Source organism: Magnolia sinica, chromosome 13, assembly GCF_029962835.1.
Source record: "Magnolia sinica isolate HGM2019 chromosome 13, MsV1, whole genome shotgun sequence".
In the NCBI taxonomy this organism is placed as follows: Eukaryota; Viridiplantae; Streptophyta; class Magnoliopsida; order Magnoliales; family Magnoliaceae; genus Magnolia; species Magnolia sinica.
In genome coordinates, this window is record NC_080585.1 from 79,725,909 (window position 1) to 79,870,087 (window position 144,179).

The following is a 144,179-nucleotide window of genomic DNA, read 5'->3' on the forward strand; positions in this document are numbered from 1 at the left end:
GCCGTCCAGCCATGGCTGCAGGACGGTCAATGGACCCTGCCTTTGATGTATGGGTTCCATCCAAACCATCCATCCTGATGGCGGGCTGCCTTAAGGCTTGAGCCTAATGAGGCATATCTGCTTATCAAGTGGACCACACAGCAAAAGGCAGTGGAGGATTGAACGTTTGCCCTTGGAACCTCCTTGGTTCCACAAGTCTTGATAAATATAATATTTATTATTTATTTTTTGTCTGTGTGACCTTATTAAATAGATTGGATGGTAGATACATGTTATGGTGGGCCCCACATGGGACTACTGATGTATGTATTGTAATCCACACCTTCCAGTAGTGTGGACTCCACCATGAGGTATGTACTTCATCTATGTCGTCCATCCCTATGGGACCCACCGTGATGCATGTGTTGTATCCAAAACTATCCAACCATTTGGCAAGGCCCATTGTGATGTATTAGGGCCCATAGGTTGAGGCCCATTGTGACGTATAAGGGCTCGTGGGTTGAGGCCCACTGTGATGTATTTGGGGCCCATGGGTTAAGGCCCATTGCGATGTATTGAAGGCCCATTATTGAGGCCCACCTTAATATGCATGAGGGCCCGTTATTGAGGCCCACCTTAATGTGTATGAGAGCTCATTATTGAGGCCCACCTTGATGTGTGTGAGGGCCCGTTATTGAGGCTCACCTTGATGTGTATGAGGGCCCATTATTGAGGCCCACCATCATGTGTATAAGGCCCGTTGTTGAGGCCACCTTGACATATATGAGGACCATGTGATTGGGCCCATTTTTGATGTATTTTAGGGCCCATGGGTTGAGGCCTATTATGATGTATTGGGGCCCATGGGTTGAGACCCATTGTGATGTATTAGGGCCTATGGGTTGAGATCCATTGTGATGTATAAAGGCCTGTGGGTTGAGACCCACTGTGATGTGTATAGGGACCATGGGTTGAGGCCCATTGTGATGTATTTAGAGCCCATGGGTTGAGGCCCATTGTAATGTGATTCCACTGTGGTTTATGTGTTGACCTTTATGGCGGGCCATGCCTTGGGAGCAATGTTGGTTTGACGTCCACATTGTAAGGATAATGTTGGTTAAATGTCTACATTGTACTTCTCCCTAGGGCCCATTGATAGGCTCGTACTTGTTGTGCGTAGGCCGTCCAGGCCCATCTTTGTTGTGAAGATAGTTCATAAAATGCTTAGTATAACTCCATGATTCATGCCCATACACATCATATGTATGCCTGATATGAGGAATGTTTGATCATAGCATACGCCATTGGACAGACTATTTACGGGACTCCTTATGAGACGGAGTGCCCACATTATCACGCTGTACGCGCAAGATTGCTGCATGACTGGATAGTGTGACTCACGCATCTCGCATATATGTGACTTGATCATTGTACGCCTTAGCAACATCAGGGCCGTGACCTCCACAGTCACATCGTGGATGACTAGATGGGACACCAAAAATATTTGGTTTTAGCACTATGGGCACTAAGATGTCCTTGGGTGAAAATCCCAGAACCTCCGAGGCCAGGAGAAGCCCCAACGTCTAGACCGAGTGGAACATGAAGCCCCAACAAATACCAGTAGGCTGCGTCTCCCACTGTGTCGTGGTCGGTTGGGAGGGGGTGTGGCCTTATCCGCCCGAGTGAGGGGGCTATAAGCTAGGCTGAGTATGACCAGCTCATAAATGGGTCTGCTATCGACGAGCCGGGTAGGTATTGACAGACTGCTGGCTAGGTGGATAGTGAGGTCTCTTCCACTCACTGGGCTGTGCAGCTAGGGAGGAGGTAGTCGGAGTGGAGTGTAATAGACCCCGGTGATTTCTCCAGAGAGCAACCATACTGATATGTGGACTTATTGAGCAGAAATTGCATATCCATTCATTCATTCATTCACCATCCACTCGGGCTAGTGGTGCGTAACTATTTGTTACGTGTACCTTCGCATGGCCAGGATTTTGATTGGGCGCGCGACTAACCTGAGATCAGGAGTTTACCACATTGAGTCAAACTATCCAAATTTAGGTATGGGACTGGTTTGGATAGAAGTCCCTTGTGGTGAACCCCATAGCCTGCGATACTACATACTACATCCTGACTTCACATTCCATCATGGCCATTTCATTCGCACCGCATATTATATTGTATCCGCAGTACTTAACATTTTGGGTTACTATGTTTTTGCACTTATATGGCTTAAATGAAGTTGATGGTGTTCGTGACTCATCAGGATTTGCATATTGCATTGCATCCTTAGCATCTATTATTGCCTTATTATGTTTTGCATCGCATAGCCTTGGTACGGATGATAGCACTCATGGACTTACCAGTTTATTTTCGCTTACTCTGATATCGTATGATTCATGATCTTATCAATATTTCCGCTTATCCCGATGATGTATGATTTATGCACTTTATGGTATACTTGACACTTATCTTGTGCACACACTTTCACCACCCTCTAAGCTTTTATAAGCTTATGCACGATAGATGCGTGCAGGTGGCGTTAGGTTACAGTAGCGTTGAGCTTGGAGCATGCAGCTGTCCTCTGGAGCTTTGATTTCGATATATGTATTTTCCTTTCAGCATTGTATTCAAATGATTATATTAGTGGATATGTGATGATGATGTTGCCTTTATGATTTGGGTATACGTGTGGTTATGCTTCTTATGAGACAAATGTACGTTGAATAATCCTCCTTGTAGGATCCTAGGATCGGAACCTGGCGTATGTACGCAGGGGGGCCGAGAATGGGGTACTACGGAGGCTGTCGGCACCGGGTTCGACGATTGGGATTCCTATGAATCCGATTTTCAGGTTTGGGGCGTGATAGGGCCGACCCTCATGGGACATGAATTAAATCCACACCATCCATAGCGTCCAAACCCTCTAGATGCTGGACCATTAAAATATATATATATATATATATATATATAAATATATATGGAGGTGGGCACCAAGTGGGACCCACCTGATGAGCGGATTGGATGACGTACATATAGCAGGTGGGCCACGTACGTGGGACCCACCTGATGAACAGATTGGATGACGTACCTCACATAGTTATAGCTGCTGTGAAGTTGATGTCAGCGAGTTCTGGTGGGACCCACCATAGATGTATGTGTTTCATCTACATGTCCATCTAGATGGTGCCATGTATGCCCCACCATGATGCAGTGCTTCATCTGCACCGTCCATCTGGACGGTGCCTTGTTCGGCCCCACCATGATGGATGTTTTCCATCTAAACCGTTCATTCATTTAGTGATCATGTCTTGAGGCTTAAAAAAAAGGGAAGCAGATTCAGTTCTTTGGTGAGCCACGTATGTGGACCCCACCTTGATGTATGTGATTCATCCAAAATGTCCATACATTTGGTGAGCTTGTCCTGGGGCTTGAGAAGAAAAATAAGATTGATCTAGCTATCTAGTGGACCACACTGCCATAACAGTGGGGATTGAACGTCCAGCATTGAAACCCTTTTTGGGGTCACGAAAATTTGGATCAATATGAAATTTGTTTTTCCTCTCAGGTTAGGTTCATGCGACCTTATGAACAGATTGGATGGAAAATAATGTTATGGTGGGCCCTACCTTGATAATGTGTTGATGCGGCCCATTTGATGCATATGAGGCCCATTAGTACGGCCCGTTGATGCAGCCCATTTTATGTATATGAAGCCCATTGGGTACGACCCGTTGATGCAGCCCATTTGATGCATATGAGGCCCATTGGGTACAACCCGTTGATGCAGCCCATTTGATGCATATGAGCCCCATTGGTATGGCCCGTTGATGCGCCCCATTTGATGCATATGAGGCCCATTAGTATGACCCATTGAAGCGACCCATTTGATGTTTATGAGGCCCATTGGTGCGGCCCATGTGATGCGGCCCACTCGATGTATTTAAGGCCCATGAGTTAAGGTCTAATGTAAAGTATATGAGGACCATGACTGAGGCCCAATGAGACCTATGTGAGGCCTTTGTGTGGGCCGAATGTGACGTATATGAGGCTCGTTGTGATGTGAGATTCCACTCTAATGTATGTAATGATGTTTGTGGCAGCTATGCCTTAGGACTAATGATGGTTTGACATCCACATTGTAAGAGCAATGATGGTTAAATGTCCACATTGTAACTCTCCCTAAGGCCCATTGTTAGGCCCGTACTTGTAGTGTGTAGGCCGTCTAAGCCCATCTTCGTTATGAACAGAAACCATCACCATATAACATGTTTAGTATAGTTCCATGATTCAAGCTCATACGCATCATATGTGTACTTGATATGAGAAGTCACTGATCATAGCATATGCCTTCGGCCAGATTGTTTATCGATTCCCTGATAGATGGAGTTGCCTCACATGAGCGCATGGTATGCACAGGATTTTTGTATGACTGATAGTGTAATTCATGCACTTTGCATTTGTATGACATGATTACTGTACGCCTTAGCAACATCAGGGCTGTGGCCTCCACAAGCACATCGTGGATGTCAAGATCGGACATCGAAAATACTATTACTAGCATCGGGGCGTCATAGATGTCCCTAGGTGAAAATCCCTAAACCCAATGGTACCAGAGGATGACTCCAACGTCGAGACCGAGTGGATACATGAGCACATGAGGGTCGAATACCAAGAGGCCATGTCTCCCACTGTGTCGTGGTCAGTTGAAAAGGGGTGTGACCTTACCCGCCCGAGGGTAGGGGGCATTACTAGGCTGAGTATGACCAGCTCGTGAATGGGTCTGCTATCGACCTGCCGGATAGGTATTGGCAGACTATTGGTTAGACGAATAGTGAGGTTTCTTACGCTCACTTGGACTGCGCGCCTGAGAAAGGGGCAGTGTCATTTGGAGTGTACTAAACCCCGGTGATTATCTAGAGTGAGAACTGTACTGATATTTGATGCTCTAGTGATGAGCTGCATTGATATGTGGATGAGGATTAGCATGTTTGAGTTGCATCTCGCATCGCATGGTCTTAATATGACCGATAACATTCATGTCTTCCACCATATAGCCTTGGTACGACTGATTGTATTCATGCACTCATTAGCATGATTTTGCATTACTCCGTTATTGCATTTTAAGTATGTTCATATTACGCACACACTTACACCACCCTCTAAGCTTTCTATAAGCTTATGCACGATTGATGCATGCAGGTGATGCCAGAACGCAACCGTAGCTTCGCTGTAGTAGGAGCGTGCAGTCGAGCTTCAGGAGTTTCCATTATTATTATCATATATTTCCCTTTATATGCATTATATCTTAAAGGTTTTGATCATAACGGATTTTGTGATGGTGTTCTTGTGGTTATTGTTCGTGGGTTATGCTTATGGTTATGCTCATTACAAATCAAAATAATGTTTGAAATCCTCCTTTTAGAATCTCAGGATCGGAACTTGGTGTATGGATGCCGGGAGCCGAGAATGTAGTACTACGGAGGCTGTCAGTGCTGAATTCGGCAATCGGGAATTTTGTGAGCCCGGTTTCCGAGTCTAGGGCGTGACAAAGAAGGTCAAGGTTGTGGCCTATAATTTGAAAGGCGGAGCTTCAGCTTGGCGGGAACAACTGCAACTCGCACGAACCAAGCAAATGAAAGCACTAATCTGTACATGGCAATGGATGAAGCAGCTACTACATGCCCGATTCCTCCTTAGCGATTATGATCAGGTATTATTCTAACAATACCAAAATTGTTGACAGGATAGTCAGTCGGTGAGAGAATACACAGAAGAATTTTACCGCCTGACAGCGCATAATGATTTGGCCGACACTGAATCGCAACAAGTCGCCAGATTCAACAGTGAATTGCATATGGCGATCCATGATCAGGTCTAGATGCAGTCCGTTTAGACGATGATTGATGCGATCAAGTTGGCTACTCGGGTGGAAGCGCAACTTGAACTTCCTAACATGTAGACCTATCCTACCACAAGGATCGCTGTTACAGGTCTGCCCCAGGGAGCTCCACAGCCCAAGGGGAAGGAGCCTGTAGGAGCACGCACTTAACCTCCTACTGATGAGAGCCGAGATTAGGAAAGCGGGCAAGCTAGACCCCAAAGGGGTGTATCGACTGCTGCTGGTTCAAGTAGAATCCCAAACCCTTATGCTCGATCAAGGCCCAACAATTGCTATTGTTGTGGCCAACCGAGCCACCTATCAAATACTTGTCCCTAGCGAAAAGTGGCGAATCTTCCCATCAATGATGGTAGTGCTGATAACGCTTATGAAGATCCAGATGTCGAAGAATAGGAACATATTACTAAAGACGAGGCAGATGATCAAGTTGGGTTCAACAAGATCGCGGCGAGTCACTTGTCGTGAGGTGGCTATTATATGCTCCAGGAAAAGAAGTGCATGCATAGCAGCATAACATCTTTTGCACTAGGTGTACGGTGAATCGAAATGTTTGTGACGTGATCATTGATAGTGGAAGCAGCGAGAACATCGTCTCCAAGGTCATGGTAGAAAAATTATAATTGAAAATGGAGCATCATCCCTCCCTATATACAATCGGTTGGATCAAGAAGGTTAGTGAAACAAAGGTAATTGAACAATTTACCATATCCTTTTCAATTGGCAAATATTATAAGGATGAAGTAGTATGCAATGTGGTTGACATGGAAGCATGTCATAAACTACTTGGTCGACCCTAGCAATTTGACCGTGACGTTATTCATAAAGGGCGAGATAACATATATATCTTCATCAAGAACGGCCGGAAGACCATATTGGCCCCTATGGATCCAGAGGGATCACCTGAAACTTCTAAAGTGGAGGGCCATTTTCTCTTAACCATACGTGATTTTGTGGAAGAATCTAACGAAAAAGGACAAGCTTATGCATTAATTGTAAAAGGGGAAGAACTCGAGCCTACCATCATTCCTGAAAGACTAAGGCCCTTGTTACATGAATTTAAAGAAATCTAGCCTGATGACCTTCCCGATGGGTTACCCCCCATGCGGGATATCCAACACCATATCGACTTTGTCCCCGGGTCTAGTTTACCCAATCGTCCTCATTATCAAATGAGTCTAAATGAGCGCGAGATTCTGCAAGGGCAAGTGGAGGAGCTGATCCGTAAGGGTCTTATTCAAGAAAGCACGAGCCCATGTGCCATACTAGCTCTATTAACTCCAAAGAAAGATGAGAGTTGGTGCATGTGTGTCGACAGCCGGGCCATCAATAAAATCACCATAAAATACAGGTTTCTTATACCATGGTTGGATGATATGCTGGACATGCTAGAGGGTGCAAAAATATTCTCTAAATTGGACCCAAGGAGGGGCTACCATCAGATTCGAAAACGGTTGGGTGATGAGTGGAAAACGGACTTTAAGACCAATGAAGAATTGTACAAATGGATGGTCATGCCCTTTGGTCTTTCGAATGCGCCTAGCACATTTATGAGATTGATGAACCAAGTTCTGAAACCATTCATTGGGCAATTCGTTGTGGTTTATTTCGATGATATTTTGATATACAGTTAAGACGAAACCACCTAAATGGAACATCTCAAGAAGGTTCTTCAAGTGCTCACTGAAAATAAACTGTATCTCAATTTAAAAAAGTGCAGCTTCATGACTGATAGCCTATTGTTTCTGGGTTTTATTATAACATCCACGGGCATTCGAATGGATGAGGAAAAGGTGAAGGCAATCAGAGAATGGCCAGTTCCCATAAATATTCACGAAGTGCGAAGTTTTCATGGACTGACGACATTCTACCATCGGTTCAAGAAAAATTTCAGTACTATTATGTCACTAATCACAGATTGCATGAAAAAAGGACGGTTTCAGTGGACTGACGAAGCTAACAAGAGCTTCGCCGAAATCAAGCGCAAATTATCCATGACCCCGGTTCTTGTACTTTCCAACTTCGACAAATTATTTGAAGTCGAATGTGATGCCTCATATGTCGGGGTTGGGGGTGTTTTGTCTGAAGAAAGTAGGCTGATAGCCTTCTACCGTGAGAAACTTAGCGATGCACGTAAGAAGTGTTTTACATATGAGATCGAGTTGTACGCAATGGTCCAGGCACTGCGACACTGGCGACATTATTTGATTCAAAGGGAATTCATACTTTACACAGACCATCAAGCTCTCAAATACATTAATAGCCAAGCTAACATTAACCGTGTGCATGCTAGATGGATCTCGTTTTTGTAAAAATTCGCGTTCGTTCTAAAACATAAGTCAGGGCAACAGAACAAAGTAGCTGATGCGCTGAGTCGCCATGCAACTTTGTTATTCACTATGAGCAATGAGGTTGTCAGATTTGAGCCTCAAAGACATATATGCCGACTATGACGACTTCAAGGATGCATGAGTTAGATACCAATAAGGTCATCCCGGTGACTTACATATATAAGATGGGTTCCTTTTCAAGGAAAATCGACTATGCATCCCCAACAGTTTGCTAAGTGAACAGATAATCCAAGAGCTACATGGAGGTGACCTTAGTGGACAGCTTAGGCGAGACAAGATGCGAGCTCTTGTGGAAGAATGATATTATTGGTCGCAATTGGTACGTGATGTGGGAAAGGCAGTCTAATGTTGTTATATTTGTCAGACTTCTCAAACCTCTAATGGGCAATCTTATAATACGGGCCTCTATACCCCGTTACCAGTGCCTGACGGCCCTTAGAAGGATTTATCTATGGACTTCGTGCTTGGTCTACCACGAACAGAACGCGACATAGAATCAGTGTTCATAGTAGTAGATCGTTTCTCCAAGATGACGCACTTTATTCCATGCAAGAAGACTCTCGATACAACACACGTGGTGAATCTATTCTTCATAGAAATTATGCGGCTAAAGGGGGTTCCCAAGACTATTACTTCTGACCGTGACACGAAGTTCATAAGCCACTTTTGGTGAACTTTGTGGACTCGATTCGATACACGACTTCAGTTCAACAGCACCTACCACCCACAACTGACGGGCAAAGCGAGGTTGTCAATCACACGTTCGGAAACCTCTTTCGATGTATTTCAGGAGAAAAAGCGAAGCAGTGGGATTTGCCCTTGTTTTAAGCGGAGTTTGCATTCAACAACATGGCGAACCGCTCGACAAGAAAATCCCCGTTCCGGGTTATTTACGGACGAGTACCTCGCCACACACTAGACTTGGTCCCTCTGCCCAAGCTCTCAGGTATGAGCATTGCAGCAGAACATATGTCAGATAGGATCATGGGCATTCATGCAGAGGTACAGACCAAGCTACATACCTTGAATGAAAAGTACAAGGAGTAAGTGGACAAGCATCGACGACAAAAGGTGTTCGAGGTGGGCGACCAAGTAATAGTCTATCTGCGCAAGAAATATTTTCGATCAGAACATACAATAAGTTGAAGAATAAAAAGATTGGACCGATACCAATCATCCAAAAGATCAATGGCAATGCTTATGTCGTTGATCTTCCAGATGACATGGCGATCTCACGGACTTTCACCGTTGCGGACCTAACCGAGTATCATGAACCAGAGCAAGAAGAGAACTCGAGGACGAGTTCTTTTGAGGTAGAGGAGACTAATGTAGAGCGGGTCGTAGACAGTTACATGGCCAAGATGGATCAGAAAAGGCCCGGTCGACGACAGAAGTGATCCAGACCATCGGACCTTAAATCAAGCGTATCTCGCAGTCCGGAATGAGTTATTAACGTAAAATATATGATTTTGGGGTAGAACGAGCTACTTTAGCCAACCAACCCTGCTACGCTAGGTTACCAAGGACAAATTTGCAAAATACCACCAGATTGACGGTCGTTTCCATATTTTAATTTTGCTTTTACTATAAATAGTTAGTTTTAGTTTGATTATAAATTTTCATCCGTTGGGCTTTAGGAGTTGCGTCCAACGTGAATAGAGCTTAGAAAAATTAGGAGAACAGTTTGGTGAAGCCAAATAGGACACTTACTATATTTGGCCGAAAACCTTGCGCACTAGTAGACATCACGGCCATCTATAAATAGTAAGTTTACTATTTATAGTAAGTCGCGAATTCTAGGAGTTTTAGTTGTAGTTTGATTCTGATTTCTTTCTCATTGCTTGGTACCCCTATTTAAAGGGTTGTGAACTCATTTTTATTCATTCATTAATAAATTTCAAATTTATTTTTTATTTTCTGTTTTCTTTCATCGTGGATTTGAGAAGTCTCTGTGAGGAGTCCAGAGAAGTTCCGTGGATTCGGAATAGTTATCCTCTTGAGGAAGATGATGCTCGACCTCACGTCTTTCCCTGCATCAATCATCCATCATACTCTTGAAGAGTTTTTTTTCCCTCTCTCCCTCTCTAACCGTATATTCATCTTTTTTTTTTTGGTTTCTTTAATGCTTTTCCCTCTTGTCCATTTGGTGCAAGCAAAAGGCAGCATCCTCCCATTCTCAACCGTCCACTCCATTCCATTGTTTCTATACGGATTTAGGCGCCATAGGAATCTTCATCCCTGCCCAACTCTCCCTCATGTAGTTTTCAATTTAGCTTATTTCGTGAAGTGTCATGTAATACTGTACCAAGAGGAGCACGGTAGTGTATACACGCGCACGCCACCATGCAGGGATGGGGATTGAGTGGTGCACGCACCACCGAGGTATGTTGACGTGACTGAAGTTCTGTGGGACCTACCATGGTGTATGTGTGGTATTCGTACCGTCTATCCACTTTTAGACATCATTTTCAGTGCATTGAACAAAAAAATGAGGCGGATCTAAACTCTGGGCCACACGACAGAAAGCAAAAAGTAGTGGGGATAATAACGCTCACCGTTGAAACCTTCTCAGGACCCGTGATGATGCTTATTTTTCATCAACCTGTTCATTATATCACAAACACCTGGATGAAGTCACAAATATCAGTTAAAATTTTGATTAGTAGATGTTCAATCCCCACTGTATTCTGTTGTGTGGTCCACTTGAGGTTTGGATCTACCTATTTTTTTGGGTTATGCCCTAAAATGATCTTGCAAAGTGGATGAATGCTTCAGATATAGCACATACATTATGGTGGGGCCATGGAACTTTGCAACGTCAACATGCCACAGCTTGGTGGGAAGCACACCACGCAATCTACTTCCACGTGGCATGATTGGGACCTGCTAGCGGTGTGTCGATATCACGCGTTCGCTAACAATGATGTATGTATTATATCCAGTGTTCAAGTTGTCGGTATCGCTACAAGTTTCGCTGGGCAGAGATAAAGATATAATATCGTTATCGCCGATAATATCGCCGATAACCGGAAATGTAGGGAAAATAGTGGAAACATGGAGAAAATGGTGGAATTTTTCAGTGAAACTTCAGGACATGCCTGAATACACATATTTACATATTGAGTAATAAAAATATTACAAAAAGAATGCATTAAATAATAAATTTCCATTTAATAGGGGCCAAAAGGATGTCTAAAGCTCAAGTGGAACACATGATGGATGGATTGGATCTCATCTTAATTTGCCATGCTGGTACATATAGTGCCATTTGAGCTCCTTAATGTACACAAATTATAGATGGAAGTGCATAGATCCAGTTGATCTTAACTGTTTGATTTTGCCCGTTGAATTTGTACTTTTGACCAATTTTCAGATTTTATTTTATTTTTCTTTCAGTTTGTAATTGTATGGTGTCCCATGATTCGGTGATCCAAACTGTTTATATGATGGGCCTCAGCACCGATGCTTCATGCACCAAAAATCTCCCACATCAAAATTTATGTGAACCCCAAAAAGGTATCAATGGTAAGGCGTTCAATCCTCCACTACTTTTTGCAGTGTGGTCCACTTGATTTTTGGATCTGTCTTATTTTTCAGATCAAGACTTAGGAAGAGCTCACCAAGTGGAAGGACGGTTTGGATATAACTCATACCTCATGATGGGACCATAGAACTTGGTGACGTTAACGCCCTGGTTTGTGTTACACCAGCCAATCCACTTCGGAAGCGGATTACGTACCCAGTAACTTAGTACGTTAGGCATACTGAATAAACTCTGTGGGGCCCACCGTCATTCATGCACGGTATCAACGCCGTCCATCTGTTTTATCATATAAATTTATATCTTTAAAACAAATATTAAGAATATCCAAATCTCAAGTGGAACACACCATTCGAAATAGTGTGAATTGAATTCTATCGTTGAAAAGTTCTTCGTGGCTACATAAGTTTTACATAAAGATGATATTTGTGTTTTCCTTTCATCCATATAATTTTGATGTTATTAACGGTTTGGATGAAAAATAAACATCATTGAGAGCCTCAAAAAGGTTTTAATAGTGGAAATCAATACTTCCACTGTTTCCTGTGGCATGGTCCACTTGAGCTTTTGATATACTTCAATTTTGGCCTCAACCCCTAAAATGATATGTAAAAATGTATGGACGGTGTGGATAAACCACATGAATTCACAGTGGGCCCAATAGAGTTTACTCAGTACCATAAGAGGGTACTGAGTAACTCAATACGCAGTTCGCTTTCATCCGAGTCCGGGATATCACTGTATCCCACGCGCGGAGGATCCGATGGCCACTGAAAGGCCACCGTGATGTATGAAATTTATCCGCACCGTTCATTCATTTCTTCGTATTATTTTAAAACATTATGCAACAAATATATAATATCTAAATCTCAAATGGGCCACACGGTGGTAATTAAATTAATACCGTTGAAAAATTCTTAGGGGCCACAGAAATTTTAGAACAAGATTATATTTGTTTTTTTCTCTCCATCCAGGTGTATATTATCATATCAAAGGGTTATGTAAAAAAAAATACAGTGGGCCCTAGGAAGGTTTCAATGGTGGGCGTCCTTAGTATCATTTCTTCCTATAGTGTGGTCCACTTGAGCCTTTAATATGATTTATTTTTGGTCTAATATTCTAGAATGATATGAAAAGATGGACGGACGGTGTGGATAAGATTCATACATCACGGTGATCCCTCAGTGGCCCTTAGATCTCCCCCCTGCACCCAGCTCCGAACGAACCGGGTGGTACCTGATCCGCGCGCCCATTTGCTAAAACAGATTGGCTACTGCCACTGGCAGATGGCTGGTGGTTGGTGCTCTGTGGGCCCCACCATGATTTATGTGTTTCATCCATACCGTCTATCTATTTTTATAGATCATTTTATGATATGAGAAAAAAAATGAGGTATATACTAATATCAATTGGACCACATTATAGGAAACAATGTTGAATGAACTTAGACCATTAAAAACTTTTTGGGGGCCATAAAAGTTTTGGATCAAGCTGATCTTTGTTTGTTCCCTTCATCTAGGTCTGTATGGCCTAATTAACAGATTGGATGTCAAATAAACAGTACAGTGGGCCTTAGGAGGATTTAAATGGTGGATATCCAATCACTATTATTTTCTTGTGGTGTGGTCCACCTGAGATTCGTATCCCTCTAGATTTTGGGATAAAGCCCTAAAATGATCCATAAAAATGGAAGAACAGAATGGATAAAGTACATACATCATGGTGGGGCTTAGAAAGGTTTCAACGGTTGAAATCATTATACCCACCATTTCGTATGGTATGATCCACTTGATCTTTGGATTTGCTTCAATTTTGGGCTCAACCCCTTAAAGTGGATGGAAAAACAGATGGACGGTGTAGATAGACCACATACATCTAAGGTGGGCCCAACTGAGTTTAGTCGGTATGATAAGAGCGTACTCGGTAACCGATTTCCCACGAAAACCTTAGAAAACGCCGGTGCGACTACGAAAGGGTTTTTCGCTGGAGGGAAAAACCAAAAAAAAAAAAACCCTAAAGAGGGTTTTGCGGGGAGACGATGAGATGTGAAGGGTTTTGCGGGAGATTTCAAATCTCTAAATCTGTACCAACTCTGTCGATCGAGATTCGAGAAGATCCTCCTGTTCCGACTTCCGATTAACCAGGTATGTAAATCACTCTCATTTTTTCCCCAATTTTTACGTATTCACACAATTTCAGCCCCAATATTTTGATTTTTCTTCCGATTTATTCACGCAGCCCCGATAATATCGCCCGTATTTCGATAATATCGCCCATATAAAAAAATCGCCGATATTTCGCCGACAACTAGGAGAGAAAAGAAAAAAGGGGTTTTCGGTGTCGCAGGGCTGGCGACACCGATAATATCGTCGATATTATGGACTTTTTGCTGACAATTTGAACACTGATTATATCTCACCGTCCATTTATTTTGTGATATCATTTTAAGGCATGGGCCAAAAACGAGGCTGATCCAAAACTTAAGTGGATCCTACCACAAAAAACAATGGGACAATGACACTCAACGTTGAAACCTTCCTATGACCCACCCTAATGTTTATTTACCATGTAACTTGTTCATAATGTCACCCGGACTTTGATGAATGGTAAACACAAATACTCAGCTGGGTCCAAAATTTCTGTGGCCCCTAGGGAGTTTTCAGTGATGGAAGTTCAATCCCCACTACTTTTGGGTGGTCTGGTCCCCTGATCTTTGCATCTATCTCATTTTTAGGTTTAGGTCTTAAAATGATCTAGGAAAATGGACGGATAGTGTGGATATAACACATACATTATAACGTCCTAGATTTTCGATATTTTGCATTTCTAAAAGACCCTTGAAAATCTTCAACATAACTAGCCTACGTTGTTGCTTATTGGCCCTTGACATTCGAAGTGAGCCTATATACGAGTAGTACCTGTAAAGGACCGCACAAATCCAATCAATTAACCGTAGGAAGCCAACGAATCCGCCCGATCACTTAAACATCGAGTTTAGCCTCAGATTTGTTCACGTAGGGTCCAAATCTAACCGACCTATCACTGAGTAATCGAGACAGCCGTAACTAAATAAAGATCTACGCAAAGCCAAGACAAGTAGGGATCATATCTTAATTTATAAACCAAATCAATCTAATTACTCATTTAGCCTAAAAACCAACTATTTAGAGTTATTAAGACCGAATTACTGTTTTCGCTAATTATAAATAGGCCACACTAAGAATATAGTTAATCTAAACCCTAATAGTTGCGTATAAGAAATCTTGATACGTAATTCATTCCAAAAATGTCTTGATCTTCCGAACAAGCTTCAGACCTCTCGTTAGTAGGCCACTAGTTCCAAAACTACACAATAATGTCCGTCTCGCTGGGCTTGACGTCCATCGCGGGTATAGAATCAAGATAGTACTCATAATTGTGCAACTTGGGCCAGAGGCCGAGTGCTTGAAATATGCAAATACCCTAGGCTAAAGCCTGAAACTTAAGTGAAATAGACTTTTCATTCTTTCGCGAAGTTGTGGATTTCTAATTGTTAGATCACAATCAAACTCGAGGTATGAGTTAAGGATATTTTGTTTATAACCCCAAGTGTCGGGCTGCGATGTAGTAATAATCTTGGTAAGATAGAGGTCGAATCAATCTGAAAATAATCAGAACTAGAACTAGAAGAAGATGTAATCTAAATTAGGGAGAATTAAGAGAATAATAGTTAACTAATTAACTAAAACTTGTAAAATTCAAAGGTGGAGAATTAAGGTTTCCAAGGATCCACTTGTTGAGATTAGGGAGATCTATGCTTGATCTAAGAACAAAACTAGAATTAGAGTCCTATCTTCATCCAGTTCAAAGATATTACAATAAAATCAACCATGAATTTCCTTTGATCTAGTTTTCAATGGATAAGAGGTATAAGAATTAGAATTGATTCCATCACAAGGCCATGCCCATGAGACATAGCAAACAACAGAATTTAACCAATCCACAACCATTCTCAGAGAGTTGTGAACATTAGGAAGGATTCCATCATCCAACCATGCCCATGAGACGATGGTAAACAACAGGGCTTCCTAACTTCATAATCTCAACAATGTAAAGAACATGCTCAAAGCTATTGTAGATTTATTGTAATTTAAGTCACAATAAACCATTAAAGACTAAAAACATTCCTTATAATCAAACTAAAATCAAAATTAGTTCAACTTAAACATGAATCAAAGGCATAAAGAAAAGTCTCCCATCACACTTCAAGCTTCACCTTTTAGCCCTAGCTAAGAGGTTTAGCCCATCATCAACATGATAAAGCTAAAAATCTCTTTAAAGCATTAAGGAAGAAAAACTAAAAATAAAGAAGAATGAGAAGCAAACTCCTAGCCGGCCGCACGTCAATCTCTCTCTCTCTCTCTCTCTCTCTCTCTCTCTCTCTCTTCTCTTCCACGTCCAAGATGATCCCTCTCTACGTCCTTCCCTCTCCTTTTATAGAGATAACATAGGTCGGTCGACTAGGTTTCACGCATAAGAGGCGATGCGTAGCCTTTACGCAGCAACAAACGCGAGCCGTAAGGAAGTCTTACGTTTGGATTGAGTTTGGGATGGCTGACTGTCTCAAAACTTCATTCTGGCTCCATGGTTGGGGTGATGGCCCTTTCCTGTGATGTTTGGACGGTCTGGATCATGGATTCGACCATGATCTTGGCCATGCAACTCCCCAGAATGTTTAATTTTCTAGACGCACATTTCTTGCGCATAGGCTGCGCTGTGATGCTCAGTGGGCCCCATAGTGATGTTTTCGAGGAAATCCACCCTGTCCATTAGATTCTTAGCGAAAAACCAGTCGGGAATGGGTACTTTTGCTCGAGTTTTGTGTGGCCTAAAGGATCAAATCTTTTCGCCGTTCATCCTGCGTTTGAAGGCAATCTGCGTGTGTACACGTGCATGGGACCAATAGGACTCAATGGCTAAGGTCGTGGCCCCCATTTAGATTGAATGGACGGTCTCGATTGTCAAGATAGATGATGATGGTGGCCCACTACATGTCCTAGCATCCGGACACTGGATGTGAGGTCGGTGGGAGTCGGGTCAGCGCGGTTTGACCGCTCTGACTGATTCGGTGCAGTGGGCGTGCATGTGCACTGTGTGCACGTCCAACCCCATTTGGGGTCCATTGTGATGCTTCTGAGAAATATGCTCCGTCCATCCTCCCTCTCATCCAATTTGAGGGGTTGATACCAAATTTGAAGCATATCCAGAGATTAGGTGGGCCATAGATTAGTGATTTATGGGATGATCTGCCCGTTGGACCACTTCCACAAAGATCCAAGGGCTGAATTTCGACGTGTACGGTTAATTTAGGGTCCTCAGGCCAGATATAAAGTTTCGAGGCAAACGAATGGTGGGACCCTGTGATCTTGCATTCAGGACGATTTTCAGGCCTTTTTATCGTCGATCACTTGATTTTCTCGAATTTTTGGCGTATAAATTCTTCGATCTCGGTCCTCTAAGATCTGTTCCTTACCTTGGTGATTCTTGAGCATCAAATCCATACTTTAAACACCCTTTTTCAGTCTAAGCTCTTAAATTCACCTTGCAACACAAGCACGATTAAAATAGGACGTTAAATAGTATTTTGTTCGTAAAATCAAGTAATAACTGGGGTCTAATATGCAATATTTGAACCTCAACCCAATCCCCAACTAGAATTTTACTAGTCCTGAGCAAAGTATGTGAAAAATATTTTAAGAATTACGGGACAATTTCTATAAACCCAAGTGATTTTTGAAAAAACAATCCAGTCAATAGAATTCTAAGATTCATAAATGTTGGGCATTACTTTCTCTTAGACTCAAGCGCACGATAAACTTCATGGTCACGTTCAAAGTATTAATCCATCGATTAGAACAATTCTAAACATTGAGTTCCATGGGTATATAGTGTAACCTTGACTTATCACAATTAAAGGTCCAATCATCAACTTTCATGATAACAATGATAATCAAACAGAGCATTCCTGGATAACCCATCCTAAACCGAAACTTGCCTTACAGTTCAGTCTTTTACTCTTCTAGTTTTTGATTTTTTTCATTGATGGCTTTCACGCTGTGTCAATCTTCTAAAGATCTTTAACAGGTAACCGTTTTCAAACACAACTGTTTTTTTAGCTGGGTATTCTCTTGTTTTTTTAATGAACATGATAGACAAATTCCCCAGGTTGGTTCTTTCCATGCTTAGTGATTACCAGATTAATAATTCAATATCGAAATAAAGCTTTAATGTGTAAGCTAGGTGTGACATGTGAAATCATGACTCAATCAATGTTTAAAAATTCTAATAATGGATTAATAATTCGAACTTAACTATGAAATCCAACAGGTAATTGAATCCAGGAGTGATAAATAACCAACATTAAGTATCTCATACTTCTTAAATTAAGATGATTTTTCAAAATCACTCGAATTCACAAGAATTTTCAAAAAAAAAATTTTAATTTTTTTTAAAAAAATTTCACAATTTTTGCTCAAGACTAAGAAAATACTGATTAGGTAACCCAATCTTCCATCCCTAACCTAAAATCTACATTATCCTCAATGTAAAATTTATAAGCATGCAATGCACGTGAGACAACGAAATTGAAGGAGAAGTGATGGAAAGATAGTACCTGATGAAGGAGTTGTACAACTTTTTCCCAAAGAGATTTCAGCATGAAGGTGGCTCGGAACAAGAGTTAATCTAACAAAAGTGGAAAACAAACTATCCTCATAGCATCAATCCGACTATCTTAGAACGACAAAAAATAAACTACCCTAGTCCTATGAAAGTAGTAAACCTACTTATACCTCCATCAGACTAGGAGATCAATCCTAATAGACAGGATCCTTTAGAGGCATGGACATGTCCTCTGAATCAAATTTCTCAACAAATGGCTTTAATTGATGTCCATTCACTTTGAATTCATTACCATTGTTCTGGATTCCGAATCTCGACAGTCCCATGAGGATAAACATTGATAACGGTGAAATGGCCGGTCTAACGAGATTGGAGCTTACCCAGAAAGAGTTGTAACCAAGAATTATACAAAAGGACTTTCTGACTTGGTGTGAATGATTTTCGCAGAATATGTTGGTCATGAAACGCTTTCATCCTATCCTTGTAAATTCTCGAGTTTTCGAATGCATCGTTCCGAATTTCTTCAAGTTCATTTAACTGAAGTTTGCGTAGCGAGCCAGCATTGTCCAGATTGAAATTCAGTTTTTTGATCGCCCAGTAGGCTCTATGTTCCAACTCCACAAGCAAGTGGCAAGCCTTCCCACAAACAAGTCTAAAGGGAGACATTTCAATAGGGGTTTTAAATGTAGTATGGTAAGCCTATAAAGCATCGGTCAATCGGATTGACAAATCCTTATGGTCAGGGTTAACCGTCTTTTTCAAGATATGTTTGATTTCCCTATTAAAAATCTCAGCTTTCCCACTTGTTTGTGGGTGGTATGGAGTGCTCACCTTATGAGAGATACCATATTTCTTCATTAAACTATCGAATGATGTATTACAAAAATGTGAGCCCCCATCACTAATGATGGCTTAAGGCGTTCCAAACTGGGAAAGGATGTTCTCTTTTAAGAATTTAATAACCGTTCGATGGTCGTTATTTTGGCACGGAATCGCTTCGACCCACTTAGTGACACAGTCTACAGTGAGCGAAATATATAATTTTCTAAAGGATTGGGGGAATGGTTCCATGAAATCGATGCCCCAGCAATCAAATGCCTCTATGATAAGAATAGAGTTTAAGGGCATCATATTTCAACGGGATAATGCTCCTAACTTCTAACAATGCTCACAAGGCTTGCAAAACTCATGAGTGTCCTTGAGCATAGTGGGCCAGTAAAAGCTACACTGTAGAATCTTGGTCGTAGTTTTTTTGACAGAAAAGTGACCACCACAGGCCTAAGAGTGACAGAAGGAGATGACACTCTGATGCTCATCGTCTGACACACATCTTCTTAAGATTTGGTCTAGGCAATATTTAAACAAATATGGATCATCCTAGAAGAATTTGCTCACCTCAGTGAAAAATTTCTTCTTATCTTGCGCAGTCCAATGTGTCGGTGTGAAACCTGTGGCAAGATAATTAGCAATATCAGCGAACCAAGGTGAATGAGAGACTTTGAACAATTGTTCGTCAGGGAACATGTCATTAATATGTGTCATCTCAAGCGAATCAGAGATATTAAGGCGAGAAAGATGGTCAACCACTACATTTTCTACTTCCTTTTTATCTTTTATTTCTAAATCAAATTCTTGGAGTAGGATGACCTATCTTATTAGGTGGGGCTTAGCATCATTCTTAGAAAAAAGATACTTAAGTGTGTATGATCTGTGTAAATAACGATCTTGGATCCGATCAAGTAAGATCTAAATTTGTCCAAAGCGAACACTACGGCTAAGAGTTCCTTTTCTATAGTCGAGTAGTTCACTTGGGCAGGATTTAGGGTTCTACTTGCGTAATGAATAACGTAGGGCTTCTTTTCTTTTCTCTAGCCTAAAACCGCCCCAAGAGCATAGTCAGACGTGTCACACATATGTTCAAAAGGAATGCTCCAATCAGGTGGCTACGTGATAGGTGAAGTGGTGAACATGCCCTTAAGATTAGTGAAAGCCTCTTAGCATTGCTCAGTCCACTCGTATAGTGTATCCTTTTGAAGTAGATTACATAGAGGATGAGAGAGGAGACTAAAGTCCTTTATGAATCATCTGTAAAACCCGGCATGTCCTAGGAAGCATCGCACATCTCATATGTTCTTGGGTGGAGGTATGTTAGAGATAAGATCAAATTTTGCCTTATCTACCTCGATTCTTTTAGACGAGATGATGTGTTTAAGGACAATTCCCTTACGAACCATGAAATGACACTTGTCCCAATTAAGTATCAAATTCTTTTCTTCACATCTTTTCAGCACAAATTTAAGATTCTTTAAGCAATTGTTAAAAGATGGACTGAAGACAGAGAAGTCATCCATGAAGACCTCTAGATATTGCCTCATCATATCAGAAAAAATACTCATCATGCATTGTTGAAAAGTAGCGGGGGCATTACATAGTATGAATGGTATCCTTCGATAGGCAAAGGTGTTGTAAGGACATGTAAATGTAGTCTTTTCTTGGTCTTCAGGAGCTATTTCTGTTTGGTTGTAGCTCGAATTGTAATGACCCTGGAAATTTTATGCTTATCTTTCCCTAAGTAGTTGTTTTTGGGGTAATTAGCGCTATACTCAATTGCTTGTGAAATCTGCATCAATCACTTTAAATTCGATTTGCATGACTCTAAACTTGTAGATTAATTAGCACTATGTTACTCTGAAATCTGGGATCCATCGCTAAATCCAGTTGTTCTGGGGAATTTTTGAAAGTTCTGGATCGGACCTGGACCGCGCGTCGAAAGTCCGATAGCGATGATCTTAGGCTGTTGCGGTCACTATGTTGGGCTTGACCATCACCTCAAAAATCAAGTCCATGTGATGTTCTGGGTCGATTTGATTGAGTTCGGAGTGAAGAGTGTGAGAACGGTTGGAAATTTATTAAGCTTTTATAAAATCTGAGTCGTGTTGCTTGCGCGACGATTTTAAGCTATCTGACCGTCGGATTCTGACCCAATTTCACCCTCTGATCAGGGAAGGTGGCCCAGGCATATCCTTGTGCTTGTGGACCTGATCGAGATTCCGTGACCGTTGAATTGAGTGTGGTCCGCCACGGCTGATCTGAAGAGCCGGTCGGTACGAAAACTCAGCCTGACCTAGATCCATGGTCAGTGAGCTTAAGTCTGACCTTTCGTAGTATTAGGCCCACCAGAAGTGCTTCGTTGGATCGAGAGAGGCTTGTTTTGGTTATACCCTAAGTATACCTTAGCCCTGAGGTTATTTTCATCAATATGAGGCCTATTTATAGTCCTTAAACCCTAGCTCTCTTTTCCATACGAATTTTCTCTAACCCTAGCTTGGAGAGAGAGTGGAAAAGAGAGAGATAGTGAGAGAGTAGTTGGTGAATCATCTTGGATTCTTTCCTGTTCTTCTTCATCTTTGAACCTTCACTTTGAATCGTTATTCTGACGATTCTGAGTTCATCTTGGGGTAAGTTAACCTAACCCTAACCTGTGTTAGAGCTTAGATTAGTCTTGGTGTTGCTGTATCTCATTTCTATTATTGTCCTAGGTTATTCTATCACCGTTGACGAAGACAACTCGTCTGAAATCAATTCGGTGTTCTTTTCTGGCTTAAGGTGCGGACTTTAAGTGTATAGGTTATGGTTTTCAAGGCTTTCAATACCAGTTAATGATTTATTCTTGTTATGGATGAAATTTCACATGCCAAATGTTGTATTTACTTTGCGTTCCTTATATGCATGTGCTATATTGAGAATTGCATATTCTATGTGTATGTATAAAGTACCGTATACGTATAAAGTATGCACTTGTGTTTGCCATGATTATTTGTCATGTATATATGGTAGATGTATGTGCGATAACTCCTTGGTAAAAAGAATTGTCCAAATGCTTGTATTTCAACATATGTCATATATGTTGTATCATGTATTCTAAGTGTTTATAGAAATGTCTGAATGATCTAAAGTGTAACTTATTACACTAATTGCGGGCGTTGAGAAGTGATTCTCAACACTCTTATTGATGTGTATGATTTCCTTCTTGCACGTTACATTCCTTGTTATTTAATTTCAAGCATTACTTATGCTTTCATTTATGTTAAGTTGATATTCTTCAAATGCTTGAGTACTTCATGATTGAAGTTGTTGTTCCATTACTGTTTTACATTCGATATGAATATCTGTTGTAGTGTAATGTGTGTGGGACTATGCATTAGTCCAGGAAATCGGTAATTGACCTTAAGGTTGTGGCTGAGATCGCTTTCGCCACAAAGGACATGATTAGACGAACCCAAGTCGTATTAGAGTTGTCGGCAGTGGTTTGGTCCACGCGAAGTGTTTGCGCACTCTATGTCGTTCAACCCAACGTGCACTTGTGCTAGTCGAGTTCGTCAAGTAACCCGATTATCCGATGTTTGTTCACCATGTATGGATGCTACTGCTTGAATCTAGGGTACCGAACTTACCAGTGAAATCCTATTAACTATGGTACCTTGATCCGCTAAGACTCATGAGCCAGACATGGTGGTATGGGACACCGTGGTCGAGCTGTCAGCCTACGCTGGGGTGACGAGCCTCCCCGTAGTGACCAGTGAGCAACCAAACTCGTGAGCCGATTATGGTGGTATGGGACACTCTATTCGTGCTGTCGGCCTACACTGATTGGTGACGAGCCCTTTGTAGTGACCTCGAGCATCCCTGGATACCGCATTGAGGTGACGAGCCTTGGTGTAGTAACGAACGTATGAAAGGCGTGCATTGATTGGTGATGAGCCCTTTGCTATGACCTGAAACCATATGATCGTATGAGATGTCTAGGACTGACGACCCTAGAATGGATCACTGTTTGGATGGTGACATGAGGAAGGTATCTTAGCTTCCCAATCCTGCTGTATGAAAAGGACTAATACAACTTGGTAATCATATCCATGCACCGCATTTGCATGTGCTTTGTAGATGTGGCACACTTTGAGGTGGTGTCATACATAACGTAAGATGAAGACATTGAGGGTGTACGCGTGAGGGCACGCATCATTTTGCATACATCCCTGCATTAACAAGAGTACTTAGGACTTATTTAATTGTTCTGCTTTATCATTATTGCTTGATTGAACTGATAACATGTTAACCAGTACCTTATTGTTCCACTGAGTTGATCACTCACTCCCACGTTCTGGGGCGGTGTTAAACACCCACCAGACTCTGTCTTAGGTTCTGATGTTGCAGATGTGGATGCGACTTCTGAGGCAGAGCGGGAGATGGATGATGATGAGGCTGCTTTCTCTTGTATGCAGTTTTCAGACGGGTTCTAGCGAGCCTTGGTCTGATGCGCGGGATGCTGGGATTATTTTTGGGATTTAAATGATGTAACTTGATACTTGTAATTTTGATAAGTAACACTTTCATTACGACCTGGTTTGTGAATGTACTTCAGGGATTTACACTTGTACACATATATTTCTATAAGTCTTCCGCTTGCTTTCTTCACTTATCCCTGAATTATATCTGTGTTTTGGCTTAATCTATTCCATGTTTTATGCACTAATACAGTCAACATACATCCATCATTAAATATGTTGCATAAATGATGTTTTGGAACTCGGGAGCTGAGTTATGCTCGACCCCTGAATTTTAGGGCGTTACACGAATACCCGTCAAGGAAACAATAATATGAATGACTAGCTAAGCTTTCCAAAATTTGATCGATGAAGGGCAAAGGAAAGTGGTCCTTCCTTGTGACGGTATTCAACTTCCTGTAATTAATACACATTCTCCAACCAGAGTAACTCTAATTAGCACGAGTTCATTATCGACATTGGCTACGATAGTGATTCCGGACTTCTTGGGAATCACCTGAGTTGGACTCACCCATTGACTATCGGATATAGGGTATATGATACCCACATCCAATAGTTTGGGAACCTCAGCTATAACCACTTCATTCATGTTCGGATTAGGTTTACATTATGACTGCCGAGAGGTCTTTGTATTATCCTCAAGATAAATGTGGTGAGTAGAAATTGAAGGGTCAATTCCCTTGAGGTCCGCAATCATCCATCTAAGGGCTCCCTTATGCTCAATGAGAGTAGATATGAGCATACTCTCTTGTTCTTGCTCAAGGTGGAAAGAAATCACCATCAAGTTTGTCTCATCTTAACCTAAATAAATATATTTCAAATTAGAGGGCAGAGGTTTTAGGTCAAGCTTTAGTGGCTTGAGGTTAGATGATAGAGGCACTTCATTAGTTTGGGGCAACTCTTCAACTTGTGGCTTTCACCGGTTAACTTTAAGTACCTGCACAGCATCAAGCATGACACATATTTTCCTAATCATGTCATCATCAAAATCATGGGAGTGGGCCAGGCATGTTTCTAGAGAGTCAGAGAATAAAGTTAGAGATGTTCTATCTTCCACGAAAGAATCGATCATGTTAATGTCGTGGAAATCGTTGTCATCCTCTAACCGTCTCCATGTGTTGAAAAAGATGTTTAACTCCAATGTCATATTCTTGAAAGACATGCTCATTACACCATTCTACAATTGATGATTGTGTTTGAAGTGGCAAGGAATAGATGACCAAGAATGACAGGAATTTGAGTTCTCATGTTACTGATGGGTTCAGTATCTAGGACGATAAAATCTACGGGGCAGTAGAATCTATCAATCTGGACCAATACACTTAATTATCCCTCTCGGAATATGAACAGAGTGATTAATGTATGGACGCTACTGTTTGAATCTAGGGTACCGAACTTACCAACGAAATCCTGTTAACCATGGTACCTTGATCCGCTAAGACTCATGAGCCGGAAATGGTGGTATGGGATACCGTGGTCGAGGTGTTGGCATACGCTGGGGTGACGAGCCTCCCCGTAGTGACCAATGAGCAACTAAACTCGTGAACTGATTATGGTGGTATGGGACACTATATTTGTGCTATCGGCCTACATTGATTGGTGACGAGTCCTTTGTAGTGACCTCGAGCATACTTAGATACCGCATCAAGGTGACGGGCCTTAATGTAGTAACGAAGGTATGATAGGCGTGCATTGATTGGTGACGAGCCCTTTGCAACGACCTCAAACCATATGATCGTATGAGATGTCTAGGACTGACGACCCTAGAATGGATCACTGTTTGGATGGTGATATGAGGAAGGTATCTTAGCTTCCCAATTTTGCTGTATGAAAAGGACTAATAACAACTAGGTAATCATGATCATGCACCGCATTTGCATGTGCTTTGTAGACGTGGCGCACTTTGAGGCGATGTCATGCGTAACGTAAGATGAAGACGCTGAGGGTGTACGCGTGAGGGCACGCATCATTCTGCATACATCCTTGCATTAACAAGAGTACTTAGGACATGTTTAATTGTTCTGCTTTATCATTACTGCTTGATTGAACTGATAACATGTTAACATGTGCTTTATTGTTCCACTGAGTTGATCACTCACTCCCACGTTCTGGGGCGGTGTTAAACACCCACCAGACTCTGTCTTAGTTGTTGATGTTGCAGATGTTGAGGCGACCTCTGAGGCAGAGCGGGAGATGGATGATGATGAGGCTGCTTTCTCTTTTATGCAGTTTTCAGATGGGTTCTAGTGAGCCTTGTTCTGATGCGAGGGATGCTGGGATTTCTTTTGGGAAATTAAATGATGTAATCTAATACTTGTAATTTTGATAGTAACACTTACATTACGACCTGGTATGTATATGTACTTCAGGGATTTGCACTTGTACACATATATTTCTATAAGTCTTCCGCTTGCTTTCTTCACTTATCCCTGAATTATATTTGCTATTTGGCTTAATCTATTCCATGTTTTATGCACTAATACAGACAACATACATCCATCATTAAATATGTTGCATAAGTGATGTTTTGGAACTCGGGAGCTGAGTTATGCTCGACCCCCGAATTTCAGGGTGTTACAAGTTGGTATCAGAGCATGATTTGGATTAAACCGAACCTGGGTTATGGTCACACACCGCACGCTATCGCCACTTTAGTGTATTTGGGTGTGAGTTTATTGTAAATTGTGTGTTTGTGTTCCGTAGCTTCTATCGGTGAAAGTTTACTGAAAACGATCGCCAAGATCGAGTCTGTGCTCTCTCCTGATCACACACAGTGACCTGAAACCTTTCCTAGACCATCTATTAATGAGTTTAGATGATTTATCATCCTATTTCAACCCTTAAATCTTTAAGAAATCTCTGTTTGAATCAGATTTCTTCCCGAATGGCCCGATAGGCGTCAAAGTAAGCAAAGGGGCCGATCGGGGCATTTTCAGTGGGGCGTAGGGGGGACCTACATCATTTTGAGCATGGAGGACCAGGAGGACCTCGCCCAAATGGCGAGGCATCACCGGATGGTCCAGAGACCGGTGATGCCATCGCCGGCTTGGCGAGGCCTCGCCGATCAGCGGGCCAGGCCAGGCGGGCCGGCACGGGCCGATGAATATTTGGCCTAGTGTGGCCTACCCCTCCACGGTTTGCTACTTTAAACCCTTTTTACACCCTACTTCCTTCAAAAACCTCCCTCCCAAGCTCTCTTGTCTTTCAAGTTCTTCTCCAAACTCTTTCAAATCCCTTCCAAATCTTCTTCTTCTTCCATTTTTGTGCAAACCCTATCCACCCATCTCAAAACCCTCACCCCCATTGTTGTTTATCCTTCCTTTTCTTCTCATTTGGGCTCTCAAATCCTCTTTTGGGATCTCAAGTGTGTGGAAGCTTCACCATCTTCCTATTTCTCTCTTTCTCTCATTTCTCATGGCCCTCTTTGAGTTTATCATGGCCATCTTTTCCGTTTCTACCCTTCTTTCTTTAATGGGGAAGAAGAGAGCGCCCGTGGATTAAGTCGGGCCTAGCCGTCCAACCCGTGCACGGAGGGTGAGAGGTGCCGCCGCGAGCACGTCCGCCACTCGTGAATTTCAGACCAAGCGGGACCTCGATCCTCGAGCTCCCATTGGTAGAACCTTGCTGGTGGAGTTGTCGCATGGAGTCTATGAAGGCCGTAGAGTTCTTTTTGAGGCTCATGTTGATCCGCGACTGTATGGCGAGTTTCTGTTGTTGGAGCGCCTGGAAGGGACTGGTTGGTGTCCCTTGTTTGAGGACGAGTATCGCGTGAATGCAAGTACTGTTCAAGCTTTTTATGCCAATATTCGTGATCCTTTGCTGGAGCCTCTGCAGTTCAAGATTCCTTGTGGTAGTGGTCGGGAAGCTACGGTCAACGTCGCTTTGATATTCCGACTCCTGAATGTGCCACTTGGTGAGGTGGATGCCTGCGAGAAGAATTTGAGCAGTATGCATGAGAGAGATCGTCGCACCCGATCCTTGTGTGGTCGTCTAGTCGAATGGCAGCCTAATAGGAGTCTTCTGGCTACCAACATAATGGACGACTTCCGTTTGCTTCACCACATGTGTGCGTTCAATGTATACCCAAGGTGGAGCAACAGCAGCGAGTGTACGCGCCTGATGGTAGATTTCCTGTATCAGGTGGGGTAAGAAGCGAAGTTGTGTGTGCCGATGTACATCTTGCGTCAGATTATTCTCATCGCTCGTTCGACTAGGAGGACCGAATCGCTTCCTTTTGGCCACCTCATTTGTAAGCTTGCTCATGAGTTTGGCTATAGGCTTGGAGCGGAGAAGCCGGTTCCTATTCGTCATATTAGCCTGACGACCCTTAAGCAGATGGAGATTGGTTCTGGTCGATAAGCCTCAGAGAGTGAGGATGAGTCAAAGAGCGATGATGAAGAGAGTTATGCTGAAGGTGGTGCTGAGATTGAGGAAGAAACAGAGCAGGACGAGGAAGAGGTCGAGGCACAGGATACGAGTGAGAGATCTCCTCCTATGACACCAGAGCAGAGCACAGATCAGACTGCCAAAGATGCCCGTATTGCTCGGCTTGAAGAAGGGTAGGCTATTCTATGCTAGGATATTATGGGTCTTCGAGGCCTTGTGAAGCATAAGTTTAAGAAGGTGACTCAAACTCTGAAGTCTATCCTGTGTTGCTTGCAGGATAAGGGTGCCCCGCCTCCATCTCCTGATTCCGACGAGTAGCTGTCATTGTAGTCGTCCTTTGCTTTGTTTGTTGTTTCTTTCTGTGTGTAGCCGTTGTTGGCTTTGTAGTTGGAGTTGTTTGTAGTTGTTTGTTGTTGTTTGAAGTGTTAGATGTTATAGTTCACATGCTTTCCTAGTCGTGATTCATGTAATGCTTCACTACTTGTATTGCGATGATTTTATTTAATGGAATGCATGTTGTTTATCTTTGAAGTTGTGTTGTGAATGCTGTGTGGATGGATTATGTGGACGTAGAATCTGACAGGTTACATCCTCTGTTGAATGTAGGGATGCCTCCTATGGGTTCGTAGACTTCGGCCCGTCTCTCCTTAGTTGAGTCGCTTGCTGGGGTTCCTCCCTTGAGCGATAGCCAGACAGATCCACAGGCGGGCCCGTCTCATGCCGGTGTTGGGCCGACACCTATGGCTCCTCCAGTCACGCCCTCGGTTCCTGAGCCGAGCCGTGCACCTTCGTCTGCTCCGCCTACTGATAGGTTTGAGCAGATGTTGCTATTGATGCAGCAGTAGCAGATTCAGTAGCAGCAGTACTAGCAGCAGCAGCAGGAGTTCCTCTCTTCCATGGCTGGCATCTTTGCTCAGTCAGTGGGGGCGACTCCACCTGCTTCACCTATGCCTCTATCTGGAAGCGCTAGTTTGAGCGGCACTTTTGAGCGATTCCAGCGCTTGTGACCTCCTACATTTACGGGTTCTCATAGACCCGCGGAGGCCGAGTATTGGATCGATCGCATCTTTAAGATGCTGAGACCGCTGCATTGTTCAAAGGTTGAGTAGGTTGAGCTTGCCTCCTTCATGTTTGAGAAGGAGGCCAGTCTGTGGTGGGACAGTGTTCTTCGCACTGTTGAGGAAGGTTTTGAGTGGTCGTGGCAGGCGTTTGAGAAACGCTTTCACGAGAAGTATTTTTCGGTTACGTACCGACATGAGAAGGAGAGTGAGTTCCTTCGCCTCTGCCAGGGAGGGTTGTTGGTGACGGAGTATGAGAACCGGTTCGCTGAGCTTGGTCGGTATGTTCCTTTGATTCTGGGCGATCAGCCGATGAGGATGTGGCATTTTTCTGAGGGATTGAGACCTGAGATCCGATCAAAGATTTACTGTGCTAGCATTTCTTCTTATGTGGAGTTGGTGAGCATGTCCTTGCGAGCAGAGCAGGATGGGGACAGGTCGTCCCGCATGCGAGCACCGATGGCTCCTAGGCCGCGACTAGACTTTTAGGGTGCACCTTTTCTCGGCAAGAGGCAGCGACCAGATTCTCCTCCTAGGTGTTCAGCGCCGCCCGCTCAGCAGATGAGAACTGATCTTCACTGTTCGTATTGTGGGAAGATGGGGCATTTGGACCGTTTTTGCTTTTTCCGTATGCGGGCCAGTGGTTTTACTCCATCGCAGAGGATTAGCTGTCCGATGCCTCAGGTTATTTCTCCTCCACCTCTTCGTTCAGCGCCAGCTCATCCATCCTTCAGACCTGCAGTGCCCAGCTTCAGGCCACCTCAGCGGCCCATGGTTCCTCCGCCAAATCGTCAACAGCATGCTCGAGTTCATGCGCTCTCAGCTGAAGTGCCTATGTCTGACTTGGTGCCGAGATCCTTGGAGGTGACAGCGCACATTGAAGGTATTCCTGTTTCTATGTTGGTGGATACAGGGTCCACTACTTCTCTTATATCATATACGGCAGTTAGGCGTTTGGGTTTGAGAACTGTTCCTATGCAAGGAGTGACCTTACTACCGCTATTCCTCTGCTATGAGCAAGCGTTGTATGGATTGTTTGGTCGATCTAAGAATTGGATCGATCCGTGTTGATTTCTTTATCGCACCCCTTTATCTTTACGATGTTATTATGGGTATGGATTGGCCCATGAGGATGCGAGTTGAGATTGATTGTGAAGCAAGGTCGGTGACCATCCATGGACCTGAGGGCGAGACAGTTACTTTCCCAGTTCAGGTCAGTTACCCTTTTCGTATTGATTATTATTCTTCTCTGTTGGAGAGTATGGCTGAATCGGCGTTAGTTAGCACGCCGGTAGTTCGGGAGTTTGAAGATGTGTTTGAGTCGATTCCTGGATTACCTCCTCAGCGTGAGATTGATTTTGCTATCGACCTCATGCCTGGTGCAGCGCCCATTTCATTACCCACTTATCGTATGCCTCCAAGTGAAATGGAGGAGTTGAGGAAGCAGATAGATGATTTGCTGAATTTGGGTTTTATTCGGCCTAGTGTATCTCCTTGGGGAGCACTTGTTTTGTTTGTGAAGAAGAAGGATGGTTCCTTGCGATTGTGTATTGATTATCGCAAGTTGAATTTGGTAACTGTGAAGAATAAGTACCCTTTGCCCAGGATTGATGATCTGTTTGATCAATTGAAGGGGGCACGGTACTTTTCCTGCAGTCTGGGTATCATCAGTTACGCGTCAAGGATGGGGATGTGCAGAAGACCGCTTTCAGGATTAGCTTCGGTCATTATGAGTTCCTTGTGATGTCGTTCGGTCTTAGGAATGCACCGGCCGTGTTCATGGATCTGATGAACAGGGTGTTTCGGCCATTCTTGTTCCGATTCATCATTGTCTTTATCGATGATATCTTGATTTATTCGGCGAGCCGGGAAGAACGAGGAGCACTTAAGAGCAATTTTGGATACTCTCAGGAAGAATCAGCTTTTCGCGTAGTTCAAGAAGTGTGATTTCTGGAAAGAGAAAGTCAAGTTCCTGGGACATGTGGTGTCCAAGGAAGGGATAGCTGTCGATCTTACCAAAGTAGCTGCAGTGTAGGACTGGAAACAGCCTGGTTCAGTTACTGAGGTAAGGAGTTTTCTGGGTCTTGCAGGCTATTATAGACGCTTCATTCAAGACTTCTCGAAGATTGCCAGACCGTTGTCACAGTTGACACGGAAGGATTTGAGGTTTGCTTGGAATGAGCAGGCGGAGTTAGCTTTTCAGGAGCTGAAGGACAAGTTGACGTCCGCCCCTATGCTAGTATTGCTAGAGCAAGGGGTTAAGTATATTATATATACTGACGCCTCTCGCGTTGGTCTGAGTTGTGTCCTTATGCAGAAGGACAGGGTGATTGCTTATGCTTCGCGTCAGTTGAGGAAACACGAAGAGAATTACCCTACACACGACCTGGAGTTAGCAGCTATCATTTTCGCATTGAAGCTGTGGAGACATTACCTCTATGGTGAGGAGTTCGAGCTCTTTTGTGACCACAAGAGCCTTAAGTATATTTTCACGCAGCGTGACTTGAATATGAGGCAGCACCGATGGATGAAAACATTGAAGGACTTTAAGTTCGATGTTTCTTACCATCCGGGCAAGGCGAACCTTGTGACAGATGCGTTGAGTCGCAAGAAGGCTATTGAGTTTGCGGCTCTGCTGATGATAGCAGAGTGGGATATGTTGGAGTTTGTGCGATATTTTGAGCAGAAGCTTACGGTGGTTGAGCCATATGAGGTTATCGCACACATTCGTGTACAGCCCCTTATCGACGAGAAGATCGTTGCAGCTCAAGCAGATGATGAGCTTTTGGTGAAGATGAGGAAATGGGTTGGTACAGATGAGAACTCTGACTGGAGTGTTAGTTCTGATGGGGGCCTACGATTTCGTGGCTGGTTATGTGTTCCTGACATCCCTGACTTGAGACGGGAGGTTCTCGAGTTAGCCCATAGTTTTAAGCTTGCGATGCATCCTGGTAGCACGAAGATGTATCAGGATATGAAGAGATCTTATTGGTGGGACAATATGAAGGTCCAGATTGTTGAGTTTGTTTCTCATTGTCTCACGTGCTAGCAGGTCAAGGCAGAGCATCGCCGACCTCCTGGGTTGCTGCAGTCCATGCCCATAGCAGAATGGAAGTGAGACTTCATCTCTATGGATTTTATTTCTGGGTTGCCAAGAACGAGGAAGGGATATGACTCTATTTGGGTGATAGTCGACCGATTAACGAAGTCGGCGCATTTCTTACCGATCAGAATCACAAACTCTGCAGACGAGTTGGCTAGGCTGTATATCAAGGAGATAGTACGTCTGCATGGAGTTCCCCTGGAGATTGTGTCTGATAGAGACGCGTTTCATATCTATCTTCTGCACTCGTATTCAAGAAGCGATGGGTGTGAAACTGAAGTTCAGCACCGCATTTCATCCGCAAACAGATGGGCAGACGGAACGCGTGAATCAGGTCCTGGAAGACATGTTGCGAGCTTGTGTTTTGGATTTCAAGGACAGTTGGGATGATTGTCTTCAGTATGCAGAGTTCGCGTATAATAACAGTTTTCAGGCGAGTATCGGCATGGCTCCCTATGAGGCATTGTATGGTCGCCCGTGTAGAGCACCGCATTGCTGGGTAGAAGTTGGTGAGCGTAGTTTGCTTGGCCCGGAGTTGGTGCAGGTGACTTCAGAGAAAGTTGACATCATTCGACGTCGACTTCTGACAGCCCAGAGTAGGCAGAAGAGTTATGCTGATACGAGGCGTCGACCGCTTGAGTTTGAGGTTGGAGACCATGTATTTCTGAAGGTCTCTCCTATGAAGGGAGTTCTGCGGTTCGGTAAGAAGGGGAAGCTGACGCCGAGATTTATTGGTCCATTTCAAGTTCTGGATCGAGTGGGAGCGGTAGCATACCGCCTTGCTTTGTCCACACCTCTTGCGGGCGTGCATAACGTATTTCATGTTTCTATGCTGAAGAAGTACGTTCCTGATCCTTCGCATATTATCAGTTGGGAGTAGGTGCAGTTGAGTGAGGATGCCACTTATGTACTGCGACCGACGCGTATTCTCGACAGGAAGGAGCAGGTATTGCGTAGCAAGGTTATCCCTCTTGTGAAGGTGCTATGGACGCATCATAGTAAAGAAGAGGCTACTTGGGAATCTGAAGCTGAGGTCAGGAAGAGCTACCCTCAGATCCTTAAGGAATATGAGAAGGTATGAATTTCAAGGACGAAATTTTCTTTAAGGGGGGTAGATTGTAATGACCCTGAAAATTTTGTGTTATTCTGTCCTTAGTAGCTTTTGGGGTAATTAGTGCTATACTCGATTGCTTGTGAAATTTGCATCAATCACTTTAAATTGTATCTGCATGACTCAAAACCTGTAGATTAGTTAGCGCTATGTTACTCTAAAATCTGGGATTCATCGCTAAATCCAGTTGTTCTTGGGAATTTTTGGAAGTTCTGGATCGGACCTGGACCGCGCGTCGAAAGTTCGATAGCGATAATCTTAGGCTGTTGCGGTCACCATGTTGGGCTTGACCATCACCTCGAAAATCAAGTCCATGTGATGTTCTGGGTCGATTTGATTGAGTTCGGAGTGAAGAGTGTGAGAACGGTTGGAAATTTAATAAGATTTTATGAAATCTAAGTCGTGTCGCTTGCGCGACGATTTTAAGCAATCTGACTGTTGGATTCTAAACCAATTTCACCCTCTGATCAGGAAAGGTGGCCCAGGCATGTCCTTGTGCTTGTGGACCTGATCGAGATTCGGTGACCGTTGAATTGAGTGTGGTCCGCCACGGTTGATCTGAAGATCCAGTCAGTACGAAAACTCAGCTTGACCTAGATCCATGGTCAAAGAGCTTAAGTCTGACCTTTCGTAGTAATAGGCCCACCGGAAATGCTTTGTTGGATTGTGAGAGGCTGGTTTTGGTTATACCCTAAGTATACCTTAGCCCTGGGGTTATTTTCATCAATATTAGGCCTATTTATAGACCTTAAAACCCTAGCTCTCTTTTCCATACGAATTTCCTAACCCTAGCTTAGAAAGAGAAAGGAAAAGAGAGAGAAAGTGAGAGAGAAGTTGGTGAATCATCTTAGATTCTTTCCTGTTCTTCTTCATCCTTTAGCCTTCACTTAGAATCGTTATTCCGGCGATTCTGAGTTCATCTTTGGGTAAGTTAACCTAACCCTAATCTGTGTTAGAGCTTAGAATAGTCTTGGTGTTGTTGTATCTCATTTCTATTCTTGTCTTAGGTTATCTTGTCGCCATTGACGAAGACATATCGTCTGAAATCAGTTCGGTGTTCTTTTTTGGCTTAAGGTGCGGACTTTAAGTGTATAGGTTATGGTTTTCAAGGCTTTCAATGCCAGTGAATGATTTATTCTTGCTATGGATGAGATTTCGCATGCCAAATGTTATGTTTATGTTGCGTTTCTGATATGCATGTGTTATATTGAGATTTGTATATTCTGTGTATGTATAAAGTACCGTATGCGTATAAAATATGAACCTGTGTTTACCATGATTATTTGTCATGTATGTATGCTAATTGTATGTGTGACAACTCCTTGGCAAAAGGAATTGTCTAAATGCTTGTATTTCAACATATGTCATATATGTTGTATTATTTATTCTAAGTGTTTGTAGAAATGTCTGAATGATCTAAAGTGTGATATATCAACCTAGTATGGGCGTTGAGAAGTGATTTTCAACTCTCCCACTAGTGTGTATAATTTCCTTCATGTATGTTACATTCCTTGTTGTTTAAATTCAAGTATTACTTATGCTTACATTCATGTTAAGTTGATATTCTTCAAATGCTTGAGTACCACATGATTTGAGTTGTTGCTCCATTACTGTTCTACATTCAATACGAATCTCTGTTGAAGTGTAATGTGTGTGGGACTATGAATAGTCCAGAAAATCGGTAATCGGCCTTAAGTTCGTGGCTGAGGTTGCTTTCGCCACGTAGGACGTATTAGACGAACCCGAGTCGTATTAGAGTTGTTGGCAGTAGTTTGGCCATGCGGAGTGTTTGCGCACTCTATGTCATTCAACCCAACGTGCACTCGTGCTAGTCGAGTTCATCAAGTAACCCGATTATCCGATGTATGTTCACCATGTATGGACGCTACTGTTTGAATCTAGGGTACCGAACTTACCAACGAAATCCTGTTAACCATGGTACCTTGATCCGCTAAGACTCATAAGCCGGACATGGTGGTATGGGACACCGTGGTCGAGCTGTCGGCCTACGCTGGGGTGACGAGCCTCCCCGTAGTGACCAGTGAGCAACAAAACTCGTGAGTCGATTATGGTGGTATGGGACACTATATTCGTGCTATCGGCCTACATTGATTGGTGACGAGCCCTTTGTAGTGACCTCGAACATACCTGGATACTGCATCGAGGTGATGAGTCTTATGTAGTAACAAAGGTATAATAGGCGTGCATTGATTAGTGACGAGCCCTTTGCAACAACCTCAAACCATATGATCGTATGAGATGTCTAGGACTGACGACCCTAGAATGGATCACTGTTTGGATGGTGATATGAGGAAGGTATCTTAGCTTCCCAATCCTACTGTATGAAAAGGACTAATAACAACTTGGTAATCATGATCATGCACCGCATTTGCATGTGCTTTGTAGACGTGGCACACTTTGAGGCGATGTCATGCGTAACGTAAAATGAAGACGCTGAGGGTGTACGCGTGAGGGCACGCATCATTCTGCATACATCCTTGCATTAACAAGAGTACTTAGGACGTGTTTAATTGTTCTGCTTTATCATTACTGCTTGATTGAACTGATAACATGCTAACCTGTGCTTTATTGTTCCACTGAGTTGATCACTCACTCCCACGTTCTGGGGCGGTGTTAAACACCCACCAGACTCTGTCTTATTTGTTGATGTTGCAGATGTTGAGGCGACCTCTGAGGTAGAGCGGGAGATGGATGATAATGAGGCTGCTTTCTCTTTTATGCAGTTTTCAGACGGGTTCTAGTGAGCCTTGTTCTGTTGCGAGGGTTGCTGGGATTTCTTTTGGGAAATTAAATGATGTAATCTAATACTTGTAATTTTGATAGTAACACTTACATTACAACCTGGTATGTATATATACTTCAGGGATTTGCACTTGTACACATATATTTCTATAAGTCTTCCGCTTGCTTTCTTCACTTATCCCTGAATTATATTTGCTATTTGGCTTAATCTATTCCATGTTTTATGCACTAATATAAACAACATACATCCATCATTAAATATGTTGCATAAGTGATGTTTTGGAACTCGAGAGCTGAGTTATGCTCGACCCGCGAATTTCAGGGCGTTACAGTTTGTAGACCGAGTAAGGAATCAGATTTACGCTCGCTCCTAAATTAAGAAGTGCATGCTCAATGCAGTAATTCCAAATTACACAAACAATGGTTGGGCTACCAGGATCTTTGAATTTTTGTGGCACATTTTACTTTAGGATGGCACTCACTTTCTCAGTTAAGAAGACTTTCTTTTGAATATTTTACCGTCTTTTGGTCGTACACAAGTTTTTAAGAAATTTGGCATATGAGAGTATTTTTTTTGCGGTATCAAGTAGAGGAATATTGACCTTTACTTGTTTCAACACCTTTAGAATGTCCTGAGAGTTAGAGAGAGGTTTTGGTGCAACCAACCGTTGGGGGAAATGGAGCAACCAACTTCCGTTGAGGTTCCGGTTCTAATTCTTGTGGAGCATGGCTAGATCCATCATCTTTGTCCTCTACCAGTTCCTTAGGCTTTTCAGCCCTAACTGGAATGGTTTTGTCAATGGTCTTTCCACTCCTAAGAGTGGTGATAGATTTAGCTTGCTCCATCTGAGTTGAAGAGCTTAGATCACTTATCTCATATTATGTTTTAAGATTAGGGAGAGGTTGAGCAGGAAGCATCCCCTTTTCTATAACTGTCATACATGAATCCATCTTTTGCATAAATTTTGTAAGTTCTCGTATTGCTTGAATAAGCTCTTGTGAGGAATTTTGAACCGGTTCTTCTTGAGGTTTCCCTTAGTTTAAATTTTGATTGAAGAAACCTTGAGGGGTAGCAGTTTGTCCATTCCTCCAACTGAAGTTTGGATGATTTCTCCAACTAGGATTGTATGTATTGAAGGTATGTCCATTGAAAGGTCTTTGATAATTCTTCACAGCATTGAATTGCTCAATCAACACCTCTTGAAAGGCAGGTATTGTTGGACCTTTTTCAGTTACGTGAATGTTGTAAGCACAAATATTGCAAACAATTTCCTTATCCTTATCCTATTTTTATTCCATGGCCTCGAGTTTCTTAGTGAGATAAGCCATTTTAGCATTGACATCATCGTCCTCCTTCAGGAGATACATTCCACCCCTATCCTTAGATTGAGTCGGCTTAGACATGGTGCTTGGTTTTGGGTATGTGTCCCATGATTGTGCGTTTTCAGCAAGTCTATCCAGGTAGTCCTACACATCATCGATATTTTTAATCATGAATTCCCCATTACACATTGTTTAGTCCAATTGCCGCATGGAAGATGTCAAACTATCATAGAAAAAGAGTGTAATGTGCCACGTTTTAAATCCATGTTGTGGGCATGAACTGATAAGATCCTTGAACCACTTCCAACATTTGAAGAATGTTTCATCCTCCTTTTGGGCGAAGTTCATGATTGACTTTCTAAGGGTGTTCATTTTATGATGTGGAAAAAATTTCTTTATGAACTCCCTTATCATGTCATTCCATGTGCCAATAGATCGAGGACGTAGTGAATGCAACTACGTGTTAGCTTTTTCTTTCAAAGAAAAGGGAAAGAGTTTCAGCCTGACCATGTCATCAGACACGTTAGGAAAGTATAAAGTGGCTATGATCTCATCAAACTCTTTCAGATGTAAATATGGATTTTTTGACTCAAGCCTATGAAATTTAGGAAGGAGTTGGATCACCCATGACTTGATATCCATGTGTCCTGCATTCTCTGGAAAAACTATGCATGAGGGTGTGATCACCCCTGCAGGTTGTAAATAATCTCGTAAAGTAAGATGTGTGAGTGCTTGGTGCACATCATTCTCATCCTAGACTTCCCCAACCCTTGGTGGAGTAGTCCTTCTGGTTGATTGGCCAGTTGATTTGCGGCCATAACCTCAATTAACTCTGGGGATCTTAAGCGGTGTCTAGTCCTGCGATGGATAATCAACCCCTCAATCAATTCTCCTTCAGTCAAGAGACGTCGAGTGTTGTCATGGACTCACTTGGGCATGAAACACTCGCAGCCCTCAATTAAGATTCTAAACCTAAACCTAAAAGAAAGAAAGGAAATAGGAATCTAGGAATAAAGAGAAAAGAGTGGGAAATAAGTTACCAAATAAGAAGTACATAAATTAAGATCCTGCAAAACAAAACAAAATAAGTCAGTTCCTAGAAAGTAAACAGTTTTTAAAAAGGGAAAATTCCTAAAAAATGAAAATAGAAAGTTCCTAAAAATAGAAAATAAAACTCTAATAGAAAAATAGAAAAATTAGAAAGAGATTACCAATTTCGAAAGCCTATATTAAGGTCCTACAAAATAGGAAAGTTATGTTAGTTTCTAGAAATCAAATAGAAAAACCTAAACCTAGAATTAAAAACTAGAAAAACGCTAATCTTAACCTAATTCTAAAACTAGTTAATCTTAGATAAACATAACCGTCAATTCCCCGTCAATGGCACCAAAAACTTGTTCACAACCCTAAGTGCAGGGCTATGATGTAGTAATAATCTTGGTAAGACTGAGGTCGAATCCACAGGGACTGAACCTTGTACGTAATCTGACAATAACCAGAACTAAAACTAGAAGAAGATGTAATATAAATCAGGGAGAATTAAGAGAATAATGGTGAACTAATTAACTAAAACTTGTAAAATTCAAAGGTGAAGAACTAGGGTTTCTAAGGATCCACTTGTAGAGATCAAGGAGATCTATGTTTGATTCAAGAGCACAACTAGAATCAAATTCCTATCTTTATCCAGTTGGAAGATATTACATTAAAATCAACTATGAACTTTCTTTGATCTAGTTTTTAATGGATAAGTGGTATGAAAATTAGAATTGATTCCGTCATAAGGTCATGCCTATGAGACACAACAAACAATAGAATTTAATCAATCCACAACCATTCTAAGAGAGTTGTGAACGTCAGGAAGGATTCCGTCATCCAAGCATGCCCATGAGACGATGGTAAACAACAAGGCTTCCTAATTTCATAATCTCAACAATGTAAAGAACATGCTCAAAGCTATCGCAGATCTATTGTAATTTAAGTCACAATAAACCATTAAAGACTAAAAACATTTGTCACGCCCCAGACTCGGTAACCGGAATCATAAGGAACCCGATGGCCGGTTCTGGCTACAACAGCCTCCGTAATACCCCATTCTCGGCTCCTGAGGTAGGTTCCGATCTTGGGATCCTACAAGGAGGATTTCCATAATAGTATAATTATTTCCAATATGAGCATACCCAAGATCACAGTAAGTATATCTGAGAATAACAAAGGCATACATCATAAAGTCCACTAAGAATTTGAACTTTTACAAGCTTTCATAAGGTCCAAAAGAACATACATAAGATAATAGAAGAATAAGAGAAAAGTCTGTAACACTAGGGTCCTCAATCTCAACTCTAATCCAAGCTCTGTCGTTACGATGCCTGACTAGGATCTCCTGCACGCATCAATCGTGCATAAGCTTATAGAAGCTTAGAGGGTGGTGAAAGTGTGTGACAATGGTGCATATAAGAATAGTAGGAGGTACAGGAAGAGAAACATGCTCAATGACAATATCACTAGCCCTCTCAAGGCTTATCATAAATACGATGCAATGAGTACTGGGCACCATATCAAGGTAATACATGAAGGGCTTATGCAACCGGAGTGAATGCGATGGAAAGTAATGCCAGTGCTCATGACCAATCCACATATCAAGTTCATTTCCAATCATAAGGAAATCACCGGAGTCCATTACACTGGTGGATGACTGCCGCTCTATAGACCCCGCACAGTCAAACGATTGTAAGAGACCTCACTACCTGCCTGTAGACAGCCAATCACCAACAAGGCCTGACAGTAGCAGACCCATTTATTAGCTGATTAGTCTTAACCTAGCAAAGCCTCCTTACATCAGGCGAGTAAGGCCACACCCCTACCCAACTGACTACATGATAGTGGGAGTCGCGGCCTAACGGTATAAGGCCCTTATGCACTCATAGTTTCCACTCAGTCATGGCGTTAGGGCAGATCCTTGGTACGATGGAAGTTTTGAGAATTTCACCCATGGACATCCTATACACCCGGTATGCTCAAGTAATATTTTCGGTGTCCACACATACGACCATCTACGAACATCCCTGTGGAGGCACGACCCTGGTGAAGTAAGGGCGGTATCATCATAAAATGTGATGCCAATGCATGATTCACATATACAAATCAGGCACAAGCTTCAAGCACTCAATGTGCATAAGGGGAGAAACTCCATCCTTTTATGACCACCACACAATGCAATCAATTCACACAGATGATGCATATGGGTCACAATGATGTGTGTTACCTGTAAAATATATTCCTCCTTTCCAAGGAGGGATAAGGTCTAGATACATAGATAGGTACTCTAAGGAGAAGTGAAGTCCTCTAGTGGAGGCTCAATACTTTGGGGTGGCGCACAATCTAAGAGAGTCATAAAGTCTCAATGGAGGAAACAATCTTAACAAGGTCCAAGGTGGGCCTTCAACCACCTATAAGGGCCCTATAAGCCTACCTTCGGGCCACCAAGGAGGACATTCAACCTCAACTGGGTCCCAAAAGGTAACCCGCTATGCATATAAAGTAAGGTCCAAGGCCCAAGCAATCCATGGCCTAATGGGCCATACACTAAGCCCAATACCTAAGCAAGATGGTGGGCCCTCAAGTAAGGTTTGGGCCCAACCATAAAGATCATAAGACTACTCATTGTGGTAGGCCTAATGGGTAGCCCATTATTCCAACATATGGATAACCTTTATATTTAAAACAAGTAAGTTGGGCCTCACATCTCGGCCCAAGTATGGATTTATTTTAATGGGCAAGTAAGGGCCCCACTACTTGAATATTAGCCCATAAAACCCATCACAATGACATAAATAAATATAGGCCCAAGGGTCCAATGGGCCTATCAAGAGTTTCAAGATAATGAGCCTAGGAAAACCCAATAAATAACTAAGAAGATTAGTCCAATAAAAACCCAATTGGAATGGGCCTCAAATAAACACTAATTAAGACCAAAAAAATTAACTGAAATGGGGCAAGATATGTGTAATAATGTCCCCAAATTTGGTGGACCATGCTGCCCCAAAAAATTCATTTATGGGTAGCAATCATGGGCGTATTATTGAAATTCCAGCCCACCCATAATCTGAGCTTGCTGGAAATTCCAAAATAATTAATTCATAAATTTATTTTAGTTCCTAGTGAACCATACATAACATAGGGGTTCCACCAGATGAAGGGAGTGGATTTAACACATAAATCAGATGGGCCATGCTACTGGACTGGAAGTCCAGCAGCAGCTCAATGGGCTGGGCGTCCCATGTGTACGCAGCCATATGGGCATGGGTATTTAGCCCAAAAACTCATCCAATCAGCCCAAAAATGGAAAAATAAAGAGGGAGGATGATCACTACCCCTATAGACCCCACATGGATGAATGTTGGAATATAGAATACATTAAGGTGGGCCCACGAAGTGGCCTGGTCGGCCAGCCAAGGTTGGACGCCCGAGCCTGGGCGTCCCAGCCTGGTGCGCCACTCCAGGTTGTACCACAGTCAGTACAGGGTCCTGATGGACCTAAACTTTTTTAAAGAGTTCCTTCCATAGGTGGACCATACCTTCACAAAATTTCATGATTTTTGAATAATTACAAGTATTTTAATTAATTTAAAGAAAATAGTCTGTCTAGAAATTTCTGTCTAATCTGGATGTCCCAACGTGGAGGGCCGGTCTAGCCCTTACCACGGTGCGCACTGAGGTCCATTGGCCCCAATAATTTTTAGGTGGGTCCTACCATGGGTGAGCCACACCTTTTTAATTTTTCATGATTTTTGGATATCCAAAAGTATTTTAATTAAATTCAGAATTACAATCTATCCCGGGTGAAATGTTGCTGGAAATATAACTATCCCTATGTTTGGGACCACATGGAGTGGGCCTGGACCCACCCAAACCCTTGGAAAATTGGGAGAAAAGGTGGTCCTATATCTGGACAACAAGTGGGGTCCACTCGGGTGGCCCACTTCTTCCATAAAGTCAGATGAATATAGTGTTTTCCGCCATACTGTATTGCTGAACTATCTAGAAATTTTTAGACAGTTAGCCATCTTTGGCCCAACCCATGGGCCTCAAACATGAGAGGTAGGGTGTGGGCCCCATACCACATCAAAGTGGGGTCCACACACTACAAAATCCCTAAAGAAATTTTGGATAAAAAGGCCTACAAATAGGTGTAAATAGTAGCTCAAAACACATGCTCCAACTAGGCTTGAAATTTGGACAGCAACATAGGTTGTTCATATTTCAGCCCATGCAAATAAATCAAGGGGTCTATAGCCCTTATTCCTTATGTGGGGTCCACCCTGATAGGTTCACAAAATTCCAGATCCATCAGAGCTCTCAAGCCTCCATGAAAATTCATTTTAGAGGCCATCCAAACCATGTATGCATGATTGGGCCTCGACGTCCAATCAAGGTGGGCTTGGACGTCTCATCTTGCTGGGGGCCTGAGATGTTGCTGACCTACTTTGGTGGGCTACACATCATCAGAAAATGTATAGAAGAAGCTAAGGGAAAGGAGGGAGAGAAGGAGCAAGTTCGGCCATAGGTGGGAGGTCCCTCCACTAATAGACCACCCACACACAAATCCACACCATCACTACATCATACACTTACATGCAAGCCAAGATACATCAAAATAAGTTACTGGATGGAAGGGATTCCTTCCCTAAATGCATGCAAAGGCCTAGGTGGCCCATGAGATGGAGCGGCTGACAGTGCTACTGATGATGATGGAGCAGCTGATTGAGCCGTAGGCTGTCGAAACCCTGATCTGCCCCTTCGTCTCTGCTGACGGTGCTACCTGGAACTGCCGGCTGGTACTCTCCTCTTTCGATCTCCATCAGAACTCTGCTTTCTCGATCTCCAGGTCATAGCCCAGTCCTCTTCATAAACTAGTGCCCGATGAACGACCTGGTTGAACATCTCCAAACAATGCCCTACCACACGGCTACAAAGGGTAGGATGCAAGCAGTCACAAAACGACAAGTCCTCATCTTCTTATCACTGGTGAGATGAGGAGCAAATCGAGGCAAGGCCAAGAAACGGGCCTCATACTGTGACATCGATAAATCACCTTGAACTAGGGTCTCAAACTCAATCGCCCTATGAATCTAAACATGCTTGGGGAAGAATTTCTTGTCGAAATGGACCACAAATTCCTCCCAGGTCCAAACAAACTAAGGCTCGACCATCCTGGATACGGACGACCACCAATGACAGGCCTCGCCCTGAAAAGGATAGGTCGCAAGGGAAACTCTCTGATCCTCAGGACACTGCATAATGTCAAAAATCCTCATGATCTCATTACGCCATGCCTTAGCGGTATAAGGGTCAGGGTCACCACTAAACCTCGGGGGATCATGCTGCTGGAACTCTCAAGATATCATGCTCGCACGCGGTAAGTCAAATTACCCAGGTACCTCGATGGTAGTAGGCTGACGGGTCTGCAATGCGGTAGCGACAAGTTGCATTAGCTGATTAAAATACTCGGCACCTACTGGCACTGTCGAGAAAATAGGAGCGGCACTCGCCTCGGGCGGAGGTATAGGTGCGGCTGGTGGAGCAGGAGCCTCTATAATCGGAACATCAGGCTGAGGAGGAGGAACCGGTGGGGGAATTGGAGCAAATGAAGGAACAGGCGCTACAGGCTCAACCGAAGGAACAGGCTGAATCGGGACCTCAAGAATCAAATTCTTTAAGATGGGAGCGGGATGCGCTCGAGTGGAAAGGGTATCTTGGGTGCCTCGTCCACGGGCACTACAACCATGAGAGCCATGACCATGGGAGCCACACCTAGACGACATCATCTATAAAATAACGATGATGCAAGGAATCGATACAATTACAGGCTCAATATGGAGAGAAAAGAAGGATCTCGGGACACTACTTGTCCTACGCTTTCAGCAGACATGTGATGTTATCCTAAGTTATTGAAAAGGCCTAGCTATATGTCCTAGAGGGGGGGTGAATAGGACAATGCCAAATAAAACTTATAACAATGGAATTAAAAAGAATATGATAGCCAAAATAAATCACAATGCAAGAAAGTAAAATAACCTTAAAATTTAGATCTTGAGAGGTTGATACAAATGTTGTTCTAAGGACAACCTTACACCAAAAACCAGAGTTTATGGTAGGACAACCTTATTTCTAGAAAGATCTTTGTATCAAATCTCAAACCAAAGAGGAATACAGAAATAAATACAATCTGATTTGAAATAAATTGTAATCACAAATGTATTGTTCTAGGGACAGCCATACACCATAAAAATGGCAGGGCAACCTTGCTGGAACAACTTTTAAAGGAAATTAAATATCAAGCTGATAAAGGAATAGCAGAAAATAAATTCTAAACTATTACAAAATTCTCACAATGCTTGAATTAAATGATTACAACATTCACCACCATACATACATCCCACAAAAGAATAATTAAAGATCAGAAGAATAAATCATTCAACCACAACACAGGGGATTATAGTGGTTCGCCTGTGTGTTCACCAACTATTAAACAACAGCCACACAGAATGCTACTCCACTCCTAATATCCTCACACAGGGGATATTAGCGTTCACTAACAAAATAGGTTTTCCCAGGTTCACCCAAAACCTTTACAATTGTGTCTTTGTCTATGGGCTTATACAATTAAAAAAATCTCACTTCTGAGTTTTCCTGGCTCTCCTCAGATAACCAATACAACAAGATTTTTCTGGCAAATCTTGAAAGAAACCAAAACAGAAAGGAATTTACAATTAAATGTAAAATACCTGATTATCTCATTCGTTGTAGCAGCCCGGTAGAACCAAATCAAAGTAGATGATTGAATGTCCAAGTTCAATGTCCAGTACTCAATTACAATGGTTCTAATTCTAATAGATTTTAAATTAAACCAAATAGGGCTTGCCTTAATTGATTTTGATTCCAAAGAAAGGGAATAACAATTCCTCTTATCAAATTAGATTGGAATAGCAGAAACAAAATCAATTAAATAAAGCTAAGGAAAGAGAATATTAAATAAGCACACTTAGCTTAGATGGAGCACAGAATTATCTCTCAGAAGTTCGACGAAGATTGGCTTGAATGGATTAATTAATTCAATGATTTCTCAGAGATTCGTGCACTATTTATAGGTGAGCAGATCGCGTCTTCGACTGGTCTAGGGAGCTCTTCGACTAGTCGAAGCAATAACAGATATTTGAAAAATCAGGCGCGATAAGCTTTGACCGTTCTATGACTGGTCGAAGGTCTCCTTCGACTGGTCGTAGGTCACCTTCGACTGGTCGAAGAACCTGAAAAATATCGCTGGATTTTGAGTCGAAGATTTTCGACTGGTCGAAGATGCAGTCGACACTATTCCTTCGACTGGTTGAACAGATTCCTAGACTAGTCGAAGCCTAATAGAAATTATCCAATTTTTGTAACAAACTCACGACTGATCGAGGAATTTCTTAGACTGGTCGAAGCAACTCTAGGACTAGTCGAAGAAGGCCTAAGACTAGTCGAAGAACAGACCAAACTTATGTAAAATAAACATTCGATTTATGTATCCAAAATGACCTACTTCTAAGGTCAACCTAAGGTCAGTCAAACCTCAACTATGAAGTAAGGACATTGAAACATTAGGAACTAGTGACCTTGAAGTATGAGCCTTGAAGTCTTGATGTAGTTCAATCTTGAAATCTTGATGTAGCTCAATCTTGAAATCTTGATGTAGCTCAATCTTGAAAGTGTCTTGAGTTCTTTACAAACTGCCTTGTACTCTTCTTGAAGTCTTGACTTGTGAGCAGTTCTTGCATTCAAGATTGATCCTTGTACTTGTGAGCTTTGCTTGTTGTGAGCTTAGCTTGTTTATAAATGTTGATCCTTGAGAGAGCTTCACTTATGCAAGTTATATATAACAGTGATTTTGGCACCACAAATTTGACAACAGACAGGGATATAAACTATAGCACTTACAATCTCCCCCTTTGTCAAATTAGTGACAAAACACATAACCAAGATAAACAGAAAGTAAAACAACTGGTTAAAGAGTTATAAACCAGGTCATATCAACTGGCTTACCTGCAAATCAATATTCAATATTCAACATTCAACATTCAACCAGTTTCATTCAACTAGTTCAAACATACTCCCCCTGAGTAACATAACCAATGCTACTCATCTCACAATCACATCGTTAAGAACAAACCATTCTCCCCCTTTTTGTCACAATATGACAAAGGAAACAACAATAAAGGAGAACTAAATAAAGGGATATATGAGAGTAAACATGAGGAGTTATGAGAGTATAACAAAACAGTGATAGAGATACTCAGCATAGCTTCACATAGAATAAATATCCAACATAAAACATAGATAGTATCCAACTCAAAATCAGTCAACCAAGTGCTAAGTTATAAAGTTATTACAGACCAGAAGTCTCACATAAACTAGTCAGAACCAGAACCAGATGACGGAGCAGGAATAGAGGGATCAAGTTGGTGCATGCCTTTGTTCAATCGCTTAAGATATTTGTGCAAGTACTTGAATTGTAAATCATGAGCAACAGACATGTTTTCCATCTTTACATTTATATTCTCAACTTTATCCTCTAAAGCACTCAGACGAGCATCAACATCAGATGGTTCAAAATCTGGATCATTTGTTGAGTCAGAATCCAGTTCCTTAAAAATGTCATCCATATTAATGTCATCACCAGCTTCTTCATGACCACCACCACCACCACCACCTTGTTCAGGAAGTAGATCCAGCTTCATCTTATTGATATTAATATTGTTGAAGATCAGATGATGGATTGGTGCCTCATCAACCGGCATATCGACTAACATATGTGTAGCCAATACCGTCATTAAATAGGTAAAAGGAATGTCACTATGACCAGGATGAAGTCTAAACTGAAGAATGAAATGACAGATTAAGGATGGTAAACAAATCTGAGTACCATTGGAAATAGCATGGATAACACGAACCATAAACGAAGTCAAGTCAGTTTTATTACCCGAACGAGGATACAGATTAGACACAAAGATTTTGTGGAAAATTTTGTATTTGGGTAACAAATATCTTGTGGGAAGTGCATTCCCTTTTTGTGTCCATTGAACATCCATGTTACACAAATCTTTAGTGAGCATGCGTTTTTTAGACATTGAGGGTTTATCAGTTAAGTTATGGATAGGAATACCCTCATCATTCATAGGAATGTCCATAAGGGTTGAAATTAATTGACGATCAATGTCAAAAGGCCCTTCTCTAGTAGATCTTTTAAAAGTTAAATTATCCTGTGAGAAAGCACTAATACATGCAAACGTGGATTGGGCAATGGACCGGTATGCAGGCCCACCCCAATGTAATAAGTTAACCCAACCTACAGCTTCAAGCATAGGAAGGATGTCAAAAGGTGCAATATGATTAACATCAACAGGATGTTCAACAATAACATTACGTAATCTAATGTCCCTAACATATGATGGATCATTATTGGGAACAAGAAGATGACGCTTAGAGATAATGGACGATCTGGAGGAAGAAGAAGGACCACGGGAAGTAGTTTTTCTACCTCTAGAAGCCATTTGCAACAAGGATATCAAGGAATTAAGAAGTTGTAAAGGATTGAGAAGTGGGTTTACTCAAAACAGATTTTTCAAAATCCAAACCCCAAATCTCAATGAAATCCAAAAAAGAAAGCTTCAAGCTAGAAAAGTAAACAATCTAGATATAAATCTGCAAGAAAAACGTAATTGGAACACTAACCATGAAGAACATGAACAGTGGGTTCGACAAGTCGAAGCTCAGCTCCTTAGAGAGAAAAAAACGGAATGAGGAAGAAAGCAAAAATCCCCAAATTTTAAGTGATTCCCGAGTTCTACGACTGGTCGTGGATATCTACGACCGGTCGAAGGTCGACTAGTCGAGTATACTCACGACTGGTCGAAGAATGTCCAAAAATTCATATTTCTTGCAAATTATACAAAAATTAGAATTCAATCTAGCAAATATATACACTATAATACAAGTAGGCATAAATAATCATTTTAAAATGCACATGCCAAGATCAAATTTCATCTTTTTGAACCTGCTTTTATCGAGAGGTTTTGTGAAAATGTCAGCTCGTTGATCTTCGGTAGGAATATATTCTAGAGATATAACTTTTTCTTCTACTAATTCCCTTATATAATGAAATCTAATGTCAATGTGCTTAGTATGAGAATGCTGAATAGGATTTTTTGAAATATTTATCGCACTGGAATTATCACAATGTAATAACATAGAATCCTGTTTAATTCCATAATCACTTAGCATTCGTTGCATCTAAACAATCTGTGTACATGCATTACCAGCTGCGATATACTCAGCTTCAGCTGTTAGAATTTTGTTTCTTACTAAACCAGGAAACTAGACAATTTCCAATGTAAAAACAACCACCACCGGTTGATTTTCTATCATCTAGATTACCGGCCCAGTCTCTGAGTACCCAACTAATTGGACACTAGTCTCATGAGGATACCAGAGACCAAGATTTACAGTACTTGCGACATATCTAATAATTCGCTTGACAACAATCAAGTGAGATTCTTTTGGATCAGATTGATATCTTGTGCAAATACCAACACTTAGAGAAATATCAGGTCTACTAGCAATTAAATATAACAAACTACCAATCATACTCCGATAAAGTTTTGAGTCAACATTTTTACCATTAGAGTCTTTTGAGAGTTTCAGGGTAGTACTCATAGGAGTATCGAAATTCTTGCCATTCTCAAATCCAAATCTCTTGATTAGATTCAAAGCATACTTAGATTGAGAAATGAATATTCCTTCAGGTTGTTGCTTTACTTGCAATCCAAGGAAATAAGTCAATTCCCCAACCATGCTCATTTCGAACTGTGATTTCATCAAATCTGCAAACTCAGTAGTTAAGTCAGTACAAGTTGATCCATAAATGATATCATCAACATAAATCTGCACCATTAAGATATGATCATTATGTTTTTTAACAAAGAGAGTTTTATCAACAGATCCCATTTGAAAATTATGACTTAAAATTTTTTTTGTTAGTTTCTCATACCATGCCCTAGGTGCTTGTTTTAATCCATAAAGTGCCTTTTTAAGCCAATATACATAATCAGTATTTTTGGAATCTTCAAAACCCATTGGCTGTTCAACATAGACTTCTTTATGTAAATCGCCATTTAGAAAAGCACTTTTCACATCCATTTGATAGAAAACATACAATGGATATAAATAGTCTGATAGATTCAAGACGGGTTACTGGTGCAAAAGTTTCATCGAAATCAATCCCTTCAATTTGAGTATAACCTTGTACCACTAGTCTAGCCTTGTTTTTAATTATATTTCCACACTCATCAGACTTATTTTTGAAAATCCATTTTGTTCCAATGATGTGTTTATCTTTAGGTCTTGGTACGAGATACCAAACATCATTTCTTACGAATTGGTTGAGTTCTTCTTGCATCGCAACAATCCAGTTCTCATCAGCAAGAGCTTCTTTTATGTTAGATGGTTCTATTTGGGATGTAAAACATACATAATTACATATATCCTCAAGTTGTCTATGGGTGCGAACACCGGTGAGAGGGTTTCCAAGAATTTGTGTGGTTGGATGATCTTTAACAGTCCTCAACTCAGAATCAGTCTGATTCGATGAAGTATCGGGTTTATCAATGATTAATACTTCATCATTATCTGAATTAGAAATTGGCGTGTTTAAGTGATCATCAATGAAAACATTAATGGATTCTTGAATCACACCAGTCCTTTTGTTCAGAACCCTATAAGCTCGACTGTTTAAGGAATATCCTAGAAAAATACCTTCATCACTCTTCGTATCGAATTTTTCCAAATTTTCATGATCACGTAAAATATAGCACTTATTGCCAAAAACTCGAAAGTATTTAACAGTAGGCTTTTTATTGAACCACAATTCGTAAGCCATTTTATTATTATCTTTGCTAGTGTAGACTCGGTTAATAATATAGCAAGCTGTGTTGACTGCTTCAGCCCAAAGACTTTTAGAGAGCTTCATGCTATTCAACATGACATTAGCCATTTCTTGAAGCACCCTATTCTTTCTTTCTACAATTCCATTTTGTTGTGGAGTTTTGGGAGCAGAGAATTCATGTAATATTCCTTGGTTGGTACAGAACTTCTCAAAATTGCTATTCTCAAATTCAGATCCATGATCATTACGAATTTTACTGATTTGAGAAGATTTTTCAGTTTGAATCCTTTTGAAAACTTTTCTTACTTCTTCAAGGGTTTCAGATTTATCCCTTAAGAAGACTACCCAAGTGAATCTGGTAAAGTCATCAACTATTACCAGGATATACTTTTTCCCACCATGACTTTTTGTTCTGGTAGGTCCTATCAGATGCATGTGGAGAAGTTCGAGTGCTCTTGATGTGGTATTTGAATTCACCTTTTTCTGTGAGTTCTCTGTTTGTTTGCCTATCTGGCACTCACCACATATTTTATCTAATTTCTGAAGTTTGGGTAAACCTCTTATAAGTTCTCGTTTGCTCAATCTATATAAATTTCGATAATGTACATGTCCAAGACGTTTGTGCCATAAATCAGTCTCGTCTGTATGGACCATGTAACATGTTTGATTAGATGAGCTAGATTCACTAATAATATAGCAATTTTCAGATGTTCTACGTCCAGTTAATATTACAGAACCCTTATTGTTTAGTATCTCACAGCTTTGATTAGAAAACCGAACACTATGGTTATTATCACATATTTGAGATATACTAAGCAAGTTATGTTTTAAGCCTTCAACATATAAAACATTTTTAAACATAGGAAGATTAAAAAGTTGAACCGTACCTTGGCCTATAATCTTGCAGTTGCTACCATCACCAAATGTGACTGAACCATCAGTCATATCTTTCAGATCCGTGAATAAAGCTTTGTCACCTGTCATATGCCTGGAGCATCCACTGTCTAGGTACCACTTTGAATGACTTGTTGCTTTGAAAGCAGTGTGAGCAACCAAGCAGGTAACTTTAGGAACCCATTTCATAACTGTTTTGGGTTTACGAACATAGTTGGTCTTCTTTTGTGTATATTTGTAGAAATGACCTATAGAGTTAGATTTTAAGAGCTCCTTGAGTAAATCAACTATCTTTTCAGCTAGTGGATTTTGTTTCTGATTAAAGTTGACATGGCTGCTTCTAGGTTTTTGAAAAGTTTTTGAATTTCTAGAAAAATCTTGATAAGTACTTTTCCCTTTTGAGTTTGAGGACTCTCCTTTAACAAACATAGGAGGAGTATACTTTTGTTTAGGAGGTAGATTTTTATCATAGCCCAACCCGGATCGATCGCCACATTTTCTTGATCCAGATAACAGTTTTTCTAACTTTGGATCACCTTGGGCATATTTCCATGTGTCCTTTAGACTCAGAAGAGAAGATACTTCAGTTTTAAGTTTCTCAATTTCAGATTTTAAATCAATAATTAGGGAGTTTTTGAATTCCAAATCACATTTTGATTTTTCAAAACAATCTGAAATTTGTGATTTTTCTAAGACAAGTGATTCAAAATATTTTTTGAGTTTAGAAAACTTTTCTTTTTGAAGTTTAAGTTTGACAGCAATTTTACAACTTTCCTTATATAGGGCATTGTAAGCGTCTTGAAGATCATCTTCATTTTCACATTCACTACTCAGATTTTCTTCACTTGTTGAGTCATTATCTGAAAATGTGAATTTGGCTAGAGTCATAAGAGCTTTAACCTCATTGCCCGACTCAGTTTCAGAATCTTCTGATTCAGAAGAACCTTCAGAATCAGATGATTCATCCCATGTAGCCAACATACCCTTCTTCTTGGGTTTGTCCCTTTTAGGACATCTATTTGCTAAGTGCCCATATTCTTGACAGTTGTAACATTGACTATCTTTCAAAGATTTTCGAGATTTGGGTCTAAACTTCTTTTTATCATTTGATTTTTAAAAATCAACCCTTTTCTTGCTTTTGAAAATCTTGTAAAATTTCTTAGCTAAAAGAGCCATATCATCTTCTGAATCAGAATTTTCTTCTGAATTATATTTAGAAGATTTTAGTGCAATAGATTTACCTTTAAGAGCTTTAAAGTTTAACTCGTAGGTTTGTAGAGAACCAACTAGTTCTTCTACCCTCATATTATCCGTATCAAGAAGTTCCTGGATCGCGGTTACTTTAGAATTGAACCGTTCAGGAAGTGAGCGTAATATTTTTGCACACACTTTACTTTCTGGATTTTATCGCCAAGACCCCACATTGAGTTTACAATGTCATTCAATCTAGTGTGAAAGTCCATAAACATTTCATTTTCCTCCATATGAATTTCTTCAAATCTGATTGTGAGGAGCTGGACTTTAGATTTTTTGACAATTGTAGTACCCTCGTGTGTCATTTCTAATATATCCCAAGCTTGCTTTGCAGTATCACAGGAAATGATTCTTTTGAACTCATCCGGTGATAGTGGGCAAGTAATTGCATTTAGTGCTTTAGCATTTGCACTACTCTCACTTTTCTGAAGAGTGGTCCATTGGTAATATGGTGTGACTTTCATAGATTTTGAACCATCAACCCCAGTAACTTCCATGATAGGAGGTTTCCATTCAGTTGTTGTGGCTTGCCACACACTCTCATCCATTGATTTGAGGAAGATCCCCATTCTGGCTTTCCAATAGGCATAGTTGGAGCCATCAAAGGGTGGAGGCCTAGTGACTGAAAGGCTATCAAAATTTGACATCTTAAATAGCTTAAATCGTTAGGTCAGGAATTAATTCCAAGAATAAAAAAGAGCTATTAGGCTCTGATACCACTTGAAAAGGCCTAGCTATATTCCTAGAGGGGGGATGAATAGGACAATGCCAAATAAAACTTATAACAGCGGAATTAAAAAGAATATGATAGCTAAAATAAATCACATTGCAAGAAAGTAAAATAACCTCAAAATTTAGATCTTGAGAGGTTGATACAAATGCTGTTCTAAGGACAACCTTACACTAAAAACCAAAGTTTATGGTAGGACAACCTTATTTCTAGAAAGATCTTTGTATCAAATCTCAAACCAAAGAGGAATATAGAAATAAATACAAACTGAATTGAAATAAATTGTAATCATAAATGTATTGTTCTAGGGACAGCCATACACCATAAAAATGGTAGGGCAACTTTGCTGGAACAACTTTTAAAGGAAATTGAATATCAAGCTGATAAAGGAATAGCAGAAAATAAATTCTAAACTATTACAAAATTCTCACAATGCTTGAATTAAATGATTACAACATTCACCACCATACATACATCCCACAAAAGAATAATTAAAGATCAGAAGAATAAATCATTCAACCACAACACAAGGGATTATAGTGGTTCGCCTGTGTGTTCACCAACTGTTAAACAACAGCCACACAGAATGCTACTCCACTCCTAATATCCTCACACAGGGGATATTAGCGTTCACTAACAAAATAGGTTTTCCTAAGTTCACCCAAAACCTTTACAATTGTGTCTTTGTCTGTGGGCTTACACAATTAAAAAAACCCCACTTCTGAGTTTTCCTGGCTCTCCTCAGATAACCAATACAATAAGATTTTTCTGGCAAATCTTGAAAAAAACCAAAACAGAAAGGAATTTATAATTAAATGTAAAATACCTGATTATCTCATTCGTTGTAGCTGCCCGGTAGAACCAAATCAGAGTAGATGATTGAATGTCCAAGTTCAATGTTCACTACTCAATTACAATCTTACTAAATCTAATAGATTTTAAATTAAACCAAATAGGGCTTGCCTTAATTGATTTTGATTCCAAAGAAAGGAAATAACAATTCCTCTTATCAAATTAGATTGGAATAGCAGAAACAAAATCAATTAAATAAAGCTAAGGAAAGAGAATATTAAATAAGCACACTTAGCTTAGATGGAGCACAGAATTATCTCTCAGAAGTTCGATGAAGATTGGCTTGAATGGATTAATTAATTCATTGATTTCTTCTGAGATTCGTGCACTATTTATAGGTGAGCAGATCGCGTCTTCGACTGGTCTAGGGAGCTCTTCGACTAGTCGAAGCAATAATAGATATTTGAAAAATCAGGCGCGATAAGCTTTGACCGTTCTACGACTGGTCGAAGGTCTCCTTCGACTGGTCGTAGGTCACCTTCCACTGGTCGAAGAACCTGAAAAACATCGCTGGATTTTAAGTCGAAGATTTTCGACTGGTCGAAGATGCAGTCGACACTATTCCTTTGACTGGTCGAACAGATTCCTGGACTAGTCGAAGCCTAACAGAAATTATCCGATTTTTGTAACAAACTCACGACTGATCGAGGAATTTCTTAGACTGGTCGAAGCAACTCTAGGACTAGTCGAAGAAGGCCTAGGACTAGTCGAAGAACAGACCAAACTTATGTAAAATAGACATTCGATTTATGTATCCAAAATGACCTACTTCTAAGGTCAACCTAAGGTCGGTCAAACCTCAACCATGAAGTAAGGACATTGAAACATTAGGAACTAGTGACCTTGAAGTATGAGCCTTGAAGTCTTGATGTAGTTCAATCTTGAAATCTTGATGTATCTCAATCTTGAAATCTTGATGTAGCTCAATCTTGAAAGTGTCTTGAGTTCTTTACAAACTGCCTTGTACTCTTCTTGAAGTCTTGACTTGTGAGTAGTTCTTGCATTCAAGATTGATCCTTATACTTGTGAGCTTTGCTTGTTGTGAGCTTAGCTTGTTTATGAATGTTGATCCTTGAGAGAGCTTCACTTATGCATGTTATATATAACAGTGATTTTGGGACCACAAATTTGACAACAGACAGGGATATAAACTATAGCACTTACAGTTATTCCAGAATTAATTGCTATCCTCTGATACCAACTCCAGTCATGCCCCAGACTTGATAACCATACTCACAAGGAACCCGACGGCCGGTTCTGGCCGCAACAGCCTCCGTAGTACCCCATTCTCAGCTCCTGAGGCAGGTTCCGATCTTGGGATCCTACAAGGAGGATTTTCATAACAGTATAATCATTTCCAATATGAGCATACCCAAGATCACAGTAAGTATATCTGAGAATAACAAAGGCATACATCATAAAATCCACTAAGAATTTGAACTTTTACAAGCTTTCATAAGGTCCAAAAGAACATACATAAGATAATAGAAGAATAAGAGAAAAGTCTGCAACACTAGGGTCCTCAAGCTCAACTCTAATCCAAGCTCTGTCGTTACGATGCCTGACTAGGATCTCCTGCACGCATCAATCGTGCATAAGCTTATACAAGCTTAGAGGGTGGTGAAAGTGTGTGGCAATGGTGCATAGAAGAATAGTTGAAGGTACAGGAAGAGAAACATGCTTAATGACAATATCACTAGCCTTACTAAGGCTTATCATGAATACGATGCAATGAGTACTGGGCGTCCTACCAAGGAAATGCATGAAGGGCTTATGCAGCTGATATGAATGCGATGCAAAGTAATGCCAGTGCTCATGACCAATCCACATATCAAGTACATTTCTAATCATAAGAAAATCACCAGGGTCCATTACACTGCTGGATGACTGCTGCTCTAAAGACCCTGCACAGTTAAACGAGCATAAGAGACCTCACTACCCGCCTATGGACAGCCAATCACCAGCAAGGCCTGACATTAGCAGACCCATTTACGAGCTGGTCAGACTCAGCCTAGCAATGCCTTCTTACATTAGGTGAGTAAGGCCACACCTCTACCCAACCGACTACACGACAGTGGGAGTCATGGCCGAACAGTAGAAGGCCCTTATATGCTCATAGTTTTCACTCGGCTGTGACGTTGGGGCAGATTCTTGGTACTATGGAAGTTTTGAGAATTTCACCCATTAGCATCTTATGTACCCGGTATGCTCAAGTAATATTTCCAGTGTCCACACATACGGTCATCCACAAACGTCCCTGTGGAGGCACGACCTTGGTGAAGCAAGGGAGGTATCATCATGAAATGCGATGCCAACGCATGATTCACACATACAAATCATGCATAAGTTTCAGGCACTTAATGTGCACAAGGGTAGAAACTCCATCCCTATATGACCACTACATAATGCAATCAATTCACACAGATGATGCATATAGGTCATAATGATGTAAGTGAGCTACCTGTAGAATATATTCCTCCTTCCCAAGGAGGGACAAGGTCTAGATGCATAGATAGGTACTCTAAAGAGAAGTGAAGTCTTCTAGTGGGGGCTCATTACTTTGGGATGGCCCACAAGCTAAGGGAGTCATAAAGTCTCAATGGAGGAAACGGTCTTGACAAGGTCCAAGGTGGGCCTTCAAACACCTATAAGGGCCCTATAGGTCTACCTTCAGGCCACCAAGGAGGACATTCAACCTCAACTGGGTCCCAAAAGGTAGCCCACTATGCATATAAAGTAAGGTCTAAGGCCCAAGCAATTCATGGCCTAATGGGCCATACACTAAGCCCAATACCTAAGCAAGATGGTGGGCCCTCAAGCAAGGTTTGAGCCCAACCATAAAGATCATAAGACTACTCATTGTGGTGGGCCTAATGCACAGCCCATTATTCCAACATATGGGTAAACCATATATTTGAAACAAGTAAGTTGGGCCTCACATCTCGGCCCAAGTATGGATTTATTTTAATGGGCAAGCAAGGGCCCCACTACTTGAATATTGGCCCATAAAACCAATCGCAATGGCATAAATAAATATAAGCCCCAAGGGTCAAATGGGCCTATCAAGAGTTTCAAGATAATGGGCCTAGGAAAACCCAACAAATAATTAAGAAGACTAGTCCAATAAAAATCTAATTGGAATGTGCCTTAAATATACAATAATTAAGCCAAAAAAAATCTAACTAAAATGAGACAAGATATGTGTAATAATGTCCCCAAATTTGGTGGACCATGTTGCCCCAAAACATTCATTTATGGGTAGCAATCATAGGCCTATTGCTGAAATTTCAGCCCACCCACAATCTGGGCTTGCTGAAAATTTCAAAATATTAATTCATAAATTTATTTTAGTTCCTGGTGGCCTAGGGGGGTCCACTAGATGAAGGAAGTGGATTTAACACATAAATCGGATGGGCCATGCTGCTGGACTAGACGTCCAGCGGCAGCCCAATGCGTTGGGCATCCCATGTGTAGGCAACCATAAGGGCCTAGGTATTTTGCCGAAAAACTCATCCAATGGGTCCCAAAAATGAAAAAATACAGAGGGAGGATGATCATTGCCCCTATGTACCCCACATGGATGAATGGTGAAATATAAAATACATTAATGTGGGCCCACGAAGTGGCATGGTTGGCCAGCCAAGGTTAGACGCCCTAGCTTGGGCTTCCCAACCTAGTGGGCCACTCCAGGACGCACAATGGTCAGTACAGGGGCCCGACGGCCCTAAAATTTTTCAAGATGGTCCTTCCATAGGTGGGTCACTCCCCTCCAAAATTTCATGATTTTTGGATAACTAGAAATATTTTAAGTAATTTAAAGAAAACAGTCTGTATAGAAAATTCTATCTGATCTAGATGTCCCAACATGGTGGGCCGGTCCAGCCCTTTCCATGGTGTGCACAGGGGTCCATTGGCCCCAAAAATTTGTAGGTGGGTCTTAACATGGGTGTTGCACCCCTCTGTAAATTTTTATGATTTTTGGATACCCAAAAATATTTTAATTAAATTAGGAATTACAATCTGTCCCTATGTTTGGGACCACATGGAGTGGGCTTGGACCCACCCAAACCATTAAAAAATTGGGGAAAAAGGTGTCCCTACATCTGGAAAATTAGTGGGGTCCACTAGGGTGGCCCACTTCTTCCAGAAAGTCAGATGAATATAGTGTTTTCTGCCATACTGTATTGCTGAACTGTCCAGAAATTTCTGGACAGTTAGCCATCTTTGGCCCAACCCATGGGCTTCAAACAAGGGAGGTAGGGTGTGGGCCCTATACCACATCAAAGTAGAGTCCACACACTACAAAAACCCTTAAGAAATTTTGGATAAAAGGGCCTGCAAATAGGTCTAAATAGTAGTTCAAAACATATGCTCCAACTGGGCCTGAAATCTGGACAGCAACATAGGCTATCCATATTTCAGCCCATGCAAATAAATTAAGGGGTCCATAGCCCTGATTCCTCATTTGGGGTCCACCCATATAGGTTCATAAAATTTCAGACCCATTAAAGCTCTCAAGCCTCCATGAAAATTCATTTTAGAGGCCATCCAAACCATGCATGCATGATTGGGCCTCGAAGTCCAATCAAGGTGGGCTTGGACGTTCCATCTTGCTGGGGGCCTAGGATGTTGCTGACCTACTTTGGTGGGCCACACATCATCAGAAAATGTATAGAAGAAGATAAGGGAAAGGAGGGAGAGAAGGAGCAAGTTCGGCCATAGGTGGGAGGTCTCGCCGCTAATGGACCACCCATAGACAAATCCACACCATCACTATATCATACATTTACATGCAAGCTAAGATACATCAAAATAAGTTGCTTGATGGTAGGGATTCCTTTCATAAATGCATACAAAGGCCTAGGTAGCCCATGAGATGTAGGAAATAAGAGGAGATCATTATGGTGGGTCCATAGACAATGGCCCTCCATGGAATGGATTGTGAAGGATCTAGGCCTTTGGCCTTCATCCTAGGAACCATATAGGGCCTCCACCATGGATTGGTGGGCCCTACATGCTTCCATGCATGTAGTAAAAAAGAAAGGAAGAAAGGAAAGAAGAAGAAGGAGAGATGAAGCCAAAAAGAGCACTCACCTCAAAGATCTCCACCAAAACTCCAACTCTAGGATTCTAAGGCTCTAAGCAAGCAAGATTGAAGGGGTGAGATATGATTTTGATCGATGGATTGAGGGGAAATGGAGGAGAAGGGGGCTAGAGTGTTGGAAGCTTGTAGGAGGGAGAGGAGAGGGAGAGATAGGGAGAATGAGAAGAAAGAGAGAGGGAGAGAGAGTTGTAGGAGAGTCATCATTGCTCTCACCACCTAGGTTAGAGAAAACCATCATACCCTATGGTGATACAAACAATGTTGCTAGGGTAGGGTAGGTTTGGGTGGTGTGGGTGGTGTTGGTAGTGTGGGTGGTGTAAGAGATGTAGGTTTAGGTGGTGTTGGTTGGAAAATGTGTAGATGGAGTGGGGTACCTTGGGAAATGTGTACACTACTTTAGGTGGGCCACACAATCATGATCAAAGGGCTAAAATGATGAAATGCCTACAACTTATGATCTACACATCGGATGGACGCACGGGATGCGGCATCAGAACCGCGGTGACGATGTGAACAAGATGGCATAGGTCTTGAGTCGAACTAAGTCAGGTCTATGTGACCAGACTCAAGGATGATCACAAACACAATCCGAAGGTCGCAGGTCGCCGAAATTCGACCGATAGGACTGCAGGACCACAAGAAATGAAATGCATACCTACACACACATGCACACAGAAGAAATCTCAGGTCGGGTCTTACAATGTTACTTATAATCAAATTAAAATCAAAATCAGTTCAACTTAAACATGAATCAAAGCCATAAAGAAAAGTCTCCCATCATACTATAAGCTTCACCTCTTAGCCCTAGCTAAGAGGTTTAGCCAATCATTAACATGATTAGGCTAAAAATCTCTCAAAATCATTAAGGAAGAAAAACTAAAAACAAAGAAGAAGTAGAAGCAAACTCCTAGTTGGTTGCACGTCAATCTCTCTCTCTCTCTCTCTCTCTCTCTCTCTCTCTCTCTCTCTCTCTCTTCTCTTCCACGTCGAAGATGATCCCTCTCTATGTCCTTCCCTCTCCTTTTATAGAGATAACATAGGTCAGTTGGCTAGGTTTCACGCATAAGAGGCGGTGTGTAGCCTTTACGCAATAACAAACCTGAGCTGTAAGGAAGTCTTGTGTTTGGATTGAGTTTGGGACAATTGACCATCCCAAAAATTTGTTTTGGCTCCATGGTTAGGGTTGGGGTTGTGGCCCTCTCCTGTGACATTTGGATGGTCTGGATTATCGATCCGACCATGATCTTGGCCACAACTCCCTGGAATATCTGATTTTTTTGGATGCACGTTTCTTGCACACGGGCTGCGCTGTGATGGTCGGTGGGCCCCATAGTGATGTTTATGGAGAAATCCACCCCGTCCATTAGATTCCTGGCAAAAAACTAGCTGGGAATGGGTGCTTTTGCTCGAGTTTAGTGTGGCCCAAAGGATCGAATCTTTTTGCTATTCATTATGCGTTTGATGGTGATTTACGTGTGTATACATGCATGAGACAAAAAGGACTCCATGGCTAGGGTCATGGCTCCCCTCTGGATCGAATGGATGGTCCCCATCGTCAAGATAAATGATGATGGTTGCCCACTACACATCCTAGTGTCTAGACGTGCGGACGTGGACGTGAGGTCGGTCGAAGTCGGGTCAACGCGATTTAACCGCTCTGACAGATTCAGTGCAGCGCACGTGCGCGTGCATTGTGTGCTCGCCTAACCCCATGTGGGGTTCATCGTGATGTTTCTGAGAAATCTGCTCCATCCATCCTCCCTCTCATCCAATTTAAGAGGTTGATACCAAATTTGAAGCATATGCAGAGATCAGGTGGGCCCCATATCAGTGATTTATGGGTTGATATGCCCATTGGACCACTTTCACGTAGATCCAAGAGCTAAATTTTGACATGTACGGTTAATTTAGGGTCCTCAGGCCAGATATAAAGTTTCAAGCCAAACGGATGGTGGGAACCCTGTAATCTTGCATTCAGGACGATTTTCAGGCCTTTTTATCATTGATCACTTGATTTTCTCAGATTTTTGGTGTATAAATTCTTCAATCTCGGCCCCTTAAGATCCGTCCCTTGCCTTGGTGATTCTTAAACATCAAATTTATGCTTTTAACACCCTTTTTTAGTCCAAGCTCTTAAATTCACCTTGCAACACAAACATGATTAAAATGGGATGTTAAACAGTATCATGTTCATAAGATCAGGTAATAACTGGGGTCTAATGTGTAATATTTGACCCTCAACATATTTCCCTACTCATATCCGTATATCCACGGCCCCTATCGATCACCTACGATCGTCCATCATAAGTGAGGCCCCCCACGGTTGACCAAGGAGTTTGATTGTTGCTCGATTCTAACAAACTATAGATCCCATAGTGGGGCACCTTTCTCCTGATGTGGATGAGCCAGTGGGCCCCAGAAAGACCCTATAAGTGGGAAACAACCTCCCTTAGGGTTAATATAATGGATAAAGAGCCAGTAGGGCCATTTGCACAACTTCTGGCACTATATAAGGGCTTCATTTGGGCACCCCCTTCTCCCATACGAATTTCACACCTTAGCTTGGGTGAGGGAGAAGAGATAGAGAGAGAGAAAGAGAGGAAGCTTGAAAGAGTGAGGGTTTGTGCACATTCACTCTCCCTTTTCTCTCTATAACAGCATTACCACTCTCATATCCTTTATGAAGTTCTCTTGACGACGATTGGATATAAGAAATAGAATCTACTCTCTAATATAGTCTTTTGGGTTAGGTTTTCTAGTCCTTACAATGGTTTTTGTGATTGTTTAGGCTTTGGTGAATTTTCTCTATAACCCTAATCCTAGGAGCGCTTTGAGTTAGACAAATCATTGCAAAGGTGCGGACCATTATCTCTAAATTATCGTTTATTGACCCTTGAGGGTCTCAGTTAATGATTAAATGCTTATAGATGAATTTGTGCATGCTAATATGTTGACATTTTGATTTTTTCTACAATATAAGTTATTGGTTGCATATGGATACTTATGTGTTTGATAAAAGGTATAGGTGATTGAATGTGTTGTTTTATAGATGCTCAAATGGTTGATTGAATGCCCAATTGAATATGTTATTTTGTTGATGCCCACATGTTTAATAAAATGCTTAAGTAGATGTGTTGTTCCATTAATGCTTACATGTTCGATAAAATGCCTTAAAATGCCTAAGTAAGTGTGTTGCTTCTATTGATGCTCACAAGTTCGATGAAATGCTTGAGTGATTGTGTAGTAGAATGCTATAATTGTGTGATGTAATGTTTAGTCCGTAGCGATACTTAGGATTTCTATGATGCTGGGTCAGTTAGCTAACCGCCCGAACTAAAGGAGTGGCCTAAGTTAAGGTGGCCACCCTAGGCTTGTTCGATCGACCCGGGTTGAACACGGATGATCGACAGTAGCTGGACTACATGGGCTGCTTGCACCCAACGTCGGTTGTGTTGTGGTTCTAATAGGTCAACCAAATTAGTCCACTAACTGACTAATCATGTATGTTCACATTGTATGACACGACTAAATGAAATCTCGGATACCTCATTCCCAATGGATGTGTCCATTCATAACCGTTAGTGCAATATGATCCCACTAAGACTCATGATCCGGCCTACACTGGGGTGACGAGCCTCCCCGTAGTGACCAGTGAGCAATTAAGATTCATGAGCCAAACATGGTGGTATGGGACACTGTGTCTAAGCTGTTGGCCTATGCTGGGGTGATGAGCCTCTCTATAATGACCGGTGAGCACAGATGGAGGTGATAGACCATTGTTCGAACGACCCCTGTCAAATTACCCGGCCGATGGTTCCATGCTAGAGTACCGTTCAAACAATCTGGGCGTTAATGGAATTGTGTGACGGGCCCTTTCCTTTATATTGATTTAGTTTAATGTGATAAACCCACACCTTTGTAACACCCCAGCCACTATTCGTTCGGGCTATGGTCCAAGCGTGGGTTGTCATCCAGGTCCATGTGTGGGATCAGTCAGGCTTCGAAAGTAGTGCTTCAATTGGTGGGGGCAGCGTGTTGTGAGTTGTTACAACCTCGGAACTGAATGATCATACTCGGTTTGGGTGACGACCCATACTGGGTTGATCCTTAAAAGGACACTAGTAAGGAGTCGCTACGTCCGACAATGAGCCACGTAATCCAGATAAGGACACGTGATATAACGTCGGTATCTTAGCTTCGCCAATATGCTGGATGAATTGAATTACTTGGCTAACATGATTATTCATCGCATCACATTAGATTAAGATGTGGTGAAACAGGCGTTGAAGTCGCATGTTGAAGAAGTATTGTCATTTGCGAACCAGGTGGTCGGAGTCACGTGTGAGGGAGTGTTGTTTGGAAAGGGCACGCATCATGTCATATCTTCATATGCACATTTAACCAGAATATTTAGAAATTATTTGATTTCTTATTTATCATTAACTGCGCTGATTGTGTCGATAAAAGTGTAACTTAGAACTAATGGAACCACTGAGTTAGCTACTCACTCCTACCTGGGACAGTATTTTAAAACACTAACCAGGCATATCATTGATACAGGTACTAGTGAGACCCCACACAGGTAAGCTTATATCGGGTTGTGCCAACGCCGTTATGTTTTAGAGAATTGGGCGTAAACTGAAAGCTTTACACTTTAATCATCTTGGGTATGTATATTGTGGCGTGTATAACCCTCATTTGGGGCAATCACCACTATTGGGATTGTATTTTTTGCTCTTAGCCCTATATTTATTGACTATTATTATCTCTACCTCACTTTGGATCCACTAATTTGAATTATGCTACTCTAATTATCTGTGTGTGAAATGAATTCGAACCTGAATGAGGACACAACGTGCGTTTTCATTTAGTTAACACCTGGGAACTCGGGATTGGAGTATATATACTCGGGTGCTGATTTTTGGGGCGTTACAAGTTGGTATCAGAGCAGAGTATTAAGATAACCAGGACCTTGGGAATGCTGATCGTACAAACCACAATAACTAAGGCTGAGACACTTAGGATTAGAAATTGGTCCTGTGGGGGATTTCCCTAAATTTTAGGAGTATCTGACAGTGTAAGAAATCCATTAAATTAGGAACAATAAACCTTAGGACCAAACTCCTTTGTTTGTTATACTTTAAAATTTAAAAATCAGAAACTAGACTCTAGGATTAAATTTCATATTGTGTGGATGATTTTGAATATAAACTTAGAAATGATGAATAATAGGATCAAATCCTCGATTTTATGATGTTTTTGAACTTTAACTTAGAAATTAGAAACTTAGGACCACCCTGGTTTTTTGGCACCATAAAGTAACTAAGAGTTTCAATTCCCCTAAAAGCGGAGGTTTGAAACCCTCAGTGAAAGATTGGATTACATCTAAATTGCTTCCAAGAATTACATCTGTAATATGTGTGTCACTAGACTATTAAACCATTGGGCACATGACCCACTAATGATATCCTAAAACAACTAGATTTTTAGTTGCATCACTATAATTACTTTAATATAATGATCAGTTCCATCCAAACATTGTCCATGTAAATCAACGGTTAAAAGTTGTTTGTTAGTCACCCGGACATGATCTTGTGCTTGTGGCCCCTCCAATACTTGGAATTTCATCATTTTCGAGCAAAGTATATATTTCAATGGGCTTATTACAACTATTATGTCAAACATTACATAAGTTCACTAATTAGAGATATTAAAGTTGATTTAATAATTAAATTCAAACCCTTTTAAATATACCATGTATAACTACTTTTGGATTAAAGTTGATTCCAAATCAATGGTTTCATACATAATAGGAGGATTTCAAATCCTTGGGGTTCTAAGTCCAGAGGGTTCCAAATCCACACTCCCAAACGAGCCTATAAGAAAATGGAAGGCCTAAGAAACAAAGAAAAGGAATGGGCGTGATGATGTCGATCATCGTCTTCCTCAAGGAGACAACTACTCTAAATCCATGAAGCTTCTCTAGGCTCCTCATAAAGATACATCGAATCCACGAGAGAAAATAAGAAAATAGAAATAAATTATAGAAAAATTTGATAGTGATATCAAACCTTGTCAGAAGTTTCAGAATCAAACTCCAACTTAAACTCCCTAAAATTTGTAACTTAATATAAATACTAAATTTGCTATTTATAATGTCCTATCTGGCTTAACCACTTTATTCTACTATTTTTTTCTAAATAATTTCATGGTAGACACAACTCCTAAAGCTCAAAGGATAAAGAGCTATAATTGAACTAAAACTTACTATAAATAATAAAAATGTAAATAAAATGAATTTTAGAGAATTGATCTAATGAAATCTCACCAAATAAACATATTTTTATTGGCTAAAGTAGCTCCTCCTACCCCAAATTCATATATGGCACATCGACCAACTCATCTCAGATTGCAAGATACATCAATTTCAAAAAAAGAGTGGTGGGACCATGCCAAATCAGTGTGTCACCACCGATTTTGGTTAGCAGGCCAAGGCGCCACCGCGGTAGTGGCACTCCACCATCGATTCTGGATGAAAATCCGGCGGTGCCACCTCGGAATCGGAGCGCCACCACCAATTTTTTTTTAACTTTTTTAGGTCAACTTTAAAAATTCATATCTCCTTCGTTACAGCTCCGATTTAAGTGATTTAAAATCCAGATTGAAACTTAATAAGTCTAGTTTTATATAAAAATAAAATAAATAAAATAAAATTTATAATATGGTTTATTTTAGGATGTTTTGACAACTATCCAAAAATTATTAATTTCGGATAGCTTTTACTTCTAGAATTTTAATAATTTATTTACAACTCCAAATAATATGAAATTTGTGGGATGAATTTAAAATTAATGGTAAAATATTATAAAAATTTTAAAAATAATTCAGTTACCAAAAGTATAAGAAACCTTACAAGAAATAAAATTAAATTTTGTAAAGTGAGTTTAAACTTAATAATAAAATATTATAAAATTTTTAAAAATAATTCAATTACTAAATATGTAAGAAACGTACAAGAAATAAGACATTTTGAAATCATACAAAATTCATTGGTTTTGGACAACCGTTACTTCCAGAAATTCTTATAATTTTTCTGAAGCTTAAAATAAAATAAAATTTTGTGAGATAAATGTTAACTTAATTATAGATTACTAAAAAAATTATAAAAATAATTTAATAATTAAATGTGACAAAGATGTTATGAACAATAGATGGGTTGAAACTAAAAATTTATGCAACTTCAAGTTGTCGATAGACCAGACGTATCTTTTTTATATTTGAGTTTTAGAAATTTGTGTCTTTTTAGAAATTACTTCTAATCATGCCAGGGATCATCCTGTATAATTAAATTAGATTATTTTTAGTATATTTTTATACTTTAAATAGTTTATAGTACGGTTGAACTACTGCTCTAAAGTAGAGTTGAGTTTGATTGTTTAATACTCTCTAAGTTCGTATTTGAGGCAAACTTCACTAAAATAATATGAATTCCTTATTTATTTGTGAATTCAACGTTCATACCAAATTGAGGAGACGATATTATTCCTCTTTCATTTTCCATGCCCTTCTTAACATCATTAGTCCTCAAAACCTCTAAAATACCTTAGAACTCTCAATTCTTCATTTCCTCTCGAAATTAACAAAATTAAAGAATAGTTAGCTCATAACCCACTAGCCATAGGATCGAGACAATAACATAAAGATAAAATCTTAGGCCATTGGAAATTTTTTAGGATAATCGTTTGACCTTAGGCATAGTGAAAGATTTATTAATCACTAATTTGGACATTAATTAAAATGAGAACTCTCTTTAACCAAGACTCGAGTGATAATCTTATAAATAGGAGATTTGAACTTTCCAATGATGTGTGATATTCCCTAAACATGTAGGATGATCGGATCATGGAATTACAGAACCATACAATTGCGAGGCCTTTGCGGCTTAACCCAATTCTCAATCCTGTGCGACTACCAATGGACTCATTGCTTTGATCGAGTAGAAGACCAAGATCCACCAGAACTAAGAAGGGATACAATGAATTGTCTGCCCTAGTCAGGCGGACAATCGACGATCGAATTTGAGTCTATCACAACCATTTTTCCATATTAACCCAATCATGAAGAGCAAAATATACCACCCTTAGATAAAATTTATTGTTGAACACATAATATGATAATAGTGATTTTGAAATCTGTTCCTAAATCTTGATGGCGGAACCTTTTAAAGGGGTAGACTACAATAAGCCACAATAGTGTAGTTAGTATATATCCTAATATAAATATGAACATGAAATCAATGAAACTTATGCGTACTAAATTAGAATATCTTTACTTATTAATATTAGGCAATTTCGGGGATGAAATTGTTTTTAAGGGGGATAGATTGTAACGTCATAGATTTTTGCTATTTTGAATTTCCAAAAAACCCTTGAAAATCTTCAATATGACTAGCCTACGTTGTTGCATATTGGCCATGGACATTCGAAGTGAGCCTATACATGGGTAATACCAATAAAGGACCGCACAAAGTCAATTAATCAATTAATTGTAGGAAGCTAACGAATCCACCCGATCACTTAAACATCGAGCTTAGCCTCGAGATATGTTCAAGTAGGGTCTAAATCTATCCGACCCGTAACTGACTAATCGAGACAATCATAACTAAATAAAGATCTACCTAAAACTAAGACAAGTAACGGTCAGATCTTAATTAACAAACCAAATCAATCTAGTTACTCCTTTAGCCTAAAAAATAACCGTTTAAGGTAATTAAGACCGAATTGCCATTTTTACTAATTATAAATAGGCCACACTATGAACACAGTTAATCTAAACCCTAATAATTGAGCACAAGAAATCTTGATACCTAATTCATTCTTGAAATGCTCTAATTTTCCAAACAAGCTTTAAACCACTCATTAGTGGGCTACTAGTTCCGAAACTACACAATAATATCCATCTCGCTAGGCTTTACGTCCATCATAGGTGGAGAATCAAGATAGTACCCAGAATTATGTAACTTGGGCCAGAGGATGAGTGCTTGAAATGTGCAAATACCCTAGGCTGAAGCGTGAAACTTAAGTGAAATAGACTTTCCATTCTTTCGCGAAGTTATGGATTTTCGACCGTTAGATTGCAATCAAACTTGAGGTATGAGTTAAAGATATTTCTCTGCTCATTTTTCTGCTCATATCTGTATAGCCGCAGCCCTGATCGATCACCAACGACTGTCCATCGTAAGTGGGCCCCCCACGGTTGATCGAAGAGTCCGATTGCCGCCCGATTTTGACAAACTATAGATCCTATAGTGGGGCACCTTTCTCCTAATGTGGATGAACCAGTGGACCCCTAGAAAGACCCTATAAGTGTGAAACAACCTCCTTTAGGGTTAATATAATGGATAAAGGGTCAATAAGGCCATTTACACCACTTCTAGCACTATATAAGGGCCTAATTTACGCACCCCCTTCTCCCATACGAATTTCACCCCCTAGCTTGGGTGAGGGAGAAGAGAAAGAGGAGAAAGAGAGAGAGAGAGAGAGAGAGAGAGAGAGAGAAAGAGAGGAAGCTTGGAAGAGTGAGGGTTTGTGCACATTCACTCTCTCATCCCCCTCTATAGCCACATTGCCACTCTCATATCCTTTATGAAGTTCTCTTGGCAACGATTAGAGGTAATAGAATCTACTCTCTAATATAGACTTTTGGGTTAGGTTTTATAGTCCATACAGTGGTTTGTGTGATTGTTTAGGTTTTAGTAGATTTTCTCTATAACCCTAATCCTAGGAGCACTTTGAGTCAGATAAATTATTGCAAAGGTACAGACCATTATCTCTAGGTTATCATTTGTCAACCCCCTGAAGGGCTCAGTTAATGATTAAATGCTTGTAGATGAATTTATGGATGCTAATACGTTGACATTTTTATTTCTTCTATAATATATGTTATTGGTTGCATATGGATCCTTACATGTTTGATAAAATGTCTAGGTGATTAAATGTGTTATTTTATGGATGCTCATATGCTTGATTGAATGCCCAACTGAATGTTTTATTTTATTGAATGTGTGATGTAATGTTTAGTCCGTAGCGATACTTAAGATTTCTATGATGTTGGGTCAGATGGCTAACCGCTCGAACTAAAGTAGTGGACCAAGTTAAGGCGGCCACCCTAGGATTGTTTGATCGACCCAAGTTGAACACGGACAACCGACAATAACTGGACTAAACGGGCTACTTACACCCAATGCTAGTTGTGTCATGGTTCAACCAAGTCAATTAAAATAGTCCACTAGCTGACTGATCATGTATGTTCACAATGTATGAGACGACTAAATGGAATCTAGGATATCTCATTCCCAATGGATGTGTCCATTCATAACCGTTAGTACGATACGATCCCACTAATACTCATGAGCGGGGCATGGTGGTATGAGACACCGTGTCCGAGCTGTCGTCTTATGCTGGGGTGACAAGCCTCCCCATAGTGACCACTGAGTACTAATGGATGTGATAGGCCATTGTCAGAACGTTCCTTGTCAAATTACCCGGCCAATGGTTCCGTGCAAGAGTACTGTTTGAATGACCGGGCGTGAATGGAATTGGGTGACGAGCCCTTTCCTTTGTATTGATTTGGTTTAATGTGATAAGCTTACACCTTTGTAACACCTCAGCCATTGTTCATCCGGGCTGTGGTCCGAGTATGAGTTGTTATCCAGGTCCATGTGTGGGATCGGTCGGGCCTTGAAAATAATGCTCTAGTCAGTCAGGGCAGCGTGTTGTGGGCTATTACAACCTCAGAACTGAGTGATCATACTCGGTTTGGGTGACGACCCATATTGGGTTGATCCTCATACATTTAGGTATCATACCATACCTTTGGAATTGTTGATTTGTGAGATACACAGGTGACATCTAAATTTGGATCAAGGGACACCTGTAAGGAGTTGCTACATGCGATAACGAGACATGTGATCTAGATAAAAACTCGTGATATAACATCGGTATCCTAGCTTCGCCAATATACTGGATGAATTGAACTTAATAATTACTCGGCTGACATGATCATTCATTATATCACATTAGATTAGGATGTGGCGAAACAGGCGTTGAAGTCACATGTTGAGGAAATGTTGTTATTTGTGAACCAGGTGGTCAGAGTTGCATGTGAGGGAGTGTTGTTTGGAAAGGGCACGCATTATATTATATCTTCATATGCACATTTAACAAAAGTATTTATGAATTATTTGATTTCTTATTTATCATTAACTGCACTGATTGTATAACTTATAACTAATGGAACCACTGAGTTAGCTACTCACTCTCACCTGGGACAGTGTTTTAGAACACCAACCAGGCATATCATTGATGTAGGTACTAGTGAGACCCCAAACAGGTAAGCTTTTTTCGAGTTGTACCAATGCCGTTATGTTTTGGAGAATAGGGCGTAAGCTAAAATTTTTATACTTAAATCATCTTAGGTATGTATATTTTGGCTTGTATAGCCCCTATTTTGGGCAATCACCACTATGGGGATTGTATTTTTACTCTTAGCCCTGTATTTATTGACTATTGTTATCTCTACCTCGCTCTGGATCCGATAATTTGAATTGCGCTACTCTGATTATCTGTGTGTGAAATAAATTCGAACCTGAATGAGGACATATGTGCGTTTTCATTTGGTTAACACCCAGGAACTCGGGATTAGAGTCTATATACTCGGGTGCCAATTTTCAGGGCATTAGATACATCATGGTGGGGCCTACAAAACTTGGTGTTGTCAATACAAATTAGTCCACTAGCTGACTGATCATGTATTTTCACAATGTATGAGACGACTAAATGGAATCTAGGATACCCCATTCCCAATGGATGTGTCCATTCATAACCATTAGTGCGATATGATCCCATTAATACTCATGAGTGGGGCATGGTGGTATGAGACACCGTGTCAGAGCTGTAGGCTTATGCTGGGGTGACAAGCCTCCCCATAGTGACTAGTGAGCATTAATGGAGGTGATAGGCCATTGTTCGAACGTTCCCCGTCAAATTACCCGGCCAATGGTTCCGTGCGAGAGTATTGTTTGAATGACCAGGCGTGAATGAAATTGGGTGACGAGCCATTTCCTTTGTATTGATTTGGTTTAATGTGATAAGCTTACACCTTTGTAATACCCCAGCCACTGTTCATCCGGGCTGTGGTCCGAGTATGGGTTATCATCCAAGTCCATGTGTGGGATCGATCGGGCTTCGAAAATAGTGCTCTAGTTGGTCAGGGCAGCGTGTTGTGGGCTGTTACAACCTTGGAACTGAGTGATCCTACTCGGTTGGGGTAATGACCCATACCGGGTTGATCCTCATACATTTATGTATCATACTGTACCTTTAGAATTATTGATTTGTGAGATAAACGGGTGACACCTAAATTTGGATTAAGGGACACCGGTAAGGAGTCGCTACATGCGATAACGAGCCACGTGATCCAGATAAGAACTCGTGATATAACATCCGTATCCTAGCTTTGCCAATTTACTGGATGAATTGGACTTAATAATTACTCGGCTACCATGATCATTCATCACATCACATTAGATTAGGATGTGACGAAACAGGTGTTGAAGTTACATGTTGAGGAAATGTTGTATTTGCGAACCAGGTAGTCAGAGTTGCGTATGAGGGAGTGTTGTTTAGAAAGGGCACACATTATATTATATCTTCATATGCACATTTAACAAAAGTATTTATGAATTGTTTGATTTCTTATTTATCATTAACTGCGCTGATTGTGTCGATAACATGTGTAACTTATAACTAATGGAACCACTGAGTTAGCTACTCACTCCCACCTGGGACAGTGTTTTAAAACACCAATCAGGCATATCATTGATGCAGGTACTAGTGAGACCCCAGACAGATAAGCTTATATCGAGTTGTGCCAACGCCGTTATATTTTAGAGAATTGGGAGTAAAATAAAATCTTTACACTTTAATCATCTTGGGTATGTATATTTTGGCTTGTATAACCCCTATTTTGGGCAATCACTACTATTGGGATTGTATTTTTACTCTTAGCCCTGTATTTATTAACTATTGTTATCTCTACTTCGCTTTGGGTCCGCTAATTTGAATTGCGCTACTCTAATTATTTGTGTGTGAAATGAATTCGAACCTAAATGAGGACACATGTGCGTTTTCATTTGGTAAACACTCGGGAATTCGGGATCGAAATCTATGTACTCGGGTGCCAATTTTCAGGGTGTTACATACATCATGGTGGGGCCTACAAAATTTGGTGATGTCAATACACCACCGAGGTTGGTGGTATGGGGCACACCTCGAAATTCATTTTCAATCTATCTCTCGGGGGACCCACAATGAAGGGAAATGCAACCTAAATTATTTTGACTAGACAACCCTAATTGTTTGATTTTATGTGCTAGATTTTGAACTTGTGTTTTACCCTATTTTTGGCCATTCAGGAAAATGCTAATAGGAGGGTCACACATGATATTATATGAGAAATAAGAGGTGGATGAAAAGATCATCAAAATACTTGGAGTGCTTTTTATGGAATCATAATTGACGTAAATCCAATTTTACTCGTCAATGGATGGTCAACGAAGTAATGTGGATGAGTTATCTAAAATTCTAACAAGTGAACAGAGAAATGTGTTGAGTAGTTCAAGATACAAAATGCGACCAAGAAGAACATAAATTTTGACTAACATAAGAGAAACAATCACAAAAAGGAAACGTAACAAAAAAGAAAGATTTAAAGAAAGTTTTTTTAAAAAAAAAATTTATTATAACTGTTATAATAATGGAAGAAGGATATGGAAGAATAAGCTAAACAGAACTTTATATATAGCTATTTCGATAAGAAGTAAATGTATTTCGGTTGGAATATTTATATTTAATAAGAACAAAGGAAAAGTAGAAGAATACTCATCATTATGTATTTCATTGATTTTGGATTCATATTACATCCTCGTGTTTCCCTTAATTATGAAACAAAGTACAATGAATCAGTGCAATGGATTAAATGAAAAATAGTTCTATAGCAATGTTGGCGGCATTTCAACTAGAAAAATGTCTGTCGTAGTGATAGAGGAGTTGTGCGGGCTCGATATCTGTTGTTCCACACTAATATGCAAAAGATGTGGACATAAGAGAACAAGTCGCGGACGAATCTACAAAGCCATACAAATTAAAAATCTTTGACGAAGGAACCTGGGACCCATTACGCGAGCACTAGGGACTTATTGTGCGGGTGCACAAATGTGACTTGTTGCACATGCGTGAAATAGGGTTGGAATCTCATATGATACCTGCTGCTGACTTGCTCCTTAACTCTCAGAGCTCTTTAAATGCTCCTCAAACTCTTTGAATGAATCAAATGAGTAGGGTATGGGGGGTATTTATAGACTTTCGCATATGTGAACTCGATTCCAGCACAACAGAATCCTTGTGAGTGGGCACGTAGCAACTAAAGGTTCATATCAATTTAGGCACACAACAAAACAAGGCTCCTGTAGGCTAAGGCACACAACATGGGTGAACGCACAATGGACTGGGCACACAATAACAGTGGCATGGAGGCTGGGGTGCATAACAAGTCAAAGGGTTAGGAGATGGGGCACGCAAGAGGGCAAAGGGTTTGGAGATGGGGCACACAATGGGGTAAATGGGCTGGAGATGGGGCGCACAATAGGGCAAATGGGTTGGACATGGGGTATTTTTTTATGCCCCAACAGATGCCCCCCTCGATCTATCTTTGATTGTTTTACGAAATCAAACGGAGGATCGATCTTCTTTTACTCAAAAAATCATTTTATAACGAAAGACTCTTCATTAAGGTAGAGCTAGTCGCATGACGAAAAAGGATTTCAAATGGAGAGCTGAAGAATAGTACTCGAACAAAGAACTGAAGAATCACATTCAAATAGATGAGAATTGAAGAATCATGTTCGAACAGAGAACTGAAGCATCACATTTGAATGGATGAGAACTAAAGAATCACATTCGAACAGAGAACTGAATAATCGTGTTTGAATGGATGAGAACTGCAGAATCATGTTCGAATGGATGAAAACTAAAGAATCACGTTCAAACAGATGAGAATTGAAGAAGCACGTTCAAATGGATGAAAAATGAAGAATCATGTTCGAATGGATGAGAACTGAATGCCACTAGTTAAAAGCATCCAAAGACTTCTTTTCTCCCAGTAAAGTCAACTGGTCAAGCAAATGCTTTGGTGGTGTAGTCAATAACGGCAACGATGCTTTTTTTAGGCAGTGTTCTGTCTACATCCCGGTTAATTAGATTAGCAAGTCATCTTTTAGTGCAACTCATGCTGTAATTCCAGGGACTGCTCTAACTATCCCTACATTGTTGGATGTTCTTTAATAAGGATATTCCAGAACCTTGAATAATGATTTCTCCTGCCAAATTAGCCATGATTAGTATTTCAGTGCTATATAATTCTTTGATCCAATTTCATTACGTACTAATAATTTCATAATGCATTGATAATCTTCAAAATAATTGTAAATATATTGACGATTCTGAAATAATCATAATAGATTGACAATTCTGAAATGATTGTAATTTATATATATATATATATATATATATATATATATATATATATATATATATATATATATTAATGGCGTACTTCTCTTTCACTCGAAATGTATATATCATGACAATAATTTAGCCATTCCATTTTTCACACCTATCAGCACTTTCTGTTACATTCTTTGTCTTAGAATTTAGTTAGTAAAATTGGCATGTCATATATAATGTCGTCTCAACTCAAAATAGTTAATATAGTTTAGGCTCAAAAGTAGTTGAAGCATACATAACTTTAATTGGACTTGACTTTGATTGGACTTAACTTTGACTGGGCTCAAGAGAGCAAACATAGTTTAAGGCCGATTTCGGGTTGGGCTCAAGAGAGAAAGCATAATTTTAGCTCGTAAGGAGTTGGAGCATTCACAATTTAGGCTTGTAAGTTGTTGAAGCATTCACAGTTTAGGCTCATAAGTTGTTGGAGTATTAGATATAAGTCTTATGCATGGTTAGCCTTCCTAGGCGCTCACCGTTGCCGCCTTATACGATGAATTTCCACTGATGTAGGTCTTATGTATAATTGGCCTTCTTAGGCTCTCACCACTGCCGTAAATGATAAATCACTAATATAATCAATTCGATGTGATCAATGATAATCAATAGTTGGTGATATCATTAATGCGGCAATAATAACAATATGTTGATAATAGGCAATAATATCCATTCGGCAATGTTTGACAATAATAATAATTCAATGATAAATGATAATATTATTTTGTCGAGGTGATAATATCAACTTGGTGGCAATAACAGAAGTATTAGTGATGATCTATAATAATATTAATTCCATAATAGACGATGTCTTAGTGATCGACGATACATGCTTTGTAATGTATATAAGGTGATAATTCTTTGGCAGTTTGTAAGAATGATTTTACTAGTTGACCGATACTCGTAATAATATTTTGTTATAAGAATGATATGAGGTGAATATCGCCTTGTTACCAATTACTGTTCCAGAAGGATTATGCTTATATATTTATTTCTTTATAATTGTCACTTGTTGAAGAAAATATATGTGCTTGTGACTTGATACAACTTTAGGCGATAGTATGCTTATTATGGCTATTTTATAACTGTTGCCTAATTTTCTCCCCTTTTGATTGGGTGAGATTTTCTCTGAGAATCTTCACAATTAAAACTCTTTTATCTTTCGAGAACAATAATTTTTGATAATATGAATATCTTCAAGCATTCCAATACCCTATTTATTCTGATTCATGACTTGATAAGTCCTATTGATATAATATTTAGTGATAATATATTGATTCTCTTATTTAGGATTGATCTTGGCCCTGGTCTTGTAAACAACATCTGATGGCCTCTTCAATGTTAACGACATATCATCTTTCTCGAGGGATAGATATTTGACTTTCCTGTGTTTTGATTTGCTTATACTAGTGGGCTATTGGAATATTTAATGTTTAGAAATCCAAGAATAATCAGTGATATTCTCATATATACTTGGCAACCGTTCAGAAGTATAGGGGCCCGATTATTCTTATAGATAACAGGCGATAGTCCGGATATAATTAGTGCTCGATAGTCTCACAGGTAATCGGTAATAGTCTCAAGATAATTGGAGATAATATGAAAATATCTTCGTGATAGCCTCTTTAGGTTATATAGTTAATTTCAAAGCCCTTCTGAAGATCACGACAAGAATCCAATCGTAATAATAATTTTGATCCAACTATTGACGTATAATAATTTAGCCACTATAATGATTCTAGCATTGGGTGTCAACTTGCAAAATTATTGTCAACAATTATCATTTCAGAAAATAAACAATTACCTCCTTTGAGATCAAGTGGATTGAGAATTTCGTCTAGCTACTTAAAGGTATATGAATAGGTATTTAGAAATTGCGTCTTTTCCCAACTCTTCTATTTATTAATCATCCTTCATCTTTTCCTTACCAAGGAATGAAGACTCATGAAGATATATGACTGGTGATCATTCTGTGATAAGACTATTTGTCTTATTATGTTGTTACATAGCCATTCTGCTTTTCTTCTTGTGCATAAGCATGATGGACAGTACCAACACTGGAATCCTGTCCCCTTTCTCAAAGATTATCAATACTTTGGACTCATCATTCTTCTCTTTTTGTCATACTCTTCCATAACAATTTTACCTATCGATCATCCTTTGGAGTATGCCTTTAATAACATGGTAATTTTCAATATGATGCCCAAACACATGATGATAATGACAATAACCTTTTTCTTTTCTCTTCTTCATTTCTCTATGGCATTTCGACTAAGGTGGATTAATTTTCCCTATAGCCAATAGTTGATTAATCATACGAAGTATATCCTCCTTTGCGAGTACACATTTTTTACGGTCTTTATATTGTCCGGATTTTTCATAAGTCATCTTGAATGTATAATTACTCTTATTTCCTTTACTGTTGTTTCTTTCTTTTTTCTGATACTCTTCTTTCTTTTCTTCTTCACTAGCAGCGTTGGCTGATGTTCCATAAAAGTTCTGGTGTAGTAACTTTATGTAAAAAGAGGACACCTTTTCAACCATCTTTTCAAGAGCATGAGCCTTTGTAGCAAGATTATAAAAGGTCTGTGTAAGACCTGTACCCTAATTAATCCTCTCTATGCTTCATTTTCAGTGCCGGTACATTCCCGACGGAGTAGATCGACGAGTTTTGATCGTGACCCTATTTTAGTATTGTAATACCCCGAAACTTATACCCAGCAACCGCACAGGGGTCGCGATTCCAATGCCACGTGGCACGCCTCATTTTGAACCCTAAGTTATAAGTTACAATTTTGACATAATCTGATGTAGACCGTGCAATGTATGCAGGCTCCACTTGCACAAATCCCCATGTTTCAAATCAATCAATCCATCAATTAATCTATCAATCAAGCCACCAACCAACTCATCCATCACTCATGTTACTCTCTCCCCATTAGTCAAATAAGCTCATGCCTTTCTTATGCAACCCATACCCCTACCTATGCTAGTTATCATTCTTTCCTCATTTTGTCGGCATTTTACCCCTCTTTTCATAATTATATATCTACCCAAAAATATCTACCATAAAAACTCCATAACTCCCTCTCATTTCTACCATTTTCTAGCAAGAGTAGAGAAAGATTAAGAGAGAAAGAGAGAAAGGAAAGAAAAATTAGAGAAAGATTAAGAGAGAAAGAAAGATTAGGGAGAGATTAAGAAAAAAGAAAGAAAGCTTTTGAGGGGATTAGGAAGGATCAAGAGAGTAAGAGAAAAGAGGAGTGATTATAGGAGGTTAGGGGTGGAGAGGAGCTTAGTGGACCATTCAAGTCATCCGATCTACAATCCGGCTCGATCTAATTGTCTATTGTCATTGTGAGTGCATGGAAGGGTCAAAACCCTCCCTTTCATTATGATTTTCCTATTTTGGTGGGCCCACAAGGGTGGGATCCACCTTGATCATGTATAACTTGTATGGTGGTCCCCATAGTGACGGGGGGCCACCCCGATGGACGGATCCCTTCCCTTGCTTCTCATTCTTTTCCTTTCTTTTCTCCTTCTTTTCCTTTTAAATTCATGGTGTCGTGGGGCCCATAAGTGGGTTATGCTATTGGATAGCATGCCCCTCATGCTATCACAGCATTGACTACCTTGTGTAGACCACACCAGAGGCGACGGTGGGGTTGAGAGCACCCCCTCATGTCAGCCATGCGGGCGTGAGGTGAGGGTGTCCCACCTGTAGACCCCACCTTGATGTGTATATATTAGATCCATGCCGTCCATATTTTTCTATAGATCATTTTAGGCTATAGGCTGAAAAATGAGATAGATCCTAGTCCTGAGTAGACTGTACTGAGGGAAACAAATCCCATTGTTGAAACTTTCTAAGGCTCATTGTTGTGGGTGTGTGATGAAAACCTGCCCAATCCTAGACTCCTTTGGTCCAAGGAGAGTTGAACGACAAGATGGATGGAGTGGATCATCCACGCGTGGACCCCACTCATCATTAAACACAAAAAAGGAAAAAAAGAAAGAAAAGAAAGTGACTCCGGGCATTACTGCACAACGACGTGAGGGGCAGAAGCCTCCTTGGGCTGCCTTCACTCGTGGACCCCACCATGATGTATATGTTTAATCCACACCGTCTGCCATATCCTCTAGATTATTTTAGGCTATGGACTAAAATATGAGGTAGATTTGAATCTAGAGTGGGCCATATTAAGGGAAACAATGCCCATCTGTTGAGACCTTCTAAGGCCTGTTGTGGAGTCCCTGATCATCCAAACCAGTCCTAGTCAGTCTATTGGACCTCATTCGACCTGGCCAAGACCGTGGATGGAGTAGATCATCGACTTGGGAGCCATCTTTATAGTATATCATATAGATATATGTATGTATATATGTATGCATGTATGTTTGTATGTATGTATGTATGTAATAATTTTTTAAAAAGGCCATGCACGTGGGTGACCCATTCCTAGCTAAATTTGGGTCTCACAAGTGGTACCCATCTTGCTGTATATATTTAATTTGAGTTATGCACTAACTTCTCCAGATCATTTTAGGCCATGGGCTAAAATATGAGGCAGATTCGAGATTTGAGTGGATTGCACGGAGGGAAATAATTCTTATATGTTAAAACCTTCTAAGGCCCCACCATGGGTCCCTGTTCATCCAAACCAATCCTGGTCAGAGCCTATTGGCCCCTTCTCGAACTATTTTACATGGTGAACAGAGTTGATTATCCAAATGGGGCCCGCTTTGATGATATGACCAAAACAAACAAACACACACACACACACACACACACACACACATATATAAGGGCATCTTCCAGCACCTTAGGCGGGCGGATGCTCAACTATGGGCGTGGAAGTGGGGCCACTTTGGGACCCTACAAGATGTATGTAGGGTCCCAAAGTTCATCCATCTTACCAAATCATGTTTGGGCTTGAGCCCAAAACTTAGGCTGATACAGATCTTAGGTGGGCCACACCACAAGGAAATGTGGGGGTAGAATCCTCTTAGACTTGGGATTTCTTGGTTTTAGGATCCTATGGACTTGGTAATCCTTGGATTTCGGATCTCTTAGGTCTTTGGCTATATTTGGCATCTTGGATTCAAATTCCTAAATTAGTAGGTGTGTGAATGTTGAAACTATGGTTATATTAAATCCATTTAAACATATACCTTACCTGAACTGATGAAATCCCAAGACTCAGATGGGCCATGAGCATAGGATCACATCCTAGTGACTAACCAATGATTTATAACCGTCGATTTACACTAGCAATGATCAAATGGCACTACGTGAAAAATGAAAAAAAAGGACGGATTTCGAGACGGTTCCGGACCGTCTCTAAAATTGCTTGGTTTAAAGACGCTTTAGAGATGGGTGTAAACCATCTCTAAAATTTTAGATGGCCCCTGACCGTCCTTAATATTGTCTTAAAAATATGAATGTCCAAAAATCATTTAAGACGGTTGTTGACCGTCTTATATGGGGTCATCTGAGACGGTCATTGGCCGTCCGCATTAGAGACGGTCCTTGACCGTCTTATATGCAGTCATTTGAGACAGTCATTGGCCGTTTGCATTAGAGACGGTCATTGGCCGTCTTTTACTTGTAATCTGAGACTGTCAAAGACCGTCTCTATTAGAGACGGTCCTTAACCGTCTTATAGCCTTGTCAAAGACTCTCTCTATTAGAGACGGACGTAAACCGTCTTTATTAGAGACTGTCCTAAACCGTCTCTATTAGAGACGGTCCTAAACCGTTTCTAATGCTCAGGTCAACATACAACCTCAAAAAAATTATGAATTTCGAAAAAAAAATAGTTGAAAAGCTTAGAAAAATAATTAACAATGTTTAAGAAAATTTTAAATTTTGAAAAAAAACTGTAATTTTATAAAAATCTAGATTTTGAAAAAACAATTAAGAACTTTGAATAATGTTGATAATTTTGAAAAAAAAAATGATATTTTGAAAAAGAAAATTTTAAAAATTAAACAAAATTGTGAAAAAATTGACAAATTGAAAAAAAATATATATTTTTAAAAAAAGAAAACTAGATTTTGCATTTTGACAAGAAAAATTGAAAAGTTATATAACAAAAGTGAGATTAAAAAAATGATATTTTGAAAAAGAAAATTTAAGAAATTAAACAAAATTGTGAAAAAATTGACAAATTGTAAAAAAATATATATTTTAAAAAAGAAAACTAGATTTTTTATTTTGACAAGAAAAATTGAAAAGTTATATAACAAAAGTGAGATTTTGATGATGTGTTATATATCCTTGCCGCCCCTATATTTCTCCAACCCATATTTGTGCCGGGTATAAAAAATTGTGTAGATTTAAATCTTAAGTAGACCACACCACTGGAAAGAATGATAATATAGTACCTCGCCATTAAAAATTATAAAGAGCCCATCGTAAGGTTTTAGTAATGTTTATTTGCAATCCAACTTGTTGATAATGTAAAGAAGATCTAGATGAAGGTAAACTACAAAGATCGAATTGATCCAAAACTTTTGTAGCCTTCAAAAGGTTTTTAATAGTTATTCATCATTGTTTTGATTGGTATTGCCCACCTGAGATTATTGAGTTCTTGTGATTTAAAATCACATCCTAAAATATGATGGAAAAATATGTGGATGGTGTCGATATACATAAAATATGTGAAGTGGGCCCTACATGGTTAGAGTAACACCCATGAAGGAGTTACCTAAATAGTGAAATGGTACTATAAGGTCACCTCATGGGAACTTCCCATGAGGTTAATCTGTGTGTGCCCCACCATGATGTGTGTAGAACATCTCAACACCATGCATTTGATGTGTCCCCTTTAAGTCTAAAAATCAGTCGTATACGAAACTCAGGTGGCCCATAGCATCTAAAACTATGTGAAGACATCCCTAAAATATATAAAAGCATTTGGTGGGGCCCATGTGAGTTTTGGATGTGTATGAAATTTGGTCTAACTCCTCATCCAAGTGGGACACTTATGATGAATGGGCTAGATCTATGAACCACATCTAGGTGGGCCCAATAAATGATTATGAATGTTTTAATGGGAGGGTAACTCTCTCAACTATAGTATGTGGTGTGGCCTACCCAATATCTTTCTCATGTGTAGCATGATCGGGGTGAGTAATTAGTTAAATTGAGGGTAATGATCAGTAAAATAAAGTGAATGGACCAGACATGTAAAATGGGCCAAATATTCTGGTCAAAATTGTGACCCAACTTACTAACCTCGTGAGAAATTAAGAATTGATGTTAGTAAGTTTTGTGGGCCCTATCATGATGTGTGTTGAACATCAACACCGTCGATTTGATGCGTCCCCTTTAGGTTATGAGATATCTCTTCATTTATATTTTTTTTTTTATATCTTTTTAATATTATGAACATGTTGGATGTCAAATAAACATTACTATGGGCCTAAGGAGGGTATCAACGGTGGAAATCATTATTCCACACTGTTTGGCGTGGCATGGTACACTTGCGTTTTGGATTTACCGAAAATTTGGGATCAACCCACATAGTTCATCCATTTTTTCGAGATAATTTTAGAGAATTATCCAAAAAATGAATCATATCCAAAGATTAAATGGACCACACTACAAATAAGGGAACAGAATGACTACTCCCTCTGACACCATCCAATGGTTGGTGGTCGGTGCTCTGTGAGCCCAACTATGGTGTATGTGTTTAATCCATGTTATCTATCTATTTTTAAAGATCATCTTACGGTATGAGACCAAAAATGAGATATATCCAAATCGTAAGTGGAACACATTCCAAGAAACAGCGTTGAATGAGCGTCAACCATTAAAAAACATTTTGGGGCCATAAAAGTTTTAAATCAAGTTGATTTTTGTTTTTCCCCTTCATCTGGCCATATATAACCTAATCAACATATTGAATGTCAAATAAACAGTACAGTGAGCCTTAGGATGATTTTAATGATGAATATCCAATTACTATTGTTTTTATGTGGTGTGGTGCACCTGAGATATCGATTTATATACTTCTCAATTTTGAGATCAAGTGATAAAATGATCTTTATATACCTCTCAATTTAGGACCACACCACATTTTGGATGAAGTTGATATTCGGTATTATTATTATTATTATTATTATTATTATTTTTTTTTTTTTTCCTTTATGTCTCACCTAATCAACAGGTCGAATAAAAATAAATATTACAGTGGGCACTTGAGATTTATATACCTCTCATTTTTGGGCCCCACCATGATGTATGTTTTGTATCCACACCTTCCATCCATTTGGAGAGATCATTTTAGGGCAATGTCCAAAGAACGAGTTAAATCCAAAGTTCCAGTGGACCCCAGCACAGAAAACAGATTGGCTACTCCCCCTACCACCAGCCATCTTTGGGCCCCACCTTGATGTATGTATTTCATCGATTCTGTTCATCCATTTTACTGATAATTTAGGGCTTGATCCAAAAAATTAGAGGAATAGAAATCTCAGGTGGACCACACCACATGAAAATAATAGTGATTAGATATCCACCATTAAATTCCTCCTAAGGCGCACTGTACTGTTTATTTGACATCTAATCTGTTGATTAGGTCATACAGGCCTAGATTAAGGGAAAAAACAAAAATTAGCTTGATCTTAAACTTCTATGGCCCCCAAAATGTTTTTAATGGTTGACGCTCAATAGTGTTTTCTGATTGTGTGGTCCACCCAAGATTTATTTCAGGCTCATTTTTTGGTGTCATATAAAAAATGATGTTATGAAATATATGGACGGCGTGGATGAAACAAATTGATCATGGCAGGGCCCATAGAGTGAAACTAGGTCTAAAGTTCATGTTAACGTTTTCAATTTACTGTTTTCACTGTGAGTCTTGCATTTTATGTAAAATGGTGTTGACTCGTCCATAGCAATAGTGGATAAGATATAGAGTTATCCAGACCATCGAAATAATCGGTCTAGTTGTGAATAGTAAATATTTATAATTTTTTTTTAAAAAACAATCTTAACCATCCGGAAAATGGTCCCATGCATGTACGACTGTTAATAGAGTTGGTGTTATAAATAATGGTAAACTCACAATATACGGATTTGAAATGTTTTTCATTAAAAATGAAAACCATCCGACGCCCGCCCCTCTTTTCCAATTTTCCCTCTTTTCCTCATCTTCCATCAACGAGAAACCCTCTCTCTCTCTCTCTCTCTCTCTCTCTCTCTCTCTCTCTCTGTTGTGAAAAGCCATGGCAGCAGTAGTAGCAACAGCTGCAGCAGAAGCTTCTTCAGGATCTAGTGGTGGAGGAGGATCCCAGATTCCTACACGGCAACGTGATTAGCTTGACATCCAAATGCAAAATCAGATATGAAGGCGTCCTCTACAACATCAACACCGATGAATCCAGTATCAATTTGCGGAACGATACTCTCTCTCCCTCCCCATTTTTCCTCTAGATTAGGGTTTTTAGGGTCTGGAAGGGTTTTTGTGGGATTTTGGTATATTGGTTTTGATTTTTATTGGATTTGGGGATATGGGTCTTGTTAAATCTGACGTGAGATTTGTTGGGTTTTTAGGAATTTGTTTATATATATATATATTATACGGGTTTTGAGTGTATTTTTCAGTTTATATATATATATATATATATATATATATATATATATATATATATATATATATATATATATATATATATATATATATATATATATATAAATTTTCTTTTCATTTTATATGGGATTTGTTGAACGCATTTATCTCATGCATGTCTTTAATTTTGCACATGTCACTTTGTTGCTACCTTTTAGCTGCTTGACTATTGGCATTGTTGAATCTACTGTTGTCAACTCTGTATTTCCATATGGAAAGCCATTTTATTAGTTTTCTCAATAAATTGAGAGCTATATATTCAGGGCAGGTTGGGTTGGCATCCAGTGTATCCACATGGCAATCTTACTCTCATACATGCTTATACATGGAAGCTATTAGACATTCAGTTATGTATGGTTCCTTAATTCCTAAGATGTTTTCTGTTGACCTCCACTGGGGAACACTATCACACAACCATTTTGGTAGTGTCCAATTGTTGGCTAACGTTGTGTGCAACTGTTTTCTAATGCATTATGGTGGCAGGCTTTCAGCCTTTTTTTTTTTGACCAAGTGCATATCTAATTGTTCTGACATGATTTTCATTCTTCCAGGCTCATTGCCTTGCTCTAAGCCTATATTGAATTGAAAACTTAAAATTTAGTAGCTGCTAGACATCACTTAGAATTTTCGTGGTGTTACTTCCCCAAGAATTGATGGGTGGATATCTTTTTCTAGATAAAAAAAGGTCTGGTGGAGCTCTTAGGGTCTGTTTGGTCTTGAAGTGAATAAATATTTTGTTCTGCTGAGTTGCAGTTTTCTGCTGAATCTATGATTCTTTTTTTCCTCCCTTCTATGAGTCATTTGGGGGAGATAATGATGGTCATCTGCTACTTTATGCTTCAATGTTGTCATCATATGCCGCTGTGATAGCACTATGCCGCCTGCCCCTGCAGGAGCAATCTTTTGAAGATGGGATTTTTGGATGTTTCTTTTTTATAACCTGCATTTTGCTTTTCTTTTGTTGTTGTTTTTACTATAGGTGGAGTATGTTGCTGCTAGATTTTGTGTTAGGTTACTACTTATCTTTGTGATTTACCTATCACAGGCATCATTCATTCTTATGCTTTGTTGTTAATGTGAGGACTGTTTGGTCATTGGGCACATGATCCTTTTGCTTGCTTAGACCTTACTTTATATCAAATGGTGACTAATCCATACTGTTGGTCTGAACTATAGCACTGTGGATGGATCATTATCAAAAATCATTTCAAGTTGTGAGGTCCTAGATCCATGAATATAAAAGAAGTCCTAGATTAGTTGAATATAGACAGTTGTGCTTTTTTAATTGACCATCTGTTAACCAAATGGGACATAACTCAATGGCCATATTGAACTACCTATTGTTCTCATACACGGCGACTTGCCTGATGAGTGGATTTTTAACTCAATGGCCACATGTACGGCTGTGGTGCTAAACAGTCCCATATATTTAAATAGTGGCCAAAGGGACTATTGCATTAATAATTTTCCACGAGAAAACAGAGATTTTCAAGTAGAATAGAAGATAATATGGGAGTTTTTGAAGTTCCCATTGACATTTCCATTGTTACATTTTTATTTATGCTTTTTGAAAAGTAACTCAATGGAAATGTCAATGGGAACTTTGTCAAACCTGTACATTGAGTCAAATCATTGGTTTTCATTGATTTTTCTAGTGTGGCCTGCCTAGTGAGTTGCCCAACATTATTTTGTCATCAGGTGATCTGTGTTTAACCTTTTGCATGGGTTAGATGTCTAACACACGTGACACAATTGGTGAGAAAGATGGGGCTGCATGTGAACTTTCACATATACATAAACACACATGAGCACCTCGATCAGTTCAATAGCTAAGGGGTTCGATGTGACTTTTCTTTTTGGGAGTGCTGCCTCATAGCATGATACGTGCAAAAAAGGTTCATTTATTACTGTGATCTGATTTTTTTATCATCTAGCATTTACATGATCACATGCACATGATTTGGGATTATTGTAATAGTTTGCAAACAAACACAAAAGGCATGTTGCACCTATGCATGATTGAAGTAGCTTTCTAAAAATTTATGTGGTCAACAAATCAGGCAATTCAAATGTTCATTATGTCATTGTAGATGTCAGTAGTATTTTTACCTATGAAGATTTTTATTTTGGTGGTTTTCAGCTCAAGGAGGCTGGAAGTAAGTAGAATGGAATTGCTTCTCCAGGTTGGGACATTTTGTGTTGCAATCAGTGAAGAGTCACCACCATGTTCTAAATGATGCAAAACTAACATAGGAGTGTTGCAGACATTTTCCAGTGATGTTGCCAAATTTCATGCGAAATTGACACTTTAGACCTTACTTGATATCAAATGGTGACTAATCCATACCATTGGTCTAAACTATACCATTGTGGATGGATCATTATTAAAAATCATTTCAGGTTGTGAGGTCCTAGATCCATGAATATAAAAGAGGTCCTAGATTAGTTGAATATAGATAGTTGTGCTTTTTTAATCGACCATCTGTTAACCTTTATGGAATATTGAGAGAGAAAAAAGAGGAAAGTTTTTTAAAAGGATGACTGGGTCCACAGGTAAATACACCTGGGTTTTATATATGTTATGGACCTTTATCCCCAATTTTTTAGCCTTTTATCTTTGTTTCATGCTTTCTTTATTTGCCCCTTACCCTTTAGTTTTTCCTTAATATAAGGCATAATATGTAATTTTTCATTTTCTTCTAATATTATAAATAAGAGTGGGTTGGACATTCCAGCCCCATATGCTCTTTTTCTCACAAATTCCCTCCTGCTTCTTAACATGTTATTAGAGCCTAAGGGCTCCTAGGATTTCTTTTTCTTCCTATGCTTCTTAACATGGCCTGATTTTTTTTTCATCCCTTACATCTTCATGTATCATACAATTTATCATACAATGCTAAGACTATTTTCAATTTGTAGAAGTGGGGTCCATCATACAGTGTCTGAATCATTGAGATTTGGGGCCCTACTATAGCAAATATCTCCAGTTTCTATTTCCACAATTATTTATTGCTTTACAAATAGGCTTTAGTTCAAAAATATTTTTTTTAGTTGTTAAGTAATAAGAACTCATGTTTAAAAATATAATTGTTAATTGAACTTGAGTGTACCACCAAAGTCCTACAATACATAGAACTGGACACCTTGCTATGGCGGTTTTGTGAACTAAATGTTGTTGATGATTATGTCCACCCACTTTATTTAAATATATATCTTAATCTTACTTTTTTGCTAGTATGTTCCTTTGTGCTTGCAACCTTATTAGAATCTGTGACCTATCTAGCAATGTTACAAAAACTCCTATATTCTGTTTCAACCAAATATGCTTGCTTGTCACACATGCCAACACACTTATTTGGATAAGATCTATCTTTTTTTTTGTTATTTTTTGTTTATCGTTTAATTACCATTGCCTTAGTTCCTCTTATAGTTAACAGTTTACTATTAGTGCAGTTTTAATTCACATGTACTACACTAAAAAACTTTCTTAATATTTTGCACTTGAATGATCTAATACTTACAAATGGGTTTGCTAGAGTTGCAAAAACTTTCTCCACAAGCTTCATCCTTTTCTAAGTTATTTTCAGTGTGCACATTGCGACCTAATTCCATAATGTTCTTTGCTTCAAATCTAGCTTCTAATCATAGGGTAGATTTGAAATACCTCATGAATCTAGAGCTGGCAGAAAGATTTTACATGAAATTGTGATTCAGTAATCTACTTTCCGTTATTTTGTACATTCCATATTGTACCAGTGAAAATTTGATTGTGATGCAACTGTTAAGGACACTCAAAGAGATGGAGGAGAGTTTATCATCACTCCTTGCCTTGAGAGTACAAACCCTGTGAAATCCACATACAAAACCTCATGCATGAAATCCACCACTGCATATGGTCAGTAACTATTTCCTTCTTTTTTCCTTTTTCTTTTTATGAAAGACAATTTAAGAAGTTAATATATATAGTGACAAAGGCATGACTATTTGTGGCTGATTAGCATGCCAGATTCCTAGGATTAATGATTCTTTCATTCTTGATGATGAAACCAATATATTTTAGTGTTAGAGGAAAATTATATATGACATGGCAGGTTGAAATGCTGCATGCATAAGATAGGTGGCATGAGGATCTGAACGAGCATACCAGATGAAAAAGGACTGAATCACCTGCAACAAGCCTCTTTGCACTTACACACTCCATCCAGTTGCAAGAAGATGTTGCTTGGGCTGACTTGCATTAGAAATGGAATCAGGTAAGTACTGTCGTGGCTTAGATGATAATGATGATGATGATATATTATGCCAGTAGATCTTAGACATGTTTGCCCTAGCAATTAGTTTTGCTAATGGAGAACCATGGTCAGATCGTTCAAGCCATTTAATGAGGATTTTTCTGGTTGAATGCGGGTTATAGCTTATTTCTATCCATGGGTGTTCATTTGTTGACTGTTCTAACTAATCATATGACTTTTAAAATGTGTAGCAACATGGAAAGGCCCACCTGATTCACTACTTGGATCTCATTCTGAATTGTAAAGTGTGACTTTTAAAATGTGTAGCAACATTCCTGTTGGAGTTACCAAAAGAATTAGGGAATTTCAAGAATTTGGTTGAGTTGACGTTGCTACAAAACAATCTGACAGGTCTGATTCCTCATGCTTCGAGTAATTTGAGAAACCTTGCATTGTTACCTTACATTGTTGTTGGTTCGATTCCTCTTGCAGCTAAGCTTGCAACAGTAATTTATTTATAACTGCAGGTATATGTGTGGCTTTTTGGATTATTAATAAAATTTCATCATTTAAAAAAATGACACAACTGTGTAAATATCTAGGATGATTACATAGCTAAAATGAGAATGTTCAGATAGATTATCAGATATTTCTCATATTATTTATGTGAAGTATATCATTTCATGATTTAGATAATGCTGCTTGTTTATTTAGTGTCCAATTTTACAGAGTTGTTTTGCCTTCTAATTTTCAAGGTCTGCAAAGTGGAAATCTGGCCCTTTTGAACCTTCCCTAATTGCACAAGTGGCTGAACCGTCTCTGTATGTTACACATAATTTGTCATCCACTAGTTTCTGTAAATGAAAATAAGAGGATTGATCTTAACAGTATGGTCGTCATGCACATAGACAGAAAATGCTTGCAATGATGTTTATGAGTACTTGGTAATTTTGGAGTCCTTGGTTAGGGTTTGGGCTGAAAGTACGAGTGCTGGAGCCAACGCCTTCGAAGTCCGAACTCATTCTTTTGAAAAATAGAAAAATGGAAATATTAGTAAATATGGATTTTCTTGTTAAGAAAAAAATGGAAGGTAAAGAAGAGACATAATTGAAACTTTGCACTGTGAAAAGTAATATTAACCATGTTACTTTTCCCGTTGAATTTGACGTTCAGGAAATGGACCTTTTCCAGAAAACCATGGATTTAAAACCATTAAATCCTTCTCAGAAATCTGATTTTATTGAACCAAATTGAATTATTACAATTCAATTTTGTTGAATATCCAAAAGCAAGGTTTCCATGAATTAGGTAAATGAATTCATTCTAACCCATTTTGTTGAATAACTAAATGCAAGGATTTTTTATTATTTATTTATTTATTTATTATTATTTTTGTGATATGCAATAGCTTTTCAGAATTCATATGTAGGTGCATACCTGTGCTCATTCACATGGACTTTGACTATCTTTCTTAAATTTCTTTGGTTTTTCTAATTTTTGTATCTAATTTTGACTTTCTAGGCCCTAAAACAAGATTCGAGGTGCCGTCAACAATGCTAATAAAATCCTCCAGGTCAGATTATTGATTGGACCTGATTTTATTTAAATGATCTTGGTAATCCATTTTATTTGAATAAGCAGACCCGGATGTACGTCGGAGCTATCCGGATGTTGAGCGGGGGTCCGTGGAAGGTGAGAATTATTGTTATGACCATGATGAAGCTGTCCATTTCCTATAGACAACATTCGAGTGGCCTGGCCATTTGGACATACCATATTTATGTATTTACTCGAAATTGATGGAGCAGACCCGGATGTGTGTCGGAGCTATCCGGATGTTGAGCGGGGGTCCCTGGAAGATGGGAACCGCTGTTATGACTATGATGAAGCTGTCCATTTTCTATGGATAGCATTGGAAGGGCCTGGCCAATTGGAGCAGGTCGTGTTTATATATTTGATTGAAATTAATGGAGGAGACCCGGATGTGCATCGAAGCTATTCGAAAGAGCGGGGTTCCCTAGAAAGAGGGAACCACTATTATGACCATGATGAAGCTGTCCATTTTTTATGGACAGCATTGGAAGGGCCTGGCCATTTGCACCGGATGGCCGTGTTTATATCTGTATTTGCAGGGACCATACCCTTAACCTAAACCAAAACCTATGACCTAAAACCTTAACCTATAACCTAAACCTCAACCTTAACCTAAACCTAAACCTTAACTTAAAACCTAAACCTAAACCTAAAACCTAAAACCTAAATATATTCTCAAATCCCTAAACCTAAACCTACACTTAATCCTAATCTTAACTCCCTAACCTAAACCTATACCTAAACTTGAAAACCCAAACATAAACCCAATCCTGAACCCGAACCTAAACCTTAACCTTAACCTATTCTCAATTCCCTAAACCTATATCTTATAACCTAAACCTAAACCTAAACCTAAACCTTAACCTATACCTATAACCTTAACTTAAACCTAAACCTAAACCTTAACCTAAACCTATAACCTTAACCTAAAACCTAAACCTATAACCTAAACCTAAATCAAAACATATAACCAAAATCAAAACCTATATCCTAAACCCAAATGCATTCTCAAATCCTATAACCCATAATCTAAACCTAAACCTAAACCTAAACCTATAACCTATAACCAAAACCAAAAGCTATAACCTAAACCAAAGCCAAAACCTATAGCCTAAACCCGAACCCATTCTCAAATCCAAAAACCTATAACCTAAACCGTTAACCTATAACCTAAATCAAAACCTATAACCTAAACCAAACGTAAACCTAAAATTAAAACCTAAAACCTAAACCTATAATCTATAACCTAAATCAAAACATATAATCAAAACCAAATCCCAAAACCCAAACCTAAACCTAAAACCTAAACCTAAACCTATAACCTAAACTCAAATCCCTAAGCCTAAACCTAAACCTAATCCTATAACCTAAACTCAAATCCCTAAACCTTAACTTATAACCTAACCTAAACCTATACTTATAACCTAAAACTATTCTCAAATCCTAAAACCTATAACCTAAACCTAACCTTTCCCTAAACCTATAACCTAAACTCAATTCCCTAAACCTAAACTAGACCTAAACCTAAACCTATAGCCTAAACTCAAATCCCTAAACCTTAATGTATAACCTAACCTAAACCTATACTTATAACTTAAAACTATTCCCAAATCCCAAAACCTATAACCTAAACCTAAGCTTTCCTTAAACCGATAAGCTAAACTCAATTCCCTAAAGCTAAACCTACACCTAATCCTAATCTCAACTCCCTAACCTAAATCTAAACATAAACTTGAAAACTCAAACTTAAACCCAATCTCGAACCTGAACCCGATTTCCTAAACCTAAACCATAACCCATTCTCAAATCCAAAAACCTATAACCTAAACCTAAACTAAAACCAAAACTTATAACCTAAACCCAAACCCATTCTCAAATCCCAAAACCTATATCCTAAACCAAAACCAAAACCTATAACCTAAACCCGAACCCATTCTCAAATCCCAAAACCTATAACCTAAACATAAACCTTAACCTAAACCTATAACCTATAACCAAAACCTATAACCTAAACCCGAACCCATTCTCAAATCCCAAAACCTATAACCTAAACATAAACCTTAACCTAAACCTATAACCTATAACATAAATCAAAACCTAAACCTAAACCTAAAACCTAAACCTATAACCTATAACCTAAATCAAAACCTATTACCTTTCCCTAAACCTTAACCTAAACCTATAACCTATAACCTAAATCAAAACCAAAACCAAACTTAAACCTAAACCTAAACCTAAACCTATAACCTATAACCTAAACCTAAACCTACACTTAATCCTAATCTCAACAACCTAACCTAAACCTAAACCTAAACTTGAAAACCCAAACCTAAACCTGATCCTGAACCCGAACCCGATTTCCTAAACCTAAACCTCAACCTATTCTCAATTCCCTAAACCTTAACCTATAACCTTGTAACGACCTTGGAATTTTTGTGCTAATCTTTCCTTAAGTAGTTGTTTTTGGGGTAATTAGCGCTATACTCGATTGCTTGTGAAATTCGCATCAATCACTTTAAATTGTATCTGCTTGGCTCTAAACTTGTAGATTAGTTAGCGCTACGTTACTCTGAAATTTGGGATCCATCGCTAAATCCAGTTGTTTTGGAAAATTTTTGGAAGATCTGGATCGGACCTGGACCGCGCGTCGAAAGTCCGATGGCGATGATCTTAGGCTGTTGCGGTCACCGAGTTGGGCTTGACCATCACCTCGAAAATCAAGTCCATCTGATGTTCTGGGTCGATTTGATTGAGTTCGGAGTGAAGAGTGTGAGAACGGTTGGATATTTATTAAGTTTTTATGAAATCTGAGTCGTGTGACTTGCGCGACGATTTTAAGCTATCTGACCGTTGGATTCTGATCCAATTTCACCCTCTGATCAGGATAGTTGGCCCAGGCATATCCTAGTGCTTGTGGACCTGATCGAGATTCCGTGACCGTTGAATTAAGTGTAGTCCGTCACAGCTGATCTGAAGAGCCGGTCGGTATGAAAACTCAGCTTGACCTAGATCCATGGTCAAGGAGCTTAAGTCTGACCTTTCGTGGTTATAGGCCCACCAGAAGTGCTTCGTTGGATTGAGAAAGGCATGCTTTGGTTATAACCTAAGTATACCTTGTCCCTAGGGTTATTTTCATCATTCTGAGGCCTATTTATAGTCCTTAAACCCTAGCTCTCTTTTCCATACGAATTTCTCTAACCCTAGCTTGGAAAGAGAGTGGAAAAGAGAGAGAAAGTGAGAGAGATAAGTTGGTGAATCATCTTGGATTCTTCTTTGTTCTTCTTCATCTTTGAACCTTCACTTTAAATCGTTCTTCTGACGATTCTGAGTTCATTTTGGGGTAAGTTAATCTAACCCTAACCTGTGTTAGAGCTTAGATTAGTCTTGGTGTTGTTGTGTCTCATTTCTATCCTTATTTTAGGGTATCCTATCGCCGTTGACGAAGACAACTCATCTAAATCAATTCGGTGTTTCTTTTCTGGCTTAAGGTGCGGACTTTAAGTGTATAGGTTATGGTTTTCAAGGCTTTCAATGCCAGTGAATGATTTATTCTTGTTATGGATGAGATCTCGCATGCCAAATGTTGTGTTTACGTTGCTTTCCTGATATGCATGCGTTATATTGAGATTTGTGTATTCTATGTGTATGTATAAAGTACCGTATACGTATAAAATATGCACTTATGTTTGCCATGATTATTTGTCATGTATGTATGCTAGATGCATGTACGACAACTCCTTGGTAAAAGGAATTGTCTAAATGCATGTATTTCAACATACGTCATGTATGTTGTTCCATGTATGCTAAGTGTTTGTAGAAATGCATGAATGGTCTAAAGTGTAATTTATTACACTAATTGCGGGCGTTGAGAAGTGATTCTCAACACTCCTATTGATGTGCATGATTTCCTTTATGTTAGTTACATTCCATGTTATTTAAATTCAAGCACTACTTGTGCTTACATTTATGTTAAGTTGATATTCCTCAAGTGCTTATGTACCATGATTTAAGTTGTTGTTCCATTACTGTTTTACATTCCATATTAATATCTGTTATAGTGTAAGGTGTGTGAGACTATGCATTAGTCCAGGAAATTGGTAATCGACTCTATATTCGTGGTTGAGGTTGCTTTCTCCACGTAGGACGTATTAGACGAACTTGAGCCATATTAGAGTTGTTGGCAGTGGTTTGGCCACGCGGAGTGTTTGCGCACTCTATGTCGCTCAATTCAACGTGTCCAGTAACCCGATTGTCCGATGTATGTTCACCATGTATGGACGCTACTGCTTGAATCTAGGGTACCGAACTTACCAGTGAAATCCTATTAACCATGGTACCTTGATCCGCTAAGACTCATGAGCCGGACATGGTGGTATGGGACACCGTGGTCAAGCTGTCGGCCTACGCTGGGGTGATGCTTCCCCGTAGTGACCAGTGAGCAACTTAACTCGTGAGCCGATTATGGTGGTATGGGACACTATCTTCGTGCTGTCGGCCTACATTGATTGGTGACGAGCCCTTTGTAGTGACCTCGAGCATACCTGGATACCGCGATGAGGTGACGAGCCAAATTGTGGTAGTAAAGGTATGAAAGGTGTGCATTGATTAGTGACGAGCCCTTTGCTACGACCTTAAACATATGATTGTATGAGATGACTAGGATTGACGACCCTAGAATGGATCACTGTTTGGATGGTGATATAGGGAAGGTATCTTAGCTTCCCAATCGGGCTGTGTGAAATGGACTAATAACAACTTGGTAATCATATCCATGCACCGCATTTGCATGTGCTTTGTAGATGTGGCGCACTTTGAGGCGATGTCATGCGTAACGTAAGATGAAGACGCTGAGGGTGTACACGTGAGGGCATGCATCATATTGCATACATCCTTGCATTAATAAGAGTACTTAGGATTTATTTAATTATTCTGCTTTATCATTACTGATTGATTGAACTGATAACATGTTAACCAGTGCCTTATTGTTCCACTGAGTTGATCACTCACTCCTACGTTTCCGGGGTGGTGTTAAACACCCACCAGACTCTGTCTTAGGCTTTGATGTTGCTGATGTGGATGCGACTTCTGAGGCAGAGCGGGAGCTGGATGATGATGTGGCTGCGTTCTCCTATATGCAGTTTTCAGACGGGTTCTAGCGAGCCTTGGTCTGATGGGCGGGATTATGGGATTATTTTTGGGGATTTAAATTATGTAACTTGATACTTATAATTTTGTTAAATAACACTTTCATACGATCTGGCTTGTATATGTATTTCAGGGATTTACACTTGTACACATACTTTTCTATAAGTCTTCCGCTTGCTTTATTCACTTATCCCTGAATCATATATGTGTTTTGGCTTAATCTATTCCATGTTTTATGCACTAATACAGTCAACATACATCCATCATTAAATATGTTGCATAAGCGATGTTTTAGAACTCGGGAGCTGAGTTATGCTCGACCCCCGAATTTCAGGGCGTTACAAACCTAACCTAAACCTAAATCGATAACCTAAACCTAAACCTATAACCTAAGTGTATTCCCAAATCCTTAAACTTAAACCTACACCTAATCCTAATCTCAACTCCTTAACCTAAACCTAAACCCGTTCCCAAACCCGATCCGGATTTCCTAAACCTAAACATTAACCTATTCTCAATTCCTTAAACCTATATCTTATAACCTAAACCTAAACCTAAACCTATAACCTTAACCTAAACCTAAACTTAAACCTGTAACCTATAACCTAAACCTAAACCTAAAACCTAAATGTATTCTCAAATCCCTAAACCTAAACCTACACCTAATCCTAATCTCAACTCCCTAGCCTAAACCTAAACCTAAACTTGAAAACCTAAACCTAAACCCGATCCCGAACCCGAACCCGATTTCCTAAACCTAAACCTTAACCTATTCTCAATTCCCTAAACCTATAGCTTATAACCTAAACTGAAACCTAAACCTATACCTAAACCTAAACCTAAACCTATAACCTATAACTTAAACATAAACCTAAAACCTAAATGTATTCTTAAATCCCTAAACTTAAACCTACACCTAATCCTAATCTCAATTCCCTAACATAAACCTAAACCTAAACTTAATAACCCAGACCAAAACCCGATCCTGAACCCGAACCCGATTTCCTAAACCTAAACCTTAACCTATTCTCAATTCTCTAAACCTTAACTTATAACTTAACCTAAACCTAAATCTATAACCTAAACCTAAACCTAAAACTTAAGGGTATTCTCAAATCCTTAAACCTAAACCTACACCTAATCCTAATCTCAACTCCTTAACCTAAACTTAAACCTAAATTTGAAAACCCAAACCTAAACCCGATCCCGAACCCGAACCCGATTTCCTAAACCTAAACATTAACTTATTCTCAATTCCCTAAACCTATATCTTATAACCTATACCTAAACCTAAACCTATAACCAAACCTTAACCTAAACCTAAACCTAAACCTGTAACCTATAACCTAAACCTAAACCTAAAACCTAAATGTATTCTCAAATCCCTAAACCTAAACCTACACCTAATCCTAATCTCAACTCCCTAACCTAAACCTAAACCTAAACTTGAAAACCAAAACCTAAACCCGATCCCGAACCCGAACCCAATTTCCTAAACCTAAACATTAACCTATTCTCAATTCCCTAAACCTATATCTTATAACCTAAACCTACACCTAAACCATCACCTAAACCTAAACCTATAACCTATAACCTTGACTTAAACCTAAACTTAAACCTGTAACCTATAACCTAAACCTAAACCTAAAACCTAAATGTATTCTTAAATCCCTAAACCTAAACCTACACCTAATCCTAATCTTAACTCCCTAACCTAAACCTAAACCTAAACTTGAAAACCAAAACATAAACCCGATCCCGAACCCGAACCTGATTTCCTAAACCTAAACCTTAACCTGTTCTCAATTCTCTAAACCTATGGCTTATAACCTAAATCGAAACCTAAACCTATACCTAAACTTAAACCTAAACCTAAACCTAAACCTATAACCTATAACCTAAACATAAACCTAAAACCTAAATGTATTCTCAAATCCCTAAACTTAAACCTACACCTAATCCTAATCTCAACTCCCTAACCTAAACCTAAACCTAAACTTGATAACCCAAACTTAAACCCGATCCTGAACCCGAACCCGATTTCCTAAACCTAAACCTTAACCTATAACCTAACCTATACCTAAATCTATAACCTAAACCTAAACCTAAAACCTAAGTGTATTCTCAAATCCTTAAACCTAAACCTACACCTAATCCTAATCTCAACTCCCTACCCTAAACCTAAACCTAAACTTGAAAACCCAAACCTAAACCCGATCCCGAACCCGAACCTGATTTTCTAAACCTAAACATTAACCTATTCTCAATTCCCTAAATCTATATCTTATAACCTAAACCTTAACCTAAACCTAAACCTAAACCTAAACCTATAACCTATAACTTTAACCTAAGCCTAAACCTAAACCTATAACCTATAACCTAAACCTAAACCTAAAACCTAAATGTATTCTCAAATCTTTAAACCTCAACCTACACCTAATCCTAATCTCAACTCCCTAACGTAAACCTAAACTTAAACTTGAAAACTCAAACCTAAACCCGATCCCGAACAAAAACCCGATTTCCTAAACTTAAACCTTAACCTTTTCTCAATTCCCTAACCTATATCTTATAACCTAAACCTAAACCTAAACCTAAACCTAAACCTAAAACCTAAATATATTCTGAAATCCCTAAACCTAAACCTACACCTAATCCTAATCTTAACTCCCTAACCTAAACCTAAGCCTAAACTTGAAAACCAAAACCTAAACCCGATCCCGAACCCCAACCCGATTTTCTAAACCTAAACCTTAACCTATTCTCAATTCCCTAAACCTATAGCTTATAACCTAAACCTAAACCTAAACCTAAAACCTAAATGTATTCTTAAATCCCTAAACCTAAACCTACACCTAATCCTAATCTCAACTCCCTAACCTATACCTTAACCTAAACCTATACCTTAACCTATAACATATAACTTAAACATAAACCTAAAACTTAAATGTATTCTCAAATCCCTAAACCTAAACCTACACATAATCCTAATCTCAACTCCCAAACCTAAACCTAAACCTAAACTTGAAAACCCAAACCTAAACCCGATCCCGAACCCGAACCCAATTTCTTGAACGTAAACTTAAATGTATTCTCAAATCCCTAAACCTAAACCAACACCTAATCCTAATCTCAACTCCCTAACCTAAACCTAAACTTAAACTTGAAAACCCAAACCTAAACCCGATCCCGAACCCGAACCCGATTTCCTAATCCTAAACCTTAACCTATTCTCAATTCCCTAAACCTATAGCTTATAACCTAAACCTAAACCTATAATCTAAACCTAAACCTAAAACCTAAATGTATTCTCAAATCCCTAAACCTATAACCTATAACCTAAACCTACACCTAATCCTAATCTCAACTCCCTAACCTAAACCTAAACTTGAAAACCCAAACCTAAACCCGATCTCGAACCCGAACTCGATTTCCTAAACCTAAACCTTAACCTATTCTCAATTCCCTAAACCTATAGCTTATAACCTATACCTAAACCTAAACCTAAAACTATAACAAATAACCTAAACCTAAACCTAAAACCTAATATATTCTCAAATCCCTAAACCTAAACCTACACCTAATCCTAATCTCAACTCCCTAACCTAAACCTAAACCTAAACTTGAAAATCAAACCTAAACCCGATCCCGAACCTGAACCCGATTTCCTAAACCTAAACCTTAACCTATTCTCAATTCCCTAAACCTATAGCTTATAACCTAAACCTAAACCTAAACCTAAACTTAAACTTTAACCTAAACCAATAACCTATAACCTAAACCAAAACCTAAACCTAAACCTAAAACCTAAATGTATTCTCAAATCCTTAAACCTAAACTTATACCTAATCCTAATCTCAACTCCTTAACCTAAACCTAAACCTAAACTTGAAAACCCAAACCTAAACCCGATCCCAAACCTGTACCCAATTTCCTAAACCTAAACATTAATATATTCTCAATTCCCTAAACCTATAGCTTATGACCTAAACCTAAAGCTTAACCTAAACCTAAACCTAAACCTAAACCTATAACCTATAACCTAAACCTAAACCTAAAACCTAAATGTATTCTCAAATCCCTAAACCTAAACCTACACCTAATCCTAATCTCAACTCCCTATCCTAAACCTAAACCTAAACTTGAAAATCCAAACCTAAACCCGATCCCGAACCCGAACCCGATTTCCTAAACCTAAATCTTAACCTATAACCTAACATAAACTTAAACCTATTACCTGCACTTATAACCTAAACCTATAACCTAAACATAAGCCTAAAATCTAAACCTAAACCTAAAATCAAAATGTATTCTCAAATCCTTGAACCTAAACCTACACCTAATCCTAATCTCAACTCCCTAACCTAAACTTGATAACCCAAACCTAAACCTGATCCCGAACTCGGACCCGATTTCCTAAACCTTAACCTTAACCTATTCTCAATTCTCTAAAGCTATAACCTATATACTATAACCTATAACCTATAACTAAAACCTAAACTTTAACTTAAACCTATAACCTAAGCCTAAACCTTAACCTAAACCTTAACCTATAACCTATAACCTATAACCTAAACTTATAACCTAAAACCTAAAACCTAATCCTAAACCTAACCTAAACCTGAAACCTAAAACCTAAACGTAAACCTATTTTAATGATCAGTTTTATTTTTAAAAAGTGCCCACTTTTTTGGAAGAAGTTTATGCAATTCTTCATGATTCTGAATTATAATGTTTTGTTGGTTTAATATTTTTTTTTCAGGTGAAAGACAAAAAGAAAATTGTTGCTGATTTTTTTTCTTTTTTTATTTATGATGTTAAACCTATATGTATTTATGTGTGGATGAATGTAATGTGGATAAGATTGCTTGTGTTTGGATGGATGTAGTTTATGTTTGGATGAATGTAGTTTATGTTGGATTTACATAGTTTGGGTTGTTTAGATGGATGTGAATGTGAATATGATGAAATATATTATATAACAAGTGCATATCAGGAAGAATACGATGAAATATATTGTAATAGGTGTATAGTGACCGAATAAAAGACGGTCCATGGCCGTCCTTTTAAAGGACAGTCTATGGCCATCCTTTGAAGGCCCATAAGAGACGGTCCATGACAGTCCTTTTTAAGGACGGCCCATGACCGTCCTTTTAAAGGATGGTCTATAGCCGTCTTTTGAATGCTTATCAGAGATGGTCTATGACAGTCTTTTTTAAGGACGGTTCGTGACTGTCCTTTTAAAGGACGGTCGATGGCCGTCCTTTAGAGGCTTATAAGAGATGGTCCGAGACCGTACTTTTTAAGGACAGTTCATGACCGTCCTTTTTTAGGACGGTTCATGACCGTCTTTTTTTCGTCAATAAAAATGACGGTTTTCGACCATCCTTTAAGTAATACGACACGTTAAAATTTGACGGCCCTTGCAACAGTCCATGACCGTCCTTTTTGGTCATTTGAGACGATTTTGGGCCGTCCTTTTTTTGCAGTTTTGGCGTAGTGTGGTGCAGGTCATCCTACTATAGTAATTATAGTAATGACATTGATAATCTGATTATTTTGGGACATCATTAGTGGGCCATGTGCCCAAATGGATTGGTAGCCTAGTGACACACGTGTTGTACATGTGGGTGTCCATCTGGGTCACTCCCAGTGGACCCCGCCTTGGTGTACGTATTTTACCCATGCCTTATAGGCTACATAAGGAGTCGATTCTAGTCTCAAGTGGGCCATGCCACACGGACCTTTACATTTCTAATAAGGCATGTCATTCGATTCCCACTCTTTGCATATGATGTGTCAATTAAGGCTGATTATCTCATGAATGTCTGATAAAATGTTCATGTATTTAGCCTGGTATGACACACTGACAACATGCTTAGTGTAATGGATATCATGCCCAATTATGTACCCATACTTTGTATGCCTGTTGTTGATGACGATTGTTCATAGTATACGTCATTCATCTTGAGACACATAAGGGACTCTATATGAGATAGGGTCACCCTGCATGATTCGCGTGATACGTGCATGTTTGATGCATGCCTTAGATAGTGTGATTCATGCATTTTACACTATGTGTGACACATACATCTACTCCCTAGAGACATCAGGAAGGTGGTCCTGTAGCTTTATTATGGCTAGCAAATGATGGACACTGAAAATTACTGAGGTTATAGGGCGTCACAGGCTTCCCTAGGTGAAAGTCCCTAAACCCTGTGGTACCAGTAGGATGCTCTAACATCTATACCGAGTGGATTCATGAGCGCACGATGGCTGGATACTGATAGGCCATATCTCCCACTATGTTGGGGTTGGTTGGAAGGGGATTTGACCTTACCCGCTCAAGTACAGAGGGATATATGCTAGGTTGAGTTTGACCTGCTCATGAAATGGGTTCACTATTAATGGACTAGGTGGTTTTTGTGTACCATTAACGAGGCAGATAGTGAGGTCTTTTCACTCACTTGGTCTTGCCCGCGATGGGCGGCAACTAGTGTCGGAAGTATACTAGACCTTGGTGATGATCCAATTGAGAATTATTTTAACATGTGGACTAGTGGAGGATTGGCACATTGCATTGCATATTTAGCATATGACATTTGGCCATGTAGGCCTTCGCATCGCATAGCCTGGGTATGGCTGACAGCATTTATAGACTTTCTAGTTTAGCCCTCCATCATTTCCGCATACTCTGATTTTTATATGATTGACACATGTATTGCGTACACATGCACACACTCTCTAAGCTTCGTAGTAAGCTTATGCATGTTGTTTATGTGCAAGTTATGCTAGACCGCAGTAACAGAGAAGCAGGAGCATCTGGCTGATCTTTTAGAATTTTGTTATATCATGTATTTCCCTTTCAACATTGTACTTAAAGATTATATTAGTGGATATGTGGTGATGATATTTTGTGACTTGGGTACACTTGTGGTTATGCTCCTTTATGAAAAAAATCACCCTGAAAATCCTCCTTGTAGGATCCCAGGATCGGAACCCGAGAATGGGGTACTACAGATGTTGTCAGCATAAGATTTGGTGACTAGAAATTTTGTGAGTCCGATTCCCAAGTTTGGGGCATGATAGTCTGTATATTTTCACTAATCAGGTTGCATGCCACTTCTGGTCTTATTACTTCCAAACATAGTTTGACCTGCTCTGATTGTCCCTGAAGGTATTGACATGATGCCCCCAAGTTTTTTCATCAATTGATGAATTCTTCAGCTGATTCGTCTTCTCCTTGGTGAACACAGGATAATTCATTCAAACTGACTTTTCTGTAAGAAGAGAAATTTTTTTCCATAAAAGCACTTCGCATCTGTTCCCAAGTATGAATAGACCTTAGATCCAAAGCTGAATACCATTTGAAGGATTTTACTGTCAGAAATGATCTGAATAATCATAAAAAATATTGAGGAACTACAGAGAAATTTCTCATCATTATTATGAAGTGCATCATATGTTCTTCTGGTGATCGTCTCCATTAAATTTTTAAAAATCCGGGTATTTGAAATCTGTGGGAAGTGGTACTTCCTTTATTCTAGGGGGATATGATGTTTGGTACCAGAACCTTTTATTATAATCTCGTTCCTTTTTTAAACGAATGGTTTCAGTGACCATCTGTCAGATTTCATCTTGTGTTATGATTTGAGCAATTGCAGCTGCAGGTCCCTGAAATTTAACCACTCGTGGTTGTGACCCTTTTACTTGGAGTAAGGTATGGTTGAATTGGTAAATCTAATTCCACCATAGTCGATCGTTCCACGCCTGTTCGTAGCATCGCCTACGAATATGAAGTCTTCCTGTGTAGTGGCTTGTAGTCTTAGGAACTCCGCAAGCTTTTAGACTCAAATATGAGTTGAAAATACTATTTGCTAAGATAGTGCAAAATTTCCAACACACTTTCAGGATTTCTCCGAATGTGGCATCTTTGGAGGCCTCTCTAAGAAAGAAATTGGTGTCAAATAACAAGAAGGATTGGCTAAAATTAACAAGGCCCCAATCGAGGATCACTTTCAGATAGATCTTGGCACTATTGAGGAAAGATAGGGAGCTTTGGTTGGAGGCCATGTCTGTAGAGCAAATGAGGTTTCAGAGATTGCTTGAGTTTTAGTGCAAGTTCAGAATAGGGTTCCATGTGGTTTAAATAGGCAATTATGGACCCCATGTTTAATGCATCATGGACAATTATGGCATGCACAAATGCTTTTTGTTCTAAGAAAATGGGAACGTGCAGCCATCATGGAAATTATTTCAACAAGCAACACACAACTCCTTGTTCTCTGCATGCCACCCAGTTAGTTATTCGGATTGCCAAAAAAAGAAAAAAAAATTCTAAGTAAAGACGATCGATGACAAAACATGGCTCGACAGCTAATTTCATTAATCAATATAAGAGAGACTAGAAGAAGAAAGAAAGTTACAACTCGAAGGTAGAAAATTGTTGGATTGCAGCCTTCACTTTTTCATGTCACTCCTTCTTTGACAAGACAGCCTTATGTTTCATGACCATATGTCGAACTCGGCTGATTTCTTCCATTTGAGGGTTGGCAAATGCGACCAAGTCCGTGACCGCTTTCATTTTTCGGTCGTGTTATGCACTCTCCTCTTAAAATTTCTCTTCAATGTCATCAGTTGTACTTCTAGAACAACAATTTGTATGCTTATGTCTTTTAACTTGGATAATGATTGCTTCAATTCCGCATGACTAACTAACAATTTCTCAGCAATGCCACTGGCTGTAGCTACTTGGGATGTTGTTGTTACGTGCTCAAATTCGAGGTGCTCAATTATGGTGTGGAGCTCATAATTTTCTTTCCCTAAATCCAGGAAATCCCTAAGTGCTGTAGATTGGCCAAGAGGTTCTAATCTGAATGAGAGAAAACTTGATATTGATTTATTAGCTTGGTAAGCTTCGCAATCATCTCAGTTGATGTAGTCTCTAATATCCCTAAGTGTGCAAGGATTTGGATTTCTTCCTTAAGATGTTGTAACTCAGTGGAAGGTATAGGAGACTTAGCCATAATGACATCGCTGCTAAGAGCCTGTCTGAAGGAAGAGAGAATGTTTTCAATCAGGAGCACATCTTCTACTATTGCGGTGGAAGCTAAGGCACTGTTAGTCGGCATTGGCATCGATGCTAGAATTGGTGTTGAGGGAGGATGAGAGATATTGTTCATTGGGACCTCCTCTATTACTTAGTTAGAGATGATGACTTTGTGCGTTATGCTCGATCGGACTGGTTCTTCAATTTCTTCAGGCAAAGGTTCTGCAATCAAGGGAAGGTGTTGGACAGCCGAAATAGTGGATCAAGAGGATGATCCTCTTCTGAAGCTTTGGGGAGTTACAGTCAAGGGTGTGCTCATCTCTTTCTTCCTCTTCATCTCCTTGGTCGACGATGATGATTGGCATTTGGGGGAAGTTAATCATCTATTCAGAATCCGTATTGACAATTGTAGTCCCCGGAGAAGGATGAGAATGAAGGGCTTCATTGCTTATTGTCCCTTCAAAGTCGACGACTTGTATTTCAGTTGTCTGAGTGATTTCGGTTGCAAGTTGGACTTGTTGTAGCAGTTGCTCCTTGACGACTTACTTTTTTACAGCCAACACTTCCCGAGTAACTACAAAAAAGATATAATTAGTAAAAAGATTATATGAAAGACTCAGGGTAGGTATAAAAATGAATGTCGTTCCACCTAAATCAGAATGGACGGGTGACTAATCAACTATCTACATATTGACGATCTCTTATGATTATCGCAATCCCTCAAGGAGAAGTTGGGAATGGTGACGGATATGGGTGATAATGAGTGAGGTATTTCTCATCAAATTGATGGTTATGATTATTTAATCTTTCCCATCATGCCACCATTTATTTCAACATTTATTGTAGTGAGCGTCTTGGTGTCGTTTAAGGCATTATTCAATTTCTTTATAATAGTCTTCAATGAAGAACCTTGACCAATATCGGGTTTTGAAGTAATTTTCAAATGAAGATAAGCGTCAGTCGAGGAAGTGCATGATTGTTGTCATCCTCTGGTTGAGATAGGCATCGACTAACTCACTGATATTAGTTGTGGAGTCGAACCGGTGCAGGTGAAGACTAGAGTAGGGGATTAGGGAGCTAGGCCGAGAGGAGCTCCTAAATCAAGGATCCTCTTGGGGGCTGATAGAGATGGTTAAGGCAATGAAGATCTCAGGAGAACATGTCTTTCACTATAACCTTTTAGTACTTTGGTTGCAAAGCTGTTTCGGTAACTGGAGCTGGCGAGATAATAGTGGCGGTCGATTTGTTCTTCGGCTCATTTGTTTTTCAGTCGGAAGTCATGGTCGATTGAGGTGTTGCTCTTTCTTTCCTCTCAGCTTCATAGAGAAAAATAGCTAAGCAATGATGAGCTAGGGAGATTTATTAACCAGTCTTTTGTAGTGACTCTCGCACTAATCAGAGAAGGTATCCATCATCTAAGGTTGGTTCAGATAGATGGGAATATTAACAGTCAAGTGGTCGACTAGAAGGTGGAATGAAGTGAGCAGTAGAGGTAAATTTGATAAGCAATCAGCCGAGAGAAAGGGAGTTGATTATAGGTCTTTTAGAAGAATGGACAGGGAATGCATTGGACAAGGTCAAATCGACGAGCAAGTAGGTTTGAACAGTACTGCTCAATTCCGGCCTTGACATTCTTGCTAGTATCTATCGTGCCGCCATAGATGAGATCCTTACAAATGAGGTGACTCTCCCACGTCCAGGTAAGATGCATCTGAGATACTGCCTAGTTGTCTTCATTCTTATATCAGCTAGTGAATCAAGTTGAATTGAATTCTTTATTATAGAAAGGGGTGAAAGATTGAATGCATTTGCTTTTATTGAGAGGAAAGAATAGGGAGTCCATATACCTAAAAAATGCACGGATATCCTAAGGGGAATGAATAATGCGGTAACTATAAGAACTATAAACAACATCAGAATTAATGGGAGAATGTACAAGAGAAAAACAAAAATATTCATAAATCCACATCAGGAGAAGCCATAATGATCCTCCAAGATACAAACCTTAGGTGGTAATCTCAAAAATACCTCTGTGCAAGTGCTTGAGTACAAAAGGCGTCAAAGTGAGTTTTTAACCCTATGTGAGCACCTCGGCTAGTGGGATATATTCATTTGTGATCTGGTGAGCATTCACACAGAGTAGATGTTGGCACATCCAGATCAATAAGAAGGTCATGTTCTTCATACTCGATTGAGCCTTCATGGTTGTAGTAAACTTGCATGAAGTGTGAATAGGCTTTGCTGGACTTATTGATGAAGTGTCTTGGTTCTTTCCGAGCAAAGCTGGGGAAGACTGTCTTGCCAAAGAGAAGGAACTAGTCAGATTTGTAATGTCCAAAATTGTTGGACTCATAAGGCCGCATTCGAAGAAGAATGTGTTGGTGGATGGGCTCGAAATTGTCGATGCTATTGTAAGAAGAGTAGGCTTCGATGGATACTCATATATGGAGAGTTTGATGCATTTGTAGATGTTAGAATTCCTCCATATTTTTTCATATTGAGCAATAATGTAATCAAACTAGTTGTCCCATTCAGGTGGAGGTTTCGGCTAGATCGATGATTCTTCAAAGCATTAGATGGCTCTGGGACAGATTCAGATTGAATCAGTATTGTTTCACTCTGGGTAGATTGGGGACAGAGGGTCCATCATACTGATTTCTTCAGGTTCAACTCCAAGGAAGAACATTGGTCCCATACAATAATAATCTTCGATTGGTGATTTGAAGACTATTCCATTAGAACATTTCTCGGAGAGTGCATACAATACAATGACTAAATTATCATAATAAAAGGATAGTGTAGAAGATGATGGTTGCTAAGATTGAAGAAAGAAAAAGATTTAGAATTTGAAGATGAAAGTGTGGAATGAAGAATAATGTTTGAAACAACGCTTAAATCAACCGAGGATATAGAGCGTTATTAATTTCTCGTTTTGTACTATATGTGTACATGTGTCACAATGGGGTTAGCTTTTATTTTGAAAAAGAGTAGTTGAAGCTGATGCGTGGGACAACATCGGTTAGAGATAGTTGCTATGACATCACCATGTGTACCGAAGGACAACTGCATTTATGAGGAGACAAGTATTGCTTTTACCATTTTCTAAAGGCAAAGCGATGTGGGGGGCAATGTTCATCCCTACTGTCGCCAATTCTTGAGAAAACTGATCAGAATGGGTTGTGTGTAATTTGGATGGTTTTGTGTGGTGTATTTGAAGATTTTTGGAGATATACGAAGAAGATTCTATAATAATATAGCTAGAGTGCATGGAGGAACGCCACGTCATCCATTAAGTGGTCGAGTAAACAATGATCGTGTTGAAGTAGTTATAGGACATATGGTAAGTTTAGAAGCAGAGAGGGTTAAGTAGTATTAAACAGTTATAACAACCGTCAAAAAGTGAGAAGCATCCAAATGGCCCGATTAAGGCTATAAATAGCAAATTAATTCAGCAAAGCAAATGATCTCATACCAACAAAAACGAAACCAAATCTATCTTTCAATTATCATTTTCATTTCCATTATTTGTTATCTGTCATTTGCATTCCTTAGTGTAACCCTTTTACTTTTGCTAGTCAATTACATTGCATAGTGCAATCCTTTATTGTTATTTATATTCATTAGTGTAATTTGTAACGTTACTTAAGTAACTGTTAATTTTAGCTGTAATTTGAGTTTACGCTCATATGTTAGATTCAATTCAAGTATCAATTGGAGTTCTCCATTCATGAAGGTATTTTGTAGCTGTTCTTCACGACCAACTGTAAGAATTCATTTCTTGTTGTTCTTTAATTAGATCAAAAAGTTCTTTCGTATGAAAGGCAGAGGTGTAACCCACTCTACCCTCTGACTATCGCTTGATCATTTTAACATACTGTGTAAGTGGTTGAATAGGTGACCGATCTTATTCAATCTTGGTCACATACTTCATATCTGCCTATCTTGGATCCTGGTGTCATAGTTATTCGGCTTGAATTGAGCTACACATTCAATTTTGGCATACCTGCATTTATCATGTGACCGAAACTATAAATCGAACTATAACAATACGTAGGACTAGCCAAAGGCTGGCCAATCTAAGCAAATGTCAACTTTTCAATGGCCCTAGACCGATAGGGTAGACACCTTAGGTTTGAGATTCAGGCCCTGAATTGCGGCCCTAAATTATCCGAACCATCCATCTATTGTTGATTGGACACTGGGAAGACCTATTGCTATGCCTGATATCGATCGGGTTTGGACAATATCTAGGCCCAAAGGTCCCATTTGTAAGCAACTTCCACAAAAGTGACCATTTTGTCTACTCACTGGAAACCAATCCAATTGGTTTTCGACGACTGCGCTTTTTAGCACCTAATTCATCAGTTAGATATTGAAAATGACCATTTCGGGCGGGTTTCCAAGTGGCTACAAAACCGTCTTCTTCAATCAAAACAAGGGCTTTGTCTCCAAACATGGGTTTTCACAGTGCATACAAACGGGCCTAGCTAGGTCAAGAAGAGAAAAAAGAAAAGCTATCGATCCGGGCCATAAATCCAAGTCTAGAACCATTTATGGTTTCTACAGGATAACCTCATAAGGTCATCAATGGGTAGGGCTACCCATTGAGTCATCAGATCTGACCAGTCATTGGACTCATAAGCATGCAAGTTGGGGTGAGGCAAAAATGTTCAGGCCATAGTGGTAACTGGGCTTGGGTTAGATCAAGTATATGTATTTTCACACTATCTATGCTCATGTAGAAATTGCTTGAAGGGACTAGCTTAGGCTTGATGTTCTTTTATTCAGTTGGTTTCATATTGGATTCTGCTCATCTAACAGTGATCAATCTGGGTCCATTTTAGTTTGGGCTTGAGCTCCGTCCTAGCCCATTGAAATTTCTACATGCTTAGGCCAGAAAAATAAATTAGCTACATCGGTTTGCTGCATAAAAATCACACTGATCGGATTATCTAACACCCTGAATTAGCAGACTAAAAATGGAAATCAAGTAGGGCTATATATAGGAAATCGGATCTTATCGTACTGACTAAACTCAGTTGGGCCCAAAACTTCTGTGGCCTCCAAAAACTTTTTCAATAGTAGATGTTCAATTCATATTGTTTCCTATAGTGTGGTCCACTCGTGCTTTTTATATGCTTCATGTTTTAATTCATGCAATAAAATTATCTGCTAAAATGGATGGACAGAGTAGATAAAATACATAAATCACCACGGTGGCGCCCCACAGGTTTTACTCAGAATGCAATTCGCTTCCTATCAATAGGTAACAGGACCTTGGAAAGCTGAGGCCCATTCCAGTTGAGTCTTGAGAACTCATCAATTAGTCAACTAATTCTAAGCGAGGTGAAGTTGACATGAGCTAGCTCAGGTTGATGAGTTTTATAATATGAACCCAAACCCAACTCATTCCACATGGGAAGGGTCTAAGACCTGATGGGGTATTAAACCCGTCCAGGTCCAGGTCTGAGAGCTTAAAAAAATCCGGACATAGTACGACCGTACCAAAAAAGGACCAGTCATGATGATTAATCCGCATACGGGCACATGGGTACCTTGTTGGATTTTTCAATGAAAACATGGTGAAATTTTAACTTTTTCAACATGTAATTATTATTCCAAGTAACTCCTCGTAGCAGTAATGTAAAATTTGTATTTTTCTAGATCTATTAAGAATGAGTTAGAATGTATATTGTACGATGGCATCGCAGTGCGATTTTTCCTTTCATTTTGAATAATGTTAGTCTTATAAACTAAGATATCCACAGTCCATCTGAGTGGAAGAGATTAGAGAGAGTGGATATCTACACCTCTAATAGGAGCGAAGGAAGATGCAGACGGTATACTAAAGTCTTTAGTGAACCCCACACGTCCCGTACCTGAATGTAGAGAGAAGAAGAATAAGATGGGAGATAAAAGTTCCACACACACCCTATTTATAAAGAAATATTATATTTCAAATTGCATTTTTATTTTTTTATTTTTTGCATTTTTTTTTTCTTTTATTCTACTTCTTAATTGTATTTTCATTTTTGTTTCTGATTAGAGATTTGATTGAGGATTTGTTTCCAACTACTTTGTGTTCTTATACAAATATATTCAAGAAAATGAAAATTTAATAATCATCTTTGTTATGGGTAAAAATAGACTAACTAAAAAGAGGAGGTGAGCTCGGACATTTCTGCAGGACACAAGGTTAGCTAACGCCGGTCATGACCAGTAAGCTCTACAATGGACAAGGAAGAGAGGGCTCTTCCTGAATCATTTGCTACAGCCAAGCCAGAACTCTTCCTGAATCATTTGATAAAGCCAATCCTGTAACGCCCTGACATTCGGGGGTCGAGCATAACTCAGCTCCCGAGTTCCAAAACATTACCTATGCAACATATTTAATGATGAATGTATGTTGACTGTATTAGTGCATAAAACATGGAATAGATTAAGCCAAAACACAGATATGATTCAGGGATAAGTGAATGAAGCAAGCGGAAGACTTATAGTAAAATGTGTACAAGTGTAAATCCCTGAACTGCATATACAATCCAGATCATGTGAAAGTGTTATTTATCAAAATTTAAGTATCAAGTTACATCATTTCAGTCCCCAAAAAATCCCAGAGATCCCGCGCATCCGACCGAGGCTCGCTAGAACCCGTCAAAAAGCATATAGGAGAAGGCGGCCTCGTCGTCATCCAGCTCCGCTCTGCCTCGACGTCGCATCCACATCTGCAACATCGGGGCCTAAGAAGAGTCCGGTGGGTGTGTAACACCGCCCCGGATACGTGGGAGTGAGTGATCAACTCGGTGGAACAATAAGGCACTGGTTAACATGTTATCAGTTCAATCAAACAATAATGATAAAGCAGGGATAAGTAATTAAATCCTAAGTACTCTTATTAATGCAAGTATGAATGCAATATGATGCGTGCCCTCACGCGTACACCCTCGGCGTCTTCAGCTTACGTTACGCAGGCCATCGCCTCACAGTGCGCCACATCTCCAAAGCACATGCAAATGCGGTGCAGGGATATGAGTACCAAGGGGTGATGAGTCCCTTTCACACAACATGAGTGGGAAGCGAAGATACCTTCCGCATCTCACCATCCAAACAGTGATCCATACTAGGGTCGTCAATCCTAGATATCTCATACGATCATATAGTTGAGGTCGTAGCAAAGGGCTCGTCACCAATCAATGCACGCCTTTCATGCCCTTACTACCACAGATCGGCTCGTCACCCCTTGCGGTATCCGGGTATGCTCGCGGTCACTACAAAGGGCTCGTCACCAATCAATGCAGCCTTTAAGACGAATATAGTGTCCCATACCACCATAATCGGCTCACGAGTTAAGTTGCTCACCGGTCACTACGGGAGGCTCGTCACCCCAGCGTAGGCCGACAGCTCGGCCACGGTGTCCCATACCACCATGTTCGGCTCATGAGTCTTAGCGGATCAGGTACCATGGTTATTAGGATTTCACTGGTAAGTTCGGTACCCTAGATTCAAACAGTAGCGTCCATACATGGTTAACATACAACGGACAATCGGGTTACTTGACGAACTCGACTAGCACGAGCGCACGTTGAGTTGAACGACATAGAGTGCGCAAACACTCCGCGTGGCCAAACCACTGCCGACAACTCTAATACGACTCGGGTTCGTCTAATACGTCTTACGTGGCGAAAGCAATCTCAACCACGATTCATAGGGTCAATTGCCGATTTCCTGGACTAAGGCATAGTCCCAAACACCTTACACTACTACAGATATTCATATGGAATGTAAAACAGTAATGGATCAACAACTCAAATCATGGTACATACTCATCTGAAGAATATCAACTTAACATAAATGTAAGCATAGGAGATGCTTGAATTTAAATAACTTGGAATGTAACTGCATAAAGGAAATCATGCGCATCAATAGGAGTATTGAGAATCACTTCTCAACGCCCACAATTAGTGTAATCAGTTACACTTAGATCATTCATGCATTTCTACAAACACTTAGCATACATGGAACAACATACATGACACATGATGAAATACATGCACTTAGGCAATTCCTTTTATCAAGAAGTTATCATACATGCATCTAGCATACATACATGACAATTAATCATGGCAAACATAAGTGCATATTTTATACGTATACGGTACTTTATAAATACACAGAATACGCAAATCTCAATATAGCACATGCATATCAGGAAAGCAATGTAAACATGACATTTGGCATGTGAAATCTCATCCATGGCAAGAATAAATCACTAACTCGGATTAAAAGCCTTGAAAACCATAACCTATACACTTAAAGTCCGCACCTTAAGCGAAGAAAGAACCGCCGAGCTGATTTAGACGAGTTGTCTTCGTCAACGGCGCTAGAATACCCTAAAATAAGGATAGAAATGAGATACAACAACACCAAGTCTAGTCTAAGCTCTAACACAGGTTAGGGTTAGGTTAACTTACCCCAAAAGAACTCAGAATCGTCAGAAGAATGATTCAAAGTGAAGGTTCAAAGATGAAGAAGAACAAGGAAGAATCAAGATGATTCACCAACTAATCTCTCTCACTAACTCTCTCTTTTCCACTCTCTTTCCAAGCTAGGGTTAGAGAAAATTCGTATGGAAATGAGAGCTAGGGTTTAAGGACTATATATAGGCCTTAAAATGATGGAAATAACCCCAGGGTCAAGGTATACTTAGGTTATAACCAAAGTAAGCCTTTCTCGATCCAACGAAGCACTTCTGGTGGGCCTATAACCACGAAAAGTCGGACTTAAGCTCATTGACCATGGATCTAGGTCAAGCAGAGTTTTCATACCGACCGGCTCTTCAGATCAGCTGTGGCGGACCACACTCAAATCAACGGTTACGGAAACTCGATCAGGTCCACAAGCACTAGGATATGCCTGGGCCAACCATCCTGATCAGAGGGTGAAATTGGGTCAGAAACCAACGGTCAGAATGCTTAAAATCGTCGCGCAAGCGACACGACTCAGATTTCATAAAAAGCTTATTAAATTTCAACCGTTCTCACACTCTTCACTCCGAGCTCAAGCAAATCGACCCAGAACATCAGATCGACTTGATTTTCGAGGTGAAGATCATGCCCAACTCGGTGACCGCAACAGCCTAAGATCATCGCCATCGGACTTTCGACACGCGGTCCAGGTCCGATCCAGATCTTCCAAAAATTCTCCAGAACAACTGGATTTAGCGATGGATCCCAGATTTCAGAGTAACATAGCGCTCACTAATCTACACGTTTAGAGCCATGCAGATACAATTTAAAGTGATTGATGCGAATTTCACAAGCAATCGAGTAAAGCACTAATTACCCCAAAACAACTACTTAAGGAAAGATTAGCACAGAAATTCCAAGGTCGTTACAATCTACCCCCCTTAAAGAAAATTTCGTCATCGAAATTCATACCTTCATATAATCCTCGAGGATCAGAGGGTAGGTCTTCCTGACCTCAGCTTCAGATTCCCAAGTAGCCTCTTCTACACCATGATGCGTCCATAGCTCCTTCACAAGAGGGATAACCTTGCTACGCAATACCTGCTCCTTCCTGTCAAGAATACGCGTCGGTCGCAGCACATAAGTGACATCCTCACTCAACTGCACTTGCTCCCAACTAATAATATGCGAAGGATCAGGAACGTACTTCTTCAGCATAGAAACATGAAATACGTTATGCACGCTCGCAAGAGGTGTGGGCAAAGCAAGGCGGTATGCTACCGCTCCCACTCGATCCAGAACTTGAAATGGACCAATAAATCTCGGCGTCAGCTTCCCCTTCTTACCGAAACGCAGAACTCCCTTCATAGGAGAGACCTTCAGAAACACATGGTCTCCCACTACAAACTCAAGCGGTCGACGCCTCGTATCAGCATAACTCTTCTGCCTGCTCTGCGTTGTCAAAAGTCGACGTCGAATGATGTCAACCTTCTCTGAAGTCACCTGCACCAACTCTGGGCCAAGCAAACTACGCTCACCAATTTCTGCCCAACAATGTGGTGCTCTGCACGGGTGACCATACAACGCCTCATAGGGAGCCATACCGATACTCGCCTGGAAACTATTATTATACGCGAACTCTGCATACTGAAGACAATCATCCCAACTGTCTTTGAAATCCAAAACACAAGCTCGCAACATATCCTCCAGGACTTGATTCACGCGCTCTGTCTGCCCATCTGTTTGCGGATGAAATGCGGTGCTGAACTTCAGTTTCACACCCATCGCTTCCTGGATACGAGTCCAGAAGATAGATGTAAAACGCGTGTCTCTATCAGACACAATCTCCAGGGGAACTCCATGCAGACGCACTATCCCCTTGATATACAACCTAGTCAACTCGTCTGCAGAGTAAGTGACTCTGATCGGTAAGAAATGCGCCGACTTCGTTAATCGATCGACGATCACCCAAATAGAATCAAATCCCTTTCTCGTCCTCGGCAACCCAGAAATAAAATCTATAGAGATGAAATCCCACTTCCATTCAGTTATGGGCATGGGCTGCAACAACCCAGGAGGTCGGCGATGCTCTGCCTTGACCTGCTGGCACGTGAGACAACGAGAAACAAATTCAGCAATCTGGACCTTCATATTGTCCCACCAATAAGACCTCTTCATATCCTGATACATCTTCGTGCTACCTGGATGCATCGCAAGTTTAGAACTATGGGCTAACTCGAGAACCTCACGTCTCAAGTCAGGGATGCCAGGAACACATAACCGGCCACGAAAACGTAGGCCCCCATCAGAACTAACACTCCAGTCGGAGCTCTCATCCGTACCAACACGCTGCCTCATCTTCATCAAAAGCTCATCATCTGCCGAGCTGCAACGATCCTCTCGTCGATAACGGGCCGTACACGAATGTGTGCGATAACCTCATACGGCTCAACCACCGTAAGCTTCGCTCAAAATCGCGCACGAACTCCAACATCTCCCACTCTGCTATTATCAGGCTGAGCCGCAAACTCCAAAGCCTTCTTGCGACTCAACGCATTCGCCACAAGGTTCGCCTTACTAGGATGGTAAGAAACATCGAACTTGAAGTCCTTCAATGTTTCCATCCATCTACGCCGCCTCATATTCAAATCACGCTGCGTGAAAATATACTTAAGGCTCTTGTGGTCGCAAAAGAGCTCGAACTCCTCACCATAGAGGTAATGTCTCCAAAGCTTTAATGCGAAGATGACAACCGCCAATTCCAGGTCGTGCGTAGGGTAATTCTCTTCGTGTTTCCTTAATCGACGCGAAGCATAAGCAATCACCGTCTTTCTGCATAAGGATACAACCTAGACCAACGCGAGAGGCGTCAATATATATAATATACTTAACCCCTTGCTCGGCAATACTAGCACAGGGCGGACGTCAACTTGTCCTTCACTCCTAAAAAGCTAACTCCGCCGCTCACTCCAAGCAAACTTCAAATCCTTCCGTGTCACCGCGACAACGGCCTGGCAATCTTCGAGAAGTCTGAATAAAGCATCGATAATAGCCTGCAAGGCCAAGAAAACTCCTCACCTCGAAAATCGAACCAGGCTGTCCTGCACTGCACCTACCTTGGCAAGGTCGACGGCTATCCCGTCCTTGGACACCACATGTCCCAGAACTTGACTTCCTCTTTCCGGAAATCACACTTCTTGAACTGTGCGAAAAGCCGATGCTCCCTAAGAGTACCCAAAACCGCTCTTAAGTGCTCCTCGTGCTCTGCCCGGCTCGCCGAATAAATCAAAATGTCATCAATGAAGACAATGACGAATCGAAACAGAAACGGCCAACACCCTGTTCATCGATCCATGAACACGGCCGGTGCGTTCGTCGATCGAACGACATCACAAGGAACTCATAATGACCGGAGCTGGAGCGGTCTTCCGCACGTCCCCATCCTTGACGCGAACTGATGATACCTGACTGGAGATCAACCTTCGAAAAGTACCGTGCCCCCTTCAATCGATCAAACAGATCATTAATCCCGGGCAAAGGGTACTTATTCTTCACGGTTAGATTCAACCTGCGATAATCAATACACAATCGCAAGGAACCATCCTTCTTCTTCACAAACAAAACAGGTGCTCCCCAAGGAGACACACTGGGCCGAATAAAATCCAATTCCAGCAAACCATCTATCTGCTTCCTCAACTCCTCCATTTCACTTGGAAGCATCCGATAGGTGGGTAAAGGAATGGGCGCCGCACCAGGCATAAGATCGATAGCAAAATCAATCTCACGCTGAGGAGGTAATCCAGGAATCGACTCAAACACATCTTCAAACTCCTGAACTACCGGCGTACTAACCAACGCCGATTCGGCCGAACTCTCCAACAGAGAAGAATAAAAATCAATACGAAGAGGGTAACTGACCTGAACTGGGAAAGTAACAGTCTCGCCCTCAGGTCCATGGATCGTCACTGATCTAGCTTCACAATCAATCTCAGCTCGCATCCTCGTGAGCCAATCCATACCCATAATAACATCGTAGTGATAAAGCGGTGCGACTAGCAAATCAACACGGATCGATCCACTTCCCAGATCGACCAAACAATCCATACAACGCTTGCCCAAGGCAGAGGACATCCCCGTAGCGGTAGTAAGCGTCACTCCAGGCATAGGAACAGATCTCAAACCCAAACACCTAACTGCCGCATAAGAAATAAGAGAAGTAGTGGACCCTGTATCCACTAACACAGAAACGGGAATACCTTCAATATGCGCTGTCACCTCAAAGGACCTCGGCACCAAGTCAGACGTAGGCGCTTCAGCTGAAAGCGCATGAACACGAGCCTGCTGCTGACGATTCGGCGGAGGAACCATGGGCCGCTGAGGTGGCCGAGTCACAGCAGGTCTGAAGGATGGATGAGCTGGCGCTGATCGAAGAGGAGGAGGAGAAATCACCTGAGGCATCGGACGGCTAACCCTCTGCGGTGGAGTAAAACCACCTGCTCGCATACGGGAGAAGTAGAAACGGTCCAAGTGCCCCACCTAACATCTCAGATCAGCTCTCATCTGCTGAGCGGGCGGTGCTGAACCCCTACGAGGAGAATCAACACGCGGCCTCTTGCCAAGGAAAGGTGCACCCTGGAAATCCGGTCGCGGCCTAGGAGGCATCGATGCTCGCATGCGGGAGGCTCTATCTCCGTCCTGCTCTGCTCGCAAGGACATGCTCACTAGCTCCGCATATGAAGAAATGCTGGCACAGCAAATCTTCGATCGGATCTCAGGTCGCAGCCCCTCAGAAAAACGCCGCATCCTCATCGGTTGACGCCCAGATCAAAGGAACATACCGCCCCAACTCAAGAAACCGGTTCTCATACTCCGTAACCGACAACCCTCTCGGCGGAGGCGAAGGAACTCACTCTCCTTCTCGTGTCGTTCTACGTCACCGGGAAATACTTCTCGTGGAAGCGCGCCTCAAACGCCCGCCACGACCACACGAAGTCCTCCTCGACAGCGCGAAGCACACTGTCCCACCACAAACCGGCCTCCTTCTCAAACATGAAGGTGGCAAGCTCAACCTGCTCGACCTCAGAGCAGTGCCACGGCCTCGGCATCTTAGAGATGCGGTCAATCCAATACTCGGCCTCCTCGGGTCTATGAGAACCCGCCTAAGTAGGAGGTCGCAAGAGCTGGAATCGCTCGAATGTGCCGCTGGCACTAACCTGACACTGGCACTCCCGGATGGAGGCATAGGTGAAACAGTTGGAGTCTCCCCACCGACGAGCAAAAATGCCAGCCATGGAGGAGAGGAACTCCTGCTGCTGCCGCTGCTGCTGCTTCTTGGCTCCGACTCTGCTCGCATCAACAACATCAGCTCTGCTCAAACCTATCAATAGGCGAAGCAGAAGAAGGTGTTGGCTCAAGAACCGAGGGTGTGACTGGAGGAGCCATTGGTGTCGACCCAACACTGGCCCGAGATGGACCCGCCTGTGGATCTGACTGGCTATCGCTCAAGGGAGGAACCCCAGCAAGCGACTCAATCAGAGAAAGACGGGCCGAAGTCTTCGAACCCTTAGGAGGCATCCCTACATTCATTCAAAGGATGCAACCTGTCAGATTCTAAGTCACATAATCCATCCACACAACAACAACACAGCACAACACAACTCCAAAGACAAACAACATGCATTCCATTAATCAAAATCGTCGCAATACAAGTAGTGCAGCAATACATGAATCACGACTAGGAAAGCATGGAAACAACAACATCTAACACTTCAAACAACCACAACAACAACAACCACTAACAGCTACAACAACTACAACAACACCAACTACAAGCCAACAACGGCTACACACAGAAAGAAAAACACAACAAAGCAAAGACGGCCACGACGACAACTACTCGTCGGAATCAGGAGATGGAGGCGGAGCACCCTTATCCTGCAAGCAACACAGGATAGACTTCAAAGTCCGAGACATCTTCTTAAACTTATGCTTAACAAAGCCTCGAAGATCAACCATCTCCTGTCGTAAAGCAGCTTGCCCTTCTTCAAGCCGTGTAAGACGGGCATCTCTGGCAGTCTGCTCTTCGCCCTACTCTGGCACCACAGGAGGAGAGCTATCACTTGAATCCTGTGCCTCAACCTCTTCATCGCCTTGCTCTGCTTCTTCCCCAGACTCCGCACCGCCTTCAGCATAACTCTCATCATCACCACTCTCAGACCCAGCCTCACCCTCTGAGGCAAGCCGACCAGAACCAACCTCCATCAGCTTAAGAGTCCTCAAATTGATATGGCGAACAGGGACCGGCTTCTCAGCTCCAAGCCTATAGCCAAACTCATGTGCGATCTTGCAAATGAGGCGGCCAAAGGGAAGCGACTCGGTCCTTTTACTCGAACGAGCGATGAGAATAATCTGACGCAGGACGTACGTCGGCACACACAACTTCGCATCCTGCCCCACCTGATATAGGAAATCTACCATCAGGCGCGTACACTCGCTGCGGTTGCTCCACCTTGGATATACATTGAACGTAAAGATGTGGTGAAGCAAACGGAAGTCGTCCGTCATGAAAGAAGCCAGAAGACTCCTATTCGGCTGCCATTCAACCAGACGACCACACAAGGATCAGGTGCGACGATCCTTCTCGCGCACACTGTCCACATTCTTCTCGCTGGCATGCACTTCCCCAAGTGGCACCTTCAAGAGTCGGGATATCAAAGCAACATTGACAATTCCAACTCGACCGCTACCACAGGGAATCTTGAACTGCAGAGGATCCAGCGAAGGCTTCAGAATGTTGGCATAGAAGGCCCGAACAGTGCTAGCATTCGCGCGATACTCACCTTCGAACAAGGGACCCCAACCAGCCCCTTCTAGGCGCTCCAACAAGAAGAACTCACCAAAGAGCCGTGGGTCAACATGAGCCTCAAAAAGGACTCTACGCCCCTCATAGACTCCATGTGACAATTCCGCCAAAAAGGTCCTACTGACAGGAGCTCGAGGATCGAGGTCCCGTTTCGTCTGGAACTCGCGCGTGGCGGACGTGCTAGCGGTGGCACCTCTCGGCCTCCGTGCACGGGTTGGGCGGCTCGGCCCGGCTTCATCCACGGGCACTCTCTTCTTCCCCATCAAGGAAAGAAGGGAAGAAATGGAAAAGATGGCCGTCACAATCTCAAAGAGGGCCATGAGAAATGAGAGAAAGAGAGAAATAGGAAGATGGTGAAGCTTTCACACAACTATTAGCCAAATAGGGAATGAAAGGGCTCAGATGAGAAGGAAAAAAGAAGAAATCAGCAATGGAATGGAAGATTTGAGAATGGGGTGATGGGTTTGCACGAAAATGGGAGGAAGATGAAGATTTGGGAGAGATTTGAGAGAGTTTGGAGAGGTTTTGGAAGAAAAGGAAAGCTTGGGGGTGGGTTTTGTGAAGAAAATAGGTAAAAGGAAGGGTTTTAAAATGAAAACTGTGGAGGGGTGGGCCACACAAGCCCCATGGACGATCGGCCCGCGTCGGCCTGGCTCGCCAAGCCCGCTGACCGGCTATCCCTCGCCGAACCGGCGATGGCATCGCCGGTCTCTGGACATATCGGCGATGCCTCGCCGATTTGGCGAGGCCCTCCTGGTCCCCCTTGATCCAAAATGAGTGGTTCCCCCCCTGGGCCCCACTGGAAATGCCCTAAATGGCCCCTTGCGTAGTTTGAAGCCTATCGGGTCATTCTGACAGAAATCTGATTCAAATAGTGATTTTTGGAAGGTTTAAAGATGAAAAAAGAGAAGATAGACCGTCTACACTCATTAATAGAGGGTCTAGAAAAGGTTTCAGGTCGCTGTGTGTGATCAGGTAAGAGTACAGACTCGATCTCGGCGAACGTTTCCAGAAAACCTTCGCCGATAGAAACTACGGAGCACAAACACAAAACGATGATAGACCCGCACCCAATTATACTATAGTGGCGACAACGTGCGGTGTGTGACCATAACCCAGGTCTGGTTTAATCCAGATCATGCTCTGATACCAACTTGTAACGCCCTGAAATTCGGGGGTCGAGCATAACTCAGCTCCCGAGTTCCAAAACATCACTTATGCAACATATTTAATGATGAATGTATGTTGACTGTATTAGTGCATAAAACATGGAATAGATTAAGCCAAAACACAGATATGATTCAGGGATAAGTAAATGAAGCAAGCGGAAGACTTATAGTAAAATGTGTACAAGTGTAAATCCCTGAACTGCATATACAATCCAGATCATGTGAAAGTGTTATTTATCAAAATTTAAGTATCAAGTTACATCATTTCAGTCCCCAAAATATATCCCAGAAATCCCGCGCATCAGACCGAGGCTCGCTAGAACCCGTCTGAAAACTGCATATAGGAGAAGATAGCCTCGTCGTCATCCAGCTCCTGCTCTGCCTCAGACGTCGCATCCACATCTGCAACATCAGGGCCTAAGACAGAGTCTGGTGGGTGTGTAACACCGCCCCAGAAACATGGGAGTGAGTGATCAACTCAGTGGAACAATAAGGCACTGGTTAACATGTTATCAGTTCAATCAAACAGTAATGATAAAGCAGGATAAGTAATTAAATCCTAAGTACTCTTATTAATGCAAGTATGAATGCAATATGATGCGTGCCCTCACGCGTACACCCTCAGCGTCTTCATCTTACGTTACGCATGACATCGCCTCAAAGTGCGCCACATCTACAAAGCACATGCAAATGCGGTACATGGATATGATTACCAAGTTGTTATTAGTCCATTTCACACAACAGGATTGGGAAGCTAAGATACCTTCCTCATATCACCATCCAAACAGTGATCCATACTAGGGTCGTCAATCCTAGATATCTCATACGATCATATAGTTGAGGTCGTAGCAAAGGGCTCGTCACCACTCAATGCACGCCTTTCATGCCCTTACTACCACAGATCGGCTCGTCACCCCCTTGCGGTATCCAGGTATGCTCGCGGTCACTACAAAGGGCTCGTCACCAATCAATGCAGGCCGACAGCACGAATATAGTGTCCCATACCACCATAACCGGCTCACGAGTTAAGTTGCTCACTGGTCACTACGGGGAGGCTCGTCACCCCAGCGTAGGCCGACAGCTCGGCCACGGTGTCCCATACCACCATGTTCGGCTCATGAGTCTTAGCGGATCAGGTACCATGGTTATTAGGATTTCACTGGTAAGTTCGGTACCCTAGATTCAAACAGTAGCGTCCATACATGGTTAACATACAATGGACAATCGGGTTACTTGACGAACTCGACTAGCACGAGCGCACGTTGAGTTGAACGACATAGAGTGCGCAAACACTCCGCGTGGCCAAACCACTGCCGACAACTCTAATACGACTCGGGTTCGTCTAATACGTCTTACGTGGCGAAAGCAATCTCAACCACGATTCATAGGGTCAATTGCCGATTTCCTGGACTAAGGCATAGTCCCAAACACCTTACACTACTACAGATATTCATATGGAATGCAAAACAGTAATGGATCAACAACTCAAATCATGGTACATACTCATCTGAAGAATATCAACTTAACATAAATGTAAGCATAGGAGATGCTTGAATTTAAATAACTTGGAATGTAACTGCATAAAAAAAATCATGCGCATCAATAGGAGTATTGAGAATCACTTCTCAACGCCCACAATTAGTGTAATCAGTTACACTTAGATCATTCATGCATTTCTACAAACACTTAGCATACATGGAACAACATACATGACGCATGATGAAATACATGCACTTAGGCAATTCCTTTTATCAAGGAGTTGTCATACATGCATCTAGCATACATACATGACAATTAATCATGGCAAACATAGGTGCATATTTTATACGTATACGGTACTTTATAAATACACATAGAATACGCAAATCTCAATATAGCACATGCATATCAGGAAAGCAATGTAAACATGACATTTGGCATGTGAAATCTCATCCATAGCAAGAATAAATCACTAACTAGGATTGAAAGCCTTGAAAACCATAACCTATACACTTAAAGTCCGCACCTTAAGCGAAGAAAGAACCGCCGAGCTGATTTAGACGAGTTGTCTTCGTCAACGGCGCTAGAATACCCTAAAATAAGGATAGAAATGAGATACAACAACACTAAGTCTAGTCTAAGCTCTAACACAGGTTAGGGTTAGGTTAACTTACCCCAAAAGAACTCAGAATCGTCAGAAGAACGATTCAAAGTGAAGGTTCAAAGATGAAGAAGAACAAGGAAGAATCAAGATGATTCACCAACTAATCTCTCTCACTAACTCTCTCTTTTCCACTCTCTTTCCAAGCTAGGGTTAGAGAAAATTCGTATGGAAATGAGAGCTAGGGTTTAAGGACTATATATAGGCCTTAAAATGATGGAAATAACCCCAGGGTCAAGGTATACTTAGGTTATAACCAAAGTAAGCCTTTCTCGATCTAACGAAGCACTTCTGGTGGGCCTATAACCATGAAAGATCGGACTTAAGCTCATTGACCATGGATCTAGGTCAAGCAGAGTTTTCATACCGACCGGCTCTTCAGATCAGCCGTGGTGGACCACACTCAAATCAACGGTCACGGAAACTCGATCAGGTCCACAAGCACTAGGATATGCCTGCGCCAACCATCCTGATTAGAGGGTGAAATTGGGTCAGAAACCAACGGTCAGAATGCCTAAAATCGTCGCGCAAGCGACACGACTCAGATTTCATAAAAAGCTTATTAAATTCCAACCATTCTCACACTCTTCACTCCGAGCTCAAGCAAATCGACCCAGAACATCAGATCGACTTGATTTTCGAGGTGAAGATCAAGCCCAACTCGGTGACCGCAACAGCCTAAGATCATCGCCATCGGACTTTCGACACGCAGTCCAGGTCCGATCCAGATCTTCCAAAAATTCTCCAGAACAACTGGATTTAGCGATGGATCCCAGATTTCAGAGTAACGTAGCGCTCACTAATCTACACGTTTAGAGCCATGCAGATACAATTTAAAGTGATTGATGCGAATTTCACAAGCAATCGAGTAAAGCGCTAATTACCCCAAAACAACTACTTAAGGAAAGATTAGCACAGAAATTCCAAGGTCGTTACAAATCCAGAGCTCGACCTGAATCATTTACTTCAGCCAAGTCAGAGCTCTTCCTGAATCATTTGATGCAGCCAATCCAGAGCACTTCCTGAATCATCTGTTGCAGTCATCCCAGTTCTTCCTGAATCATCGGTTGAGCAAGGTGCCCAGCCCTACCAGAAGTAGGCTGACTCTACTCCCACAATGCCCGCTCCTCGATCCCGCACCCGGGGTGGTCGATTAGTCTCTTCGACTCATGCAACTCCAGGAGAGATAGAATCCACCCCTCGGACGCAATGCAAAGGAGGGTGGTACTACTGCACCACCTCAAGCACTAGTCAACTCGCAGAGAAACAAGCAACCTCCTGAGCTGCCAGCCCAGGCTATTTCCCACACTTCGAGAGTAGCTAAACTCACAAGCTCCGACCTGCGCCCCGTCCCAAAGAGGAAGAGTTGTGGAAAAGCCCCGAAATAGTGGTCGAGAACGAGGGGCCATTGGGAGGGAGAGCTCAAGAAAATTCGAGGGCAAATTAGCGACATTAGACGAGCCTACCGTGCTCGAGTGTCGACCTCAATAAAAGCCGAGCTGAGCAAGGAATCCTAACGACCGAACCGAACTAATTAACAAAGCTCAGTAATAAGGCTAATCGGCCAATTCCGACCTCAATATCAAATACTTAGGGACATCGACTAGAAGACATGGGAGGCTCTTACCTCGTCCATGAAATGCTGACCACTTGAAGATCTACTATTCCTGAAGAATCAAGAATTCCTCCAACTAGGAGCGCGTCGACTGACCGACTTACCCGACAAGGGTGACCTCCCTTTTTAAAAGGGAAAAAGGTGCTAGCAACACTACCATCGTGCTTTCTACTGTTCGACGATTTCTACAATAAAAGAACTTCCCCAGGTCTGGGGAAGAGAACTTCTTTCAAAATTTCAACGATCCGAGCAGAAAAATCGACTACGAGGACTTCTCTTAGTGCAAGGGAAAAAAGTCCTATATCATGAATTCTACTATGGAAAAGCTTCCCTAGATCGGGAAGAGAATCTCTTTTTCTATAATCCGAGCTACATGAACGACTGAGGACTTCTCTTAGTGTAGGGGAAAAACAGTCCTCACCAATCGTCCGACCCTTAAAGAAGAGATCGGACCACTAATTAGTAACACCACTCGAATCACACGATCTACAATGAGAATCTCTTAGTGCAGGGGAAAATAATCAACCCAAGTAAATTACTCGACTCCTCATGAAGAGGTCATTGCAGATAATCCATCTATTCGACAAAAGCAGGATTCCCTAATAAAAGGAAGAGCCCGAGAGCTCACCCCAACACTCCTATTAGGCTAAAATGTCCGACCTCACCAAAATCAACCTACTTCTCAAGCCCGCTGCACGAGCTCGAAAGTAGGGGAGCTTACTGTTATGGGTAAAAATGGACTTGCTAAAGAGAGGAGGTCAGTTCAGACATTTCTGTGGGACACGAGGTTGACCAGTGTCGGCCATGACCAATAAGTTCCACAATGGCGAAGGAAGAGAGGTTAGTCACTTACTACATATGAATGCAGATCGATTAGTCAGTAGGTCGACCATCTACCTAAAAACAAGGGGCGGCTCGAAGCTCATCCGAGTATCCAGGTCGGCCATGACCACCTCAGACCCAAGGAAAGGTAGGCAGACACCCCCAGGTCAGGTCGGCAACTACACCCAGGTCAGGTTGGCCAAAACCACATCGACCTCCTACTACATATCTTTGTTAATTCCGAATAATAAGATCTTATCTAAAAAAGATCCACCTGAGATCTTATCCAAAGATCTTCGAGGATATCTGCGACACACTCAGGATCCCGAGATCTTCACCAAGGATCGTGGGAGATTCCTTCACGCGTTCAGGATCCGAATCCCTCTACAGTATGTCCCTACTAAATAAAGAGATCTCATCTACGCCACCACCTCTCCTCAACTATAAATAAGAGCATCTCTAATGATGAAAGGTACGTAGAATCTCTCACCTAAAACCCCTCAATACTACAAGACCCAGATTCCTAGCTTGACTTTGGCATCGGAGGGTCCCTTGCTCTAGCCAGGGTCTCCTTTGTCTTCTTTTGGTGCACGTACTCCTAGGTCTAAAGAGGGTGGACTAGATTTTTACATCAACAATCCTTAATCTCCTCTATTCTTCTCTCTAAAAATTCTCATGGAATCAGAGCTACCGATTCAAAGCTTTTAATCATTCGACATATTCTGACAAGATTGTTGTCTCTGGTCAGACCTCCTGAATCAGCACCACAACTGTTAAGTGTCAAATATTGCATATTCTCCCCTGTTTATAAATTAATTTTATGAACATGATAAGGCTTAATGGAATGTTTTATACATATTTGTGTTGCAAGGTGAATCTGAGAGCTTGGATTGAAAAGAATACTAAAAGCAAGGATTTAATGCTCAAGAATCACCAAGCCTAAGTTTGGATCTTAGAAGACCAATAGTAAAGAATTCACATGCCAAAGATCTAAGGAAACTAAGTACAAATGCTGAAGAAATGACTCGAAAGATAGTAAAACCATTAGCAGAAAATAGATAGGCGCGGTCCGACCAAACCCATGTTCAGTTCGACCGAACTAGCAAAAACAGTCTAGCAACAAACGATGGAATTCAAAGCTAATTCGGTTCAATGTTGAGGGTTAAATATTGTATATTATCCCCCATTTATATATTGGTTTTATGAACATGATAATGCTTAATGTTCTATTTTACTCACGTTTATGTTGCAAGGTGAATTTAAGAGCTTAGATTAAAAAGGGTGTTAAAAGCATGAATTTGATGCTCAAGAATCACCAAGACAAGGGATAGATCTTAGGAGACCAAGATTGAATAATTCACATGCCAAATATCTAAGACAACCAAGTGAGGAATGAAGACATTCAAAGATTTGAAGTGAAGAAAAGGAATCCTAAAATCGTCCTGAAAAAACATATTCTGAAACTCTGGGTCATTTTGTGGAATTGCGTAGAGTGAAGTTTATTTTAGAAAACTGCGCAGAGTGAAGTCTATTTTCGTAAACTATATAAATTTGAGGTGGTTTCTAGAGCTTTCCAAGTAGGTGTGAAAGTTGAAGTTCCACAAATATAAATAGGAGTGGAGAAAAAGGGTGAAGAGGCCGTCGCTAAGAGTTTTTCTTCTTCTTCTTTAGTTGTTTTCATGTTTTTCTTAAGAGACTTTAGTCCGATCATGTCTATGGTTGGCTAAACCTCTTAACTAGGGCTAAGAGGTGAAGCTTGTAGCATGATGAGATATTTCTATTGCTTTGATTCACATTTATATTGAACTCCATGGATTCTAATTTGATATTTAAGGAATACTTTAAATTTTTAATGGTTTATTATTACTCAAATTACAGTAGATCTGCAATATCTTTGAGTATCTTATTTTCTTGATTTGAGATTGTGAAATTAGTAAGTCCTGTTGTTCACCATCGTCCCTTGGGCATGGTAGGGTGATAGAATCCTTCCTAACCTTCACAATTCTCCTACTTTGAGATTATGAGATTGGTAAATCTTGTTTTTGCCATTATCTCCTGGGCATGTTTGGTGATGGAATCCCTGCCAATTATCATAGTTCTCTTTCATTAAGAATTAGGTCAATAGCAGTTCAGATTTGGTTTTATTAATATATTTTTTAATTATATAGGATAGGACTCCAATTCTAATTGTGTTACTTGGATCAAGCAAGAGGGGTCCTTAATCACTACAAGTGGATCCTTGGCACCCTAGTTCCCACCCTTGAATTTCTTAAGTTTGTAATTAAATCTCTCATAATTACTTCCTTTTATTTCAGATTTAGATTTACATCTTTTGCTAGTTCTACTTCTAGTTGCTTTCAGAATACTCATGAGATTAGTCCCTGTGGATTCAACATCGATCTCATCAAGATTATTACTACATCGCGATCCCACACTTGGGGTTATGAACAAGTTTTTGGCGCCGTTGCCGGAGATTGACGGTTGTGTTTTTTGGATTTGTTTAGTTTTGGAATTAGTTTAAGATTATGGTTTTTCTATTTTCTATTTTTAGGTTAGGGTTTTGTCAGAGTTATTTTAGAAACTAACTTAGCTTTCTATTTCTAGGTTTAAAAACTTTCCCTTTCTGTTCTTAGAAACTAATTTACTTTCTAATTCTAAGATAGAAACTTTCCTAATTTGTTTTTAGAAACTAATTTTTTATTTTCTATAAACTTTCCTAATCCATTTTTAGAAACTAATTTCCTTTCCTTTTTCTGTTTTTAGAAGCCAACTTGCTTTCTATTTTTAGAAACTTTCATTTTTCTTTTTTTAAAAACTAGATTGCTTTCTTAGTTTTTTTTTAGAAACTTACTTTCCTTTTTTTTTCAGAAACTTTCCCTTTTTTTTTTTAAAGAAACTAATTCACTTTCGTTTTTCTTTTGTAGGATCCTAATATAGAAACTTCTAATTTGGCAACTTCTTTTTAATTTTATCTCTTTCTATTTATAAATTTCTATTTCCCTCTTTCTTTTTAGGTTTAGGTTAGATTCTGAAATTGTGGGCTGAGAGTGTTTCATGCCCAAGTGGGTTCGTGATAACACTCGACGTCTCTTGAGTGAAGGAGGATTGGTTAAGGAGTTATCTATCCATCACAAGATTAGACACCACTCGAGATCCACAGAGTTAATTGAAGTTATGGCTGCCAATCAACTAACCAATCAACCTCTAAATCCACCTCAACCTAGGGTTGAGGAAATATACGATGAGAATGAGGTGCATCAAGCACCCCCATCTCGTACTTTACGAGATTATTTACAACCGATGGGGGTGAGCATGACCTCATGTATGGTTTTTCTAGAAAATACAGGACATATGAATATCAAGCCGGGAGTGATCCAAGTCCTTCCAAAATTTCATGGACTTGAATATGAAAATCCATATCTACACTTGAAAGAGTTTGATGAGATAATAACCACTTTATACTTTTCTAATGTGTCTAAGGACACGGTCAGGCTGAAACTCTTTCCCATCTCCTTAAAAGAAAAGGCTAAGACGTGGTTGCACTCACTATGTCCATGATCAATTGGCAGATGGAATGACATGACAAGGTGGTTCACTAAGAAAATTTTCTCATATCATAAGACGAACACCCTTAGAAAGTCAATCATGAACTTCGCCCCAAAGGAAGATAAAACATTCTTCCAATGTTAGAGTAGTTCAAGGATCTTGTCAGTTCATGCCCACAACACGGTTTTGAAACGTAGCGCATCACAAATTTTTTCTACGATGGACTAACATCTTCCATGCGCCAATTAGTCGAGATAATATGCAATGGGAAATTCATGAACAAAGATGTCAATGATGTGTGAGATTATTTAGACAGACTTGCTAAAAAGGCACAATCATGGGACATCTCTTTAAAACCCACCACTTCTAAGCCTACTCAATCAAAGGAAAGGGGAAGAATGTATGCTTTAAAAGAAGAAGATGACTTGAGTGTAAGAGTGGTCACTCTCACAAGAAGAGTCGAGGCCATGGAACTTCAGAAGGTTTAGGCTAAGGAAGTAGTTTGCGGTATTTACGCTTGCAACATACATATAACTGAAAATTATCCAACACTACCTGCTTTTCAGGAAATTCTGAATGAGCAGTCAAATGCCGTGAACAACTACCAAAGGCTTTTCAGTGGACCCACCTCAAATACATACAACTCCAGTTGGAGAAATGAATAAACTACTACTCCTCAAGGATTCCCTAACCAATTCCTGAATTAAGGGAACCTTCAAGAGGATCCGGTCTTAAAACACCTTCAAAAACAAGACCTTTTCAATTAAAATATATTATAAGCCATTCAAGACCTTTTAAAGGCCATACAAGGGTGTGGGACAAAAATTTCAATTGGGGATAAAGGGATCTTTCCGGCCCAACCTCTCCCCAACCCTATACCGCAATACGAAATGAGTGACCTAAGCTTTTCAAATTAATATGTGAAACAATCTAAGTCTATCACCACTCTTAGAAGTGGTAAAATAATTGACAAATCTATTCTAGTAAAGACTGAAAAGCCTAAGGACCCAAAAGAAGACACGGATGATAAGCCTAACATTGCCCCACATGGGTTAAAACCGAAACTTTAAGGCAAGCTGATTGCTCCATTCCCTCAGCAGTTGATTGCGCCAAAACCTCTATCAAACTCTCAGGATATTCTAGAGGTGCTTAAGCAAGTGAAGGTCAACATTCCTCTACTGGATGCTGTTAAACAAATTGCTTCATACGCCAAATTTCTGAAAGATCTATGCACTACCAAGAGACGATAGACAATTCAACAGAGAATTTTTTTAATAGAAAAAGTGAGTGCCATCTTCAAGTAAGATGTGCCACAAAAGTACAAAGACCCTGGTAGCCCAGCCATCAATTATGTAATTGGGAACTACTAAATCGAGCATGCACTTCTTGACTTGGGGGCAAGTGTTAATCTGATTCCTTACTTGGTTTATGAACAACTGGGCCTAGGTGAATTAAAACTCACTCAGACCACACTACAACTTGCCGATCGATCAGTTTATGTACCGAGAGGGATAATTGAGGATGTGTTATTTAGGTTGACAAATTCTGCTACCAGTAGATTTTATTGTCCTGAATACTCAACCCATCGTGGACATGAGCACTCAAATTCCTGTCATTCTTGGTCGCCCATTCTTTGTCACATTAAATGTAATGATTAATTGTAGGAATAGGATTATGAGTTTATCTTTCGGAAATATGAAATTGGAGCTCAATATCTTTTTCAATATGAGCAAATAGGCAGAAGATGATGACGAGGCCTACAGCATTAACATGATTGACTCGTTCATGGAAGATAGAGTGCTCCTGACTCTACACTCTGACCCTCTTGAGACATGTTTAGCCCACTCCCCTGATTTGGATGATAACACCATTAAGGAGAGGGATGTCATGCTTAAAACCGTGCCAGTACTTAAAGTTAACCGATGGATGCCACAATTTGAAGATTTGCCCCAAACTGATGTAATGCCCCTACTGTCTAACTTCAAGACACCGAAGCTTGACCCAAAACCTTTACCTGCTGAGCTTGAACAAGTTTACTTAGGTTAAGAAGAGACATACCCGGTGGTGATTTCATCCCACCTTGAGAAAAAATAGGAGAGTATGCTCATTTCTACTCTCGAAAAGGATAAAGGAGTTATTGGGCATGTCATCACAAATCTCGATGTGGTAAATGAACTCCTTTCAACTGAATACTTCAACTCTTTAGAAGATTGCTCGGCGCACTTGGCGAATTCAAACGATCCATTGATACAGGACATACCTTACAAGACAATACCTCAGCGGTTACTGACTGAGAGAACCCTCATTTTGAAGTCATTCCTTCCACAGATCCTGAAATTTACCATCAAAGGAGCAGGAACTGAAAATCGAACCGAGGTCTGAAACTTCGGAGTGTGTTAAGACTACACCACCTACTGTGAATTTTTCTGAATTTCATCTACTTATAATCTCTGATTCACCATGTTGTACTAACTTTAAAACTTTTTCTATCACAGGTGAATCATATATACTTTGGATACCTCATGAGCTTAAAAGGAAACTTTATGCTAAGGTCTATAAATTTCTCTGGACATTCATGCTCTAGGACATCCAAGCCTACTACTAAAAGGGCTTTTGGATGATCTTATTGAGAAACCTTCTGAGAAATTTATCAAGATACTGGCCGGAGGAAGAATCTGGATGCATGACTGAGTAGATTTCCTATGCTTTCATAGTTGATGATTAGAATTTATTGCTTTCATATGATTTAGGACTAGGATATTTGCTTTACGCTATTTAAGATAATTTGCTTTCCACTGTTTACAATAGTTTTCTTATTGTCTGTTTGAGACTTTTGTGCTAACCCATTTTTGTACCGAGATCATTGGGAAGGCCTCAAAATTCCTTCTTCAGGTACTATCTTCATATTACTTCCCTTTTTCTTTTCGTTACCTTTTTTGCATTACATGTTATTTCTTTTACATTGAGGATAATATAGATTTTAGGTTGGGGATGAGAGATTAGGTAAACTAATCAGTTGTTTCCGTAGTCTTTGAGCAAAAATTGCAGGAAATTTTAAAAAAAAAACTTTTTGAAGTTTAAGATGCTTAATATTGATGATTTATATCTCTTGGATTCAGTTACTTGGAGATTTCAAAGTAATTTAGAATTATTAATCCATGATTAGGAGTTTTAAACATTGATCGAGTCATGATGTCATATGTCACATCTAGGTTTCACATTAAAGCTTCAGTTAATATTGAATTGTTAACTTGGTGATTATTTACCATGAAAGGAACTAACGCGGGGAATTTGTCCACCATGTTTGATGAGAAGAATTGAAAAAAAAAATGCCCAGCTAAAAAATAGTTATCTTCGAAAAAGCCACTTATTAAAGATCTTTAAAAAGATTGACATAGCGTGAAAGCCATCGATAGAAAAATCAAAAGGTGGAAGAATAAAAGAGGGAATTAAAAGATGAATTGTAAGGCAAGTTTCGGTTTAGGTTTTGGTTGTCCTGAATGCTCTTTTAATTATCAATGCCATCATGAAAGTGATGAATTGAACCTTTAATTGTGATAAGTCTAAACTTCATTATACACCCATGGAACTCAACGTTTAGAATTGTTCTAATTAGAGGATTAATGCTGTGAACTTGATTACGAAACTTACCGAGCGCTAGAGTTTAGGAAAAGGTAATGCACAACATTGATGTATTTTAGAATTCTATTATCTGGATTATTTTTTTTAAAAACCACTTGAGCTTATGAAAATTATCCTGTGGTTCTTAAAATATTTTTTGCATATTTTTCTTGAGAAAAGCAAAATGCTAGTTGGGGATTGTGTTGAGGGTCAAATATTGCATATTATCCCTTATTTATATTTTGGTTTTATGAACATGATAATACTTAATGTTCTATTTTACTCATGTTTATGTTGTAAGGTGAATTAAGAACTTGAATTAAAAAAGGTGCTATAAGCATGGATTTGGTGCTCAAGAATCACCAAGGCAAGGGATGGATCTTAGGAGACCAAGATTGAATAATTCACATGATAAAGATCTAAGAAAACCAAGTGAGGAATGAAGAGAATCAAAGATTTGAAGTGAAAAAAAGGAATCTTAAAATTGTCCTGAAAAAGTATATTCTGAAACTTTGGGTCATTTTGTGAAATTACGTAGAGTGAAGTTTATTTTAAAAAACTGCACAAAGTGAAGTATATTTTAGCAAATTGTGTAAATTTGAGGCGGTTTTTAGAGTTTTCGACTAGGTGCGAAAGTTGGAGTTCCACAACTATAAATATGACTCCCTAGGATATTCCAAGGTATCTTCTAGGGTTTAAGGAGTGGAGCAAAAGGGTGGAGAAGCCGTTGTCAAGAGTTTTTCTTCTTCTTCCTTAGTTATTTTCATGTTTTTCTTAAGAGACTTTGGTCCAATCATGTCTATGGTTGGCTAAACCTCTTAGCTAAGGCTGAGAGGTGAAGCTTGTAGCATGATGGAATATTTTTATTGCTTTGATTCATATTTTTATTGAACTCCATGAATTCTAATTTGATACTTAAGAAATACTTTAAGTTTTTAATGGTTTATTGTGACTCAAATTCTAGTAGATCTACAATAGCTTTAAGTATCTTCTTTTCCTGATTTGAGATTGTGAAATTAGTAAGTCCCATTGTTCACCATCGTCCCTTATGAAATAGATACAGAGGAATAAATAAATAAATAGCATGGAAATGAAATTTAAGCTATTACAACATTCCCCACAATGCTTGAAATGTAAAAGATTACAACATTCACATCCACAAATATATTCCACAATATTGAATGAAAAAAGATATAGAAATTAAACCACACATCTGAACATAAAGAATTATAGTGGTTCGCCTATGTGTACACCAACTGCTAAACAACATCTACACAACTACTCCACTCCTAATATCCTCACACAATGGATATTAGTGTTCACTATGAAAATAGGTTTTTCCAGGTTCACCTAAAACCCTCACAATTGTGTCTTTCAAGTGGGCTTACACAATTTAAAAACCCCGCACTGAGTTTTTTAGATCTCCTCAGATAACCAACACATTGAGATTTTTCTGGCTCAATCTCAAAAGAAACCAAAAATAGAAGATTTACACAAATGTAAAATACCTAGATTTCTCCTTTTGTTGCAGCCCGGAAGAACCAAATCGGAGTAGAAGTTCGAATAGAAGTTAAATATCTAATACTCACTTTTGAAATGGTTTTAGATTCTAAATTGATTTTAGAGTTTAAAGCACCTTAGGCTAGCTTGATTTTATTTTGATTCCAAGAAATAGAAATACCTCAATTCCTCTTTCAAATATAATTGGAATGCAAAAATTCAAAATCAAATGTAAAGAAAGCTACTAAAAGAGAATATTAAATGAGCACAATATAGCTTAAATAAATGACTAACTTATCTCTCAGAGTATTGTGTTGATTTAGCTTGAATTGGACATCAAACTCTGAAAATCGTGCTCTATTTATTAATGCAAAAGTCGCACCTTCGACTAGTCCTGTGGACACTATGACTGGTCGTAGGACCATCAGATATTTGAAATTTTGAGCACGATCGAATAAAACAGTTCCACGACTGGTCGTAGGCCATCCACGACCGGTCGAGGGACCTCTACGAATGGTCATGACCTGTCCACGACTGGTCGTGCGGTACTGAAATAGTCGTTGTAGTTCGAGTCGTAGCTGTAGGACTGGTCGTGAATGAGTCGTGCACTATTCACAAGACCAGTCGAGCAGTCTCCAGGACTGGTCGTGGCTCAACAAAAAATTCTAAAAATTTGCAACAATCTTAGGACTGGTCGAGGAATTTCTTGCATTGGTCGAGCCAGTGCTAGGAGTAGTCGAACAGAGTCCATGACTAGTCTAAGAACAGACTAAAACACTTATAAAATAAGCAATTTACTTATGTATCCGAAATGACCAATCCTAAGGTCAATCTAAGGTCTTTCATACCTTGAACATGACATATGAACATTGAACCTTCTTTTCTTCAGATGATAGACAATCTTTGAAGTTTATGAAGCTTGATATCACAACACATAATGAAGCTTGAACTTGAGATCTTTTAAAGCTTGATTTTGTGGTACTTGAGTTGTACTTCGCCTTGAGTCTTGAGTATGAATGGTTCACTTGTCTTTTGATGTCATTTTAAAACATTGAGCTTTGAATCTTATAGAAGAGAACAATGTACTTGATCTTGCATTTCTTTGAAGTAGATCTTGTTCTTATCTAGAAGCATTGTCCTTGTACATGTATATCAATGTGCTACACAAGACACATATTGTGGTTTTGACACTACAAAATTTGACAATAAAAGGAGTAAGAGACCATAGCACTTACAATCTTCCCCTTTGTCAAATTTGTGACAAAACACACTACATAAAACATAACCAATATACACTCAAAGAATCATGCACCAGTTATCAAAAGAAACCAGTTATAGCCTGGTTAAAGAATCATGCACCAGTTATCATCAACTTGCATCAACACTACTCCCCCCTACTTAACTCCTCCCCCTTTCACAAATAAAAAACTACATATCCTCCTCAATCCATGCCAATATATATATATATATATATATATATCACAAACACCACATTATCCATATATTAGGCATGCCAAAACTTCTCCCCCTTTTTGTCACAATATGATAAAAGAAGAAATCAAGATATGGAAAAATAAACAAAAGAGGAATAAGGGAGCAAACAAGTTAAGATATAAGCAAATGAAGTGCACATAAAAGTAACCAACATAAACCAAGTTCATCCAAAGTCAGTCTCACAAACTGAAAGAAAGCAAAGTATTATAAGAGTTATTACAGGCCATATGAGAAAACACTTAATCAGATTCAGAAGAGGGAGAAGGAATAGATGGATCAATTTGGTGTAAACCCTTGTTAAGGCGCCTCATATATTTGTGCATATAAGAAAATTGAGAATCTTGGGTTACACAAATCTAAGCCACATGTTCCTCAAGATAATGCAACCTCTTAGCAAAATCAGAAGGCTGATAGTGAGGGTCGGCCTCAAAATCTGATTTTAGCTCATCAAATATATCATCCATGTTAACATCATCAGGTAAACCGCCTTCTTCTTCATTCATTGCTTCAGCTCCACTACCACCCACATTCACTTGACCATCGGCCAATCTCAAATTCATCTTGTTTATATTTTTGTTGTTGAAGATGAGATGATGAATAGGAGCCTCTCCAACAGGGATAGCCACTAACATATTGGTGGCCAACACAGTCATAAGGTATGCAAAAAGAATATCACTTGGCTAGGATGGAGACAGAATTGGATAATGGAATGATAGATTAATGAAGGAAGACAGACATTAGCACCAGATATGATGGAATGCAAAATCCGAACCATGAAAGAAGTGAGTTCGGTTTTGTTACCACATCGAGGATAGACTTTGAAATAACATTCCTGTGAAGGACTTTGTATCTAGGTAACAAGTACCTTGAAGCAAACACATTCCCATTCTGACTCTATTGCGCATCTATATTACATAATGCCCTAGTAAGCATGTGTTTTTTTGATTCAGAAGGTTTCTCAACTAGAGAACTAATAGGAATACCCTCATCATTGATAGGTAAATCCATTAGGCCAGATATCAAATGACAAGCAACTTCAAATGGGCCTTCTTTAGTAGCAATTTAAAAGTTAAATTTTCTGTAGAGAAATCAAAAATGCATGTGAACATAGACTGTGCAAGAGACCGTTATGCCGGCCCATCCTAATGTAGAATGTTATCCCATCCTACAGATTGGAGAAGTGGAAGGAGATCAAAAGAGGCAAGATGTGCAACATCTACAGGTCGCTCAACAATCACATTGCGCAACCTCAAATCCCTCACATAGGAAGGATCATCTTCGGGTGACCGAAGGTGGCGCCGTGTGATAGGTGTCGATCTAGAAGATGACGCACCACGAGAAGTTTTCTTCCTACCTCAAGCATCCATTTACAACTAAGTATACAAAAATTAAGAGAATATAAAGGATGTAGAGTGGGGTTTTGCTAGATCAGATTTTACTAAAGAAAACCCCCGAAAACCTCAGTGAATCACAAAATAAATCACTCCAAGAGTGAAAATGAAGTGATATGGACTTGAATCTATAAGAAAAATGCAAATAATGCATTAACCTTGAAGATCTTAGAAGGTGGGTATGACCGGTCGGGCGTAGGCTCGTTGGAGAAGAAGAGCAAATGAGGGAAAAATGGGTTTTTCCCAAAATAAAAGCACCAGCGCGCTACACGATTGGTCGTGGGATGTCCTCGACCAGACGTGCCACGACTGGTCGAGTACATCCTCGACTGGTCGTGCACAGACAAAAACATGCATTTTTCACATAAATTTGAAATTTAAACAAATAAATTAACAATTATATATGCTATAATACAGAAATGCATGAATAATCAATTTAAATTGAACATTCCAAGATCAAATTTCAATTTATTAAACCTACTTTTATCGAGCGGTTTAGTGAAAATGTTAGCAAGTTGAGTCTCGGTTGGAATGTATTCCAAAGAAATTGTCTTTTCTTCCACTAATTCATGAATGTAGTGATATCTAATGCCAATGTGCTTGGTTCGTGAATGCTAGATTGAATTTTTAGATATATTAATTGCACTGGAATTATCACAATATAAAACTATTGAATCCTGTGCAATTCCATAATCGCTTAACATTCTATTCATCCATATAAGTTGAGTACATGCATTTCCAGCTGCGATGTATTCAGCCTCAGCAGTTGAGAGTGATACGAAAATTTATTTCTTACTAAACCAATATACTAAACAGTTTTCAATAAAGAAACAACCAACACTGGTTGATTTTCTATCATCAATATTACCAGCCCAATTAGCATCTGTATAACTAGCCAATTGAACACTAGTATCATGTGGATACCAAAGACCCAGATTAGCTGAACTTGCGATATATAGCATAATCTGCTTAACAGCAGTTAAATGTGACTCTTTAGGGTTAGATTGATATCTAGCACAAATTCCAACGCTAAAAGTAATATCAGGTCTACTTGCAATTAAATAAAGTAAACTCTCAATCTTACTACGATATAATTTAGGATCCACACTTTTACCTGTAGAGTCCTTTGAGAGTCTTAATGTAGTACTCATAGGAGTATCAAAATTTTTTCCATTCTCAAATCCGAACTTTTTAACTAAGTTCAGAGCATATTTGGTTTGGGAAATAAAAATACCATCAGGTTGCTGTTTAACTTACAACCCTAGGAAATAGTTCAATTCCCCAACCATGCTCATTTCGAACTTAGATTTCATAAGATCTGCAAACTCAACAGTCATGTTAGTGCAGGTAAATCCATAAATAATATCATCAACATAGATCTGCACTATTAAGATATAATCGTTACGTTTCTTAACAAACAGAGTTTTATCAACACTTCCCATTATAAAGTTATGACTTAGTAAAAACTTAGTCAATTTTTCGTACCATGCCCTAGGAGCTTGTTTGAAACTATAGAGAGCCTTTTTTAAACGATAGACATGATCAGTATTTTTAGAGTCTTCAAAACCCGTTGGTTGTTCAACATGCACTTCTTCATGCAGATCGCCATTTAAAAAAGCACTCTTTACATCCATTTGATAAATTTTGAATTTTCTAAAGCAAGCAATGGATATAAATAGTCTGATTGATTCAAGACGAGCTACTGGAGCAAAGGTTTCATCATAATCGATTCCTTCAATTTGAGTGTACCCTTGAACAACTAGTCTAGCCTTGTTTCGAATTATATTGCCAAGTTCATCAGACTTATTTTTAAAAATCCACTTAGTTCCAATAATGCGTTTATCTTTAGGTCTAGGAACCAAGTACCGAACATCATTTCTAACAAATTGATTAAGCTCATCTTGCATTGCAAGTACCCAGTTTTCATCAGTAAGAACCTCTTTTACGTTTGTTGGTTCGATCTGAGATGTAACGTACACGTAATTACATATGTCTTCTAGTTGTTTACGAGTGCGCACACCAGTTAGAGGGTTTCCAAGAATCTGAGTGGTTGGATGATCTTTGACAGTCTTTAGTTCGGAGTTATTTTGACTTGATGAAGTATCTGGTTTGTCAATTAGAAGAACTTCATCATTATCTGAACTTGAGGCAGGTGTATTCAAGTGATCGTCAATGACCACATTGATGGACTCTTGAATAACACTGATCCTCTTATTCAGTACTTGATATGCTCGACTGTTTAAAGCATATCCTAAAAAGATCCCTTTATCACTTTTGGTGTCGAACTTACCTAGATTTTCACGGTCATGTAAAATATATCACTTGTTGCCAAAAACTCGAAAGTATTTGAAATAGGCTTCTTATCAAACCACATTTCATAAGCCGTTTTATTGTTTAACTTACTTATATAAACCCGGTTGATTATATAGTAGATAGTATTTACGGCTTCAGCCCATAATTTTTTAGGGAGCTTCATACTATTCAACATTACATTTACCATTTCTTAAAGCACTCTATTTTTTCTTTCAACAATTCCATTTTGTTGAGGTGTTTTGGGCGCAGAGAATCCATGTAGTATTCCCTGATCACAACAGAATTTCTTAAAACTGCTATTCTCGAATTCTAATTCATGATCACTACAGATCTTATTGACTCAAGAACCTTTTTCAGTTTAGATCTGTTTGAGAATCATTTTTACTTCATCAAGGGTTTCTGATTTATCCCTTAAGAAGGCTACCCAAGTGAATCTGGTAAAATCATCCACGATTACCAGTATATATTTTTTACCTCCTTGACTCTACGTCTTAGTTGGTCCTATAAGATCCATGTGGAGAAGTTTGGGAGGTTTGGATGTGGCATTGGAGTCCACCTTTTTATGAGCACTCCTAGTTTACTTGCCAATTTAGCATTCGCCACATATTTTGTCAACATTCTGTAGTTTAGGTAGACCTCTTATCAGTTCTCTTTTGCTCAATCTATACAAATTGCGGTAGTGTACATGTCCAAGGCATTTATGCCATAACTCGGTTTCATCGATATGGACCATGTAACACGATTGATTAGAAGAGCTGGAATCAATTACGATGTAACAGTTTTCAGAAGTTCTATGACTAGTTAATATTACAGAACCGTTTTTATTTAAAATTTCACACCCTAGGTTAGAAAATTTTATACTATGATTTTTATCGTATATTTGAGAAATGCTTAATAAGTTATGTTTTAAACCTTCTACATGTAAGACATTCTCAAATAAAGGGAGGTTAGAAAGTTGAACCGTACCTTGGCCAATAATCCTGCAATTGCTACCATCACCAAATGTGATTGAACCATCAGTCATGTCTTTAAGAGTGGTGAACAGACCTTTGTCACCAGTCATATGCCTGGAGCATCCACTGTCTAGGTACCACTTTGAATGGCTTGATGCTTTGAAAGCTGTGTGGCAACCAAGTTAGTAACCTTAGGAACCCATTTCATAACTGTTTTGGGTTTAGGAGTATAGTTGGTCTTCTTGTATTTGTAGTTGCTGTAAGAATGACCTACTGAGTTAGATTTTAAGAGCTCCTTAAGTAAATCAACTATTTTCTTAGCTAAAGGATTTCGGTTCTGATTTTTATAGTTGATATGGTTGCATTTGGGTTTTAAAGATTGAAAAGTTTTAGCACTTTTAGAAAAATTCTGATTTGAACTATTCCCTTTTGAGTTTGAAGACTCTCCTTTCACAAATTTAAGAGGAGTATACTTCTGTTTAGGAGGAACATTTTTATCGTAGCCCAAACTGGATCGGTCGCCACATTTTCTTGATCCAGACAAAAGCTTTTCTAACTTTAGATCACCTTAGGCATACCTCCATGTATCCTTTAAACTCAAAAGTGAAGAGACTTCAAGTTTTAGTTTTTCATTTTCAGATTTAAGATTTTCAATAAGGGAGGTTTTGAAATCTAAATCACATTTAGTTTTTTCAAAATAATCTGAAATGTGGAATTTTTCTAAAACAAGAGAATCAAAATTTTCTTTACGTTTTAAAAACTTTTCTTTTAGAAGTTTTAGTTTAACAACAATTTTACAACTTCGCTTGTATAGGTCATTATAAGTGTCTTGAAGATCTTCTTCATTTTCATGATCACTATTCAGATTTTCTTCACTAGTTAAATCATCAAGTTCTGAAAAAGTGACCTTGGCTAGAGTCATAAGGGCTTTAACTTCATTGCCCGACTCGGTTTCAGAATCTTCTGATTCAGAAGAGGCTTCAGTACCAGAAGATTCATCTCAAGTAGCCAACATTCCTTTCTTTTTAGGTTTGTTCTTTTTAAGACACTTGTTTGCTAAATGCCCATATTCATGGTAGTTGTAACATTGAATATCTTTTAAAGATTTTCAAGTTTTAGATTTGGATCTTTTCTTATCATTAGATTTTTGAAAATCAAACCTCTTTTTACTTTTAAAAATTTTGTAAAACTTTTTAGCTAAAAGGGCCATATCATCTTCAGAGTTTTCTAAATTAGAATTACTACAATTTTCTTGAGAAAAACATTTAGAAGATTTAAGGGTGACTAATTTACCTTTAGGAGCTTTAAAAGTTAACTCATAAGTTTGTAAAGAGCCAACTAATTCTTCTACCCTCATATTATCCGTATTACGAAGTTCCTAGATCGCGGTTACCTTTGAGTTGAACCGTTCAGGTAGTGAGCGTAGTATCTTTGCACACACTTTACTTTCTGGGATTTTATCGCCAAGACCCCACATAGAGTTCACAATGTCATTTAATCTTATATAAAAGTCCATGAACATTTCATTTTCTTCCATATGTATTTCCTCAAATTTGGTTGTGAGGATTTTGGACTTTAGATTTCTTGACAATTGATATACCCTCGTGTGTCATTTCTAAAATATCCCAAGCTTGCTTTGCAGTATCACAGGATATAATTCTTTTGAATTAATCCAGTGATAATGTGCAAGTGATTGCATTTAGTGCTTTTGCATTGGCACTACTCTTATTTTTCTGAAGAGTGGTCCATGAGAAATAAGGTGTTACTCTCATAGATTTTGATCCATTGATACCAGTCACTTCAGTGGTAGGAGAGGTCCATTCAGTCACTGTGGCTTGCCACACGCTCTCATCAATGGATTTTAAGAAAATTCTCATCCTGCCTTTCCAATAGGCATAATTGGAAACACCAAATGGTGGAGGCCTAGTGACTGAAAGACTATTAAAATTTGACATCTTATATAGCTTAAATCGATTAGCTCAAGAAATTAATCCAAAAGTAATAACAATTAAAACGAGCTATTAGGCTTTGATACCACTTGAAAAAGCCGACCTACATGTCCTTCGGGGGGGTATGAATAGGATTATGCCAAATTAAAATGATAATAATGGAAATTAAAAAATTAAAGAAAAGATAGCACTATAATCAATTCACAATACTGAAATGTAAAGCAACCTCAAATACATGAGTATTAAGAGATTGATACAAATGTTGTTCTAAAGACAACCTTACACTAAAAACCAATGTTTATGGTTGGACAAACTGATTCCTAGAAAGGTCTTTGTATCAAAAACTCAAACTTGATACAGAAGAATAAATAAATAGCAAGGAAATGAAATCTAAGCTATTACAACATTCCCCACAATGCTTGAAATGTAAAAGATTATAACATTCACATATACAAATACATTCCATAATATTGAATAATAAAAGATATAGAAATTAAACCACACATCCAAGCATAAAGAATTATAGTGGTTCCCCTATGTGTACACTAACTGCTAAACAACAGCCACATAGCTACTCCACTCATAATATCCTCACACAGTGGATATTAGCGTTCACTATGAAAATAGTTTTTTTCCAAGTTCACCTAAAACCCTCACAATTGTGTCTTTTAAGTGGGCTTACACAATTCAAAAACCCTACACCCTGAGTTTTTTGGATCTCCTTAGATAACCAAAACAATGAGATTTTTCTGGCTCAATCTCAAAAGAAACCAAAAATAGAAGATTTACACAAATGTAAAATACCTGGATTTCTCCTTTTGTTGCAGCCCGGAAGAACCAAATCGGAGTAAAAGTTCAAATAGAAGTTCAATGTCCAATACTCACTTATAAAATGGTTCTAGATTCTAAATTGATTTTAGAATTTAAAGCACCTTGGGCTAGCTTGATTTGATTTTGATTCTAAGAAATGGGAATACCTCAATTCCTCTTTCAAATATAATTGGAATGTGGAAATTCAAAATCAAATGCAAAGAAAGCTACTAAAAGAGAATATTAAATGAGCACAATATAGCTTAAATAAATGACTACTTATCTCTTAGAGCATCATGTTGATTTAGTTTGAATTGGATATCAAACTCTAAAAATCGTGCTCTATTTATAAGTGCAGAAGTCACACCTTCGACTGGTCCTATGGACACTACGACTGGTTGTACGACCAATAGATATTTGAAATTTTAAGCGCGATCGGATAAAACCGTTCCACAACTGGTCGTAGGCCACCACGACCGGTCGAGGGACCTCCATGACTGGTTGTGACTTTTCCACGACTGGTCGTGCGGTGCTAAAATAGTCGTTGTAGTTCGAGTCGTAGCTGTAGGAATGGTTGTGAATGAGTCGTGCACTATTCACACGACCGGTCGAGCAGTCTCCATGACTGGTCTTGGCTTAATAAAAAATTCTAAAAATTTGCAACAATCTTAGGACTGGTCGAGGAATTTCTTGGACTGGTCGAGCCAGTGCTAGAACTAGTTGAACAGAGTCCAGGACTTAGTCTAAGAACAAACCAAAACACTTATAAAATAAGCAATTGACTTATATATCCAAAAATGACCTACCCTAAGGTCAATCTAAGGTCTTTCATATCTTGAAGTTCATGAAGCTTGATATCACGACACATAATGAAGCTTGAATTTGATATCTTTTAAAGCTTGATTTTGTAGTACTTGAGTTGT

At 39.9% G+C, this 144,179-nt stretch overlaps 1 non-coding gene across 1 annotated transcript; it reads left to right on the forward strand.

Moving 5' to 3' along the window:
- The first annotated feature begins 37,778 nt into the window (after positions 1-37,778).
- LOC131224414 (small nucleolar RNA R71) lies at positions 37,779-37,885 on the forward strand. The gene has a single exon (XR_009160900.1). It is a non-coding gene; the product is annotated as a small nucleolar RNA R71 (small nucleolar RNA).
- Positions 37,886-144,179: the final 106,294 nt, after the last annotated feature.